A 104,983-nucleotide genomic window follows, 5' to 3' on the forward strand; every position below is an offset into this window, starting at 1 on the left:
GATTTCACTCTGGACTTAACTGAATCAATAATTTTTTCATTTTTCCCTATGTTAAGCTGGTCTCACACCCAACATAGCCTCTAATTTGTGGACGCATGATCAGTTTATTTATGGCCTTCAATTAAGCAATTGTAGGCTTAGATCTGCATGCTGATAAATGATATTATCATATTATAAAAGAACAAATGAACCAAATCAACCCAAGATTTATGCTTCCATAGACATAAAAAAAAATTAAGAGAGTTGAACCTTGGGAAAGCTTGCAAGAATGATCTTGACTTATATTCACGCATTCTGATAACTAAATTTAATACACCTTTGCCAGTGAAATTTCAGCATGACAGAGATGAGGCTTTTGGTCAGCATTTTGGGGCTATTCATAGCTATCAAAATCTTCCAAACCTAGGCTTCCCGTCTCAGCATCTTGGCTTCTTCATGGGAAATTTTGGCTGCCTCCCTTAAGATCAAGTATCCAGCCTTCCAAAGACACACAAAGCTGCTTTCACCTCAATGCTCTGTGGTGGAGAAGAATAAAGAGGAAGATCAGGAGAAGTGATGCAATAGACAACAAAATTTGCATAAATGAAACTGATTAAGAGAAACTTTGTTGTTATTGTGAAAATTGAAAAAATGCCACTTCAGGGCTAAATAATGGGGAAAAAAAACTACATCAACAATGGCACATGGCCAAAAGTAGGCTTCTTGTAACAATCATCTATCTCTTCTTTCTTTTTTTTTTTTTGGTCAGAGATGACTTAGCAAGCGTCGAGCAAGTTCTGACTGTTAAAGTGTATGAAATCAAATATAATGATCTCTTTCTAAGACACTTTGCTGACTTCAAAACTTGATTAACATTATTTAGGTATCTTGTAAAAAACTGCAGAAAACAAACCTCACAAACAACAATAAAAAAATCTATTTGTACATACCAGGAAACTCATTGATCTAAGAGTTGTTTTATTCCAAGTGACAATGACAGAAAAGAAAATTCAGGGGCTGGGGATGTGGCTCAAGCCGTAGCGCGTTCGCCTGGCGTTCGTGCAGCCCGGGTTCGATCCTCAGCACCACATACAAACAAAGATGTTGTGTCCACCAAAAACTAAAAATTAAATAATAAAAAAAAATTTAAAAAAAGAAAAAGAAAATTCAGCTGTATTAAGGCATGTATTCATATTTGAGAAGAGGAGAACGCATTGAAAGCCTGAAGTCAGTCAGACCCAAACTCCAGTTTTCTTAGCTGTATGACCTTGTATTTGTCATTTCACTGAGACTTTCTTCTTCTGGGAAAAAATAAGGCCGCATATCTAAAGAGCTTAGCATAATGCCCAGTAGTTAGCAAGCCTGAAATTCACTTGTATATTGATGTTATTGATACCAAGAAAGGTTTATTAAATTATTTTAAGGTCCAAGAATGATAATTCCAGCCAGATTGTTACTGTTATGGGCGACTTAAAAACTGCTTTTAATGAATGTTTTTATTTATTAAAATGTTTAAATATTTTGAAAATTAAAGTGTTTAACTCTTGAATCTATAGTAAAAATTAAAACAACTGCATTAAAATGCACCAGGTGGAAGATCTAAATTGATAGACAGTAATTTTATAATCTTTCATAATGTCAAAATTAACTATTTTTTTTTCTTTTTCAATTTGCACATTTAAAATTCCAGCATCAGTTCCTTTGAGAATTATTTGGGTCTCTATCATCCATAAGTGCTGAGCTGTGGCAAAGCCAAAGTTACTTACACAGGATAACATAACTTAATCTATGGGCAATTTAGTAGAAGTTTGTTTTGAATAAACTGTGTTTTGTTTTAAAAAAGATGCCTCACTTTGCTAATTTCAGAACAAACAGCTTTCTAATGGAAAGCATTTGCTGTTTTTATACCTCATGTTGAAAATTTCTGTCCACTCTTTAGTCAAAATGAAAACAGAACATAAAAAAACAATGACTTGGTTTGGTTTCTAACAGAAAGATGCCAACAATCCTACATGATAAGTTAACCTCTCTGTTAAATATTCATTGAGTGCCTACCGGATTCTGTAGGCATTATGGGAAATGCAAAAATGACTCAGACGTGAAGATGGAAACACACTACCTTGATTTATGAGTTCAGTTCCTACTTGTCCAAAAGCAAAACAAAAGACAAATAAATGTTCATCAAAAATCTAAACACAAACCACTGAAGCATGAAATCATATGCTATCTCTCTCTTTCCACCTGGGATGTGAATTTATCCAGTGTACTCTTGCTATATACACCATCCACTCATTAGTCACTTAGCAGTCATCTTGGTTATCAGACTGACTATTACAGTATTGCAATGCTAGTGTTCAAGTAACCCTGATTTTACTTAATAACAACACCAAAGCAGGAAATTTGACTATGCCAAAGAGAAGGAATAACATGCTTTCTGAAGAGAAGGGTAAAAAGTTCTTGATTCAGGAAAGAAAAGAAATTGTATGCTAAGGTTGCTAAAATCTATAATACAATAACATACTTAGAGAAAAAACTACATTCATATGACTTATTACAGTATATTGATACAATTTTCCTATGTTATTATTTATTGTTTTAATACCTTACTATGCCAAATTTATAAACTTCATCATAGATATATATGTATAGAAAACACATATTATATATAGGGTTTAGTACTTACTACATGTGGTTTGGGGCATCCACTGGGAGACTTGGAAAGTATCCTACAAGTAAAAATGATAAGGGATAAGGAGTTACTATCTTTTCTATTTTGTAGAAATTCTTAACAGGTTTTAGATTCAAGTCCTTTTTCCAATACATGAGTTGAAAATATCTTGGGCTGGGGCTGTAGCTCAGTGGCAGAGCACTTGTCTAGCATGTGTGAGGCACTGGGTTTGATCCTCAGCACCACATAAAAAAATAAAGAAAATAAAGGCATACTATCCATCTACAACTATAAAAAAAATTTTAAAAAGAAAATATCTTCTCCCACTCTGTGGGTGCCTATTACCTTTCTCTTAAGATCCCTCTTTTTCTTCCCCTCTTAAGGTGTTGGGAATTGAACCCAAGCCCAGGACCTCTTGCTTGCTAGGCAAGTGCTCTGTCACTGAGCCACACCCCCAGCCCAGCCTATTTCTTCTCTTAATGGAGTCTTTTGACAAATGGCAGTTGTTAATTTTATGTGGTCCAATTTGCCAATTTTTTCCTTATGGCTAGCACATTTTTTGTGTGTGTACTGGTTCAAGCAAACTTTGCTTACTCCAAAGTCATGAAGATTTCTCCAGTTTTTCTTTTAAAATCTATGTTGTTTTATTTTTCACATTTAGATCTGCAATCCTTCTGGAATCAGTTGTTTGCATATGATGTGAGTTAGGCGTTAAAATATATTTTTTCATATAGATGACTCCCCTGTGCCATTTACCGTATTGAAAATATCATCGTTTCCCCTACTGTATGGCAGTGTCACCTTTATCACAAAACCAGGTGACTATGACTGTATCTATGTCTTTCTATCTATTTAACTTTATCTGTGTTTGGACTCTGTTCTATTACATTGATCAGCTTATTTATTTTTATGTTTAGAAAACTTCATTAAAATAGTATTGGGGCTGGGGTTATGACTCAGCAGCAGAGTGCTCGCCTCGCACATGCAAGGTCCTGGGTTTGATCCTCAGCACCACATAAAAATAAATAAATAAATAAATAAAAGTTATTGTATACAACTACAAAAAATTTTTTTAAATAGTATTTATGAGTTTGAATTTTGCCTCCTGGAACCAAGACAACAGTTGGGGTGTGATGTCTCACCTACAGCCCTCGCCATGCCATGGCAATTATCAAGGCACCCATCCTGTGGGTATATATACAACACAAAAAATAGCACCATCACTCTCTCCTACTCTTTCTTTCTCACCTTTACCCCAAGTCTTAATTCAGTCTCCATCTTCTCTCTATATGTGTTTGTCTCTCCATAATTATAAAAGTATGTTTTTATCATTAATCTGTCGAATATCTTCTCTTATACATCATTTTAAAAGCAATTGAATACAGAATTTACCATATTATTTTTAAAAATGGAATTGAATTACACTTACCCATATAGCTTTCAGTGCATATTTTCTACTATAAATTCAGTGGTTTTTGATTTTATAAAAAGATTCTTCACTCTTACTATTCTTCCTCCTATGAGAAGGAGATTTTATTCCCATCTGATAATTTTATTCTCATCATGATAAAACTACATTCCATTTCTTTTGTAATATAAACCCTTATAATAAAAATACATATTGAATATAATTGTGCCTTCCTAGAATGTGTGGAAATCATATTATCACATAATCACACGTTGGGAATAGAGTCACGAAGTAATATAAAAAGCAGATTCCTTGTTGGAATGTCAGTTGTCTCAGTCTGGCTCACTTATGGGACAATCACCTGCCCAAAGCAGAGACTGTGGGTCATGCTCGACATTTCTGTATTTCTGTTAATTATTATTCAATTTCCCAGTTACCAGAGCTAAAATCCTCAGGACCATCTTTTACTCCTCCCTTTTCCCCATGGTGCAACTTTATATACACTTAAAAGCCCTTTTCACAGAATCTCTTGTCCAGTTCTTTCTGTGAATTCACTGTTACTATCTTCTCTTGGGTTTGTTTGTTTGTTTTTTAATCAGACTCTTCATATTGGATTAAACAATAATAAAGGTCATTATCTCATAAAATAAGAAATGTACAGCTAGAATGACCATTTCTGCTTCTCTGAAGTTCTCTTAGTCCCACCCTACTGGTCTGTTGACTCTGTACCCAACCTAGTACCAAGATGGCTGCACTGGTTCCAGGTTACACCCAGCAGACCTCATCTCACCTAACTTCTGATATCATTGACTTCTGACATTACAGTAATTTGTTGGTCAGGGAGCACAGGTGGCTTCATTCTGATTGAACCTTGACCTCCCCACTTGAGATTCCCATAATCAGACTCCAAACTATCCTTTAACCTTTCTTCTCCCTCGTCCTTTATAACAGTGGCATGGGCAAATGTTTTCTGTAGAAGTCCAGATAGTAAATGTTTCAGGCTCTGAGAGTCATGTGGTCCTGTCACAATTACTTATCTCTACCCTTGTAGTACAGGAGCAGCCATATGCATACAAGATAAGACAAATGAGTGTGTCTGTGTTCCAATAAAGCTCTGTTTACAAAAACAAGCAGTAGAACAGATTTGACCCATAGGCCACTCTTTATCAAGTCCTTCCTTATAAGATCCCACTCCTTACACCACTGGGCTCTACACAGGTAAAAGCAACACCTTCCTGGAGCTACAAAGATGACAAGGTAATGGTGTAGGGAAGTCCCATGCAGTCTTTCAAGCAGGTTTGTGTTTCAATATAGCCGTGACATGGTTTGTGGTTATTTGTAAATTTATTTATTCAGTTAAATCATTCAGTTGATTCATAGGCCAAGTAATCCTCTAGAGCTGTTTCTTGATCTTTTTAGGCTGTGTTACATGGATTTGTTTTTCTAACTAAGAAAAATAAGTGGTTATTTTCCCACTACCCAAATAATATCTTGGCATGTCAGTAATTCAAACTCTTTTTCCCACCCTTATCCCCAGATCTATACCCTACTCATAGAATCATCTCTCTGACTCCATATCCTTATTAAAAGACTGATGAAACAAAAGGAAGAAATGCAATAGTAATGCACCCAATATTACACCCATAGACTTACCCACACCAAGCTTGTGGACAAACAATGTCTTAGTGACCCAAGATAATCCAGGCCAATGTCAAAGTATTTCCCATGATCCTAGGAAATATAAATATGTTGGAAAGACTAAAGTTTGGTTTGTTTATTTCTTTAGCTAGTTGTTTTATACCTGAGTCATCCAAGAGTTTAACAAAAGTCTATTAGAGAAATAAAAGAGTAGAGTGATTAAGAACATGGACTTTAGCATTAGTCTGGTCTGGTTTGAATTCTGGCTCTGCTACTTCCTAGTTATCTCACTGTGGATAAGTTACTTAACGTCTGTGTCTCTATTTCTGCATCTGTGTAATGGAGTCAACAATAGTATCTGACTCCTAGAGTTGTTAATGTTGCTGTCTAGGGGTGATGGATTTGACATCTCTGCTCAGCAATGAATTGAAGAATAGGACACAGAGATAGCAATCAAGAGCAGGTTTATTATAAAAGCAACAGTAATAGACTTCTCCAAGGAGAAGGGGCACTAGACCCAGGAGGCTGGTGGGAGAAATTTGGCTTATTCTTTTTGTGGTCTCTGGAATTTCCTCCTTTCCTTATTTATTCCCCTGTCTAGGCTCTTTTTACTATTGATGGGTGCCTCCTGTGTCCTCATGTCTATTTTATTTTTTTTATTGGATCCCCTGCTTAGGGGCATGAATACAAAAGTGTCTGTCTAATTGAGTCCCCACTTGTGTCCACAAGCACTTTCGTCAACCAGAAAGTTGACCTCATTAGAAAATCTTTCTATGCTCCTTTGTTCTGGTATTGCCCTGACTATCTCATTTGTCATCTTTCCCTGGCTGACTGCACCCTTCTACATCTCCCACATTAGGACAATTGCATGAATTAATATATGTTAAGAATGTGGGCTGGGGATGTGGCTCAAGCAGTAGTGCACTTGCCTGGCATGTGTGCGGCCTGGGTTCGATCCTCAGCACCACATACAAACAAAGATGTTGTGTTTGCCGAAAACTAAAAAATAAATATTAAAATTCTTTCTCTCTCTCTCTCTTTAAAAAAAAAGAATGTATATAAGTTGATAAAAGAATACATATGTTCTGTTTTACACATGGAATAAAATTCATATATATATATATGTATGTATATATATATATATATATATATATATATTATATAGATGTAGACAGAAAGACAGGGGAAAGAGGAGCTAGAGTTAGCTATATCTGAGCATTTAAGCAACACCACATTGTTCCTGGTATTCTAATGCAGAGAACACATTAAACTGTAATGTCTATAACATTATTGGACTCAACTGAGGTTATTTTAATAAAATAACTTGTTTAAACTGGTTATTGGGTATAGTATAAGTATATTGATGAGGAATCCTTCATTTCACTACATAGTGGACAGAGGACATTAAGAAAAATCTCCCTTTCATCTTAAAACCAAAATAGTTGTTTTATCAAGTAACAAGTTGCTTTGCTTTGACCACCAGTCTTGGAAATTTTAATTGCTTAACTGTCCAAGATTGGCTCAGAAAGCTTAGATATGATATTCTTTCATTCAAGTAATATTTACTGAGCACTTGCTACATGTCAAGCTTGGAACAAGACCCTAGGGATACAAAAGCAAATAAAAGAAGACCTGGCTCCTACCTCATAAAAGTCACATTCTAGTCATCAGGTAGGTATGGAGATAAAAAATAAACAAATGAGTAGTTATGTAAGTGCAAAATATTAATCAATAAAGATCCAATCTAAAGGATAACAGAGTTGGAAACCAACTTTAAACAGCATGGGTGGGACAGGGGCATCTCTGAAAAGGTGACATTTAAATGGAGCTAGCCATACTAAAGGTAGTATAGCCCCAGCAGGTAAGTGCAATGTACTCCAAAGCCCTAAGGTGGAGTTGAATTCATCAAGTTTAAGGGAGAGAATGGAGACCAGGGAAGCTAGGGAGTGGTGAGCAAGGGGATGAGGAGCACAAACAAATGTTAAAGCTCATCATGTAGACCCCCAAGGGCCATGATAAAGAGTTCAGCTTCTGTTCTAAACGTGATGAGAAGTGGTTGAAGGTGATAAGTAGAGGAATGGTTGATTTGACTGTTAGGAGACCATTTCACTGTGATGTGTGGGGGTGTGCACTACAGGGGCATGGGAGCAGAGAGAACACTAGGGGTTTGTTGTCACAGTTTGGAAAAAGCTGACAGTGGTTCAGCCCTGGCAAGCCAGTGGGTCCTGGCAGCAAGCACACCTTCTTCTTGGTTCGTAACCAGGGAAAGGAGCAGGCTCTGGCTTCAAGTCCTGTTCTTATTTCCCTCCTCTTTCTAGCCCCACTTCTTATCTGTGCCCTTTGCTGCATATTATAGGCCACTGTCAATATCCTTAAATCCTTTCTGAATATCCTGGGCAGTCCTAGAATCCTAGAACAGATTCTTTCTTTGTCCTCAAAATAACTTCATTACATTACCTGAAAAGAAGAAATGCCCTGCCAGGCATAGTGATGCAAGCCTGGAATTCCAGCAGCTGGTGAGGCTGAGTCAGGAAGATCACTTGAGTTCAAAGCCAGCCTCAGCAATTTAGCAGGGCCCTAATTAACTCAGTGAGACCTTATCTCAAAATAAAAAATAAAAGAGCTGGTGATGTGGCTTAGTGGTTAAGTGCTCCTGGGTTTAATCTCCATTACCAAAAAGAAAAGAGGGTGGGGGGAGAAAGAAAAGAAATGTCCCTCTTGTGCGTCCAGTGTGTTGGTGTTTCTCAATTAAAAGTATTAAGTTGGGAAAATAGTTGGGAGAAATTAGATTCATAAAATCCAAATTGCCACAAAGGATTAATTGATGATTGTAGATGATAGATCTCAGAAAGAAGTTTCTTTTTGATATTTTTCCTGGATTATGTGAAAGGGACACAATTGTGTAGACAGAATCAAGAAAGGCTCGGGCTGGAGATATGGCTAAGTGATAGACTGCCCCTGTGCTCAATCCCAGTACCTAAAAAAAAGTCTCAAGTTCTATTGCTATGAAGGGAGGGGCTACAACTAGAGAATTGAGGAATGAATGTGGACAGGGTGAAGTAAAATAGGAAGCTACTCCTTCAAAGGTCAGGGTGATTATGAAAATGCTTTGGTTTGAACTTTAAAATGTTACTGGAAATGAATCATTACACATGCGTGTGTTCATGCATGCACCCCCACCCCCACCCACAGGCACACACATCAGAAAGAAGACAAACATCTTTTGTGAGTGGGCTTGTGTCAAATCAAAATACCATGATTATCCTTAAAATTTCTTGGGAGTGAATATAGAAGCTGTTTTATCCATAATAAAAATGTGGTCCCTCTCAAGACCAACCCTCCCAGCATGCCAGTCTCTTTCCTGTCCATTGCAAAATGGCTTGCTGGCTTGTCCACTCTTTGGTCACTTCTGCCTCTCTTCATTCTTAGTATATCCAACATGGCTCAGCCAGTCTGATGGGGCCCCTGACAGTTTTAGGTATTTCATTTGACCCAATCATTTATCTGTCTTGACAGTGAGGTCATAATTTCAAACAGTATGGAAGTAAAATGTTTATTAAATTAGATGACTTACTAACACTTCTAGAAAATTAAAAATCTGTGGAGAAAATTTGTGTATGTTACACATACACACATACAAAATGCACATACAAAACAAATCCATGGTGTGTCTATTGTATACAATGTAGTTGCAGCCTATGAAGAAAGGACACAAGAAACAGGAAGGAAAGGGGTAAGAAACTAGAGTTGACAAAGAGTAAAAGCAAAGATGGACCATGCATTCTACTTTTGGTGCAAATCCTCTAGCTGGATTTTCCATTGTTCTCTAAAGATGTTGTTGTCTTTCTCAGTCGCAGGCCAGGTAGGGCTCCAATCAGTACTCTTGTTGGGAAGTTAGGGAGTGGTGAGCAAGGGGATGAGGAGCACAAACAGATGTAGATCCATAAAATCCATCAACTGGCTCCAGATTGATCCCATTAAGTTCTCTAGAGTCACTGGCATGTCTAATCTGTTTTTCTTGGGAGTATTTGATCAAAGATAGAATGACAGATGCCCATTATTACCAACACTAACATAATGATAAAGAGAAGCAATGGTAAGTAAAAGGAACCTGAAACCAGATTATAGGGGTTAAATCTCAGTTCTCTCATTCACTTGATGTGTGACCTTCAGAAAATTGTCTACCCTCTCTGTGCCTCAGTTTTCCTATTCATAAAATGGGAATCGATGAGGGCATCTCCCTCCCAGGATTGTTGTGAGAGTTAGATGGATTAAAACATATAGGGCACTTGGAATTGCCCTGGTCAATTTTTTTAGACCTCTGTAGATGTTAGCCTGAACTTCTGCTTTTGTCTTCAGTTAGGAATAACTGAAAGTGAAGGCAGGTAGCACATCCCACTGGTCCTCTCTAATCACCCCTCAACCACCCCAAGCCTGTGTGACACAATGCTGTACCCTAGGTCTCCCTCGGAGGGGTCAGGAAGGGAGGCTGAAGAGAAATATGTAGACTGGTGGACTTCTGGCTTCCACTGGGGGCTCAGGCATTTCCCCCCCCTCCCCCACCTATGAGAGGAGCCATCAGGAGCTGGCCAAGCCTTGAGGCAGTCCTCCTCTGGCTTTTCCTCCCACTTTCTGTCCACCCTTTGCTAATCTTCAGCCAGTAGAAGCTGGTGGGCTTCCTGGCCACCACTGTTGTGTGTTGCTTCACACTCCAGCTTCATGTGCTGAGGAAGATGCTCAGGATTAACCAGGGGATAAGGAAGTTTGGTGCCTGCAAAAATCTGCCCTAAGCTTGATTGGAGTAAAATACCCATGGACAGTATACCCAAAGAAGGTTCCTCAAAAGTTATGTGACATTTTTTTCAACCAATTGAACTTCCCTAACCTAATTTCCTAGAAAAGCCAGAAATTCAGAGAAATTGTAGGGCACTGGACTGACAAAGAGGTCAGTAAATTCTCCCATAGACTTCCCTCTCAGGTCTGAAAATTTACCTGATAGCACAGGAATGATATCTCTGAAACCTATAGGCAAGGACAGATTGTAAGAAATTGCCCTCCCACAAATTGGCCATCAGCCCATGTGCGTTCCCACAGCCAGGCCCTGAGTGGTTGCAAAAGACACACCATGTCAGTTCTTGTCAAACCAGCTGACTAGCTGAACTGTTTTCCCAATATGTGAGTTCCTCTATTGGGACATGTGTCCATAGGTATCCACCCTTGATCCACTTACAGCAAGTTGCCCCAAGGAAATACTCAGACAGGTTCCCAGAGCTGGCTGTGCAGAGTTTTTTGTGGTCATTGTTTTGTAGTAGCAACAGTACTGTATTGGAAACAGCCTAGATGGCCACCAATAGAGAATAGCTTAAGTAAATTATGGCACACCATACAATGAAGTACTTCTTAATCTCCACAAACAAGTATGGGATCTGTAACTATTGACATGAAAAGGTGTCTATAGAACCTTTGCTGAATGATAAAAGCTGTTCATTGAATTGATTCTGATATAATGGCACTTATTAAAATTAAATTTTTATGAATGTGTCCAAAGAGTCATAGAGAGTTATGTTTATAAAAAATACTAACAGCAATTACCTCTGGGGCTTGTTATTTGGGTCATCTTTACTTTCTCTTTATACTTTTTTTTTTGAATTTTAAAAATATTTCATAATAGCACAATGTGTTATTTTGTGCTCTTGGGAATAAAGAAACTTTTACATTTAAATTCTTAATGAAAAAAATGAGCTAATTTAATCATGGTTGGGGAATGTGATCTTGGGATAGCCACACCAACCAGGTAATAGCATAAAACTAAAATAATTGACATCTTGAACACTTACTATGTGTCAGCAGGCCTATTTTAGGTACTTTTTCTGAATCCATTCATTTAATCTACACAACAACCCTATGAAGCAAGTTTTTTTTATGATCCTCATTTTATAGATAATGAGAGAGGTACCAAGAGAAGAAGTCCTTTTTTCAAGGTCTCTGGACTGGTAAGGGATAAAACAGATGGGACAAAGCTCTGCTTCCAAAATGTTTAATCACAGCCAGGCATAGTGGCGCATGCCTGTGATTTCAGTGACTCGGGAGGCTGAGGCAGGAGGATCACAAGTTTGAACCCAGCCTCAGCAACTAAGCAAGGCCCTAAGCAACTTAGCGAGACAGTCTCTCAAAATTAAAAGACAAAAAGGCTGGGGATGTAGCTCAGTGGTTAAGCACCACTGGTGTTCCATCTCTAGTACCCAAAACAAGAAAACAATGTGTCCGATCATGATCCCTGTGCTGCTCAGCATACAGCTCACCTGGTCTATCTGCAGGAGATGAAAGGAAAGTACTCAGGTCTGAGCAGGAGCCAGAGTGATAAGGGAGCAGAGAAGGCAGAAGTGGCTGCTCTTCAATCTCCCACAAGCCACCTGTTTACTTAACTCCACAGGGTTTCAGATTCATCTTCTGTATAATGAAGCAACCTTTTCCAAGCCATTCCTTTTAGAATTAGTCACCTTTCATACTAACTAGGGACCTATTAGATACATCCTATTGTGCCCCCCCCACTACCACCAACATCCCATTGTTTCAGGCTATGAGACAGGCCCCAGTGCCCCTCAGAAGGCTGGCTGTCAGAGAAGGCTGAGAGAGGTATTCTCTGTCCCTGCATTCACCACCCTCTATGAAAATTCTCTTCATTTGTCATTCTCCCCACTGTCCTCTGGAGTCAGGGACAATGTCTCATGAAGTTTTGTGTTCCCAGCTTCTGGGATATATCATTCAATAAACAAACATGCTGCGTCCGGCTAACGGGAACCGAGTCCGGCGAGAGACGTCGAGGTTAAAAAATAAAAAAAAAAAAAAATCACAGGACACCAAGGTTCTTCATCCAGGAGGAGGCATGTGTGCCCTTTTTTATTCAAGTTTTTTCCCTTATATACTTTCTATAACTGTAGTGGAAATTTAGCCAAAACAGAGGAGGAATAACACCTGCTACTCTTGGGTTACCGTGACCGTCCCTTATCAGAAAGCTCCGAGAAGGCCAAGATGTTCCCAAAAAGGCACATATGTCTGAGGCAGATAAACATGAAACCGCAAGCCTGCATCACAACCCTGTGAGCTGGCCACTTTGACATGCAGAACAAGAAACTCGGGGCTGAGCCCCAGGGGCCAGGGAAGGCCTGCCACCAGCAAGTTCCCCTCTTTAGTTTTTTGCATGTCAAAGGGAATCAAGTAGCCCCTGTCTTAGGTCGTCCATTGCCCCTGCACTGCTTACCCGTCTCTGGGGAGGCCCCATTCCCCTGGCTTAGGTTGCAGTGCAAGCGTGGAAGTTGCCCGTCATTGGGTACTACAAGATCAGCTCTTGTCCTAGTAAATGAACACTTTTCAGTTAGGATGTCATGGCCAGCAGGACACAACTGCGGATCCCAGTCATAATCTTTGCCAGTGGGATAGCTATGACCAGGGAGCTTTCTGAACGTAAGGGTCTGGGATGACGGCACCAAGTCAGCAGGGTAATTAGGGACCTGGGCAAAAGCAGGCACATAGGAGGGCTGGGTATTGGCTCCTGTCCATCTACATCTCATCTCCGGATGGGTCGTAAGTACACCTCGTGGGCGGAGTCATCCATCTCCAGGCGTTGATAGTGAACCTGTATTGGCTTGGAGGTTAAAATGTTAATCTGGTCCTTAATGAATTGAGTTATCCTATTTGCAACAGTCTGGCATAAGGTCAAGCAGTAGGTATTGTCTGCGATTTCCATTGTATTAAGTATTGCTATAACATTGGTGGTGGGCCCTTGCATTATATAAACCAACTAATGTTAAGAGATATCAGGAATAGAGATGATTAAGATGAAAGACTAAGAGGTAAGAGGGTAGAAAACTCTTTGCCATTTCAAGAAGTGAATAGGGAAAATGCAGTGGTGTTATAGGATGGGTTGCTTATGAAGAGGGAGGAGAAAAAAGTAGAAGTGAAAATTCAAAGAAGAGTGAAAGAGAACAGTCAAATTTGGCTGTTAGCAAAGGAAAAGAGAAAGAGGGAAACATGGAAAGAAGAGTAGTGAACAAGACAGTACAAAACAAAATTGAAATTCACTAATCAAAAACCTTAACCCTCAAAAAGCAGAGCAAGGAAAAAGGTCCCAATGTTGCAATCAAAAGAAGACTCAGTAAGGGCCCCAGGAGGGGAAGAAGGTAGGGCAGGAACCCATTCATCCCAGTCCAAAGAGGGTTCTCAAATAATTCTTTTCTCTAGGTCTTCTTGAAGCTCCTTGATTTTAGTGCGAACTATGCCCGATTTATTGGCATAGAAGCAGCACCTTTCTCCCAAAGCCAAGCAAATCCCTCCCTGATTGGTGGTCAGCAGATCTAGGCCTTGCCTATTCTGAAGGACTACTTCTGCCAAAGAGTCAATTTGGTCTTGTAGGTCCCCAATAGTGCCAGATAGGGTCTGCACATCATCTATAAGCTGCTGAGATAGACGGCGGTAAGAATGTATTGCTGTACCCAGTCCAGCTGTTCCTGTGCCCACAGCAGCCATTATCCCCAGTGTGGCGAGTAGCGGTAGAGCCTGTATAACTTGCCTGTGCCTTTTTACTAGGGTGTCTAGACTGGGAATAGGTAAGGGCTCATCCCCAGGGACAATGGTTGTTATATCAGGGAGGAGCAAGGCGAGGACACAGACACCTGTCCAATTTGCAGGGAGTTGGGGGAAGGCAGAGTTCCCACCACACATAAAAACAGTGCCATTAGGGGGGCAGAGGGCTGGAGTGGGTGAGGAATAATTCTTGGTTATTGAGATTGACCGGTTTCCAAAGGAAGTCACTCCAACATCAACATCATAGGTGTTATTTTGCATCATACCCAGGAGACATTCTGTGAAAGTGCCCATAGGTTGGACCTTGAAAGGCAGCCCGGGCTGGCAGGTCTCATCATCAGATATGGTGGCATTGATAGGAACCGCCACGGGCATGACTGCCCCTGTTGTGATGCAGAGCCAGCAGTCACTAGCAAGCGTGGGATCAGAGTTGTTAAGTAAGAAAAGGGTGGTTTTTAAGATATCCCACGTATTGGCATCCAGATCTGGGAGCTGAGACTTAGGCAGCACCAAGGGGTGGTATATGAGGTCAGGGACCTGTGGTTTCAAGAGCTTGATAACTTGAAGATGTTTAACAGAATCAGTAGGTTCCCCCCCCCCCCATCAGAGATCCCTGTAGGGGCTGCAGTGGGCCAACAGAAGGGCTTACTGACTTGACCCTGGCACCCAGCCAACCGGAGTTTAGATTTAATTCCCCCTTGGCCAAAAAGAAACGGAGTGAAGTGAGAAGTCACTTTTACCCCCTCCCCAGACCGGGTCTCGGTCAATCTGGCCTCAAAATACTGTCGTCCCTTGTGTACACAAATCGAGGCCGTCTCATAGCAAGAGACATGAACTGCTGAGGTATAAGTGCAAGTTGTGGAGCAGTTACTGAGGGTTTTTTCCGGACTAGGGGGGGTTAATCTTTGGTTTGTTCATGCATACCCACTTAGGGTGGGTGAAATCCCCCAATTTGTTGATGAACTTCAGCCCAGAGGTAGGCTACTTTGGTTACACAATCAGCCGTCTGAATCCAGCTACTGGGGGCCTGATTCCAAATCCCTTCCCTGCACTCGCAGGGGGTCCCAAAAAGATGTTGATAGATATTACCTGGTGGGGGACCCATTCCTGCATCCACAGGCCTGCATACCAGGACTGTTATAAGGAAGATCCAACCCGCAAAACTCATTCTGTCGCTCCTTTGGAGAAGCGAAAATGGTTGAACCTGAAGTCCCAGGGTCGTCGCTCCTTCCTGAGTCTGCGTCCACCGGTCTAGTGCAGCGTTCCGGGACCCAAATGGGTTTTTCTGTCCCTGGAGGGAAGACACATATAGCTCCTCTCACTCTAGCCAAGAGTGGAGCAGGGGATTGCCACTTTCCTGTAGATAAATCCTTCCACCTTATTTGTGCCTTTTGCATGGTGGGAGAGGAGAAGTGACGCTGCGCCGCTGTATGGCCTTCAGCATCTGTGAGCAAAAAATTTAAAGTGAACAGAGTTATATTTAACAGTGCATGTGGTCCCTGACAACTCTGGTATATTTTTCCCTCTTTTGTTTTTTGCAAATAGGTTTTAAGATGTTGATGGGCCCGTTCTACAATGGCCTGTCCTTGGGGGTTATATGGGATTCCTGTTTTGTGTATAATATCCCACTGTGAGCAAAATTTTTGGAAGGTTTGACTAGTATAAGCTGGGCCATTATCTGTTTTTATGCATTGGGGGGTTCCCATGAAGGAAAAGGTTTTTACATAGTGCTGTATCACATCTTTAGCCTTTTCTTCTGAATGTAAAGTAGCAGAGATAAACCCAGAAAATGTGTCTATACTGACATGTACAAAGGACAACTTTCCGAAACTAGGAATATGAGTTACATCAGTTTGCCAGATGTCATTTGGCTGAAGGCCCCTTGGGTTGACTCCCAGAGAAGGGGAATGGATAAAAGATGCACAAGTAGGGCATAGGGAGACAATTTTTAAAGCTTGATCCCGGGAACATCCTGAGCGGAAGCGTAAGGATTGTGCATTTAGGTGAAATTTATTATGAAGCTGGAGGGCCTTATCATACTCAGTTATTGTATATACATGGTTAGTGGCATGTGTGGCAGCGTCTGCCATGGTGTTGCCCGCCGCCAGAGGGCCTGGAAGCCCAGAATGACTTCTAATGTGACCTATGAAGAGGGGATCTGCCCTAGCCCATATAAGAAGCTGTACTGTCTGTAGTTGGTCCATGATAGTGGATTGTTTTCCAATTTAAGGTGCTGTCTCAATCGCAGAGGCGAGCCTGGCGATATAGAGATTGTCTGTGAAAACATTAAGGGGCACCGAGCTATAGGTCTGTAAGGCCAATGTTAAGGCTGCAACTTCCACCTTTTGGGCTGAGCAATCGGCCACTCTCTTGCGGATGACCTGGGTCCCATCTGAAACGACAGCAAACCTATTTTTGGTCCCGTCAGTGAAGACGGTTTGTGCCCCCAGGAGAGGATCCTTTTTTAGGATCTTTGGGAAAATTATTGGACATGTCTTTAGACTTTCAAGGAGCCTTTCTTTCTGTCTGCTGCTTTCTTTGGTCGGTCTCTCTCTCTCTCTCTCTCTCTCTCTCTCTCTCTCTCTCTCTCTCCCCTCCCCCCTCTCTCTGAGCTACATCCTCAGCCCATTTCATTTTGAGAAAGGGTCTCACCAAGGGCCTGGCTAGGTTGCTAAGGCTGGCCTCAAACTTGCAATCCTCCTGCCTCAGCCTCCTGAGTTACTGGGATTACAAGCATGTGCCACCACACCTGGCTTTCAGCATCTCTCATAGGTAGAGATGAGCAGAGGGGAAGAGAAACTCCATGAACTGTGAGAGGTAGCAAGGGAAGCAGATGGCATTGGTATTACCTTATTTCTGACAGTTTCAAGTCCTACCCATCCTCGTGTTGCCAATTGGACCGAAGGAACTCAATTCATTGAAATATTTTATTTTTCTAATAACTGTTATCAGTAGTATTCTGTCAAACCCTCCTAGCCTATAGGATAGTGAGTGACCTTCAAGGTCACTTATGACTCAGACCAGTCCCATGTTTCCTATGCTTTTGGAATATAATTCACATACCACACAATTCACCCATTTAAATGTTTTTTAGAGTTGTACAACCAATACTACGATCAAATTTTAAACATTTCCATCCTGAAATGAAACCGGGTACCCTTTCACATCACCCACACTCACCTACCTGCTTCCTCTTATACCTTCCAATATTAAGCAACCATTAGTTATTTTAGATAGCTAGATTTTAGATAGATCTACTATGGAGATAAATGGGATGATGTAATATATGGTCTTTTGCAACTGGCTTCTTTCACATAGCATAATGTTTTCAATGTTCATCCCCATCATGTGTCAGAACTTCATTCCTTTTTAAGACTGAGTTATATTCTGTTGTATGGCCATAATTCATTTTTCCCCATTCATCGGTTTCTGGACATTTGGGTTGTTTCCACTTTTTGCCTATTATGAATAATGCTGCCAAGAACATTTGTGTAGACATTTTTGTGGGGGCATATATTTGCACTTCTCTTGGGTATATATAGCTAGGAGGAGACTGCTGGGCCATACTGTAACTCCATGTTTAACATTTTGGGGAGTCCCATTTAACTGAGTCCCATTTAAAATTCTAATCCCGTATCTTTCCCAAAACTCTTTCCTCCCAAAACAAACTACACTGGTGGCCCTGTGGTCTTGGAGTGAGAGAGAGAAGTATCCAGTCTCAGCCTGATTCCATTTACTGTTAGTGGCTTCTGATAAGCTCCTGGCTGTCTGTACCACTGGCTTCGCTCCCTTCTGCATAACCCAGAGCCAAACTGACTGTTGGTGTCTTGGTAGTTCCTAGGTCTCAGGGGCCTGGAATGAGGGCTGTTCCCATTTTCTTCATTCCTAAGTACAACCCCACATCCCTTCACACCCCCAGGCATGGCAGATACAGTGAACTTCCTACCATGAGAAAATCTGGGTAAAAGGCTAGTATTAATATGTTTGTTAGACACTCTCAAACTTTAGGGGTGTATGTTCAGCACCCCCTTTTTCTCTCCAAGAATGAGAGGGGAAGAGGACAGTTTGCATCTTCAAGCACCTAGAACCTTCTCCCTGTCACAAGAGTCCACTCATTTCCTTGTTAAAGGCCAGTGGAACTGTTTTTCCTCTCACTCCCCCCTCTCTTCTCTTACCATCACTCCCTGCTCCACCCCTGCACCTGAAAGACTCAAGAAATCATGAAATTTGACTCACTGAAATTTGGCCTTTGTAAGCTCTGAAAACTTTTTCTTAACTAAGAACTTTCAATGACTTGGAGGCGGGGTGGAGCTGGGACAGGAAGAGTGCTTCATTAGTGCCTCATCTCACTCCCTAACTTATTACACTTACAATAAACCTCCTTTTATTTTGAAGTTCTCTTCAATGAATAAGCCAAACCTAGACTTCTGTCCTTTTGAAAGCAAGCATCTCAATTGCTCTGACCAGAACTCCCACCCACACCTTTCCTTCCTTTCCCTTGACAACAGGTTGCAAACACCTGGTGGGATCCCAAGCCTTAGGTGCTACAAGTGACTAACCTACCTCCAGTTTCTGGGCTGTGACACAAGGGAGGCCAGTTTTCAGGCTGGCTCTCAAGTGAATTCCTCCCTCCTCCTCTCTTTATCCCCAGCTGCTTATGATCTTCTCCCAGCCATGAATCACCTGTCCCAATTTTCAATGAGGACACTGACCTTTTATCACATTTCAGATTAAATTCCCATCAGAACCTTGGTTCTTGACTTTGGAAAAGTTGCTAAGGCTAGTTCTGAATAAAGTGCTGATTCCTCAGCTCTTGCCCCTTCCTTAGGACTTGTTTGCCCGTTTTCCGAAAACCTAAGTGCATTTCTTTCTTATCCTCGTCACTCTGTGTCAGACTATCTGTGTGCATCCTCAGGCTCCACGCCCCCCACCCCACATGTTCAGGTGAAAAGGGAAAGACTGGACTTATTATTTTTCAGATTTAAACTAGTTGACATTGATTTAGTGGCTATGGTGTGGCAGGTATTGTTCTAGGTGCTTCACATAAACATATGTATCACATCACATTCCATTAATTGCATACTTTGTATTGCGCTGTGTTTAAAAACGAACACTGAATTTAGAAAGAAAAAAATTTGTTGTAGCATTTTTTCTTCCTGCTACAATACACTCCATAGGTAACAGACAGATATGACGTTAAAGGGGGTAATTCTATAGACTGGGCCTTACTCCTCTAACACTCACATGATTGCTTTTCTTTCTTTTTTTATTTGCTACTGGTGATTGAACCCAGAGGTACTTAATCACTGAGCCACATCCCCAGCCCTTTTTTTTTTTTTTTTGAGACAATTTCTCTAAGCTTCTTAGGGCCTCACTAAGTTACTAAGATTGGGTTTGAACTTGCAATCCTCCTGCCTCAATCTCCCAAGCCTCTAGGCATGCTTTCTTTTAAAAAGCAATTTACCAGTCCTGTGTGTTGGCACACATCTGTAATTGCAGCAACTCAGGAGGCTGAAGCAGAATCAAAAGTTCAAGGCCAGCCTCAACAACTTAACAAGACCCTTAGCAACTTAGCAAGATCCTGCCTCAATAAATAAATAAATAAATAAATAAATAAATAAATAACAAGAACTGGGGGATGTGGTTCAGTGGTAGAGCACCTCTAGGTTTGATTCCAAGTACAAAAAAAAAAAAAAGTCAATTTACCTGAGACCACTCTGGTCCTGCCTGGTTCAAGTCAATAGGCTATGCTATATTCCTCAGCAAACAACCTGTTATCTGTAGGAGAAATGCAGTTCAAAACATTCTTCCCTACTGATAAGAAGAGCACAAGTTACCCTGAAGTGGGCACTTTTGTGACTTTACACAGACCAGATTGCAGATTCATGGAGATAGGATAAGCAGAACAAAACTCCCAACCATGAAATCTGTAAGAACAAGTTCCAACTAGAACTGGTCAGCACAGTCCAAAGTGACCCAGAGTTGCCTGGATCTTTATCATGTCATTATAATAGTAAAATCTCCTCTCCATGTGGTAACACCATGCACAGTGGGGACCTGAAAGTCTGACACAATCTTGCTGTTAGTCAAAAGTCAAAAGGTAGACCTGAGCCAGTTTGGGGAAAACGTCCTTGGGATCCCCCAATAAAACAGAAGTGTAGGAAGAGGGCTGCCCCTCACCTCTTTGAGAGGACCCATTCTCTTCTTTTCTCTCTTGAGAGTGCCCCTCTTCTCCCTTTCCCTTTCCCTTCTAGTAACCCCCTATCCACGACTAAAATGCAATGCCTTGAAATTCAGGCAAGGTTGCAAGCACTGGTGGTGGCAGACCCCCACTACCATTAGACTCCAGGGCATAGCTTGCTCTCTAACAGAGTGAGCCTGGTTAAGCTCTGTAATTTCTCCATGCCTCAACTTTCACTTCTTTACACAGAAGGGGCCTAGTAGTCTGGTTGCAAACACCAATGAGATGATTATTATGCATATTATAATATGATGTTTTTATGGTCTAAATCCTAATGTTTGTATTACCAAGTATCAATGCAGTATGAGGGTTTTAGTTCTACACACAATACACACAAACACACACAATAGCTATGCCTCTCAGTGACCTTCATTTATAAAGCAAACAAAGAAAAGAGCATATGTGTGTTTCTAACTTAAAAACTTAGCAAAGGACTTATGGATAGTTTATTAAGTAATTAAAATTAATTAGAAACACATAAACCCTTTGTGAGCTCTTAAAATGTTTTCTTAGCTTGTATTATTCAGTAACCTAACTATACTCTCCATTGATACTTTTTAAACATTATTTCTATGTAACTTGTGTTCCTGGGAAGCAATAAATGTAAGACAATTTTTAAAAGCAACTGCAAAATCACATACAAGGCCTCTACTCATAAGTGCCATCAACACTTAGCATCTACCCCTCTGGTAGTTTTTCTTGACATATAGATTTTCTGAGGCAGGCCAGTGTGCTGAGACATTAGTTTGAGTTTTGTTTGGCCCTGATATGAAAGTACCTGGGCTTTCCCTTGCTCCTAGATGAATCTGTTTCCTAAAACATACGCATTTAGAAAAAGAGCTGAGTTGCCCAGAGGAACGACTATAGGTAAGATGGCCCTTAGGAGGAAGTTTGCAGTAGAGGAAGAGGAGAGAGGGGTGTGTAGAGGGATAGGCACTCTGGTGGAGTGGGGTGCGGATGCCACAACTCTAAACTCTCAGAATCAGGGACTGTGTGTCTATTCTTCAGCCAGTCACTGCCGCTGGAAAAGGAGGGTGGGTATCTCCAATCAGGTCCACACATAAGCCTTGGGTGGAGTCCCCAAAGGGCAGCTTCCCAGAACAGGGACCCCTTTCTTGTGATTAAGGCAGCCATTCCCATTTATAGTCATTGCAGCAATGAAGAGTATAGTTATATTACTGAGTAATACAAGCTAAGGAAACATTTAAACCATTTTTCTTGCACAAGGGATAGAGTGAAAAGAGGATACAGAACAAAGAGGAGAAAAAAAAGCGCTACTTTTTCAGAAGGAAAATAGAGGGTTTGCAAATATAATCAGTTTAGGTAAACTCATACTGGATTAGGGTGGGCAATTATCCCATGGCTGGTGTCCTTGTAAGAAGAGGAGAGGACATACAGAGATACACAGGGAAGAGGCTATGTGAAGAGAGAGGCAGAGATTGGAGTGATGCCCCTATGAGCAAGGGACACCAAGGACTGCCAAGTGAAGACTGCCAAGCACCACTTAGAGAGGAAGCCAGGAAGAGGCAGGGAAGCCTTCTTACCTAGATCCTTCAGAAGGAGCATGTGACACCTGGACCTCAGACTCCAGCTTCCAGAACTGTGAGAAAATAAGCATGTGATGTTTTAAGCTACCCAGTTTGTGATAATTTATTATAGCATCCCTGGGAAATGGATAAAAACAACAATACAAAGTTCCTGGCACATGGTTGGGACCTGCTGGTGTTCTTTTTCCCCTCCCTTTCCCCTATTCCTGGTGGAGAAACTGATATACCAGTTTCACCAGGGACACAGCTCAAGGCCATCTGCTTGCAGAGAAGCAATACTGAAAGCAAAACTAACCTTGTCTCTAGTCCCGGCTCCCATCAGTTAGTTCCCCAGAACCTGTTCTGGTTTTAATTACCCTCATATTACAGGAAAGCAGAGCAGGGCTGACGTGACTGATTGCATCTTTTCTTGCTTACTATGTTAACCCCAAATTTTTACAGATCTTTATTACACCTCCTATATCCCAGCAAAAGAGGATCCTGGGCTGATGCTACTTCTCGCTGATTGCTTTGGTTTTGGTTTTGTCTATTCTGCTTGTTGGTTTCTTTAATAGAAATTTGATGCCGATAGCAACTGTATGTTGCTTTTCTTTTGTGTCTTTTCCTGAGGAGCTGTACACAGTGCCTATGTGAGTACTGAGTGGGCTGAGGTTTTCTTGTACTTTCTGAGTTTGTGTTGGAGACTGTGGTGAGGCTGCTGTGGTGGAGGAGGTGTGGGCATATCTTTGCTCTCCATTGTTAGAGGCAGGAGGAATTCTGCCTCAGAAATTATGCTCGGGGGTATAAACAAGCAAATTTCCTTCTGTTCCCCAAATATTAGGATTTCTCTCACTTGCCCCAATGCTTATTATTCTTGTTGAACATTTTTTCTTGAGGTACAATATTTTCTATACCGAAAATGTGCACTCTAGAAAAATTTATTCCTGAAGTATCTCTCATCTTAGAGGTTTTGAAGGGTTAATGGTTAAGAACTTAAAAATGTTTTTCTACAACTGACATCTGTTTGTGATTATCCTTTTGGCAGACAAGCCATACTCTAGGCTGGCCTGTGTTTATAAGCAATGCTCTAAGAGTAAGCTGTTAGGAAACAAAACAAAACATAAACACTATCATATCACTAACTTATAGAGGTAACTACTATATAACAAAAGCATGATTTGGGGCCAACTTAAAGACTTATTTTTTTCATATAAAATGATCAGAGGAAAGAGAAAAATTAAAGATAATTTTAACTCTTGTTATTCTGGATTTACATAGAAGAAGAGTGAAATAATAAATTCACATGGGAGGGGGTGGAGGTGGAGAAGTGAAACTTGATTACTTACTTAATCAGTACGTCTAGCCCTGAAATTCTATGGCTCTGTGGAAGGGAATCACAGACACAAATTGCCAAAATGCAGAGTAAAATCAAGCCAGAGTCAGATAGTTTTATCAGTGTTACTGGCATCTAAGTTAAGGGAACCTACCTAGATCTTGGTTGGCTGGATTCAGCCACCTCATAAGAAGTAAGCAAATAACATAAAAAGAAAAAGCAAATTTTATGCAACTTAATCAAACTGGAGAGAAGTACCTAGATTCCTTCTTTTCTGGTCCTACAGAAGCAGTTACAATTTATAGAAACAAAAGCCAGGTGAAGTAAGTATGTAGATCTAGCTGTGCTGTGCCAGGCAGAGAACATGTCACTGGTGCCCAGGTGGGCCAGGGGACAGTACATATTCTCAGCATGAAGAAGTTCAGGAGCTCTCTGTTTCATCAGAAGTCAAATACTGATTGACCTGTATGTCTTCCAAGTTCTCTTACAACCTGTAGTCCCACAAATGGATGAACAACATTGCTCTGGCCACTCTGGCCACAGGATTCTGATCTGCGTGCCTTCCTTACTTGGCTTCCCACACATCAGCAGGCTCTTCCTGGCCTGCTGCTTCCAGATGTCTTCTCCCCAGGTTCCAATGAACTGGAGCTCCTCAAAGACAAGGACCACACTTTTAAGATTTTCTGAGTCCCAACTACCTGGCCCATAGCAAAACATAGTCATTGGGAACTTGTTGAATTGCTGCAATAATTTATTTGGTATAACAGCAGGCAAATTACCAAAATGTCTGTTTTATATACACATCAACATCAAAATATTCAATGTTTGATGTTGATGTTAAAAGGAGATGGTGGAAATGTCTTCAGAGATAGTATTATAGGTCATGTTTTATAATGCATTAAACATTGACCCATAGATTTTGTGTCATTTTTATTCCACATGCCAATGTCAAAATATACCATGTGCCTTGATTGTACCATGCTAGGATTACTCTGTAATAAGGCAATTGCAATCTCATCTCCTAAATTATCTCCCAGAATCTAGACCTACATTTTACTTGAATGCTTTGCATTATCCATGACTCACATCCAACTCATTGCCTTCATTCTAAAACCAACTCCTCATTTTATATTTCTTTCCCCTACCTTCCAAGGCTCCAATATTATCTCCATAGTCTTACCTTAAAACCAGGCTCTTTTTTGTTTGTTTGTTTGTTTTGTATTTTGTATTTGTTCTTTTTAGTTATACATGACGGTGGAATGTATTTTGACATATCATACATACATGGAGTAAAACTTTCCATTCTTATGAAAATCACAGTCTCTCTTGTATGACTGATCAGTTGCCAGTAGTCCTGCCAGTTATCTTATAATACGTTTTTCTTTGCTTTGCTTTTCTGACTCAGTGTCAGGGCTTGGTTATCAAACATGTGGATGAATACAGTGACCTCCTAACTGAGTGCATGGTTTCAGTTCCATCCCCACCCCCAAAAAATCTTAAAGGTGTGCTCCTTTTTATTTTGGAAAAAAATAATAATAATCAGATTTAATCTTTTCCAAATACTTCTTTGGTATTGTAACTCCATTTTTGAGTGACTGTCACTCTCTCTCCATTGGAGGTTCTTTCTGGCATTAATCCCTTGACATTCTCATCTCGACCTAAATTTCATTGTCCCCTCAACTCCCCTGCGCATTTGCATCTGCAGTGACCACTGAAGTAACTTTAACTCCAAATCTCACAAGTGTTTCCAGGGCCAGTTCAAATTCCACCCCTCTGGGAAGTCTCTCTTCCTCTAGACAGCTTCCAGGATTTTTGTACTTCTATCACTCTTTTTACACCAGTTCTAGTAAGAATTGTATTCTTCATGTTTGCAAGGTTTAACCTTCTAACTGTTATGATATCTTCTAGGGCAGGGATTCTTTCTTAGATGAAACTCTCTGTAAATTCTCCACAATCTAATATTAAGGCTTGCAAAAACTGGAAGCTCAGTGTTTATTGACTAAAAAATTAAGATGCAATTTGAACTTAAAATTGTACCATGAAAGGTAGTCTATCTATTCCACAGGTGGTTTAAAGATCAAATAATTACACATACATCTATGAGAGGAGAGCACAGGCTCTAACAAAGAACTCCTAAAAACTTAAATGCTTATAGGGACTGGCAGGTAACAAAAAATATTTGAATAGAGCTAGGTATAATACAATGAGGAGTGGTAGAATCTGGGATTGATTCTGCATTACTTGCCTAAAGGCATTCAAGGTCAAATTATTTTAAAACATGCTGTGCAATTTATGCCTTAAACACTTGACTTCAAAAACAGTGGTCAGTTCAGTTTGGTGTGTATTTACATAAATCTCCATTAATACCCAAGGCTGTACTGGACACTTATGGGGAGGGAGGAGCCAAATGAGATAAGCCTGGCAATATTCAGTAAAGAATGAAGCATTAAGCAAACATGATCTGATCACTTCTCCTGTTGACTAACGCCAAGTGAGTCCTTTATGCTGGCTATCATTATACAAAAGAATGCTTTGCTAGGATTCTTGAGATATTTCCAGAATGTTTATGCCTGAAAGCATTGGCTCTGTCTTATTTTCTTATGTATAATAGAGCTTGGCACATAGTAAAGAACAAGTAAATGCTTTGAATTTTCAAAAAAAAAAAAGAAGAAGAAACGAAGAAGAAAATAAAGAATTCACACTTTCTACTGCAGCACAACAAATTTCATTGGAAATAGATTTCAGCAGACAGTAGAGGGAACACAAAGCAAGGCCTACCGAAAGCAAGAAGTGAAACTGCCAGCACTTACTATGATTTTGATACTTTGCAAATTGGGCTTGAAAAAGTTTTTCTCAGGTTCTGTTTACAAACCTCTTCTCAGAAGGTACCAAAGTTTTCTGGAATTCTCTGGAAAGATAAAAATTCCCAATGCAATTAAATAAAGTGATATTAGTACTTCTTGGATAGAAATAGGCAAAATAACAGCTAAAATTCTACTAGGGAGAAAGTTGAATATAAACCAATAAATATAAAGCAGATAAAAAGAAATGCCCTGGAAGTACAATGGTTTAGCAAATATTTGCTTAGGAGAATAAGAGTAGGTTTAATGAAGGAGGTGGGGCCTTGTGAGTCTTAAAACCAAGTAGTCTTTTTCCTTAGGTAAGATCTTAATGTGGCCAGTGAAAAACAGTGGTCGTATAGGAATTAGTGTAATTTTTAGACCAAAGATCACTAGTCACCCTCCTTTATAATTAATAATGACAATGAATGGGAAGAATGCTTTGCTGTTTACCAAGTATTGTCCAAGGACCCACAAGCATTTCTGTTCCATATCTGTGGTTTAGCTGAGAGACAGAGATGTTGGACAACTTTTTGATTTACGGTCTCTACCCCCACCCCCATACAGTTAAGATGAAAATGGACAGCCAAACAGGAAGGGACAGTAAGAGATTTATTTATAAAACACAAGGGAATTTTAGAATGGAAGATTTAGGAGGTGGAGTGGTTGTTTGAATTTGTTTGTTTTGTCTCCTGGAGAAGTACCATCACAGTGCTCATGCATGCTCTGCACATTATGTGATGAAGTCATCAATTTTGACCGTGTATCCGATAAGTTCTCTAAAGAAACTCTTTCAGACATTGCCTGACTAGGTATTTAAGAGTTCATGCTTCCATAATTTTTTTAATTTTATTTTTGCTTCCCTAACTTTAAAGGCTCTAAAAACCTACTCTTTCAGAAATCATGGCTCCCATAAGGAAACTGGAAACCCTGGCCAATCTGGAAAGATTTTATCTAGATAAGATAAAGTTTTATCCAGATTTTATCCAGATTGGCCAGGGTTTTAAGAGAGTTTGGTAGGGGGCTTGAGAAACCTGAGGAAACATTCTGTAACAGGGATTAGAGAGGCTGACTTTGCAAAAGCAGCGTCTCTTTATTTAGGCCTGCAGCTGCCCGATGAGTTACTGAAAACAGGATAAAGCTTGAACTCTCTGCCTTCATTTTGTATTTCTCCTTTATGACCTTAAACTTTGTGACCTGCTTAGCTCTGCATGTAGGCATGTTGATCATTTAAGAAGTGTGCACCTCAACTGTTAGTACAAGGTTTATTAGCCCTAAATTTACCTCATCTATCTTCCTTCAAGACTGAGACAAGATTTTCAGGAATATTCTACTGTCAGCTTTTACATCAGACCCCTGGAGTGCTACCTTGAGTCTTCAGTGGTTGTCTGACACCTTCTAGAAAATCCTCATGATGAACTTCCCCCTCAAGCAGGAGCAGTCAATTCACAGGAATTCAATTGCCCCTTTCAGAATCACAGGTCTCATAGATCATCCTGAGTAGCAAGTGGAAATTGCCTCCTTAAGAGACAAGAACTTTTCCAGGTCATCAGCAAATAGTGATAGTTCTTCTTTTTCTATTTGTATCTCTTTAATTTCTTTTGTCTGTCTAATTGCTTTGACTAGAGTTTCAAGGACTATGTTGAATAGAAGTGGTGAAAGAGGGCATCCCTGTCTTGTTCCAGTTTTTAGAAAGAATGCTCCCAATTTTTCTCTATTTACAATGATGTTGGCCTTGGACTTAGCATAGATAGCTTTTACAATGTTCAGGTATGTTCTTGCTATTCATAGTTTTTCTAGTGTTTTGAACATGAAGAGGTGTTGTATTTTGTCAAATGCTTTCTCTGCATCTTTGAGATGGTCATATGACTCTTGATTTTAAGTCTATTAAAGTGCAAGAAGTAAACTCAAGAAATAATAAATGGGATGTATTCAAAGTAAAAAGCTTCTTGTCAGCAAAGAAAACAATCAATAATGTGAAGAGAGAGCCTACAGAATGGGAGAAAATCTTTACCACACACACCTCAGATAGAGAATTAATCTTCAGGATATATAAAGAACTCAAAAAACAACACCAAAAAAAAAAACCACAATAACCCAATCAATAAATTGGGCTAAGGAAATGAACAGAGACTTCACAGAAGAAAAAAATACAATTGATTAACAAACATATGAAAAAATGTTCAACATCTCTAGCAGTTAGAGAAAAACTACTCTAAGATTTCATCTCACTCCAGTCAGAATGGCAATTATCAAGAATACAAGCAACAATAAATGTTGGAAAGGGTGTGGGGAAAAAGGCACACTCATACATTGCTGGTGGGACTGCAAATTGGTGCAACCACTATGGAAAGCAGTATGGAGATTTCTAAAAAAAAACTTGGAATGGAACAACCATTTGACCCAAGTATCCCACCCAAAGGACTTAAAATCAGTATACTATAGTGGCACAGCTACATTAATGTTTATAGCAGCTCAATTCACAATAGCTAAACAATGGAACCAATTTAGGTACCCTTGAACAGATGAATAGATAAAGAAATTGTGGCATATATGCACAATGGAATACTCAGCCTTAATTAAGAATGAAATTATGGCATTTGCAGGTAAATGGGTGGAGCTGGAGAATATCATGCTAAGTGAAATAAGCCAGACCCAAAAAACCAAAGGCCAAATGTTTTCTCTGATAAGTGAATACTGATCCATAATGGCGGGTGGGGGGCAGTAGGGAATAATGAAAGAACTTTGGATTGGGCAGAGGGGAGTGAGGGAGCAGAGGAGGCTTAGAGGTGTGAAGGATGGTGGAATGAAGTGGACTTTATTACCCTACATACATTTATAATTACACTACTTATGTGACTCTGCACCCTGTTCAGCCAGAGGAATGAGAATTTATACTCCATTTGTGTGCAATGTGTCAAAATGCATTCTACCATCATGTTTAACTACCTAGAATGAACTTAAAAATTCTTTAAAAAGAAGAGAAAAGAAGTTAAACAATAAATCCATTTAATAAATTAAAAAACAAAGAAAAAAAAGTTTTCCAAAGCCACCTCATAGAACCAAAACTGAAATAATTATCCACCAGACCACAGTTTGACCAAGGGTACTTAATTATGCATATCTCTTGTTACCTGCCCCAATTCTTCCTCTGCTTATACCTAAAGCTCCTGTCAGCACCCCTGAAGACAGGGCTAAGGTGCAAGACCTTGCTTTGCCTTCCCAATATGAACATATTAATTAAAGTTTCTTTTCTTCTTTTCACCATTACCTTTTCTATTCAGTTTTGGGGACAAGTGGCCAGACCTGATTTGTTAGAACCCCCAGAGTCAGGCCTCTGGCCTAGGACTGGTGACAATTTCTCTGGGTGACAATGTTGCAAGTTATTTTACTGTTGAAAGAGGATCACCATCCCTAAATTCAACATTGACTGTTTTCTTAAGTTTGAAACCCTTGTTTCAACATGGACCCTTTTCTTAAAAAGTCCAGGAATGATGACCTCCCATCCCATTAGTGGCCTATTCCATTGCAAGTGGCACTAGTTGATGGAAAGTCCTTTCATAGGTTTTTCCAAAATAAGTAAATAAATTAAGGTTTCTCTTAAAGAGGAAGGAGCCAACCAGAAGTGAGTCTCAGACTCCTGAGTATGATGCTAAGCTGTCATGCTTGTTGAAAGCAAAAATAACCAGAACAAGGACAGATCTCAACAGATCAGTGATGACTTTTATTAAGTGGTGATGTTAAGCATCAGAGGGCACATTTTCAGGAGAGAAAATGACAACTGGTTACAAGAGGGGTCTGATTTTTATAAGGTTTAAGTGAAACTTGAATCAGCAAAATGCATCAGTTGGATAAGCAGGGGTCACAGTTGTGCAAGTTCAAAGCCCAAGTTAGGGGAAGCAGTTGTGAAAGTTCAAAGCCCATTGTTGCTGGCAAATGGCAAAAGTGCAAAGCATATTGTTTTGCTTCTCTCCCTTGGACCCATTGTCCTCCTTTCTCCCTAGGGATAGTGGTTCCCCTTTTCCCCTGGGGAGTTGTTGTTTCCTATATCCTTCACATGCAACCATTCATTTCTTTGTTCATTCAACAAAGTTATGAGAACCTAATTCAGTATTAGGAGCTCTTGTTCTAGCAAGGAAGACAGAACTATAGCAACTTATACCAGCAATGAGTAAAGTACTAACACTAGAAGGAAATAGGATACATTTAAGGAGGAGGGGATCCTCTAAGGTAGTTGGAAGTAGAAAGATGTAAATCCTCTTAACAAAAAGTATAATATGAACTACAAATTTTTTTAAAGTTTATGATAAAACTGAGGTACAGGAAAAATAAATTAGTAAAAGTAAAATGAGATTAGAATTTTCAAAGCAGCCATGAGGTCCTATTCTTAGAAAATGCTTATATTTCCATGTGCATGAAGCCAGAAGGCCAGATTAAGGGAAGTTTTGCAGGCCATACTAAGGAAGACTTGACTTTTTAAATAATGAGAGCTGTTAAAGTCCTTCAAGCAGAAATTACATCGCTGGATTTGATTATTCTGGACATTATTTTGCCTACTGTATAAAGGGGTAATTCATTCAACAAATGCTGAGGGCCTACTTACTGTTCTAGGAGATGAATGCATAACAATGAGCAAAGCAAAGATCACTATCCTCTTTGTACTTATATTCATATGAAGTATGATAGGCAACAATATCATAAAGATGTAAATTATATGATATATTAGATGATAATGAAAGCTTTGGGGAATTAAGAGATGGGTACGGAAAGTTAAAAATGCTGAAGTGAGGGTAGAGTTGCTGTTACAATTTTGCAAAATACAATATTACCAGAAAGAGTGATGAAGGTGTCCAGATTGTGGAACCTGGCACACTGCCAGATCTGTCCTTGGGAGCTGGATCTTGGAAGGAAGACACACAGGCCTGGGAGTAAGCTTAGAGCCATTCAGACAGGGAATTCCAAGTCCCAAAGACCCCGATTGTGAGAGATGGGGTGGGAAGGTAAAAGCTTTCAGAGGAGCCCTCTTGGTTCTTCGAACACCTCACACTGCAGGGAGAGGATTGGCCACAGTGGAAGCTTCCAAAGCATGGAGCCCAAAAGAGAGGTCTTTCTTGCTTGGGCTATTGGAAGGACTTTGGACTTTCCTCTGTGTGAAATGTTAAGCCCTCAGCACATACGATTTGACTCATATTTTTGAAGAATCATTCTGTCTTCTGTGTTAAAAATCAACTTTAGAAAGCTGAGATTAGAACCATAGCATCCAGTTATCAGACTGTTGCAACACCATAAGAGATGATAATGGCACTGAGTGATAAGGAAACAGAGAAGACAGTGAGAAGAGGTCGTGTTCTGGATATAATCGAAGGAAGGGGCCGCAGGACTTGTTAGTGAATTAGATATAGGTTGAAAGAAGAAAAGAGTTGAGGATGAATCCAATGGTGTTGGCCTCTACTTCAGTAAATGGAGAATAGAGCTGAGGGAAGCAAGACAAAAAGGGAAAGCAGCAGTGAGGAGCCTCTGCAATGAGATAAGGAAAAATGACAAGAAGATGAATGGAGGTTATGGTAATGGGGTGCAGAAAACAGAGGTCATCTAAGCAGCATTAAAGAGGTAGAAATGTAACCGGAAGTTAAGCAGTTGAGTTCTTCGTCTCACAAATTCAAGGAATGAAATCCAGGGACACAAGGATGAGAGCAAAATAATAGGATTTATTAAAGTAATAGAAAGAAGCAGAGCTCCCAAAAGGGAGTTGTCTCGGGGTTTTTAAAGGCATGTCTGATGACCCAGCCAAGGTGATTGGTGGGTTGAGGGATATCAGCATGGACCAATCAAACTCTTCAAGGTCTGGGTTTAATAAACCAATCAGGAATGCATAATTTCAATCCTTTATTTCCATGATTAAGAGGTCAGTTCTCACCTGGTGGTTTTTGACACATCTATTAGAGGAAGCATTTCAGGTAGAGGTCTGCTTGTGGTTGGCTGTTGCTAGGGGTAAGAGCAAGAGTAACTAAGGAAGGGATGCAGTGACTAAAGATGTGAAGAATAGAAACAGGTATTCTAGGTCAGAAGAAGATATTGTGGTTAAATGCATGGAGAGCAAGTCACAAGATGTCCTTCAGACCCAATGTCTCTTTCAGATTGGCATGGTGTCCCCTGTCCTTCTTCAACACCCTTATCCTGGCTATTTATGGAAGATCTATCTTCCTGCCTCCGAAATAACAGAACTAAGGAATGGACTGGATTTGGCAGATGAGAGATGAGTAGGTTGAAGATGACCCTCAAGATTCTGTCTTGAGATGGCTATTATTATTATTGGTATTCCAGGAAAATAAAACACAGTTTTCACAAGTTGTCCAAGGTGTTAGAGGCTAATAATTTGTAAGCCCAGACTTTGAAACTAGATGTGTCTGATTTTAGAGACTGAGCTCTTAACCATTTCACGGAGCACATTTTTTTTCTTAGAAGAAAGTTTAATACAGGAGAATTGTGGTTGGAAAGTACTTTTGTAACAATGTCTGTCCCTCAGTTTTGCCAAGGGCACAGTATGTCAGGAAAGTCCCGTTGGATGGGCAAGGAAGAAGGAGAAGTTAAAGCCAGAGATGGGTCTTCCAGGAGTCCTTTCTGTTACTAGCACTATGTTATGTCATTCTTTCATGTTCTAAAAATAGGAAGTTGGTAAGTGCTGCTCAAAAGTGCTTAAAAGTGCTAATCAGCTCATAATTGCTAAGTGCCTAGGATGATACCTTTTCAAATTACATTTTCTTTAGTGTGTGGGGGGCGGGGGTGGGTACTAAGAATTGAATCCAGGGGCACTCTACCACTGAGCTATATCCACAGTCCTTTTTATTTTATTTTGAGACAATGTCTCACAAAATTTCCCAGGCTAGCCTGGAACTTGCAATCCTCCTACCTCATCCTTCCAAGTCACTAGTATTATGGGCATGTACCGGAGGGCCCAGCAGGTATACTTCCATTTTGATGAGGAAGAGTATTGTCAAGTTCAGCTAGGTGTGTCATGAGTACTTCCCTGTGCAAAGCTCCCATTTGTTACCCGTCTCATCCTTCTGAAAATAAAACCAAGAGTACAACCAACTGTGGACCTCACATTTCCCTCTAGTTACTGATTCATTTATCTTCATGGTTTTGTAACACTCTTCTCTAAAGAGTTGGCTACATTCTATCATCTCCACATCTTTACCTCTAGAACTTTCATGTGCACTTGTCAAGATCATGGATGACTTCCATACTACTAAATCCAACTTGCAGCAACATTTATCTCTGTCAGTCGCTCCTTCCTTGTAGTGCTGTGTTTTAAAATGTAAGTTTTATTTGTTTTTTTATATATATGGTGAGGCCAACAGATCAGGAGGCAACTGTCATTGATACCAAGCAAGGTCTCATTGCCTGTGTACATAAAAGCTGATATTATGGCAAAAAGAAATAGCTTTCTTGGAAGGTCACCTGGCAAGGAAGTCAGGAGCAGAGGGGGAAAAGGCTCAAATCTGTCTCCCTGATGCACAAATTACATCCTGAATGATGTAAATTGTGTAAATGCAAATTTACAGAGAGGGAGAAGGGAGAAACTGCTTGTTGATTGATTGTCAAGATGAGGGAGTTTGAGATTCCTCTGAACAGGCAAAGATGGTCATTGTGCCTCAGAAGGAACATGTTTCTTTCCTGAGGGAGTTATATGCTATGCAGGGAATTTGGAACATTTGACGTCAAAAGGTCATTGACCAGAGGAGCTAGCTGCTTCTGCACATGTCCATTCTTGAACAGCTGATCACATCGTCCTTGAGGGGATTCGGAAGCCTTTTCCTGAAAAACAATTTAAGCACTTTGTTACTTAAGGAATTTATGTCCCATGTGGCCAATCCTCAGCCACTGGAAAGATCCCAAGAAAAAAAGGATGCAAGTGCAGGGGCTACATAGGGAAGCGCCAAGATCAGTCATGGGGCAAAGGAGGTAGGTGGGACACATGGGCAGGCACCTTTACTGTGGTTTCCATAGGAAGGAGCAGGTGAGACAAGGAAAGCAGATTCGTGGTTGACTAAGATGAATGATTTCTGTAGGCCCTGGACCATAGGAGCTCTCTCTAGTTTTCTGGGGTTGGGATGATTAGGGCAAGTGATTGGTGACTGTAAATGTGGAAGGGCACAATAAAGGAAGTGGTTGAGAGTATGAACTCTGGGTTGGTTGGTTTGCAATTGAAAGGTGTGTTCATGTGCATATTGTTTCCTACTTCTTGTAACTGGCTAACCTAGGGAAGGGCAACCCCTTTAGGATCAGCAAGCCTCCAGGAAATCAAAGCATTAGAATACAGAGATGGAAGGATATGGTTAACATATACTATCATTTGCCCTGTTACCCTTCTTCTCAATCTTCTTTGCTGGTGCCCTCTCTTCACCAAGATCTATAAATGTTGAAATGCCGCACATGTCTGTTTTGTCTACTTTCACTTCCCTGTCTCCCCATAGGCAATGTCATGCAGCTTATGGATTTAAAGAACACTTATGTGTTGATGACTCTTAAGTTATCTCTTTATCAACCTTTAGACCTGTTATGCAACTGCCTCCTGAACATCTCCACTTGCCAGTCTAATAGGCATTTCAAATCATACAAACGTGAAATACAACTTGTAGTTTCTTCTCCTAAACCTGCTTTTCCTTCAGGCCTCTCCATTTTGCTCTCGAGACAGTCTACATTCTCTCTTGAATGGGTATCTTCTTCCTAAATAAACTTCTGTCTATGCCTTTGTATGGCTCATGCTGAAATTCTTTCCCATCACTTATGCCAAGAACACTTCTTGCCCTGAGTTGAGTTCCCCTCTCCTCTGGGAACTCCTTGGATCCTTCTCCAGAGACATCTCTTCTCCTGTGACAGATCTACAGATTTGATACAATTCCTACCAAATTTTCAACTTTTTTTTCCCCCACAAATAAACAAGCCCATTCTAACTCATATGGAAATTCAAAGGAGCCAGAATGGGACAGGGCGGGGGTGGGGAGTGGGGGGGAGTTTGAAAAAGAAGAACAAAGTTGAAGGACTCATACTTCCTGTTTTCAAAACTTACTGCAAAGCTATTGTATTCACTACTGTGTGGTACTCACATAGGAGAAATAGAGATGAAAACGGAATTGGAGGTCTAGAAATAAACCCACACATCTCTGGTCAAGCAATTTTTTGCAAGGTGCCAAGCCAACACAATAGAGAAAGTATAGTTTTTCAACAAATTATTCGGGAACAACTGGATGTCTATGTACCAAAGAATGAGTTTAGAGCCTTACCTCATATCATATGCAAAAATTAATTCAAAATGAATCAGAAACCTAAATATAAGAACTAGAATATATTTATTTCTTAGGAGAAAACATAAATGTAAATCTTTGTAACCTCAGACCAGGCAACAGTTTCCTTGATATGACACCAAAAACACAAACAATAGAGGAAAAAAGTAGATCATCTGAACTTTATCAAAATTAAATTAATATGTTCTTTGAAGTTAATTTTAAATTAAAACATTTATGCTTGGAAGAATGCTATCAAAAAGCTTTGAAGACAATCTACAAAATGAGAGAATATATTTCCAAACATATGTTTGATAAAGAGTTTGGCAGTTCCTCAAAGACTTAAACACAGAGATACCATTTGAGCCAGCAATTTTATATATATATATATATATATATATATATATATATATATATACACACACACACACACACACACACACACACACACACACTATGTATTTGGACCTGTTATCCAACTGCCTCCTGAACACCTCCACTTGCCAGTCTAATAGGCATTTCAAATGACTATTAGACATATACATACACACACACAAACACACACACACACACACACACACACACACATATATATATATATATATATATATATATATATATCCATATATATATATCCATGAGAATTGGAAGCATATATACACAAAAAATTGTACATGAATATTCATAGAAGAGTTTTTCAAAATAGTCAACAAGTGGAAAAATTTGAATATCAATCAACAGATGAATGGATAAACAAAATGCATTATATTATACAATTTAATATTATTCAGTCATAAAAAAAGAAAGAAGTATTGATGTGTTACAACACAGATAAAGTTTGACAACATTATGTTCAGTAAAGGAAGCCAGTCACAAAAAGCCAAGCATTGTATGATTCCATTTATATGAAATGACCAGTATAAGCAATTGATAGAGACAGGAAGCAGATTAGGGGTAGTTAGAGGTTATGGAGAGAGGGACAGGGAAATGGGGAGTTTCTTTTAATGGTATGGCTCCTTTTAGGGTAATTGAAATATTCCAAAAGTAGATAGTAGTGTTGGCTGCACAACTCTGTGAATATATTAAAGACCACTGAATTGTATTGTAGAATTTTAAAAGTCTGTTTTAAACACACATACACACACAGAGATTACTTTCTCTTTTTTAAGAAATTGCTTTCTTTTGTATGTCAGCTATACTTTCATAAAGATGTTGAAATTTTTAGAATAAATTTAAAAGACAAAGAAAAATGCATAAATGCCTCAACAGACCACTTGTCACCTTCACTAGCCCCAACACTTAATCCAAGCTATCACCATTTCTGCAAAGATATTCCTAACTGATCTTCCTGCTTCTAATGTTACCAACTGCCTCTCCTCCCAACAAGTCTGTCATCTAGCCAAAGCTGAGCCCTCTTTCAGAAATGTAAATGAGGTCATGTCATTCTGCCGGTCCAAACATTCAAATGACTTTCCATCACACTCAGAGTATCTCTGCCATTATAGCCTCAGATGTATGGCTCCAACAGATTTTCCTTGAGAAATGGTCCCTTTACTAATAAAAGTTGTAAAGTCCCTTTGAGGACAAAATAGCTGTGTGTGCTCTGCTCTTTTCCCTACAACCAGAGCCATCCTTTGGATGGAAAAAGCCTGGGATCAAAGGTAGAAGCACAGGAGGTAGAGCAGGACCAAGGTGGAGCAACCCCCATCAGAACCTACTCTCCATTTTCCCCATTTAAACCTCTTGGTAAGAGGTAAGTCACATGATGAGCACGTGGATTGCAGCACTCAAGACAGCTCTACTATGCTACTCAACCAACTAGCAAGTATTTACTGAGAACACAGCTCTGTTTCTACCAAACCCTGTTCTCAAATATCCAATTCCCTGATTTCCAATCCAGCTAGAGAAGGTGGTGTGCATTATCCACTTGACAAGACACTTCTGGTATTTGAGGGCCTGCTATTGGGGGGATGAGAAGTATGATGTAAAGTTTTGTGGCAGACACAAAGAGGTGCAGATAACCACCAGTGTGGGCTACTCACGAAAACTGGTTCATCTTCAGAAAAAGCCATTAGAATAGGAAGAATAGCTTCTGGTTTGGACTGAGAAAGACTGTCTCACTTCCTTCTACGCTACATCCCCTATCCTCCAGACAGTCAAACTACAACTTCTCTTTGCAGTTCCGCTCCCCTGCCGTTTATGCCTTCCCCCAAAATATTTATTTATGAGTCTTTACCCTATTCTCCGGAGTAAGCAAATCACCAAATCATGAGGCCCAGGAAGACTGTGTTAGGCTCTGAAACTTTCAATTGTCTATTTCAGATCAAATACAGAACATGTTCTTCCTCCTGCTAATGTTGAACCTAGGATCGCAGCTTCATCAGGCAGCAGGTAAGAAAAGACAAAGGGAGGGACGGGTCCTGGAGGGGAGCAGGTAGTGGCCCCTCACTCAGGCCAATAATGAGCCTGTGGTCCTCAGGCTGAAGGCTTTCTTTGAGGGGAAGTATGATCACTGGCTGCTTCAAGCAAAAGAATTGTGTCAGGGTGGCTTGTGTATTCTAATGTCCCTGTCTTATGAAAATGGGGACTGAGGATATTGATCCATCCATCTGCATTATCCAATAAGAGTAATGACAAGAAGGCATGACTACTCAGGCCACTTGCATCTGAACTGATACTAGAGATCAGCGACTGAGTTTCTTTAAAGGTGAAATGCCAAGAGGCTTTCTCCTTCCCTTGTGGCAGGGAGAGTGAGTAGACAAGGTCCAAAACATCTAGAGGACTTTATTAGTGCAGAGTCTCTCGAAGACATTCTACCTATTATTATACTTTCATGTGAGTTGCTCTTTTAAAATGCAACAGCAGCAGCCTTTGGTCATTCTTACCTTAATGTGGACTACTTGAATTGAAAACTCAGAGTCTTCCTAAAGCCCCAGTGAACAATGCATCTGAAGGTTCTGCCTTTAGACTTGAAGATGGGTCATCTACTGAAGGATGTGGGCAAGTGGAAAGGAGCCATTTAAGAACTGATTGTTTTCCTGGCAAGCAGACTTCAGACCCTTACAGTGTGCAGTAAGGATCAGGAGTGCATTATTTTGGTCAAATGACAGGAGGTAAGAGAGAAAGAAGGAGGTGGAAAGGGGGATAAAGTCCTTGGTGGTAGCAGCCCTAATCCCATGGAAATCACCTAACATTCTGCTCTTGGTTGACAAATAATCCTTTGGCACTTGATAACCTTTTGAAGAGCTTTCTTTCCCAGTCCAGGTGGCCCCAGATGGTTCTTTTCTCAGCTATGTTCTACTCCCTTACTTGGGCTGCCCAGCCTTTTCTGGTCCTGGAAACATAGATTTGGCACCCTTCTCAAAAGGAGACTCAAATATTCTGCCTCCTCCTACCCTGAGCCAGCAGTACAAGCTAAAGAAGCTCTTTGTTTCCTTTGCAAGGAATCCTACTTGGCTGGGATTTTAGAGACATGCAAAAGGTGCAAGCACCCGCTTTATACTAAAGGGCTTCAAGTTTCATAAAGTAACTAGTGTGACCAAAGTTCAAAAGAAGGGTCTGAAACTAGAGTTCCCTGTCCCCTGAGAGGATTGAGTGCTTCAGGTGAAAGCTTGGGGATTGTGCAACCTCTGTGGGTTTGTAGTTTAAATGCCCAATGGTGTTTTTGTTTTTGTTTTGTTTTGTTTTGGTCTTTTCTCCTAGGGGGGAAAAAAAAAGAGATAGACATTTTTAATCCATCATTGATCTTTTTGAAGAGAAAGGATTTTTCTTTTTAAGAAACAGCCCAAGGCAATGAGAAGGCACTAGCTCTCCATTAGGTATACTAAAGGATATAGGGAATAGAGATCATATTTACTAAGGACATGAACTAAATACCTGACACTATGCTAGGCAATTTACCAATGTTATTTAATTTTCTTAAAATTACATAGTTTGGTGGCACATGAAATATTTCAACAGATTTATTGTCCTTTCTACTTTACTAGGCTACAACAATGGCGGTAAGCAAATATGGAAGACAAATTCATAAGTCTTCCAACTTGGGAATGGATTTTGTACATAGATCTGAATATAGATATCTATTGAAAGTTCATTCTGAAAATTTCAAAAAGTAAAACATATGGATGATAGTTGAAAAATTAACCCAAAAGAAGTTAAAATCATTACTTCCTTGATTTTCCACAAACTCAGAATTTTACTCTGCTTTCCACACTGCCGATAATTTCAGTTCAGACAAACATTGAATGCCTTAATTTTAGAATGCCTTCTCCTCAGGAGTTGGTTTAAAACCTTGTCATTTCACATCTCCCTAATTAAAGAGTTTGCATTTCAAAGGAGAAAGAAAACTGAAACACCTAGAAATCAAAGAATCTGAGTGTTTACTTCTGGTAAAGGAAAAAAGATCTGGGATGCTGTAGAAAGGACAATTTTATCCATCATGTTTACTCATTTTAAAACTTTTAAGCAAAAAAAATGAATTTAGGAATTATTTGTCTAGTAAAAATATGATTTTGAAAATAAAAGAAACCCTTAAAAAAGCATATGAGAGCAGTCAGGCTACCACATCCTGCTCCTGGGAGAGTCATACCTTCGGTGGCCACACTAAAGACCCCATTGCTTCATTGTTCCTGGTGCAACCTTCCACCTGCACTCTTCATTGAAAAGGAAAAACACCATATTTGAATTATGTCAATATAATGCCCTAATACTCTCTCTGCATACATTTCTATTTTAAATTTTAAAAATAATGCTTATAGCAGCATTTCATCATTTCAAATAAAAAAAAACAACCCAGGCATTCTGGAAAATAGATAAGGAAATTATGGATTATGAACAAAATAGAATATTATACTGTGAGCAAATAAATTAATTACAAAAACATGCCACTGCATCTATCTATGTGAATTGCATAATGTTGAGCCTAAAAAAAAAGTCAAGCCCAGAAATATGGTATATAGCACAATATCATTTTTATAAATAATATATTACTTAAGCATACACATACATATAAGACAAAGCACAATATGCAGGTGTCAATTACCTCTGGTAGATATGTCTTATTAGTAATGTTCCAGTTCTTTGGATGGGTGGTAGGGTCACAGATGTACATTTTCCTTAAATAAATATTTTTTTTAAAAAAATATTTTTAGCAGAAGATAGACATAATAACTTTACTTATGTATTTTTATGTGGTGCTGAGGATCAAACCCAGTGCCTCACACATGCTAGGCAAGTGCTCTACCATAAACCCAGTCCTAATTAAATAGTTTTTTATAATTTTTCTTTTTAAAGCCTTTCTGGTGGTAAAACATACCATAGATGCAGAAAACCACATGAAACAAATGTAAAGCTTAATGTTACTGAACCCTTTTATAAGCACCACCCTTATCAAGAAGTGGATCTTTGCCAACTCCCCAGAATATCTTCATCTGCCCATGCCTTGATTAATCTATCCAAACACTCCCCATAGCACTAACTTTTCTGTCCCCTTTTAAAAAAAATTTAAATGACTATATAAATTTCATTAAACATGCTGTGATTCACTTAACCAATTCCCTACTGACGGACACTACAGTAATGTCAATTTTTTCCTGGATTAATGCTCGAAAAAAAAAATGTGCCTCCCAAAGACAGCAACAAAGGTTGACTAGAAATATGATTCCAATAAACTACTAATCATTAACTCTTTTCTTACTTGTAGGCTCCAAACAAGCTCTACTGAATTATCTATAAAGTCTGAAGTAAAATATTAGGAACATTTTCATATTTTTAATTTTTAAGTTTACATATATAAAACTCATCTGTGAATTTTGACAAATGTATGTAGTCTTATAAACCCCCATCACAATCAAGATCCAGAAAAGTTCTATCATTGGCCAAATGAGAAATCCTCCTCCAAATTAAAAAAAAAAATTACTAATACATAAAAACATAAAAGATGTACATATTAATGAGATACTATGTAATGTTTGATACACATATACATCGTATAATGTTTAAATCAGGCTAACCATATTTATTTCTTCAAACATTTATCATTTATTAGCAGTGAAAACTTTCAAAATCCTTTCTTCTAGCTTTTTGAAATGTATACTACACCTATAGTCACCATACCATGCAATAGTAACCCAGTGAGTCCTATCTGAGTCTTAGATCTATTGATCAACTCTTCACAATCCCTCCTGCTGCCCTACCTACTATTCTTGGCCTCTGGTAAGCATCATTCTCTTCTCAACTTCTATGAAATCAACGTTTTTTTAGATTCCACATATGAAGACAAATCCACATATGTGACACCAGTCTTTCTATGCTTGCTTTGTGTCACTTATCATAATGATCTCCAGTTCAATCCATGTTGTTGAAAATGTCAGAATTTCATTTTTTATGGCTGAATAGTATTCTATCATGCACGTGTACACATTTGCTTTATCTGTTCATCAGCGGACAGACACTTAGGTTGTTTACATTTCTTGGCTACTGTAAATAGTGCTGCAGTAAACATGGAACTATAGATTTTTCTTTGATATACTGATTTCATTTCTTTTGGATTATACACCCAAAGGGTAACTGTTGGATCATATGATTATTCTATTTTAAATTTTTTAAGCAACTCCATACTGTTTTCCATAATAGCTGATTTACATTCCCCCCAAAAGTGTTCAGAGAATTCCCCTTTCTCTATATCCCTGCCAGCACTTGTTAACCTTTTGTCTTCTTGATATTAGCCATTCTTACTGGTTGAGGTATTAGTCATACCTCACTGTGGTTTTAATTTGCATTTCTCCAGTGCTTAGTGATGTTGAGTCATTTTTCATGCACTTGTTGGCCATTTGTATGTCTTCTTTTGAGGAATGTCTATTTAGATCTACTGTCCATTTTTAAAATTGAGTTATCTGATCTTTGCTATTGAGTTTTTGGAGTTCCTTGTATGTTCTAGATATAAACCCCTTGTCAGCTGTATACATTGCAAACATCTTCCCCATTATATAGGTTGCATCTGCACTCTGTTGAGAGTTTTCTTTGATGTTCAGAAGCTTTTTAGTTTTATATTACCCCATTTGATTATTTTTGCTCTCATTTCCTGTGTTTTGAGGGTCTAGGACAAAAAATCCTTACCCAGTCCAAGGTCCTAAAGCATTTCCTCTGCTTTCTTCTAGTGGTTTCATAATTTAAGGTCTTTTATTTAAATCTTTAATATAGCATGAGATAATCTTTGTGACTGATTAGAGATAGAGATTGTATCATTCTTCTGCATAAAATTGGATACCCAATTCTCCCAACAACATTTATTAAAAAAGACTTTGCACCTTTGTAAAAAATTCATTGGCTATAGATACATGAATTTACTTCTAGGCATTCTATTCAGTTCCATTGGTTTGTGTGTCTGTTTTTATACCAATGCTGTGCTGTTTAGATTACTACACATCTGTAATAGACTTGAACTCAGGTAATGTAAAATGTCTCCTGCTTCATTCTTTTTGCTAAAAATGACTTCAGCTATTAGGGTTTTTTTCTGTGCCTCTGTGTAAATTTTAGAATTATTTTTTTTCTAGTTACATAAAGAATGCCATTAGTTTTATTTTGCTGAGAAGAAGCTTTTCAGTTTGAATCCATCATATTTATTGATTCATAATTTTATTTCTTGTGTTTTAGGAGTTTTGTTAAAGAAATAGAGGCCTAATCCAACATGATGAAGATTTGGGCCTACTTTTTTTCAATTAGACACAGTGTCTCTGGACTAATTCCTAGGTCCTTGTTCCACTTTGAGTTGAGTTTTGTGCATGATGAGAGATAAGGGTTTAATTTCATTTTGCTGTATATGGATTTCCAGTTTTCCCAGCACCATTTGTTGAAGAGACTATCTTTTTTCCAATATGTGCTTTTGGTACCTTTGATTAGTATGAGATAACTGTATTTATGTGGGTTTGTCTTTGTGTCTTCTATTCTGTACCAATGGTCTACAAGTCTATTTTGGTGCTAATAGCATACTGTTTTTGTTACTATTGCTCTATAGTATAGTTTAAGGTATGGTATTGTGATGCCACCTGCTTCACTCTTCTTGCTAAGGATTGCTTTGGCTATTCTGAGTTTCTTATTTTTTCAAAAGAATTTCATGATTGCTTTTTCTATTTCTAGAAATGTCATTGGGATTTTGATTTGAATTGCATTACATCTGTATAGTGCTTTTGGGAGTATGGTCATTTTGATAATATTAATTCTACCTATCCAAGAACAGTGGAAATCTTTCCATCTTCTAAGGTCTTCTTTAATTTCTTTCTTTAGTATTCTGTAGTTTTCATTAGAGATGGTCTTTCACCTCTTTCGTTAAGTTTATCCCCAAATATATATTTTTTGAGGCTATTGTGAATGAGGTAGTTTTTCTAATTTCTCTTTCAGAGGATTTGTCACTGATGTACAGAAATGTATTTGATTTATGGATGTTGATTTCACATCCTGCTACTTTGCTGAATTCATTTATTAATTCTAGAAGTTTTTTGGTGGAATTTTTCAGATCCTCTAAGTATAGAATCATGTCATCAGCAAATAGTGATAGTTTGAGTTCTTCTTTTCCTATTTGTATCCCTTTAATTAGTTTTGTCTGTCTATTTGCTCTGGCTAGAGTTTCAAGGACTGAAAGTGTTAAATTTCAAGGATTTAACACCAAAAAATCAAATAACACAATCAAAAAATGGGCTTAGGAACTGAACAAACACTTCTCAGAAGAAGATATACAATTGATCAACAAATATGTAAAAAATGCTCAACATCTCTAGCAATTAGAGAAAAACTACTTAAGATTTCATCTCACCCAGTTAGAATGGCAGTTACTAGGAATACAAGCAACAATAAGTGTTGACAAGGATGTGGGGGAAAAAAGCACACTCTTATATTGCTGGGGACTGCAAATTGGTGCAGCCAATGTGGAAAGCAGTATGGAGATTCCTTAGAACATTTGGAATGGAACCACTATTGACCCAGCTATCCCACTCCTCAGTTTATACCCAAAGGACTTAAAAACAGCATACTATAGTGATGCAGCCACATCAATGTTTATAGCAGCACAATTCACAATAGCTAAATTGTGGAACCCACCTAGATGCCCTTCAATAGATAAATGGATAAAGAAACTGTGATATTTATATACAATGGAATATTACTCAGCATTAAAAGAGAATAAATCATGGCATTTACAGATAAATGGGTGGAGTTGGAGAATATCATGCTAAGTGAAGTAAGTCAGTTCCCAAAAACCAAAGTCCAGTGTTTTCTCTGATTATTGGACACTGATCCTATTAGGGATTGAGGACAGAATGGGAGGAATAGAGAAACTCTGGATAGGGCAAAGGGGAGGGAGGAGGTGTGAGGGTAGGAAAGATGGTGGAAGGAGATGGACATCATTACCCTAGGTACACTTATGAAGACATGAATGGTGTGAGTCTACTTTGTGTACAACCAGAGAAATGAAAAATTGTGCTCGATTTGTGTACAATGAATTAAAATCCATTCTGCTGGCATGTATAACAAATTAGAAGAAATAAATTAATTAATTTTTAAAAAGAATGCCATTGGTATTTTGATAGGAAATACATTGAATCTCCAAATTGTTTTAGATAGTATAGACAATTAACAATATGAAATCTTCCATTAACATAGGATGTCTTTCCCCCTTTTGTATATCTTTAATTTTTTATCAATGCTTTATAATTTTCATTGAAGAAGTATTTTACCTCTTTAGTTAAATTTATTCCTAGGGATTTTTTTTTTGCAGCTATTGTAAATGGGATTGCATTCTTGATTTCTACCTCAGATATTTCACTATTGGCATATGTTACTAATTTTTATATGTTGGCTTTTATCCTTTTCTGAATCCATTTCTTGCTTCTAATCATTTTGTAGTGGAGTTCTAGGTGTTTCTATACACAAACAGTGAAGATTTGACTTCTTCTTTTCCAATTTGGATGCCCCTTATTTCTTACTCTTGCCTTATTGTTCTGCCTAGAACTTCTGGCACTATGTTGAATAAAAGTGGTGGAAGTGATCATCTTATTCCAGGTCTTAGAAAGATTTCAGCTTAACTCCTATTCAATATAATTAGCTGTTGATTATTTATAAATGTCTTTTATTATGTTGAGATATGTTCTTTATATGCCCATTTTTTTCAGAGTTTTTACATGAAGGGATGTTAGATTTTATTGAATGTATTTTCTCTATCATTTTGGAAGTCCATCTGTCCTTTATTCCATTGAAATGGTGTTCATGTTTATTGATTTGCATATATTGTACTATTTTTGCATTCCTGGGATGAATCCCACTTGATCACGGTGAATAATATTTTTAATTTGCTCTTGAATTTGATTTGCCTGTATTTTATTGAGGGTTTTAGTATCTATATTCATCAAAGATTTTGATTTGTAGTTTCCATTTTTTGTTTGTTTGTTTATTTAATTGTTTGTTTGTTTATTTAATTATTTGTTGTTTTTCTTTTGAACTGGAGTTTGAACCCAGGGGCTCTTTATCACTGAGCTACATCCCCAGCCCTTTTCATTTTTTGAGATAGGATCCAATTAAATTGCTTAAGGCCTCAGTTACTGAGGCTGCCCTTGAACTTGTGATTCTCCTGCCTCAGCCTCCTAAATTACTGGGGTTCCAGGTAAGCACCACTGCACTTAGCTAACAATTCTGTAGATGTTTGTTAGATCCATTTGGTCTAGGGTGAAGTTCAACTCCTACTACTTTTTTTTATTATTATTTTCTGTCTGGAGGATCTGTCCATTGCTAAAGTGGGGTGTTAAAGTCCTCAATTACTATTGTATTAGAGTCTGTCCCTCCCATTAGGTCCTTTAATACATCATACATCTGATGCTCTGATATTTGATATTGTCCTCTCCCAATTTTTAAATCCAGGAACCATTGACCTATTCTTTGTCCTTAAAATGTGAATCTTTCTAGAATGTCATATAAATGAGATCATTCATTTGATATTCTCTTAAATCATTATCTTTTATTATTAATACAGATTAATTATACAAATTTATGGAATTTGCTATGATATTTCCATATATGTGAACATTGTGTATTGTATATTAGCTTTTTATCTGTCTTCTTTCACTTAGCAAAATGCATTTGAGATTCATTCATATCATTGTATGTATCAATAGTTCATTTCTTTTTGTAAATAAGTAGTAGTCTGTTGTATACATGTACCATATTTGGTTAATCCATTCCTAATTGAGGGACATTTGGGTTGTTTCCAATTTGGGGTAATTTTAAATAAAGTTGCTATAAATGCTTGCATCTACATTTCTGTGTGAACATACATTTTCAAATCATTTGAATAAACAACTAGGAGTGGGATTGTTAGGACATATGGTAAGTATAATTTAATTTATAGAAAATTATTAAACCTTTCCATACGTTTGATTTTTAGATTCCCAGCAGCATTTCATGAGAGTTTCCATTTCTCCTCATTCTCACTAGCATTTGGTACTTATGTTGTTTTTTTTTTTATTATTTTACATCATTCTAACAGATATGTAGAAATATCTCATTATTGTTTTAATTTGCATTTTTCTAATAACCAATAATGTAAGGCACAATTTCATATGCTTACTGGAAATCCGTGTATTTTCTTGGGTAAATTGTATGTTCAAATCACTGAAAAATTTTAATTTGGATTGTTTATCTTCAGGAAAAGTTTTGAGAGTTCTCTAAATATTACAGATCTACATCCTTTATCAGATATGTACTTGGTAAATACTTTCTCACAGTCTGTGGCTTTTCTTTTCATTCTTTTACAGAGTCTTTGCAGAGCAAAGATTTTAATTGTAATGGATTTGAATTTATGAATGTTTTATATTTCATGCTTTTGGTGTCATATCTAAGTACTCTGGCTAGCTACTGGACTAAAATCTAAAAGATTTTCTTCTAAACATTTATGTTTATACATTTTACATTCAAGTTTATAATCTATTTTGAGTTAGTGTTTGTATAGGGTGTGAGGTATAAGTTGAGACTTGTTTATTTTTTCCATATAGATATCCAGCAGCTGCAGCCTTTGTTGAAAAGTCTATCCTTTCTCCATAGAAGTGCTGTTGAATCTTTGTCAAAAATCATTTTGTCGTATTTTTGAGGATCTACTTCTTTTTCAAATTTGTTTTAATTAGTTATACATGACAGTAGAATGCACTTTGATACATCATATATAATGGAATATAATTTCTCATTTTTCTCCTTGTACATAATGTAGAATCATACCAGTCATACAGTTATATATCTACATAGGGTAATAATGTCTGATTCATTCTACTATCCTTCCTACCCCCAGATTCCCTCCCCTCCCTTCACTTCCCTCTACCTAAAGTAACTCTATTCTTCCCTAGCCTCACCCCATTGTAAATTAGCATCCACATATCAGAGAAAAAAATTTGCCTTTTGTTTTGGGGGGATTGGCTTCTTTTGCTTGGCATGATATTCTCCAGCTCCATCCATTTACCAGCAAATGCTATGATTTCATTCTTCTTTAAGGCTGAGTGATATTCCATCACATACATATACCACATTTTCCTTATCCATTCATCTGTTGAAGAGCATGTAGGTTGGTTCCATAGTTTAGCTAGGAATTGAGCTGCTATAAACAATGATGTGGCTGCATCACTGTAATATGCTGATTTTAAGTTCTTTGGGTATAAACCAAGAAGTCGGATACTGGGTCAAACGGTGGTTCAATTCCAAGTTTTCTGAGGGATCGCCATACCACTTTCCATAATGGTTGCGCCAACACGTGGGTCTACTTCTAATATCTATTCTGTTCCACTGATTTGTGTCTAGCCTTTTACCAGCAGCACCCTCTTTTGATTATTGTAGCTTTATAGTTGAATCTTTTTATTCTTATACATTTGTTCAAAACCCAATTATATCTTGTAATCCAAAAATGATTAAAGGGTAATATTTACTTTTACATTTTATCATGTCTTGAAGGGAAAAAAGCCTAGTCATCCTTCTCTCAATTGATGTTTCCCTCTCTTCATCCTTCAGAGGTTGTTGAAAACCAGAAGTATTCATGATCATGGGTAACGGAGGTTACTCTGGGGCTGAGATCAGATTGTTCTACTTGGCCTATCTTCCACTACTTTTACTGACTCCTGAAAGATACAAAAGAGAAGAATCAAGTTGGGGAGAGGATTTCTAAGAGAACAGGATTACTGTGTCTCCTCCGTACAGTGCTCATACATGGAATATAGCATGAGTCAGGTACCCAGAGCAGGATTTTGTCCTAAACCAGAAACTGCGGAATTTTCTGAAGAATATAGCTGTGTAAAGCAGCCCTCCAGCCCCCTCTCATCTTTCAAGTACATCATATAGGAAGTCTGAAAAATAAATTAAGCTTCTGATGTTAAATGAAAAATATATAATTAGCTTAAAGAGGAAGCTATCTTGGGAGAAAAAACTATTTGAGGAAATAATGCAAATGATTTGTTTTGTGTTTCCTGGAGATGGGACAGGTGCTGACTCTCATTGATGACTGGTTGCAAATAAAATGCAAAGTTTCCCTCAGAATTTTCAAAAAGACTACAGCATTATTCAAGTTAGCTGCTTTAATCTGGCTAAGAGACTTGCATATATGAATTTTTCATGCTTTCACTAAGTCCTTTGCCCTTTCATTGATTTAAGAGCCCCAAATGAATGAGAAAACCTGTGTTGCCCACTAAATATGCAGTTGTGGAAACTTCCCAATGTTCTCATGTGTTAACTTCAAAAGTTAAACTAGCTTAATTTAGTAACTCATGTGTGGGACGTGAAGTGAAAACAATATCTTTTCTTTAACATAAAGCTAAAAAATATATTTATCTCACTCATGGGTATAACATACACATGCCAGTGGAAATATATCTATAGAGTCATTAGGAACATAGTGATAATGTACATTGAGGACACACAAATGATTTTGAATTCTAATTACATGGCCATCATTCTTTGACAATGAGTAAGTTGTATCACTGCTTTAAGCCTCAGTTTCCTTATCTTTAAAATATGAATAGTAACTCCTACTTTGCAGAAGTGTTGGCAGGATCAAATGAGATGATGACATTAGGGTTAGCTCAGCAGCTGGCTCATTGTAAGTGTTTAAAAAGTGTTAATTATTACTCCAATTCCTAGTGGTAACAGTCCAGATGCAGACAGGTTTTATAATGCTGCTACTCAACTATTACTGTGCATATAAATCACCAAATGCAAGATCCTGATTCTCTAGATCTGGAGAAATCCTGAGATTCTTCACTTCTAACTAGTTTCCAGGTAAAGCTGAGGACAATACTTTAGAAAGACTGTAAAAAGAGTTTGCAAATACATGTATTTTATTAGTCTAATGTTACTCACTATTGTCTGCACATTCTATACTCCCAGGAAAATTGTTCTTAAAAAATTAATGCTGGTCCCACCCCTGAAATAATTTAATTTTAAAGGAGCCAAAGCAGAGTCTGGGCATTAGTGTTTTTTAGAAGCCTCTGCTATGATTTGGATATAGTTTACTCCCAGAAGCTCACATCCAGCAGGTTTGGTCCTCCATGTGGTGATGTTAAGGTGGTAGAATCTTTAAAAGGTAGGACCTAGTAGAAGGTAATTAGGTCCTGGGGGCTCCACCCTCATGAATGTGCTAAGCCTGTGTCATGAAAATGGGCTGTTATAAAATGAAGCCACCCTGATCACTGTGCATGAGTGCTCAGCCTCTTGTGCATGCGGCCAGTTCCCTTTCTGCTTCTCCTCCACGTTGTGATAGGGCCAGGAGGCCCTTGCAAGAAGGCTGGTGCCAAGCTGCTTGGACCCTCAGGTCACCAGAACCACGAGCCTCTTTATAAAAGACATGGCCTTAGGTATTCTGTTAAAGAAACACTGAACAGACCAAGACAGCTTCTCAGTGATTCCAGGGTCAGCTGAGGTTGAGACTTCTGTTTAGTGATTCTGATGTGCAGCCAAGCTTGAGAAACGCCTCTTCACAGAATTGCTTGCAAAAGTGTTTTGATTTCCTATGCAATTTATAAAAAATAAGAATGTTTTAGGATTTCAAGTGTGTTGCATTTCCTAATCCCCGCATTTTATAGGAGGCAATCAAGCTCAAAGCTTTGCATATTGGAAGCTTTGAGACAAAGTTATACCAAATACCAATTAACCTCAGTTGTTCCAAGGTACTCATAGACATGATTCATGTTCATTCATTACTCTTTTCTCTTGTGAATACTAGCCAAAAAATTTCACCTGTCTGAAAGGTAGCATACTTTATGTCTACAGCCCTTAACACATACCCTGTACAAGGCAGAGAAGAAAAACAAGAAGAAAACAAACATTTATCTAGAGCTCATGCAGTGAAGAGGGGAGTTCTGCTGTATTCTAAGGGGAATTCCAGAGGAAGTTACAGATGTTCCCTTGCTTGTGTGGTAAAGAAAGCATTGTGTGGTAAATAAATTTGCTAAATGCAATCAATAGAATCAACAACCAAATCTCTAATTCTTCTTGTTAATAAGGCACAGCAACTAACTTTCCCTGCACACCCCCCATCACATTCGATTTTTCTTGCTTTATAATGTAATATAAAAGAAGGAAGTACTGAGAAGAGTGAAAGTAGTAGAAAATTCCTGAACCTGACAAACAGAAGATAGTTAATACATCTTTGATAGATAAATATGATTCTTTCAAGCAGAGTGTCTTAATTACAAGGGACTGAGGATGTAGAGATGGTACCCATCATAAAGGGGTCTACCTTTAATAGGGCCCCATTAAGGAGACTATGGTCCCATTATGTGAAGCCTTGTTGTTACAGTGTGCAGGGGATTCTACAAAGTGGAGTCATATAGGAAATCCTGAAGCACAATGTCCCTTTTCATAAATATTATCCCAAGGTCTTCTCTTCTGGGTCAGCAAGCACAGATGTGATTAGCATTGTTGTATATGAAAACACTCACCTGATAGCCTTGGCCCTGATCCCATCTTGCACAAAAGAACAGTGGTCACATGTGAACCTCCTCTCTGTACCATAGATCTCTGTAGAAAGAGTCGAAGTTGTGGTTATAACAGGGAGTGTAGGCAAAATATAAACATATCTGTCATTTTTTTATAAAGCCCATTGGTGCAGATAACTATCAGTTGTGCTGTGTGGTGACTGAGAATGCCAATTCATACCATCTCTGGTATTCATCCTTTCTTTCTCTCTCTCTCTCTCTTTCTGCCATTTATTTGCTAAACCCTTATATGGAACTAAGCATGTGTCAAGGACTGAGTGATATCAAAGCAAACTCAACTTGGTTATTGCCATCCAAGACTTTCAGTTCAATGGGAGGAAAAACTTGAATCCAAAGAAAATTGTACTGTGAATCATTCAAGCAGGAAACCCAAAAGTTACTATGCTGTGAACTCTTGTCAGGAATAAATTATCCTGATTAGTAAAAAGAATTTTGACTAATAAAGAATGGGCCATGTTTTCATATATAGATCGCTACTTTCCCAAGAATTAAAACATGGTATGAAAGTTTGCCAAGTACCTACTAGTTACCAGACCTGAGCCCTGCACATGTAATATATCTTGTCCCGTTTTCACCATGATATTGAGAAGTAAATACTAACCTCATCTTACAAAAAGGAGACTGAGATTCACGGAAGTTAAGTGTTGAGTTCCTGATCAAAGGCTCCTATTCCTGAAAAAGGCAGAATTTGAACACACTAAGTGCTGTGCTCTTCCCATACCACATTTTATACAGAAATGGCCCTTGAAAAGCAAATGCTTAGATGAAGACCCCCCAATATTTTTTGAGAGAATGATTTGATTTGATTGATTTCAATTTGATTGAATAAATTCATGAATGAATGAAGCAAACTCTACTGAACATAATTTGATCTAATCTGTGATGATTCGGAAACTACTTCCAGATCTTTCCATACTCCATCATAATGATCCCTATTCATTAATGATGGAAACAGAATAATTTGGGGCAGTGTCTCATGCTTTATGCATGCAAACACTGACTTCACTAGTTTTACCATGTTTGGCTACTCTTTATACTATGGTTTTCACAGAATTATTTAAATCAATTCAGCTTTTTTAGCTAGACAGAATGCTCCTTTGTACTTGAAAGTTCAGTCTTGCTTGTACTAATAAAATATAGGCTAGAAACAAAGTAAATGCAATTAAAATAAAGTAGTGTTGTTAAACTCCACCCTGATAACACTTATTTGCCTGGAAGCTTCCTGTTTTATTAAAAGGAAAAAGAACAAGCATTAAAGGTATAAGAGTCTGGTTATAAATTACGTGTACTCAAGGGATTGAAGTGCATCCTGAAAGGGGATAAATTTCTCTCTAAATAATTCTTTATTTAGGCTTTGATTCTACCCCATCTAGAATTATATATACTTCTATTGATATGTGCTTTGCATTTTGGGAGATACTATCTAAGCAGAAACTATAGATTTGAAGTCAAATCCTGACTGGTTATGAATATTAACCTTACTAACAATATTTCAGGAGCCAATTTCTTTGAGCCACTTTCCTTAACTATTCAACCTTAATGATAATATGTTTTTCAGGGTCATATTTTCAGGGTTAAATGATACAGTCATAAAGTGCCTAACAGTGCTTGGCACATAGTAGATACACATTAAACATTAGTTTCATTTTTTTCTTTGCCTTTATTAATAGAAAATAGCATCCACAGTGGGTTTGTATGATGTGGTGTTCAACAGCATTTGTGACTTAAAGAAATCCCTGGTCTGATCTTTGCTGTGCAATCTTGGGCAAGCTGCTTAACTTTAATGTGCCTCAATTTAATTTTCTAAAAAGAGGATAACACTATTGCCTACCTCAGTTCCTGGGAAGTCTAAATGAGATAATGTGTCAGCAGAAATGTTTAAGAACTCTACAAGTGATAATTTTTATTACTATCACTGGCTAGGGAAGTAATATTTAGCAGGGAAAGTCATGAACTGATCTGTATAGATTGAAGAAAATGAGCCCAGATAATAAGTTGTGAAGGCCGTTAAGGACATGGACTCAGACTTTGATGGCCAGGGAGTCAGAAGGAGAGATTCTGTTTTCCCAGGAGAGACAATCTGGAATGACCACAGGGTACTAGAGAAGTAGGTAGGAGATGCTGTGGAAAGCAACCACTGCTGTCCATCAGAAGCTCATGTTGGGGTACCCAGGAAAGAGCAGGAGGGCAATCAGGTACATGGGTGAAATGTTCACCAACTCAGAGCAAGGGACCAAGAATTCCACCCTTGCTCTGCTGGAATGGGCAAAAGAGAAAGAGGAGCCCAAAAGAAGGCCGGGATGCCAATAGGTATCTCCCAGAAAATGGGGGTGGAATGGGGCTCAGATCCCTTTCTGGAAGAACTGAACCTTCAAGTAGAGGCAGGCAACAGTGAGCTGTCTTTCCCTTTCAGCTTTATTCACAGTGACAGTCCCGAAGAAATTGTACACAGTAGACCACGGCAGCAATGTGACCCTCGAGTGTGATTTTGACACTAAAGATTGTACAGAACCTGAAGCCATAAAAGCCAGTTTTCAAAGGGTGGAGAATGGTACATCCTCCCCCAGCGAGAGAGCCATTCTGCTGGAGGAGCAGCTGCCCCTGGGGAAGGCCTTGTTCCACATCCCCCAAGTGCAATTGAGAGACACAGGGCAGTACCTCTGCCTGATCATCTGCGGGCTCGCCTTGGACTACAAGTACCTGACTGTGGAAGTCAAAGGTGAGTGCTTTCAAGGGCTAGAATTCATGGAGTCACCTCTCCAGCTGTGTTAGCTGCCAATAACAGAAACCTGTTTTAAGGGTTTTAAGGAGACAGCTGTTTCAGAGGGGGTGGAGGGAAGCACCTGCTTGGAAATGTTTTCTGACACCTGCACATAAAGCAGCTAAGTAAGGATAAACAGGAGTAGGATTTGTAGAAATAAAATGAGGCTGGAATAAGCCAGGAAAACAAGATCCCAAAAGGTGGGAAGGTGCCAAAGATAAGCTTTGCCTCATTCAGTTCTTTCAGGGAACATTCCCAGCTTAGTTAGTCAGCTACTCTTTGTAGTTGTTCCTATAGTCCAGAAACCGTAGTTCTCCAACTATAATTGTGATAAAATATCAAGTTAGTGAGAAGCAACCAGATGGGTGTTTCCTCTCCCCTCACCCCAAAAATAAATAAATAAATAAATAGGTCAGAGAGTATTACGGAGTAGGGCTAAGTGTTGTTTTAAAAACTCTTGTTTCTGGCTGAGCACCTTAGCAAGCCCCTGTCATAATAATAATAATAATAATAATAATAATAATAATAATAATAGAGTACGGATGTAGTTTAGTTGTAGAATTCCCCTGGGTTCAATCCCCAGCAGTATGAAAACAAAAACAATCAAACTCTTGTTTCAGGGGTGTGTGTGTGTGTGTGTGTGTGTGTATGTGTGTGTGTGTGTGTTGAGTCATGGCTTAAAGATTTCTTTCCCTCTCTTTCTCACTTTGGGTTATAAAAAGTTTGGAAAACATTGTTCAAGCCCAACTCCTATCTATCACAGATGAGGCAACCAAAGTCCAGAGAAGTAAAGTGGGCGGCCCAAGAGAGCCTGGCTAAGCCCATAGTTGTCCCCATTTCTCTGGTTTGGATCTCTTTCTACCCCCAAAGAGCCGGGAACCTAAACCTGAAGAGACTCTTCATGTTCTTGTTTATTCTAGGAAAGGTCATATTGAGCAAGACTCTTAACAACTATGAAAGATTGGAATCAGCTTGTTGATTGGCTTGTTGATAGACTTCTGAGCTAAACTGCCGGCGGCTCTCTAGCCCTCCCCACCCCACTCATTAGGCCTCTGAGGATCTGCCTTCTGGATGTTCTGTGGGTTTTGGCTCCCAAATACTATTGACCTGGGCAGAAATGGTGTGACTATGATCCAGAACAAAGAAGGACATAAGAGAAGGATTAGGCACAAGGATGAACGTTGACTTCACCTGTGGCACCTTTCATAACCTTCTGTTTTTCTTATCAGTGAGAGGATAATAGTAGCTCCTACCACATAGGATTGTTGTAAACATCAAAGATAATAAACATAAAGAGCTGGACATGGTGGCTGGCATAGAGAAAGTATCCAGAGATTTATTTTAAAAACCCAAATATTTTTTGACTACCCCATCCTTCAACCATCGGTGTGTCCAGAGGAAAGCCACATACCCGCTTTCTCTTTATTGCTTTTCCTACCTCTTGGCATCAGCATGGAGGAACTTGAGAACACTGATGTTAGTCTGAATTCAATTCATATGAGGAAAGAAAGCCGTGCAGTCTCAGGATCCCCTAAAGTCCTAGAGTATCTGCACCCCTGACACCACCCCCATGTTTATTGATCCCTATTTATGGTATGTCTAGGGTCTTTGAGAAGTTGGGAGATGGCTACACCTTTCTTTCAGACAGAGGGCTGCCTCTCATTCCTGGGGAGGCATTTCGCCTACTACCTCAGCTAGATCAGGGATTTCTCCAGTGTGGAGAGATTTATTCCTTAAGGGAATGCACATTGGAGCACATGAGGAACATGAAAACTTTCTAAGCAATGAATGAGCACAGTCAGTTTTAGGAAGTAAGTTTCTAGATTCTCATCTTCCCCAAGTACTCTTTCCCAAAATTGATGAACCTCAGAATATGTGTTCCAGGTAAGGCTGTTGGGGTTCCCATAAAACACTTCCTTTTTTTATTGCTTTCTTCCACCTCCTAAAAAGTTCACTTCTACCTCATCATAAATGTAGTCCATTGCCCCAAGGTTTAAACCTCCATAGTACCAAAAAGAGTAAACAGAAATACCCACACCTTATGGAACCATCATGACTAACTGGTCATTTTGCAAAGCAGATGGTGTCAAATTTTCTGCTTTCAGCAAAATGGATGAAAGCACAAATAGAATGATGATCATATAATCAAAATTGAGTAAATTTGCCATATAAATCATGTCATTCAAAGAATGACATACCTAAGTAGAACAAAACTTTTCCCAGTTTCCATCAACTTACTCATATGAACAAGGTCCCACAGCCCTTCTAGCTACAGAAAATGAAAATTTGAAAGAGAATGGATGCTGTATACTACCACGTTAAAGCAGTCCAACCCTAAGACATATGTATCCTCAGATTCAGGAATAATTTGAAAAATAAGCAAAACTTTTCCAGGAAATTTGTATCTTTCATGTTGAATAATTACCAATATTCATAGCATTTCACATTGTAATCATATATATGCTGATAAATGGAAATTAGATTTCAGTGCAGAAGAAAACTTTGAGTACTTAAAGCCTCATGGTTATAAGAAAAATATTAACTTCAGTAGCTATACATACTTTATTGCAAGGTGCATAAGGATAATAAATCAAAAAGCTGTCAAATATAAACATTTGTCTCAGCAAGATAAACTTCTGGAGCTAGAGGTGTGACTCAGTGTAGAGTGCTTGCCTAGCACGTTTCAGGCCCTGAGTTCCATCACAGCACTGGAAAAAAAATAACTTCTATGGGGAAATTAAAATAAGAAGTGAGATTCAAGAAAAGATACAATATAAAGCTCTGACCATTAGAAAACAATTTCTCTCTGTATTTTTTAGTGGATGATGGTGTGTAAAAAAGACAGCTTTTTAAATATTTAGATGCCATTAGGTGCATATATAAGAATGAAATAGTTGTTTTACTAAAAAAAAAAATACAATATAAATTATTTATTAAAATTCTAATTTTCCAGCATAGAAACTTATTTAAAAAATTCTAAGAATTAATGAGGGACCATAGTGTTTCTTAGTTCTTTTAGGAGTAATGCAAGCAAAATAAATAAATAAATAAATATTTAGGACCAGCACCTAAGAGTATCTTCTCCTGATCAGAGACTTCTAAAGGAATCAGGATAGATCTGGTGCCCCAGTGAGGGTTCCCATAAATGAAATAGGACTGGAGGAGAACAGACTTTTGCCTTAAAATTCATGGCATAAACCTTGAAAATAGGTTTATATTACCTTCTTTAATGTCCATACAGCAATTCACATTAAATATAGTGAAGAGAGAGTTGATTTCAAAGGGATAGGAGAAATGTGAGGTGTAATGGCTAGAGCATCCAGAAGAGGTAATAATAAAGGGCTGTGGTTTCTGAAAACCCGGGTGGTGACTATCTGACTGGGAGCAGTCTATGGCAGGGGGCCTGGCTGAAGCAAACAGTACACAAGGCCAAACAGACCAGGAGGGATATGATGCCAAGGAACCCACACAGGAACAGAGTAAGGTGGAGATGGGTACAGGAAAGAGCTAATACCAGGAATCTGCTCATGTTTTAGGAAGTACTTTAAGCCAAAAAAGAAAGAAAGAAAGAAAGAAAGAAAGAAAGAAAGAAAGAAAGAAAGAAAGAAAGAAAGAAAGCCCAAGATGGACACGAGGGTAACTTCAACAGGTACAGGAAGAGACAGCATGATTTCCATTTAAAGAACAGGAAGACCAAGGGCTCAGGACTAGCAGTGGAAGACAAACAAGGCAGAAGTGAAAAGGTCAACTGTTAAGTCTCTAAGGCCAGGGAAAGCATTTGCTAACATGACTTACCATAGAGCTATATCTCTGTTCTCAATGTCTATTTTCCCTTGAGGAAACAAGATGATAAGGAAATTTGGAGTTAAGAAAATAATGTCCTGAATTTCAAAGGGAGAAAAGCTCCTGGGAATTGCAAACTCTAATCAAATTCTTCTCTCGGGCTGTTTAACAAGCGAATGGGAACAATTCTAAAAGATTTATTTCAGTGATTGCTAGAAATTTGCCTGGATCCTCAAGACCAAGACATGCAAAACTACATTTTTTCTTCTCATTTGCGTCAATGTGATAGACAGTGAGACAAGGATCAAAAGTTCAAAGCTAGCCTCAGCAACTTATTGAGGCCCTAAGCAACTTAAAAAGAAAAAAATAAAACTGGCTGGGGATATGGCTCAGTGGTTAAGCATCTCTGGGTTCAATCCCTGGTACCAAAAAAAGAAGAAGGAGAAAATCCCTCAGATTCTGAAGTCCATGTTATCAATTACTGTGCTTACCTTATGTTGTGATACTAAACCAAACAATTACCAATGGGTTGAAGCTACAAAGAGACTTTGTGTAAGGATGATCTTCCCAATAAAAGTTTAACTTGCTTATCAGTCCTGATCAAGACTGCCTAATCCAGGCAAAGACTGTTTCTAGATAAAGGAGGAGCTTCCATTTGAGGTTGTATTTAACCAAAAGTTAACTATCCATCTCATTACTAGGATTAGAAAAATAGGTACTACTAAATATAAAAAGTATTTCATAATGATAAAAGAATCGGTCCTACAATAATGCAATTCCATTTTTCAACAGTAAAGTGACTAAAATTTTAGTGCCATTGGCAAGAGTGTTGAGGTAAATCACTCAAAGTCTTGGTAAAAATATTTAAGGCATACTCTTTCCTTTTTTGAAAATAAACTGCAAAACTACATGTTTGCAAAAAGACTTATGTTCAAATACGTTTGTTCTAGAATTATGTATTAACTGGGAACAAGGATCAACTTAACAAACTGGTATATCTTTGTAAATGACAATTATGAAAATAAATGAAGTAAATATGGAAAAAAAGAGAATCCATCCTACAAGGAGACACAATCTTAAATGTGTTTTCATCCATCAACTTACTATCAAAATTTCAAACAAAAATTGGCAGACTGAAAGGAGAAAGAGACAAATCTACAATCATATTTGAGCTTTCAACTCAACTCTATTATAATTGAGAGAACAAACAAACCAGAAAATATAGTAGAAGAAGTTGGGAAATGGTAGCCACATGCCTGTAATTCCAGCTACCCCAAAGCCTGAAGCAGGAGGATCACCAAGTTTAGGCCAAGCTTGGCAATTTATTAAAATCCTATCTCAAAATAAAAATTTTAAAAGGCTAATGATGTAGCTCAGTGGAACAACACCTCTGATTTTAATTCCTAGTACCACACACACACAAATAAACAAAAGAAAGAAAAGAAAACATAGTAGAAGATTTAAACAATATAATTAGCAAACTTGAACTAATTGATATTATAAAATTTACACCCAGCAACTGCAGAATATACATTATTTTCAAGTGCACATAGAACATTCATCTAGATAGTTATCTAGCAGAGTTACTGAAGAAGATATTCGGAATTAGGAAATTAGAATTTTAAGACCACTTCCACCTTTGAAATTCTAAAATTTACTCATCTTTTCTGAAGAATATCAACCACCATCCAGCTTCCCCATCATGTGTTGCTGATATAATACCTCTTCAGCCACTTCCTAAATAAAATAGAGACTGTAGAGCCATCTTGGATGTTGTAATGTAGGATGTGGACTTCTGTCCTTTCTCCAAACCTTGCTGATTCTTTTAGCTGAACCTTTTTTCCATCTGCCCCATCATTTATATATCTCAATTAAAGCTTCAGACAAGCTCCTAATTCCTGGCCCTTCTACTTCTGAAATCACCACTCAATGGTGATCTCACCTCAGTTGCTAAGATGAGCTGCTTGTCCCGAGCCACCCTACCGAAGTTAGCAGGACCCTCACACACAACACACTGCTCTAAGTTATCCATTTTCTTGACTTTGTTCTGCAAAAGACCAAAGAGTTCATAGAAATACAATAGAATAGGATTAAGTGATTATAAGATAATCAAGGGAAAATAAATGTAGATAAATAACATAAGAGATAAAGTGAACACTCTAAATGCATGCTTCAGATACTGTGTGATTGCTAGAGATCAGCCAAAATTTGGCTCTAAGGAGACTGATGAAACAGGTCAAGTCCTTTGTTTCAGAACCTAATTTTCTTCAGCTGCTAGTCCTGGGTCCTACTAGATCTCTCAGGAAAACATATTCTTTTTCCTGTTCATATTGCTCCACCCTAGGCTTCTATAACTACATGAAGAATCATCCTGCAATGGTGTTTCTAATGCAGAAGTCAGGAAGCATATACTCAAGTCTCCCTAATGTTTCTCTGTTTACAAACTAAGAATATGAACTTAATTTACCTCCAAGGGTCAGCATATAGTTTAACTTATTATTGTATAGTAAGGATTAAATAATTCAATGTATGTAAACCACTATGATATCCAAGACAGAGAAAGGGTTTTATTTTATTTATTTCTATTATTTAAACTTTATTTTTTTTATTTTATTCATTCTTTTTAGCTATATATGACAGTAGAATCCATTTTATATAACTATGCAAGCATGGAATACATCTTATTCTATTTAGGACCCCAGTACCTCTCCTTCTCCTTCCCTTTTCCCACCCCCCACTCTCTTCCCTCTATTGTTCTTTTGGCCATTTACTCATAGTTTATTTTTTAATTAATTTCTGTGGATGTGCATGATGGTGAGATTCAATGTGGTTTATTCAGATATGTACATAGGAAAGCTATGTCCAATTCATTATACTGTCTTTCCTATTCCCATCTCTTCTCCCTTCTCTTCATTCCCCTTTATAAAATCTACTGAATTTCTATTCTCTACCTGACTCCTTTTATTGTGGGTTAGCTGCCACATATCAGAGAAAACATTCAACCTTTGGATTTTTGGGGACTGACTTATTTCACTTAGCATGACAGTCTCTAGTTTCATCCATCTACTAGAAAATGTCATAAAGTCATTCCACTTAATGGATGAGTAATACTCCATTGTGTATATATGCCACATTTTTTTATCCATTCATCTGCTGAAGGGCACCTACATTGGCTCCATAACTTAGCTATTGTGAATTGAGCTGCTATAAATACTGATATGGCTGTACACTGTAATATGCTGATTTTAAGTCCTTTGGATATATACCGAGGTGTGGGACAACTAGGTCAAATGATAGTTCCATTCCTAGTTTTTTAGGGGAAAAAAAAAAAACCTGCTTTCCAGTGCGGTCGTACCAATTTGCAGTCCCACCAATAGTGTGTGAGTGTACCAAGAATAAAAGTGAAAATATTATTAGTTAATATTAATAGAATTAATTTTATTCATTTCACATGGTATTGGGTACACACCTTTACAGAAATAAGAAATGAAAGACATTCCTTTTTCATTATTGTCCAGCTTCCTACAAGAAAATAGATACTGGCATCCTCAAGGTCACAGGGACAGATGAGGTGGAACTCACATGCCAGGCCAGAGGTTATCCCCTAGCAGAAGTGTCCTGGTCAAATGTCAGTGTTCCTGCCAACACCAGCTATACCAGGACCCCTGAAGGCTTCTACCAAGTCACTAGTGTTCTGCGCCTAAAGCCACAGCCTGGCAGAAACTTCAGCTGCATATTCTGGAATGCTAAGATGAAAGAACTTACTTCAGCCATCATTGACCCTCAAGGTAAGAGCTGCCCTGGCCCCACCTCCTAGCTCTGTCAGTCAGAGTTCAAGCAAGAACAAGGTGGCATACTCAAAGTAAGTCATTTGAGGAGGGTATAATAAAAGGACTGTTTATGAAGGTGTGATCAGAATTTAGGAAAACTACAAAGGACATAGGGCATCAATATTGAGGGAACTGTTACAACTGTTGGAGAAGCTACTGGAACCAGGAGGAGACAGCTGAAGGAACAGCATCACTTAGGAGATGTAACCTTCCGGAAGAGGGAGACTGCCAGCTGCAGTGACTACAAAGGGCAGAAGCTGGAAGAATGTCACTCCAACCTTGTTCTCCTCCCACCTCCAATTTCCTGCCAGTGCCTCCCATTGACTGAACCCATTGTTCCCTATTGAGAACAATGGAGTCTACTGATGGCTTCCATAAAGGTCAGCCATACCAGGTCTCAGAGCAGAGTATTGAAATGGAGAGAATGGATGTGGACAAGAATTAGAAAATACCTCATCCCATAGCTAGACTAAATGAAAAGCAGAGTGCATTGCCTTTAATAATAATTGTTCAATCAATGTTGGGTTGATGAGTTCGAGACTTAATTTTTGTCCCATCATCTCAAATACCAGACTATATAGGAAGTCAGATCAAGGCAGCCAAATGATGTCCCAAATTGTGGCACAAATACCAGCAACAAAACACAAAATTCACAATCCTCCAACAGGTGCCTTGCTTTTTTTTCTCAAAGCTATTTTCAAATTGTCTTATGACTGTTCCCTTTCTACTCATTCTTATAAATCGAGCTGCTCACTGATGGTTGCTGTGAACCACCACAAGCTTCTCCAGAAGTCAATGAATAAGACAAACACAGAAATGAAAGTGTGTGAGATGTGCCTGAAACTCTAACACGAATGACTATACATCCTAACTTTCAATCAGAAGTTAGGGAGGAATGAATTCATAGGATTTCTTGTGTAGCCAGTTATTGCATATTCCTTGGAAATGTAACAGGACTTCAGCACAGGAAATGACTATTAAAAGACCTTTGTGGGACAGGCAGAAAAGTGAAGGCCTCCTAGGACACCTAGAGGTGACTCCAGGCAGTGGTCAAGAACATGGTCTCTAAAGTCAAGACAGAATTTCAAATGTTGAAAACTTGAACATACTACTTAGAAATTAGTTTCTCAGGTGTAGAATGAGGGTAAATAATGGTGGATACCTCAAAAGGTTATCATGATGATTTAAGGAAGTATCTTGGAAAGGGCTTAGCACTCAGAAAGGGAGGAAACAGTAAAAAAAAAAAAACATGGCACCCCTAGCAAGATTATTGACTTCCTTATGAATGCATGGGACTGGGGTAAAACAAGATAAACATTTTTGCCACTGCACCATTATATCATTGCTAAAGAATTTTCAATTATTATAAAACAATCTAGAAAGATATATCTTAGGACACAGCCTAAGCTGCTATAATGAAGAGAACCAAAAATACAGAAACTCAAACAAGGCAGAAATATATTTCTCCCCATGCAATATTCTGAGATAGAAGGTAGTTCAGAGCAGCTAAACAACTTTATTCCATTAATCCATTCAAAGATCTGAGTTATTTCCACCCCGCTGCTCTTCCATTCTCAAGAATGTTGAATTGTCAAAGCAGAGTCACTGCCAAATCTGTGTTTCTATCCTCAAAAAGGAAAAAGAATGGAGATATATCCAATATTTTAAGGCTGAGATCCAGAAGACCACTTCTCTGTTTGAACTTCTCTTACTTCAGTGGGTACCGGAAATACTGTCTCTGTGTTCAGATAATGCACTAATACTAAGGAAGAAAGATAGGATGGTCTAAAGGGATAACCCTCAGTCTACCACAAGGTAACTAATAGCTAGGAAAATCAACTAGGTGGACTAGACACACAGCCCAACAATTTGGCCTGACAATTTTTATTGACATGTAAATACACATGGTTGGTGCTACAGTGCAGAAAATTCAGAGGTGACTTAGATAAGGCCTTTATCCTCCAAGTAGTTAGAGTCCAAGTAGATAATTCCTAGCATGTTCAATTTTGCAAAGTCTTTAGAAATGAGTAGAGTTTCTGCATGTGCAAGGGATTCTGAGGGAACCTATCCAGGCGATGAGCAGGGACCTCTTCCATTGTGGGGACAATGAGGAGCCCAGTCTTCTTACTCCTCGCAATGTTAAATGCAGCAAGTGCCTCATAAGCACTTCCTAGACGTGAAGAAGATTATAGTCAATATGCATTATCCAACATTGCTTTTCCAAACAGGTTCTTTATCCTTTTCTTTCTTAACTCTCACTGTCGTATGTTGGATGGGGATGGTATCTGAGGGGCCTGAGCTCTGGGTCAGACATGGCTTGGTATGCAACCCTGGCTCTGTTACCGATTTGGAAGTGAAGACCGCAGATGGGTTATTAGGCATCTCTGAGGCTCTTTCAATTAAAATGTCAGTCTTAGGACTAAATAATGTCTAATCCCTTCTCAGGTAAAACAATCTATGGTTTTTAAATGATACTTTGTCAGGACAGGGAAGGAAGAGGTAGGAGGGAGGCAGGTGGCAGGACTGAGCCCTTTCTCCTGAACAGTTTTGTCCACTTTTTCCTGGATGAAACTGTTATGTTTATTCTGTGTAAGTTGCTCCATGAGACAAAACTCAGACTTTTGAAAATGACACAACCTAACTTGGTAGCCTTTCATCTCCCTACTGTGAATACCCCTACAGTCCTGTCCTTCATCCATCTGAGACCCCTGTTCTAACCTGTAGCTACCCAGAGCTCTCCCTCACAAGGCTTTCCACAGTGCTCTTCTCATCTCCCTCCTTTACTAAGTTGATGTCTTCCTTGGTTCCATGATCTTGATTAGCCAACACAAGGGTCATTCCTAGTCATTGTACTAAGGCAGGAATCACCAAATTTACTAAATTACCACTGCCTGGGATGTTCTACTCTTTCAAAAGGATCTTGTTAATCCTTGAAATTGAGCAATGGTAGAGATTCTAAGCACTTGAATGCTTGTTAGTGTGTGTGTAAGGGGGGTGGGGGGTAGAGATATTTTTGGACTGAGGGACTTTTCCACCAGAAAGAGGGAGGAAAGGTGATGATGAGAAAGGAAAGGAGGAAGGAGAAGGAAGAGAGGAAGAAAAAAAGGAAGTTGGTGGTTGGTTGATTGATAGATAGACAATAGGTATATCAGAATGGCAGAAAGCATGGAGTCTGGAAGCAGACAGCCCAGGTTGTATCTCTGCTAAGTCATTTGGTGTCTACCTTTGGGAAAATTCTCAGCCTTTCATCACTAGTAAAATTACAGTTAAGCCTACCTCATAGCATTGTCGTGAGGATACATGAGCTGAGATGTACAGAGCATTTAACAGTAACTGAGCAAAGGCTCAACACAGTGGCTGTGTTGGTTAAAACCCAGTCATATGGCCAACTTGGTGTCTATTTCTGAACTGCCATGTAATAAAATTCTGGTTCTTTCCTTCACCCAGGTCAGATGAAACCCAACATCCCTACTACTTCTCTGCTGTTCATTCTCATCCCTTCCTGCATCATTATTTTAATTTTCATAGTCACAATGATAGCCATGAGAAAACCACTCTGCCAAAAGCTGTATTCTAGAAAAGGTAAGTTTTATTTACAGTAATCAAGTGGGCTGGGAAGTCTGCATGAAATCCAATCAAGACAGAGCTTTGAGCTCATCCTGATGATTTTTTTCCCTACAAGAAAATAGCTCTAGTCATCAGTGAAGTAAATTCCATACACTGAGCTTTTAAAAGAGAAAGTTTTGTTCCCATAGCTAACATGCTAGGCTTTATTCTTGGAGCTAAAAACTTTCATCAGACTGATGAAGAGTAATGTCATTTTGGCAATGCAGATAGCAACGTGGTCAGATGCAGGTGAGAGGTGTCCAGGAGTGTTTCTGAAGATTCATTCAGTTTTATACCTCTTTTCCCCATCCTGGGCTTGAGCCAGGTTAAAACTTTCCCCTATCCCCCAGGAATCTGAATCCCCTGTTTGAGTAAAGGAAAAGAGAACTGATTGTGAGGCTATTTGAGGCTGGGGAGCCTCAGCAGTTCCCCCTGGCATGCCTCCTTAACCCAGTGTGTTCTCACCAGCCCACTCCCATTCTGCTGTACTGGCTGGCACAGGGCATGCTTGTAGTCTTTGGGCCCTGAACAGAGCATTTGTTACTCCTGCTTCTGTCCTTAGTGTGTCTGACCTTGGTTTCCTTGGTGTCCTTGTCCTGGCTGCAAAAATCCCAGGATGTACACAGGCCTGTCTGGCTATCCCTTCGTCAGCACCTAGTGAACTTCTCCCAAGATCTACACTGGCCTTGTCTATAGAAAAAGAAGTGACATACGAGAATGATTCGATAGGAATTTGGGGCAGCACTAGTGCAGGTGGTTGGGGAGGTTTTTAGTGACTGTTATTCTACATTTACTTCTGTATTCTCATCTGCCATGAAGAATATGAAAACCATCATCTATATTATCATATATCATGCTCTGTTAGTCCATTCTGCTACACATATTAACTTGAATGTGACCATAAAAACCCTCTAACTGTAGAATTCAAGAAACTGTTATCAAAAGAGAGAGAATGAAGAAAGAAAAAAGTGAGAGAGAAGAAAGAAAAGAGAGGGGAGAGAAAGAAGGACCAAGGGAGGAAGGAGGAGAGGGAAGGAGAGAGGGAGAAGGCAGACAATGAAAGTGGAAGGGAAAGGTGCTTCATGGCAAAAGAGGACGAATTACAGTGTTTGTTCAATATATGTTTGACTTTTAAATAAAATCATTTTAAAAATCTATGCTCTCAGAGGGCTGTGGCAGATGCGACTCACTAAAGTCTTACCTTCTGCCTTTCTTCTTTTGGTTCTCACATACATGACTCTTGTAAACAAGGTTCCAGGCCTGAGACCTGAGGACCCTTTAGTCACTTCTATTCTGGCTATCTTTGACGGAATGGAATAGAGTCACACTCAAAGACAGAGCATGGTATCACCTCTGTCTTGAAAATTACTGAGGATATCAGTAGCTCAGAGTTACCGGAATATAAGACTCAACTGTGATTGAGAAAGCTTTGTTACTAATAAGAGTTAAGTGACTAAATTTGTTAACATTCCTTTTTAATGAACCAGAGGGAAATCATGGTTGTCCATCTAATAACACCCCTTCCTATCTAGCTCATTTGCATTCAGATCTGCTTTCTTGTATGGAAGATACATGGATACATGTAGAAATGTGTCTGCCATGCACACAACCTTGAGTGCCATGAACTAGAGCAAAGAACTGTAGGTTCTATGGACAGATTTTCTAACCAGAGTCAGAAAGCTAGGCGGATCTGGCACTGCCATTTATTGGCCCTACAACCTTAAACAAATCACTCAACTTTGAGATGGTCTTTCTTTTATTTATTTATTTTTCTTTTGGTATTGGAGATTGCACCCAAGGATGCTCTATCACTGAGCTACATCCCTCACCCCTTTTTTAAATGCTTTTATTAGTACATTATAGTTATAAATAATAACTGGGTTCACTTTGACATAATCATATGCATGGAATTTAATTTGCCCCATTTTAGTTCCCAATATTTTCTCTTTACCTCCTCTTCCCCTCTCTCTTATTCCCTTTCCTCTACTCTACTGGTCTTCCTTTTATTTTTAATTTATTTATTTTCAACTTGGTGCTTTATAAACATAAAGTTGTAATTCACGGTGGCATATATATCCATAGTGTAATTTTGTCAAATTTGTTCCACAATTCCCAGTTATTTATTTACTTACTTACTTTTACTTTTTTAATATTTACTTATTTATTTATTTGAGACAGGGCCTTGCTAAGTTGCACAGGCTGACCTGCAACTGACAATCCTCCTTCCTCAGCCTCCCAAATCATTATGATTAAAAGTGCACTCCACCACGACTAGCTTGAGATGGTCTCTCTACATATAAATGGGAAACAGCAAAAGAAGGAACATTTACAGCTTTTTAACACAACCTCACTGCCACATATGTGTTCGACCTGGACCACAGCAGAATTCTCCTAACTTATCTCCATGCATCTAATTCTGACACCTCCTTAATGATCTGTTCTTCCTTTCTAGATGAGAATAGGCTAGAATAGGCTTTAATAAAAGTCTACCATTCTCCTTTGCTCAACCTCTTCAGTGACTTCTCTTTGCTCACTGGATGAAGTCCCAATGAGCCCTGGGCATCTAACTCATATCTCCAGCTTTGACTATAGCACTATCACCCACCCTTCTTGCCCAAGCTCTCACCATAGAGGATTTTCTAGTCCCCAGAGGCACCCCACTGTCAATTCTGAACTTTCTTTTATGATGTCCTAAAATGCCTTCTTCTTGTCTACCTCAGTTATAATCATCCTTTAAATTTCAGCTGTCATTTCATCAGTCTCCCAATTCTACCCCCTTGCCACACCTATTAAATCCTCTTGTTGTATGCTTCCACAGCACTGACTTCTTCTTTCAATACACTCAGCACAGAAGTAAATGTCTAGAACCTGCTTTTAATAGCTTTGGCTACAAATGCATTGCATTCTTTTTAGTTTTCTAATTAATCCCTCAAGCACCCACTTGCTCATCTTAGCAAGAAGATCAATGTCTCACCCCACACATACAGTATGCATTTCTCCACCTCCCACAAACTATCAGGAGGCCTTCTCAGTTTACAGGGCCAGTGCTCTTTTCAAAGAGGCAAAAAGCCTACTGGAGAGCTAGGTCGGTCCACCAGAGAGCCCTAATTTTGTGCTGTTTCTGACTCTACTCTTGCTATACAGAATTTTTGTTCTCTTCTGATGTCTCCATCCACTGCAAAAAGGTACCCTTGCAGGTCCAGATTCCCATGCAGATCATGATGATACCAGATTACAATTCCTATGGCTCACCCTCATATGCTTTACCATTGGTCCCAAAGCAAGACTCTCATGGGCTACAGAGGTAGGGGAGGCTTCCTGCCTTAACCACAGCTTGCACAGCCAGCCTCTTCCACACTTGTCATGTTGAACATGAGACACTTGTCCTCACTTCCTTCTCTTGAGTTCCTCTTAGGGCCATTGTTGTCCTAAACTTATTAATCCTTTGAAGACTAAAGTTGATAGGTAGTAGTCTCAGTTTCTTGCTTTCTAGAAGGCTCCTTGGCTCTTAAACAGATTTAGCTACCCATGCCTCACCACCAACTCTGCACACTAAGGTGGATTGGGAGGGCAGCAATTGTTGGTCCATAAAATATCCTATTTACCATTTCCTCCTAAGATAACCATTAAGGGCCCCAGGTGATCTGTTGAGTTCCAGAGAAGAAGCTAACAATTTCTGTTGCAAAAGTAATGTCAAGCTCTGCTTTCAGCTAGTCCTTAAGTTTCATGAATACAGGGACTGTGTTCCTCTCATTCACCAATATGTGCCCAGTGTTTAAAGCATTATCTGACTTATTTAATATTTTAATAAAATTGTAAACATTGAACCTACTATATGCTGATGAATATGCCAGACCTGTCCTATCCAAAATAATGACTATTTAAATTTAAATAAAAATTTAATTCATTAATTATATTTTAATTACTCACACATTGTTACTGCTCAAGAACCACTTGCAGCCAGTGGCTACCATATTTGACACTGCAGATATGCAAAATTACATCACAGCAGAAAGTTATTAGATGGCACTCAGACTCTTTACAAACTTATTTTTACTTAATCCCACCAAAATTTCTTGAGATAGAGGTGGTGTCTTTACTTTACAGATGAAGGAATTGAGGCTCAGAAAGGTTATCTGACATCCCAAAGTCATCTGGCTTGTATGTGAACACAGGTCCACAGGTGTGACTCTAAAACCTGTAGATTTTTTGTTGAAAAAAAATAAAAATTGGCTCAGTCTAAATAGCATTATCTTTGGGCAATTGAAAACAAAAGCAAGTTCTCAATCCAAAAGATTTGAGTGACTTTATCATTGATTTGTTGAGCTAATAACAAGCCAAGTTAGAATCCAGAAAGGCCACCTGCTATAGAATCTAGATCTCTGGATCAAGTATCCAGATCTTGAAGTGTTTCTCAAACTCTGTTGAAGGATTAGTTTGTTTTAATTTCCAGTATGTTGATATTTTATAATAAGCACTTACTAAAAAATGTAATGGAAGGAACAAAAGCATAAAACAGTAAACCTTATTTTTTATTAGATGCAACAAATATTAAATTTCAAAAAATGCCATCAGAGAAAATAATAAAAGAATTATTCCAAAAGTTTCTAAATGTTTACACTCAATTTCTATGTTTATCATAGACTGATAACAGTTTGCCCATACTAGCCTATAGACCAGACTCTGAGTGGCACCACCTAGAAGACTGAGCCAGAGCTTTACAGGAAGCTATACCAAAAGCCACAGCTGCTGGTTTATGGTTGCCATAGACCCACAGAGAATAGTGGCACTGACCTGTGGCATTAAAGAGGCCTCCAATGAAAATGTCAGCATTCAAGATCAATTCTTCTGGGGTAACCACTGAATTCCTTTCAAATGCAAACATTAGGGGAGGCTACAATGCTGGGTAGAGTCCCTCAAATTCTGAGCAAGATCAGGATGGTTATGATGGAATTACTAAAAACCTGGTGAACAGAGCAAAAGCAGAAACAGTGATGGAATTCAGGAACCCAGGCAAGGGCAAGAGTTGAGTATCAAGCCCTAGAAGGGAATCAGAATGGAAGCGACATGTAAAATCAGGGGAAGAAATGAAAGCAGGGGATTTAGTGGTGAGCAACGAACTTGTGCTTTTGCTATATTTGTCACTTTAAATCATCAGTCATTTACATCTTACTTCAAATTAAGCAACCATACATTCTGCTCTGTGCCAAGGAAGAAAGGCAGGAAGTGGCAGTTAAGATAGAAGGAAGGGAGAGAATATTCTAGAACCCAACATTTCTTGGATTATATACCAAATTTGCAGCCCCTCATCATCTAAGTGTCTGGGGGAATCCAAGGGCAAACAAAGGAATAGAAACTGAACTTTTGTTGTTGTTGTTGTTGTTGTTGTTGTTCAGAGTACTGGCCTAGAGTCCAGATTTTACATTATGTATTACCCAGTCTGAGGTCCCAAACCACACAGTGGACATCTGGAACTCTATATATGGATTTATTTTCCTTCTGCCATAGTTTAATCTATAAACAGAATAATTTTCTCATTTTTCAACACCAAGGCTGCAAAAGCCCAATATAATGTTTACTCATATCAAAGAAAGAACTTGGAGGACTCAATGGAGAGGGTTTAGATATTTTATTAATCACATGGTGTTCCTCAGCAGTAGCAGGTTGGGACAAAACCACAGCACACCTAAGAGCAAGGGGATGGTGTAGGGTAGGTTGCATGCCCACTACACAGATGCATTTTTTCAGATGTTTAATGAGGACATTCTTTTTCTTTACAACCAAGGTTTGCCCTCTTTGATCCCCACCTAAAGATTGGAGACAAGGAAGTGGCCAGTTTCCCTTCTCCTTACTTTCCTTATCACATTCTTCGAAGACCTTCATATCTAATCCCTAGGAACAACAGCCTTCTTAAGTACTGACTGATGTTTACCCCAACACTCATTCTATTTCTGGGATTTTTATTGATTCAGACACAACAAAAAGATCTGTCACCACAGTAAAGAGGGAAGTGAACAAAGCTGTGAGTAAGCATGAGTTTGCTTTTCTTTTTCACCCCCTTTTCTCTCTTAGTGTGAATTAAAAGATACAACTACCCCTCTGAATTCATAAGGGATTGGTTCCCAGGACCCCACACCCCACAGATACCAAAATCAGTAGATATGCAAGTCTCTCTCATAAAATGGCATAATATTTGCAGATAAACCTGTGTATATCCCCCATATACTTTAAATCATTTCTAGATTACTTATAATGCCTAAAGCAATGTAAACGCTATATAAATAGTTGTTATACTGTTTAGTAAATAATGATAAGAAAAAAAGTCTGTACATGTTCAGTATAAACACAATTTTTAAAAATATATATTTTCAATTCATAGTTGGTTGAACTCACCAACATGAACACCCATGGGTACAGAGGGGCAACTGCAAGCATTCTTCTATTAATTCATGAAAGGCAACCGAATAGTTTCAGCATATATACAATCTCCCTGTTCTGTGGCATTTCCACTAAGGCTTGATCTTGCTATCCTGCATTGCTCCATATATTTCTTGGAGAACAAAGATGGTGTCTGATTTTCAGCCCCAAAGCAAGCATGCTATTTTTTGCTCAGTCTTTATTCCTAAGCTCTCGTAGGCCGTACTGCACAAGAGGTCTGGGCTCACAAAGTTAGCATGGTTAAAATTTGCCAACAAAGAGTAGATACTCAATCTAGATACAGTCAACAACTTATGTTTACAACAATGATTAAGATATATACTGTTGAGGGCTATGATTCAAGAGCAATACTGGGTGGACCAGAAATCTCTTCATGAGGCTAACAGACTTGGAGCTGGAATTTGTGGAAGAACAATGAATGTGGAGGTCAGAAGGGGGCGCTGCTGAAGTCATTCAGGCTGGTTGAAAAGAAAATATAAACCATGTGGAAGAGGAGCACTGGGGTCAGGTGGGCCTGGGTCCTGTTGGAAAATGGATACTTTGAGCTTTCTCGGCAAAAGCTTCCCTTCCTTTTGTGATCTAGGAATCCATGATGCATGGATTCACGTCATTCAAAATGACATAGGAAAATCAGAGAAACTTTTAATAACTTTCCACCAGTAACACAGAATATTCAGAGGTACTTGATTTAGCATTCTGCTGAATATAGCACAATTCCAGAAGTACCAATTGTGAAAACAACTCTAGAGAGACTTCAAATTCCAGGGTCTGTGTCCAGCTCTTACATAGAAATAGCAGTCTTGAGCACAAAATGTAACAGAAAGGAATGAATTGACCTCTGCACCCTCTCCTTCTCCCACTACTGGTCTGAAAGCCATTCTTGAAGTTGAATCCTCACTGTGTACTCATAACCTAGGCATAGAATCAAAGGACAAATGCAGCTAGAAAGGACTGTACTGAGATCCAATTACACTGAGCTTCTCTGAATCAGCAATGAGAATCTTGACTCATTAAAGTTTCCAATTAGCATTTGCAAGCCTGATCAAATATCCATTTCTTAAGAACTGAAACCGTTGACTCCTATAAAAGTCTTCTTGGCCTAAAGATGAGTTTCCAGGAAAGGCAACAGTTTTTGTCTGTGTTTTGTGGGCTCAGAGCCTTTGTATAACCAATTCCTTCAGCTGCTTATTATACGGAAGAAATGTTGAAAGGCCTGAGAGCAGAGATGGTCAACTCAGATGCCCATTGGGGCTGGGCAGGTGATGAAATGAATGCAGAGGATCTGGTACAATCCTTTGGGGACTCCTGCCATCTGGAGAACAAATGGCCTATCAGCTAGCCTGTCATTGCTAAGATGAAAATCCAGATGTTTACATAAAATCTGTTATTCATTAAGTGCTGGCTGAAAATATTTTAAACCAAACAAGCCAAATTAAACATGCCCATAGGCTAATATGGCTTATGGGTGATCACTTTGCAACCTCGATCCTAAAGAGAGAATGCTACCAAAAAAAGGGGCTTAAAATCTGAGCAATTAGGAAAGAAATTTCTCTATCTGAGGAATCAGGGAACACACAAGGGTATATTAAATATCCTAAATGTCTTAAACCATAGACTGCCACATGATCTAAATATTGCACTATTAGAGAATACCTTCATTGGGTAAACAGGGTACCAAGCATATTTAACAAATACTATTCCTTATAAACAGAAAAATCTCATACCTTCTTTTAATGGCATCTGAAATTCAAAATAAGGTAACTATCTTGATTAAAAGTCAAATTTTTTAAAAAGAGAATATTTCCCTTTTCCCCAATTACATACAGTCATACTCTCTCCCATCTGGCAGAGGTAGAGAGTGAAAATGAGGGACATGAGACATTGATGTTCTTCTCTCTGCCTCTCCCTCTCTCTGGCATTTATCTAAGAAGATGTGACATTAGATTAGGAGGTTAGGGCTACTTAGATATATGTCATAGAAAATGTTCACATGTATGCCCAAGGAGATGCAAATAGAAAGGTTCCTGGTACCATTGCTTACAATTTCAGCAAACTGGAAACAATCAAATATGTATCAATAGAATAGATAAATAGAATTACTTAACTAAGCTGTAATTGAAGTGGAAGAACCAAAACCTAGGTGTATTTTTAGATAAATATGTCTAAATGATATAATTTTAATATAATATATAATACATATTATATATTATATATATTTTAGTTGTAGATGGACATGACATCTTATTTGTTTTTATTTTTATATGATACTGGGGATCAAACCCAGTGCCTCACACATGCTAGGCAAGTGCTCTACCACTGAGCCATAATCCTGGCCCCTAAACAATGTAATTTTGAGAGGAAAGACAGATCACAGAAAGATACATATAGTATAATCACTATTATATAAAGAGTTTAAAAAAACAGATAATTCTTCAGTAGTTTTTATGGGAAATATTAATATGAATTAAAAGTTAAACACCAGCATAGCAATGATGAACACCAAATTCAACCTCATTTTAAAATTTTTATTGGTGCATTGTAATTTATACATATAATGGGGGTTCATTGTGACATAGTCATACATACACATAAAATAATTTGGTAAATTTCATTCCCCAGTATTTCCCTTTCCCTCCCCTCCTTCTTCCCCCTGTTTCCCTTCTTCTGCTCTACCAGTTTGCCTTCTATTTCCATGAAATCCACCTTTTTCCCCCTCTTTTCTCTGTAGCTTCCACATATGAGAGAAAACGTAGGACTCTTGACTATGAATCTGGTAGTTTTAAGAAATTCATTTCTTAAACTGCATATACAGGTGGGTATACAGATATCCACTATATTATTCTCCATACTTTTTGTTTTATTCCTGAAATATTTACTTTTATCTTTAAAAGTGCTTATAATCAAATATGGTGGAGCACACCTGTAATCCCCACTACCTGGGATGTTTGAAGCAAAAGGTTCACAAGTTTAAGAGCAACCTGAACAATTTAGCAAGACCCCACCACAAAACAAAATAAAAAGGGACTGGAGGTGTAGTTCAATGATGGAGTGACCCTGTGTTTAATCCCCAGTACTAGAGGGATAAAAAGTGCTCATGATTCAAATTCAGGAGATTTAGATTTGAATTTTTCTGTGAGCTGGCTACAGAACCATAGATAAAATCTATTGCCTCTCTAGATTTTAGTTTTGTCATCTGTAAATTGAGAAATTGGGACCAAATCCAGAAAGGCCAAGGATGCTTGAAACAAAAATGAGGATGGTGTGATGGACCACTTCTAGGTGAGGAGTATGGTGATGGATGAATGACATTGCCTTAGGTTTGGGACCAGAATAAGTCATGGGGTATAGCAATGAGTAGGTATTCTTTTCTGCAAAAATAACTATGTGCGTATTTATCAGTATTTTCATTCTTGTCATGTACATACATATTTTAACACTTATCTAATACATTATTTTGTGTTCTATATTGTTTCAGTTGCATTCAGTTATTTCCTGATTAGCCTAAGTCTTTGCAATCCTGTTTAGTTCTGCATACAATTCATATATTGATTAATGATCAGCAATGATAGAAAAAAATGGCTCACTTTAATTCAGAGTAATGTTTTATGGTTTTTGTCAAGACAAATACCAATGTGTTAGATTTAGTAGATACTTTTTAAGTTCCTGTTATATTATTCACCAGTCATTAACTCTTTGGCAAGAACTAATTTAGCATTTTGGCTGATATCTCCTGGGAAAGAAAAGGAACAGGATATGAAGATAATGATTTTGAGAAGAGGTTAAGTCTGGACCCTAGTGTTTGAATAGCCAGGAAACTGGTGTCTGTTTTTAGTTTTAGTCAAGGGCACCCCATAGAAATGGTGTCAATAGTGGGGGAGACGATGGGGAAGAGAAGGACAGAGGGAGGGAGACAGATTGACTGATACATTTTAAAAAACTGGTTCACAGATTGTGGAGGTTGGCAAGTTTGAAATCTGTAGGCTGGGCCAGCAAGCTGGAAACTCAGGCAAAATCTTCATGTTATAGTCTTAAGGCAGAATCCTTCTTCTGTAGGAAATCTGTTTTTGCTGTGAAGGCATTCAACTGATTGAATGAAGCACCTGTGTTGTGGGATGTATCTGCTTTAATTAAGAAGAGTTTAAAAATAAAAACTAGCTGATGGTAAATGTTAGTCACAGCTACAAACTTTCATAATGACATCTAGACTAGCATTTGACCAGAGAACTGGACTCCGTGACACCAAAATTAGGCAAGAGACGGGAGATGGGAGGTTGTGGGGTAGCAATCTAGGCCTCACCGTTAGCTAGAGAAAGTTGCCTTGTTAGACCTTTAAAATTGCACAAGCCTTTAAACACAGAAGTTAAATAACCATCTATTATCTGGTCACTGTAATTGTCTAACAGGCAACTGTCTAATACCTGCTCATGCATGAACCTGCCACTCCAGATTTGCATGAAGATTGTTTGGGGTTTCATTTAGTTCAGCAGAATTTTTTTTCTCACTGTCTCTCAGACTCTCAGCAATAAGAAAACCTCTGTCATTCCAGAGTCTACTATGTATTTCAAAAAATGAACATCTGAGTAAATCTAGAGGGGAAAAAAACTTGTAATCAAAAGGATTTGACAAAATCAAACCAAAATTTTGAAAATTATTTCTCAATAAAATGGAATCATGAGATAGTTTGACCTATCTAATATTTTATTTTCTTTGACAACACCTAATGAGGATTTTAATTTTTTATAGAAAGTTTGGGGAAGAACCCTTAAGGGAGAGTCAGCACACCACTGCCAGATCCAATCCCACCAAACCTTGTTTTCGTTATCATGTCAGTTTCTTCTCCCTTTAGATGGACCAGATCTAAATTTCTTCCCAAGATTTTTCAGTCCTTTTGACAGCCACATTTTACTAAGTCAATTTCATCTATACCCCTCAACAAAAACTTTCCTCAATTCAAGCTGTCCCCACCGCTTCTACCAACGCCATCCTTACTCCTTCCCTTGCCAAACTCATTCCCACCTCTGCTTTTGCCCATGTTGGCTCTGCTGCCTGGAATGCCCTCCATGATCCTCTTGCTTACCCGAATTCAAACTTCTTGCAGGGTCAACTTTAAGATACCATAATAATTAACTTTATGTTTACAATGCCAGGCTACTGTTCTAACTACTTTGGAGATACTAACTCATTTAATCCTGTTGGCAATTGCTTAGGTACATACTCCTCCACCTCCACTTTATAGATGTCAAAATGAAACACAAAGAGGTTAAATAATTTCCCCAAGGTCTAGTAAATACTAGGTCCAGCAAATTGACCCAAGTACTCAAGTGCAGAAACCATACCTACCTGCCACATTATCTTCCCTTGCTTAATCTATAAGACGGTCTCCCAGCTCATGCCTCTACCTTGAACACACAGACTAGCCCACTCTCAAGCACATGATTACAGCATTATTTTCTGGCTACACCACATTTCTATAGTTTATGTTTATTTGGCCAGTGTAATGAAGTGAGATAGTAGTGTTAATGCAGCTATCTAAGTTTGATATTTTCCCATTATCCCTTTGCTGTGTATCTTATAATCTATTCTGCAAAAATTTTAAAGATGACTGATTTTGACCGAATTTGGCTCACTACTATATATATTTTTTCTGAGTATAAAAATGAAAAAGAATGAGGGAAAGGGGAAATACTGAGGAACAATATTGACCAAATTGTATTGTTATATTCATGTGCATGCATGAATTTATTACAAGGAATCCTACAATTATATATAATTATAATGCACCAATAAAAATAAGGAAAATAAAATAAAGAAAAAAATAAAAATTATAAAGAATATTAAAATAATGTACAGGGCTGGGGTTGTGGCTCAGTGGCAGAGCACTTGCCTAGCATGTATGAGGCACTGGCTTCGATCCTCAGCACCACATATAAATAAATGAATAAAATTAAATTTCATCAACAACTAAAAATAATATTTAAAATAATATACGATGTATTTTCCAGAAATTGCCACAGCTAATATTGTGATATTGTTTAGGCCTTGCCAGCTGTAGACTCTCAATCTCCCATACCCATTCTCTGCAACTCAGCTCAACTTGACCATTAAATCCTCCATTGTGAGGAAGTGTTCACTTCCAGGCTGCCTGAGAGTCATCCTCTACCCTCATATTCTGACTCAGCATCATCTTGAGAGATGGGTTCTTGGAACTTGTCCTGGGCATGTCCATCGCACATACTTCTGACAGACTTTTATTTAGGTGAATATTCTCCCTTCCCACTAAAGAAAGGAAGGGCTTACTAGTTTTACTTCACAGGTTCAGCAACTGAAGCCAGATCTGGTTATTGTGACAGTGCCCAGCAGGGCTCAGATGCTCAGTGGTGTTTTCCACTCTGTGGTTCTACCCCTAACTTTCTAGGTAATTCTGGGAAAATTGCTTCATGTTCTTATTCTTATGGAAATCCACTCTCCTCAATTTCCCCAGATGGACCTTCAAGGCTTTTATTTTCATATTGTAAAGGGAAAAGTCTCAAATAAAACTAGAGATTGCCAAAGAGATAGTTCATTCTCATCCTCCTCCATGGTGGGCATGGATGTTGTTTGTGCTCTTTCATCATTTCCTGCATCTCTTGCCTGTGTACATGATAGAACTGAACTTCCCTGCAATTGTAGTTATGTGGTCGTGTAACTTGCTTTGGTAAATTAAATGAAAGCACCTAAGAGCCACCATGTGCTCTGCTGGGGTTTTTTTTCCATCTGACTTAGTAACCTGAAATATTTGAGGTAATAATTGCTGTATTAGTCTCAGCCTCTTAGAAACTAAAAATTAGAAGAAAAACTTTGCTGACCTTCAGTTGACATGGAGCATGAGCAAAAAATAAAACTTTGTTTATTAAATTGAGATTTTGGAGTTGTTTGTTACTGCAGCATAACCTCATATATCCTGACTGACACAACAGTGGAAAACTAGAACCTTTATTCAATAAACTATATGGTGTCATTTAAATTTCCTTCCTGAAGAATAATAATGTAGGAAAATTATTTCTATATAACAAAATGTAGAAAAAGGTAGCATATAAAAATCTACTATATCATTTGTGTTCTATTAAAAGTTTTTACATGTTCACCTTACCACTTTCTCCAAAAAGAAGAAGAACTATGAAAATGTCAAGAATTATTGTCTTTGGGATATAGAATCTTATATGGTTTTCTACTTTGTGAATTTTCTTCATACTTTAATATATTTAATACTTTTTAAAATGTCCCAACATATTCTATTTAAATACCCAGGGATGCCTCTTAAATAAAGAGAGATCTCCTACTCACCTCTCTATATATCAGTAGTTAATGCATTGTATAAGACTGTTCCTTAGGTTCCCTATCAATTCTAAAGAAGGCAAAGTTATACTTTCTTTTAAAGATACAAACCATGTCTTAGTTGTCTTGCAAAGATTTCTAGCACAGCTACATTAAAAAGATGAATATACTGCAAGGACGTAAGAGATGAGGTGACTTGTACAAAATTATCTCAAAGCTTAGGGGATAGAATTGGATCTGCCACACAGGCCCTCTGAGTCCTCATCTGTGGTACAATGACCTTTGCATTTGTAGAAGTTATTTTTCATCTAACCTTACTTGTGCTGCTTTTAGGCTTATGCCTTCTTACTCTGATGCAGACAAGTAGGCTGTCAAGCAGTAATACTTTAGGAGTCAGTCCTGATGCCATAAATATGTATCATGGGTCTTTTTAAAAAGAGATTATTCTGGTCATTAAACCATGCCTTGTTAGAGCTTGTAGAGCCTGTAATCTAGCTTTCTTATTTTAGAAATAGTGATATTGGAACTAAGAAATAATAAATGAATAACATAGTGATGGAAAAATAGATCCTGCAATTCTCAGGATAGTGCTATTCTTTCATTTATTCTTTTGCTCACAAACCTGTACTAAGCATCTACTATTTGTAAGACTCTGTTTCAGGTAGTTCTTATGGAAATTGTAAGAATGAATTAAGCATAATATCAGTCATCCAATATTCTTACAATCAAATATTAGAGATGATACTCAATAGACTATTCTCATTGGTATAATTTGGGCTAAAATTCAAATAAAAGGAGCTAGCTTTCTATATACCCCTGGCAAAAGGCCCAGTCTCTGTTTTTGTTTTGTTCTTCCACCTGGAACTAACTGCAACCTCAGCACTCTACCACCAGTGTTTCCTTTCCTCTTTCCTACTCCAGTAGTTCCCAATTGTTTTCTTTTTCCGTTACAAAGTAAATTATGAGCATAAATCTTATAGGTAATGCAGATTTAAACAGTGGTAGAGGATATATGAGGAACTCAAACAACTCAACAATGGGAAGAATCTGACTTTAAAAATGGGCAAATAAACATATGAAAAAAATGTTCAACATCACTTACCTCCAGGAAAATGCAAATCAAAATACAATGACATGTCACATCACTACAGTAAAAATGAATGACTCTTAACAAAAAAACAAAGTATAAGTACTGGCGAGGATGTGGAGAAAGGGAAACTCTTATACCTTGTTGGTGAGAATATCAATTAGTAGAGCCATTATAGAAAATAGTATTCAGGTTCCTCAAAAATCTAGAAATAGAACTACCTATGATCTATCAATTACTCTACTGTGTATATAGCTAAAGGAAAGGAAATGAGCATGGTGAAGAGATACCTGCACCGCCATGTTCACTGTAGCACTATTAACAATAGCCAAGGTATGAAATCCACTAATTTTCCATTGATGGATGACTGGATAAAGAAAATGTTCTGTAATAAGCAATGAAATCTTATTCAGCCATAATGAATGAATCTTGTCATTTGTAGGGACATGGCTAGAACTGGAAGACATTACATTACATAAAATACGTCAGGCACAGAAAGACAAATAGTGCATATTCTCACATGTGGAAACTAAAATAGTTCATCACACAGAAGTAGAGAGTAGAATAGTGGTTATTAGAGACTAATAATTATACAGGGAGATCGAAAGAGAATGTTTAATGGAAAAGGGATATGGTTGCATAGGAGAAACCATTTGTTCTATAGCACAGTTGTATACCTATGGTTGACAACAGTATTATATGTTTTGAAATAGCTAGTAGAGAGGAGTTGAATATTCCCAAAGCAAAGAGATGATAAATATTGGGATATATTAATGGTAATGGGTATACTAATTACCCTGATCTGATCATTGTCCATTGTATACAGTATTGAAAATCACACTGTACCCCACAAATATGTCATTATTATGAGTCAATTAAAATTTCTAAAAAATTTTAATTAAAAAAGTGATGAAATTGGAGTAGAATATAAATACCCTACTATATTTTTCTGCAAGAGTCTTGAGCTACCTTGTGCTTCTCAGAACATATTTGGAAAATCATGTAGCCCTCATGTTACCCTTTTATTCCAAAGTCCACCTTATTTAGCCTCATAATCCTCAGAATTCCCTCCCCGCCACACACACACACACACACACACACACACATCAAGAGACTTCAAGTGCCCTTTCCTTTCTGTTTAGACCATAGGGAAGAGGAGCAGAAGTCATTAGTAACCATCTACAATGTCATCATCCTGGGGCATGAACAGGGAGAGTGGGTGGAGAATGGATCTGCAGGAACTAATAAAAATATCTGGTGCAATAAGGAACTGTAAATGATTTTCAAGAGCAAGCCCCATGAAATGTGTTCCAGTATTACTGAAGTGTCTGGAACTCTTAGAATGGAGGGACAAGCTCCTACAATATATCTGGGAGGAGACTTGGACTAGGGCAGTGGTAGAAAGGATGGGATGAAAGGTTTTCAACCATGCTGGATCCAGACAGATGTGTGTTTTCTAAAGTAATTTCTTACTTCAGTCTATTATTGAGAGGTGATATATTTTTCTACTCAGGAATGTGTTTTGTTTTGTTTTGTTTTTTTCCTAATTGTGGACTTTTCTCCCTAGATCTGAACCTATAGTCTTAGGAGCTGGAATGATGATACCACATCTTCAAGAGTCTTCCAGAAACTGAACAAGGATCCCTTGGCAAGCAGAGTTTGCCATTTGCACTTTTCAAATATCTTTGGATCACCCAACACTTTAATCAAGAGCCTGCAGCAAGACTGGACAGCACCTAGCCATGGTGTACTTAGAGGAAGGAACTCAATAGCCCAGCCCTTCACTGCTTGGGACTCTTGTCTCTGCAGCCTGTGGCTCTGAACAAACACTACTGCACTTTAGAAAGTTACTCCATGGAGGATAGGAATGGCAGCAGAACACAACAGACACTAGTATGGTAGTATGTAAAAAAGTGGATGTGTAACCGATGTGATTCTGCAATCTGTATACGGGGTAAAAATGGGAGTTCATAATCCGCTTGAATCAAATGTATGAAATATGATATGTCAAGAGCTTTATAATGTTTTGAATAACTAATAATAAAAAAGAAAATAATCTAAGAAAATCTAAATAAATCAAAAGATGTAAATGAAAAAAAAAAAAGAAAGAAAGTTACTCCATGGGAATCTGGCCCCTAGTGAGTGTCCTGAGGCTCCTTCTTGCTGCTAGACTGAAAGCAAAGAGAGTTACTTCCCCCTAACTTTCCAAAGCAAGTCAGAAGCAGATATGTGTGGAAATTTCCAGTTATAGAAAAAAAAAAAAAAACAGATTGCCAGTGGTTATTTTTATCTATCACTTCCTCTGGAGACTGGAAGCTCACAGACAGGGCTTTGTACCAACTCAAGCCATAACTGGCATTCTTTATGGCTTCCCAGAATCTTGATAGTATTTGAAGTTGTTCTAATGATTAGAAAGCATTTAAGTATACATTAAGTACATAAATTATAGAGAAAAGGAATTGAGTCTTTTTTTCATTAAGGTCTAAATCACAAAATATTTTTTAGTCCAAATGGTACCATGTAAAATGTTTTCTTAAACTATATTGTCCCTTAAGAAAAATTTTCTTTAACCTTAGAAATAAATGGTATAAAGTAAAAATACTTAACAGGCAGAGACTTCAGATGAGTAGTAGTCAAAGCCCCAGACTAAGCCTCTTTTCCTGGTCCTTTGTCTAATTTTAAACTTAACCTCAGTTAAACTCACTGCCTCAGTTTCCATGCTGTTGAAACAGTGGTGCTCTCTAGTCAGGATGTTTGATGATTAGTAGTATGGAAATCCTGTGGGTTCCCATCATGTTTCTTGAAGGGAAGAGTGACTGGTCTATACAACAGGTTATTTGTCTTATATTTGGTCTTTATGCTGGAGCCACAAAGCTCAGGACATTAATTGATCCATGAACTGTCCAAATGTGTACATGAACTAGTATAACAGTCTCAGGTTAGCAGGTCTAAAACACAATCTTTAACTGATAATGGACTGAGCGGAATTTGGGTTAATATGAATGAAGGAAGGTGGAAAAGAGTAACAAATTAACCTCCTAGTTTCTTCAATGTCTGTCTATATAAGTCAGAAAATGCCTCTGAAGAACGAAACTTGGAATTTTTTTTTTTCTCGTACCAGGGATTAAACCCAGGGCTCTTAACCACTGAACAACATCCCCAGCTCTTTTTATTTTCTATTTTGAGGCAGTCTTGTTAATTTGCTCAGGGCCTCCCTAAATCGCTGAGGCTGGCTTTGAACTTGCAATCCCTTTCTGCCTCAGCTTCCCAAGCCTCTGGGACTGCCAGGGTGCACCACCACACCCAGCGCAATTGTTCATTCTTTAAAGTGTTTTAAATGTTCTACTTTGGGCTTCATGGCTTCCTGAGGCCCCTTTAAAGTTAGTACATTTAATATTCTGTCAGGCCATTTGGCTCCCATTGATTTGAAAGCCTTGGAGACACTCTTCAGCAGCACCGTTTTCAGCAGAGTAGGGTTCCTGGGCTGCTTCCCAGACTTCCTGTTTGGGGCTAGGAAGCAGCCCAGGGAGCCCACCCTGCTGCACTTTCCAGTGTCACAGAGAAAAGGACAGGCAAACAAGGTTTTCTCCCTGGGAAATAAACACATCCATACACCTCCCAGATATGTGCTTGGCATGTTGAATCCTGATTGACAAATCAGGATTAGGTGATTGTCTTTTACTCTAGGAACCCAACTGTATAATGGATTCAAAATACTGCAATCTTTGGTCTTACACTGGGGCCATTTTCTATACTACAATAGCAAAAGGAGTACTCAATCCGGTATCCTAAAATTCAGGATTGTCATGGGAGAACATAAGGCAGTGTGTCCCCATGTGAGAAATGTTCTATACTGTAGTGCGCTATCTTAACATCCAATATTTATCAAGCACTTACTATGTGACCAGTGTTGTTAAGCACTTTACACATACTATTGGAATGAATTCTTTCAAACCCCGCTGGAAAAGGCACTGTTAATGTCTCCACTTTATAGATAAGTTAAAGCTATCTGTTCAGTGGATAGGATAGAGCTGGGACAATGAAACTTATTATTATTATAACCCTTAATGTTCCCTGATTTCCTACCAGATGGGACTCTAAGGTGGGATTTTATAAGTCTCATGCATCCTGTGGTCTCTTCACTGGTCCAGGATTAATTTCACTTTTACTCTTTCTAAGAAGGTATACAGAAGCATGGGTTAGAGTGCAGGTTCTAGCCTCAGAAATTCAAACCTAAGATTCACTATACATGAGGTATGTGTCAGTTGTCCTTTCTAAGCAACAATTTCCATATCTAAAAAATGAGCAGCATAAGAAAGGTACTAAAAAGAAGAACAAATCTACACCCAAAGCAGCAGAAGATAGGAAATAATTAAAATCAGAGCTGAAATCAATGAAATTGAAACAAAAGAAACAATTGAAAAAATTGTTGGTTCTTGGAACAAAAAGTTGTTCTTGGAAAAAAATAAATAAAATTGACAGACCTTTAGCCATGCTAACCAAGAGAAGGAGAGAGAAAACTCAAATCATAAACATACATGATAAAAAATAAAATATCACAAAAGACACTACAGAAATACAGGAGATAATTAGAAATTATTTTGAAAACTTATACTCCAATAAAATAGAAAAATATCAAAGGCATCGACAATTTTCTAGAGTCATATGATTTGCTCAAATTGAATCAATTTGAACAGATCAATTTCAAGCAATGAAATAGAAGATGCCATCAGAAGCCTACCAACCAAGAAAAGCCTAGGACCTGATGGATACACAGCTGAGTTCTACAAGACCTTTAAAGAAGAACTAATACCAATACTCTTCAATTTATTTCAGAAAATAGAAAAAGAGGCAGCACTTCCAAACTCATTCTATGAGGCCAATATCACCCTTATTTCAAAACCAGGCAAAGACACATAAAAAAAATCAGACCAATATCTCTAATAAACATAGATGCAAAAAATGTCAATAAAATTCTGTCAAATTGAATACAAAAACCTATCAAAAAGATCATGCACCATGACCAAGTGGGATTCATCCCAGGGATGCAAGGTTGGTTCAACATACGGAAATTAATAAATGTAATTCATCACATCAATAGACTTAAAGATAAGAATGATATGATCATCTCAATAGATGCAGAAAAAGCATTTGACAAAATACAGCACCCCTTCATGTTCAAAACACTAGAAAAATTAGGGATAACAGGAACATATCTCAACATCATAGAGGCTACCTATGCTAAGCCCCAGGTCAACATCATTCTAAATGGAAAAACATTGAAGTTATTCCCTCTAAAAACTGGAACAAGACAGGGATGTCCTCTTTCACCACTTCTATTGAACATAGTTCTTGAAACACTGGCCAGAGCAATTAGAAGAAAGAAATTAAAGGGATACACATAGGAAAAGAAGAACTCAAATTAGAACTATTTGTTGATGATACAATTCTATATCTAAATGCATCCACAGAAAACTTCTAGAACTAGTAAATGAATTCAGCAAAGTAGCAAGATATAAAATCAACACCCATAAATCAAAGGCATTTCTGTATATCAGTGACAAATCCTCAGAAAGGGAAATGAGGAAAACTACTCCATTTACAATAGCCTCAATAAAATACTTGGGAATCAACTTAACAAAAGAGGTGAAAGACCTATACAATAAAAACTACAGAACCCTAAGAAAGAAATCAAAGAAGACCTTAGAGGATGGAAAGACCTCCCTTGTTCTTGGATAGGCAGAATTAATATCAAAATGACCTTACCACCAAAAGCACTATACAAATTTAATGCAATTCTGATCAAAATCCCACCCAATAGCATTCTTCATAGAAATAGAAAAAGCAGTCATGAAATTCATCTGAAAAAATAAGAGACCCAGAATAGCTAAAGAAATCCTTAGCAGGAAGAGTGAAGCACTATAGACTCCTATAGTGCAAGAATTTAAACCAAGAATCAATAAATGGGCTGAAATCAAACTAAAAAGTTTTTTCTCAGCAAAAGAAACAATCTGTGAGGTGAACAAAGAGCCTACATCTTGGGAGCAAATCTTTACCCTTTACACATCAGATACAGCACTAATCTCTAGGGTATATGAAGAACTCAAAAAGCTAAACACCAAAAAAAACAAATAACCCAATCAATAAATGGGCGAAGGATCTGAACAGACACTTCTCAGAAGATGATATACAATCAATCAACAAATATATGAAAAAATGTTCATCATCGCTAGCAATTAGAGAAATGCAAATTAAAACTACTCTAAGATTTCATCTCACTCTAGTCAGAATGGAAGCTATTATGAAGACAAACAATAAGTGTTGGTGAGGATGTGGGGGAAAAGGTACACTCATACACTGCTGGTGAGACTACAAATTGGTGCAGCCAATATGGAAAGCAGTATGGAGTACTGATTCCTTGGAAAATGAGAATGGAACTACCAATTGACCCAGCTATCCATCTCCTCAGTCTATATCCAAAGGACTTAAAAACAGCATGCTACAGGGACACAGCCACATCAATGTTTATAGCAGCACAATTCACAATAGCTAAATTGTGGAACCAACCTACATGCCCTTCAGTAGATGAATGGATAAAAAAAAATGTGTCATATATACACAATGGAATATTACTCAGCAATAAAAGAAAATAAAACCATGGCATTTGCAAGTAAATGGATGGAGATATAGGAGATAATGCTAAGTGAAATTAGCCAATCCCAAAAAACCAAATACTGAATATTTTCTCTGATATAAGGAGGCTGATTCACAGTGGCATAGGTAGCAGGAGCATGGGAGGAATAGACGAACTCTAGATAAGGCAGAGAGTTGGGAGGGGCGGGGAGGGGACATGGGGTTAGAAATGATGGTGGAATGTGATGGCCATCATTATCCAAAGTACATGTATGAAGACACAAATTGGTGTGAATATACTTTGTATACAACCAGATATATGAAATAGTGTGTTCTATATGTGTAATATGAATTGTAATGCATTCCACTCTCATATATAAATTTTAGAAAATTAATTTTAAAAAGATGAAATAGCAAAATATCCATGCCTCACTGTTAGGAGTCTGGGGCTTCTCCTGGGTTCCAGGCTACCAATCTGTGACCAAAAAATCCAGAACTCTGTATTCTATAGTAAATGGGAGAAAAATAAAGATGACAAAGATATTTAAGATGGCTACGAAAGAAAGAAAGAAAGAAAGAAAGAAAGAAAGAAAGAAAGAAAGAAAGAAAGAAAGAAAGAAAGAGAAAGGAAGGAAGGAAGGAAGGAAGGAAGGAAGGAAGGAAGGAAGGAAGGAAGGAAGGAAGGAACTTAGCACCTTTCTTTATCAGGCACTTAGCATGTGTGATGCATAGTAAATGCTTGATAAATATCAAATATCACTGGTAATCCCCATATTTATCAGCCATGATCCCTTGCCAATAGGTAATGCTCATGATGTTATCAAGCTAATTTGTCTGCAGGGAATTTCTTCTAAGTCCTAATCCTAAGGGAACCTATATTCTCCAGGAAATTTCTATCCTAACTGTATAGCATGGGGTTTGTTTCCCAGGCTCTCTGATACATGCCTCAACTTCCAGCAAAGTCAAAATGCTCACTGGACTGTAAGTATGCTTGTACTGTCCTCCCTAGCCAGAATACTTCCTTTCATCAATACTCCCTGGAACAATCTTGTCCATCATTTAGACATTATCTGTCAGTGAATATTTTCCAATTTTCTTCAACTATGAGCTCTCTTTCCTTTGGAGACAGCAATGTTTTCTTTTTCCCCTCTCTGAAAAGCAGTTTTTTTTCTGAGTTTGGGATCAGAGGGATTTGAGCACATGCTTTCTCTTCCCCCTGCACTCTGGAGGGTAAGGGAGAGAGTGGGGTTTTCTCATTCCCACAGTACCCTGTATGTGTTTAGTGCCTCCTGCATGATTGGCTCTGAGACTGGTTACATGTTAAGGAGAGCAACTATACTTAACTTTCTTACTTTTAATGACTTTAATATGATTGGTTAAAAAGTATATAGTAGCAATTCTTTAAAAAGGTAGATGAGTTCTACATCTTTTTTTAAGTGATTTTTACAATGGGAGCAAAAATAGTGTTAGGGAGAGTTTGAGGAACTGTGAAAGAGCAAGCAACAAAAACCACCTATGATCTCATCATCCAATCACAAGTATTTTCATTTTAGCTGTTTATTTTTGCTTTGTTTATCTATGAATATAAGTTTAAATAAAACTGTAACATATAATTTTTTATTCTTTTAAAAAATTTGTCTTGTACAATAAGTTTATACTTAAGTTGCTGGCTAGTTTTCCTTATTATCATTTTTAATGGCTGCTTAGTATTCTACTGAGCATCTGTGACACAGTTTAACCATCTCACTATTGATGGAAGGTTATGGTTGATGCTGATGTTTTTGCCACTTTAGTTGAAAGTTTTGGGACTGGATATTTTCCATCAGCCCCTGCAGATTTCACTCTCCAGCATTCTCCGCCCTGCTGTATGCCCCGTGAGACTGACTTATATAGACTATGGACTATAACAACAGGATCTCTTGCCCTTTGGCTTCTTTTTATTAGGTTCGGCCAATGGAAACACTGATAAGAGATCAGAATATGAGAGACAGGGTATGATGGTTATTTATTACCCAGGCTCTTCTTCTACTCCAGGATTATTCCTCTTCTGTTCCAGGGTCACTCCTAGCTGGATAAATCTCTCAACAAATGGTCAGAGCTCCTATCTAATGACCTCCTCTATGTGGATAACTCCTGTTATCTTTCAGTGACTGCTCCCTTCTCTCCCTTTTTCAGGCTTGGATGCCTGAGTAACACACACACAAAACACACACACACACACCACACACACACACACACACACATACACTTTCTTCCTGCTAGCCCTGAGGTACTGCAGTATTCCTTGGAGTTCCCTGTATTCAGTCCATACCTTTGCAAAAGTCCCTTCAATTATTACTCAAATTATCCAGTTCAATGCCCTCATTGATATATTATACTATTTCAGATAATATATGTCTTTTTACATCAAATTTCCTTAGAATGGATGCCAGAAAAGGGATTTAAGGGGTTAGAATATGAACACTTTTCAGACTCTTGCTTTTGATAAGTATCCATTTACATTGCTATAGGCATATTCTCCCAACAATGGATTTTTTTTCAAATATAATTTCACTATTTAAACAGGTTAAAACATTGATACTTCCTGGTGATTTAAGTCTTCATGTCTTGGGTTACTCTCAAGTTTTTTTCTAAATCATACTTTTTCCTGTGCCCATTCTTAAATTTGAAGTTAATTCATGCTTAATCTACTCCTCCCCTCCCCCACTCATTCTCTAGTTGTGTGATCTATTTACTTAATAATTTAATATTTTAGCAGATTATTTAACTTGTTTAAGCCTAATATCTTTATTTGTATATAGATACCCTAATAATAATACCTCTCTCACAGGATTATTTTATTGTATGCATCTAGTACCTAAAAATCATCAAGAAACATGATTTCCTTTCACCTTAATAAATATATGTTGAGCTCTGTTAATAAATTATGTCAATTTTTGCACAAAATAATAACAGCTTTCTTTCAAGTTTATACATCTATGCTGGCGTTATGTGCCTGTAATCCAAGCCCTCAGGAGGCTAAGGCAGGAAAAATCACTTAAACCCACAAGACCAGCCTGGGCAACACAGTCAGATCTCATCTCAAAAAAAAATATTTTTCAAGTTTATGTTGAAACTTACCTATGAAATACCAGTATAGATGATCTGGATAATTCAGGGTTATTCATATTTGTTTTTATATTATGTGATTTTAGAAGATTTTTAATCCTCTTAGAATAAATCTCTAAAATCATATTTTAAAATTTTTATTAGATGTGAAATGGTTAAATAAAATATATTTTGATTCATACCAATTTTGTAATTGAGAAAGAAGCTCTGCTTTTCAACTGTGGCATGTCAGGTCTGGTTTGTATTCTATAGATGAAGTAATGATTCAGTAGTTTGCTCATCTATTTAATTCTTAGAGCCAGCCACTACCAGAGTTCCTAAGAAATAAGTTCTGATTATTACTCTAGGATTTCATCATTTCCACTGAAATCAGGAAGCCCATCTAAGTGGTGACATTTCCTGGCATCATCCTTGGCCCATAGAAAACAGACACATGAAAGTGTTTGGGTTGCCAGGGACTCCCCTCAGTAATTCATTTCTTGGTGCTTTAGTGAAGCAACTACTCTCATAGGCTCCTCCAGGGCCCAAAAGAGTGAAGAAAGATGTGTAAATTGCTCCACTATCTCTATTTCTTAAGCCTTTACAATCCTTCCTGTACATTATTCCAGAAAAGTTCTGCCTACTCAATATCATCAAATGTAGGGGCTGGGGATGTGGCTCAAGTGGTAGCACGCTCGCCTGGCATGCGTGTGGCCCAGGTTCGATCCTAGCACCACATACAAACAAAGATGTTGTGTCCTCCGAGAACTAAAAAATAAATATTGAAAAATTCTCTCTCTCTCTCTCTTTAAAAAAAAAAATATCATCAAATGTAGCCTACCACTGAGTCCAAGTCTCAGCAAATACATCCATTTCTTTTCAAGTTAGTATATTTCTTTTAGTTAGTTTTGTTTCAGAACAAATTAAGTCACAGAAACTTAGTGAATTACAACAATTATGTACGTATTCTGCAGGTTAAGAACTAGAGCTAGGCTTAGTGGGAGCAAATCATTTCCGTTCTATGTGGTGTCAGATGGACACACTGACATATTTGCAGCTAAATGACAGTTCTACTGAAGGATGGTGATCACACTTCTGTCTTAAGAGTTTGTGCTAGTTGTTGGTTGAGCTCTATGTATCCAGTAGGTTAGTCCAGGTTTTTTCATCAAGGAAGTTTGTCCAAAAATGAAAATAAAAGGAAAGCTGCAGTGTGCAAGTATATTTCAAGTCCCTACATCACATTTGTTAATGTTCCGTTGGCCAAAGAAAGCACATAGCCATGTCAAGAATCAGTGTGTTAAGAGATGACATGAAGGCATGATACACAAAATGGTATGATTTTTTTCAGAGTCAGTACTTTAACCATCTACAGCATTAAGTTCAAAAATCTCTGGAAAGTTTATTATGTCAGGGCTACCTAAATTTGGTCCCGATCCAATATTATTGGTCTAATACCCGTAGGGTCCATCCCTACATATATTGTTACTGCAAATTTTTTTTTAAATCTTATGATTTTTTTTGGAATATAAGCCTTTTCCTCCCAAGTCAAACTCTGCTCTTGTCCCCCAGAATATGCCTGGAACTAATTCTAGGAAAATCCTGAAGACCATTGGAACTTAAAAAGAATAGGGATCTCACCAAAGCCATTGTCTCATATGTGCTTATAACAGGTTTCCAAGCAAGGGAAGATTAGCATCTTCAGAAAAGAAAGGGGAGTGATGAATGCCTGTAAAACCAGTGGCTCAGGAGGTTGAGGCAAGGAGGATCAAGAGTTCAAAAGCCAGCCTCAGCAACTCAGTGAGGCCCTAAGCAACTTAGTGAGACCCTGTCTCTAAATAAAATATAAAAATGGCTGAGGATGTGGTTCAGTGGTTAAGCACCCCTGAGTTCAATGTCCTGTATAGAGAGAGAGAGGGAGGGAGGAAGGAAGGAAGGAAGGAAGGAAGGAAGGAAGGAAGGAAGGAAGGAAGGAAGGAAGGAAGGAAGGATCAATCTAAGCAATATTCTTTGGGCTGAGTTACTGGAAGTATCCAGATGCTTCTTAGTCTTCTACCAGAATATATGAGAAGATGTATTTTTCTTACTCTAAGAAAAACATCACTATCATACCATAACCCTAAGGAAAATATTTCTATATTTGAGACAAATTATCATATTTTCAGAAGGTGATCATCCTATCTTTCCTGATAATGTACTTCCTACATGTCATGGGATATGGATGTGTTTAAGTGCTAGGAAAGATTTGGACCACATTCTCCTTGTTCTGGGATTGAAACATTAGATTGCCATGTTATATTTCCAGTATCCATCATAAGTTTTAATTAAGTTTATCATTATAACTAACTTTCATACTATGTGATAGACATTGTTCGAGTAACTTTACAAGAGTCATCATTCAAACTTCACAATTCCATGAGATAGGAACTGTTATCATCTACATTGCACATGTAAGCTCACTAAGGCCTGGTAAAATTAAATTACTCACATCATACACTTGTAAGTAGCATAGCCAAATCTTAAGATCCTACAAGCCAAGTATCTCAGCCCAAGAATTCAGATATCCTCAACCTGTAACACAGTTAAGCCCTCATCAGTTAGTATTTTGTAATTAGATTTGTCTTTTATTTTCTACAACAGCCTGTGAGATACCTAGGAGCAGGAATTATTATTTCTATTTATTTTTGTAGTCCCAGAGCCCAGTAAAATGATTAGCACATACAAGGTACTTAACAAATATTTTGGAATTGAATTGAGGCCTATATGCATGAGTCTAGGGAAAGAGGCCAAGATGGAAAAATGTAATAGTGAATCTTGAGCATATCCAATGGAGAAATGTCTCTCTACATGAGGACACTTATTCTACCACCTATCAGTGTTGATGAATGCATTGTATTCATGTAGCCATTAAAATCATTCCAGTCATAGCTGCCACCACCTCTCACACCATCCTGCTGATTCTATGATTTCTGAAAAATCTGATTATAATTTGACTTCTCATATAGACTTTTCTAAGGATATATCTCAGTGGTAGATTCTTACATAGCATTTGCAAAGTCCTGGGTTCAATCACAAGTACCGGGGAGAGGGGGGAAATTTAGGCTTTTCTATAGGAAGAGGATTCTGAAGCAACATTGCATCTGTATGCCAATGGCATTTGTTATTATAAAAATATATTTTAGGAGTTTGGTCAACACAATCCAGTTTGTTTGTTTGTTTGTTTGTTTTGTCTATTTATGAGTTTATTGACAGAGCAAAATTTTTTGACCTTTTAGAAAAGAACTTGAGATGCCATTTTTATAGAATCTGTTATTCTATAAAGATGGTATGGTAGACATCAGTTGCCTCTATAACATATCTTGTCTATATCTGTGTATTCCCAAAAGCCAGGATCTTCTTAGGAGAAGTAAACTAAAAGAGAGTAGCATGTTTTCTGCTGAGTTCTGTTTCTCCTATAAAAATAGAATTCCATGTTAAAACAGCTGCAAGAAGTACAGAGGAAGCAAATAATGACCAGAATGTTGAATTACAGCTACTGAAGAAGAATGCAATCAGGCTGTTGGTTAAATCAGGCAACTTTCTAATATCTCAGTTCCCCTTGCTTTAAAATTTTAAAAATGAAATGCTTAACTTCCCAGACAATTTAAAATTTAAATGAGAAAAAACTTAAATAGGTCCTTTCAACCATTCTATTGGTAAATCCTTTTAAATTACAACAAATAAATGATTTAGAATATGTTGTTAAATTGGTAGACCATAAATTGTTAACCATATGAATCAGTACAATTCTTTTGGAAAACAATTTATAGATAGAAGCCATACAATTTGACATACCATTTGTTCAAATAATTTTATGCCTACAGATAATTTTAATTATCTGTAGGCATAAAATTTTAATCTAAGAAAATAATCCAAATATAGAAAAAGTAATCTAAGAAAATAATCCAAATATAGAAAAAGTAACAAACTCAGACAGGTTCTGTGCATATATATGTGTGTACACACACATACATACACAGACACACACACACACACACATACACACACACACTTTGCCATAACATTAAATGAAAAAAGCAAGGTACAAAACTCTTACCTTGATTACTCCTAAGCTATATATTTAAAAAGTGATCTAAAAAATATATACTTTGATATGTAGCAAGACCATGTCAAGGTTTTAGACCCAACTATACCCAGAAACATCATTTCAAGGATTTTTCTAAAGAAAATAAATAGACCAAAGAGAAAGGAGTATTATATGAAAGATATATTAATTACAGTACTATCTATATTTCCCCAAACTGGAAATAACCTCTCAAGTGAAATGAAAGTGAGATGGTCATAGCATATCATATTTGTATTACAAACTACTACCTAGCCACAACAATAGTAATAAAAAATCACATAGAAATACAAGTGTTATATCACTTTTAAGTGAAAAAAAATAGTTTCTATATATTGAGCACATACTGAGATCAACACAAAATTACAAACATAATCTATTTTCATCCTCACAACTCTGGGTAGAGAGGATGTGATTCTCACTGCACAGATGAGAAAAGTGAGACAAAGTTGCTTTAAATTTTCCCAAGTTCACACTATTAGTACAGCCAGATTCAAATCTAAGCTAACTAAGACCAAAGCCATGGCACATGATTGTAATCCAGCCATTCAAGAGGCTCAGGTAGGAGGAAAGTAAGTTCAAGGCCAACTTGGGAAAGTTAGAAATAACCTATCTCAAAATAAAAATTGAAAAGAACTGGGGTATATAGCTCAATGGTAGAGCATTCCTGGGCTCAATTCCAAGTCTCACACACATGCACAAAAGCCATATCCTCTTATCCAACATATTATAAAAGTACAGAATCTCAGAAGATAATAAGCAAAGGTTTTTATATAGATATATATGGAGAGAGAGAAAAGGAGGGAGGGAGAATGAATCAGTGGAGCAATGATGTGAGTGATTTTATAATTATTGCTTTAGAATCCTTTCAAGTACAATGTTAATTCCAAATAAATAAGTAACAAATAAGAAAAAAAAATTAAGAATGGGACAAAAGGCCAGAAAGAAGCATACTATAATATCAAGAGAGTTTTGTTCAAGTAGTAGGGTATGAATTTCCCCTTAAAAGAATTATAATATTTTTGCAATATAGTTATAATACCTTAGTAAAATATTTTTATTAAAAATTTTGTTTTAAATTATTTAAAATGTAGAATTTGGGGGAAATTCCTCCAGAGAGTCCTGTTTTAAAAGTTTAGGAAGAAAGTCAAAAGCTCATCTACCTTCCTTTTCTCCTTCCTTCTTCTCCTTTGCTTTCTCAACTATAAAATTAGAATGGTAAGAACAGTGACTCTTTGTCAGCATCATGAGATTGTGAGCAATTTTTATTTTCTTAATATTCTCTTTTCAAAAAGCATAAAAAACACATCAAACATTTTTAATCTGAAAGAAATCTTTAAACAGTAAGTGATTTTTTAAAAACATTCTGACATTTTATTATTATTATTTTGTGTGTTGGGGGGGACTGGGGATTGAACACTCTGACATTTTAGAATTTCAGTGTCTGCCTATTGAGAATCAAAAGGGCACACAAATGCCAGATATAATGGGGTTTTTTGGCAAAGTTTTTATATGCACAACTTGTGTTTTTTCCCTTCTGTCAGGCACAAGCTTTCACCCATATTTTCACAAGAATCTAAAGAGAAACTAAAAGAAAAGTTGACCAAGTGAAAGTTTGAAAAGGCACTAGAGTTGCCAGCATCCTGCCTGCCTCATCAGCATTGCGTGGGGGGTGGGGCGGGGGGGGGCTGTGCACACAATGCGTGACTGGGCTGCAGCAGAGCATATGAGGCCCATGTGACAGGAGGAGCTGCGGGCGTCCTTTCTGTGAGTGCTCTGGGGAGAAGTCCTAAAGAACCACCATGCTAAAGGCAGTGAATTCACAGGCTGGAGGGGGTGAGAGGGGTCTTCCCAAAACACAAAAACTCTTATAAATATTTTCAGAATGACATAAAGGAAAGAACAGCTTCAATGCATGAGTGCTAAATTGGTGGAATGTGATGTTTGAAATCTATTAGTGAAAAATTCTAGTCTGACAGGCTCTAGCTGCATCCCCAGAAATCAAAATGAAAAGTTTAAATCCTCCACCACATACCTCAACGGCACTCCTCCCTAGCAGTGCTGTATGGCAAACATCCAATCCCCAGGGTCTATAACATTCTGTCTTGGGATTTTTGAGCCCCCAATCAGGTGTGTGTTGTGAAGTATACAAAATATATATTTGATATGTTCCATCTTGAGGAATTGAAAGTTAACTGGAGAAATACATCACACATAGTTGGTTGTGTAAAAAACAAGACCAGTCACATCCACGTTTGACAAATGGAAAGAAATTTTAAGTCCTAGAGGAATTCAGAATAGGTGGGATGACCCTAGGAGAAAGAGCAACTCAAGAAAGCAGAGAAGGGAATGAAAGATGTACTGAGCCTGGAAAATCTCCACAGATGAGCAAGGTATAGATACGTAGTTGAGAGCTGGGCTGAAATTGAAAAACTCAGCAACCTGCCCAGCAGTGGCTCTGGCCAATCATGAGCACTGGCTTATACGGGAGAAGCATCCTGGAAGCTCATTACTGTTTGTTAGATTTCAAGGAAATCTGAGGGTCCTGGAGGAGGGACAAGTCCCAGGGGGTGGCCAGGGCAATGGAGAACACTCAGGGTGCTTGAGTTGGTTGGCACTTCCCATCCAATTCTATCTGCTACAACAATGCAGCCATGTCAGCGAATGCCTGTTGAAAGTCAGCCATAAATGAGGGTCAATGGCAAAGCAAGAACATTTCAAACTCTCTTTCACATATGGTATTTTATTTGATCTGCCTGTCTGTCTACTTATCTTTCTAACTATTCATCTGGCTATCTCTGTGGCCATCTGTCTGTCCACAACAGTACAAAAACAGGCAAATATACAGAAGTGGGAATGAAGGCAACCTTGGCTTGTTTTTCATTTGAACAGTTTGTCCTTGGAGAAATTCAGTGCCCTGAGTGCTGGGGATGCAGCTGGACACCTCCAAAGCTCCAAGTGGAGAAGTCAGTCCAGAGATGGAATTACCACATGGCAATTGTGCCTTCCAGCAACAAGTCCTGATGCCAGGCCAGGTCAGAAACTGAAAGTGGCAATAGAAGGAAACAAGTCAGTCAGAATCTGGGTATATATTGGGCATCAGAGGAAACAGATCTGAGAAGGAGGTAGGGTAGATCAGAAACCCAGTTACTGACAGGCTGTCAGGCATTGCAAACAGGGGTAAGCAGGAAGTACAGAAAACCTCAACTAATTTCACTCAACATTAGTAACAAATCATAAAAATAAAATTTAGATTTCTGTGGCACGTTGAAGTTTACAAAGATTTTCAAACTATAACACTTGTTGAGCCTCACTAGGTTCACCTGGTAAAGTGAGTAGAGCAAATAGTCTTCTTTAATGGATGAGGAAACTTAGGTTTAGAGAAATTAAGTAACTTTCCCAACTTACTTCATTTCTCTCTCTCTCTCTCTCTCTCTCTCTCTCTCTCTCTCTCTCTCTCTCTAAGAATTTAACTTTTATTTTATTTGTTTTTTTGTTGTTGTTTATTTGTTTTTATGTGATGCTGAGGATCAAAACCAGGGCCTCACTCATCCTAGACTAGCACTCTACCACTGAGCTAAGTAAGAAAACTCCAGCCCTCTGTTTCTTTTTAAGTGAAGTTGCCAGTTTGGTAGCTTAGCAAGATGTCATAGACACAAAATACCTCAGCACAGAGCTAAGTGTTGCATGTATATACTTGTAAATAAGTTAATATGGTTGAGAAAGGAGGTCAGGCTGACAAAGCAACTTTTAAAAATTTGTCTTCTGTTAACCTCTCTCTTAGCAGTGACTTGGATGAAGACACAGAAAACGAGCTTATAACTTCTGAAGATTAATGAAGAAGGAGGGATAGTCAGTTGGACAGAATAGTTTTTCACTTAAAATACCAGGTTGAGTCATTAGGCCAAAACCAAGAGGTGGAATATAAAGTCCTGCTTTTGATCCACACACCTAAGATGGAAGAAGCTAGTTTGCTATCAGCTAATATGGAAAAGTTCAGGGCTTAATATAAAATAATACAAATGTATCTTACTTCTGAAATTTCCATATCTATAAGTGCAGGTCGAGTAGAAATCCAAATGCTAAAATAACTAAGGTGAACTTCAGCAACACTCATAGTAGAATATTGTTCAGAACTGGGAACAATATGTGCTGTACCTGGCACATCTAAGCCAGTCTGCTTCTGGGGTATTTTGTTCACTTTTGGCCCCACTTGCTAATCGGAACATTAATAAATTGGAGTTGAGAAACTAATGTGACTCCATTTTAAAAAATAAATAATAGCAGCTTCTACTTCAAGGCCTGTCCTTGGAAAAACCCACAGAGCACTCCTAGACACATACATACCCTGCTGAGTTGTTTCTCTACAAATAACAAGAGAGATCTGCGGCGCCAGGTGTCCCTGACTCAGCCTAGATGAGGACCCATAGCAACCCCCCTAGCAACCTCCAATCAGCATGAGACAGGGAAAATACCTAGAATGCCAGATGACCCCCTAGTAGTTTATGGTGGTTGATAACATGTTGGGAAACCATGTAGTTTAGCACGTACACCCCTCGTGGCTTAAACCAATCAGTTCAAAGAAATCCCCTTCTTGTACTAACCAATCACCCCTACCCAACTTGTTCCCGCCAGTGAATGTGCTAATCAATGTTAAGAGTTGTTTGACTTTCCCCCAGTATGGAGTGATTTGCTGTGTGGTTATGACGCATAGAGTATCCCCTCAAAACCTATAAAATCTCACTGGACAAAGGACCGGGACTCACTCCCTGGGACGGCTGCGTCGGGAACGGTTGTGAGTCCAGGCTCGAACTTGCAATAAAGACTCTTGTGTGATTGCATCGGATTCGGCTCCTGGAGGTCTTTTGGGGTCCCATGAATCTGGTATAACAGAGTAGATCTGGAAATAGGCACCCAATACATCAATGGGGCCATAAATCCCCTTTGACTAGGAATACCTGAAGAAACTGAATGTACTTCTCCTGGAGAAGGATTATCAAGGGAAGACATAAGAACAAAGATTAATTGGTGCAAGTTACATTAAAGTAGAATTTCCCCAAAACTGGAAAGAACTCACTAACAACTGTTACTGTTCATCAAAGATTAATTTCCTGGTTCCTGGAAATATTCACATGGCCTAAAACTGACATTTTCTAGGATGTTCTAGAAGGTATTCTTCCATTAGGTGGTGAATTTATAAGGTTTTCTTACTCTAAGTTTATATGATTCTTAAACAAGTCATTTACTTCTGTGAGACTCAGTTTCCAGAGAAGAATAAAATGAAATAGCCTGTAAATGCCCTTCTAGTTCTACCTTCCCCTGAAGACCTGGTCCTGGATGTAGCCTTATTCATGTATCACAGAGATAACAGAGACAGAAATCTTTGATCTTCGACTTGACTCTTAAGAGCTTATCCCCAAATAAAATTTTCTCAATCAACTGAAGTCAGTGAGAGCCATATTGTTTTCTGAATATAATTCTTCTTTTTTTCTTCAACTCCATTTTCAACCCAAAATATATCCTGATTTTAGCCTTCTTTGTAATCTAAGAATAAAATGAGGCTGATGAAGCAGGATGGGAAACTTACAAAGAATAGAAAATAGAAAGTATTCGTCTTTTACTATATGATGTCAGGGTTAGAAGAGTACTGATGTGTAAATCTAGGCTTGCTTTTAAGGCAGTAACTAGGGGTGGTACTGCTTCAATGAATGCCTGCAGGCAGAATCAGTCATTAAAATAAGTGACTACACCTGGGCATGGTAGCAGGCATGCTGGGACACCCCTGACCTTCCCCTGTACACTCTCTTCCCTCATTTTTCCATTGTTATGCCTCACCACTCAGCTTCAGAGATAGTTTCTTTTAGGATTCCAAGTCTTTTTAGACTTTAAGAAGCTCTTTAGTTGCTATTTATTAGCCCCACAAGAGCAATATATCAAGACTTTGGGGAAAGGACCATTTCTAGGGAAGTAGAGTCCAGAGCTATCCTGGAAAATTGCATTCATGCGAAAACCAGCCTATCATCCATCTTCATTTATATTTTACCTTTCATTTGGTGCTAAGCATTGTGCTAGGCACCAGGAATGCAGAGATAATAAACATCACTCATCGCTGATGACGGAAGAATTCTGGGATGTCCTAAGTTAAGATACAGGCCAGAGAATGGAAGAGAAGAGGTGAAAAATTCTTTTTAATTCAGAGCTTCAGCTAAATGAACCCATAAAAAGAAAAACTGTTCTATGTCCCTTTCCTGTACACTGAGATCAACCATGAAGGCAGCCACATTCTGCCTTTAGAATAACCAATCCAGAAGCAGCAAAAGCTTCTCCTTCTGGACTATCCTCGGAGTTTGCCCTCTTTTTGTGGTCCTGCTCCTCTTGTCCATAGCCAATATAGGCTCAGTATAAATGATTTATGTTTCTTCTCCCCCAAATTTCATCATAAAACACTCTGACTAATGTCCAGTGGACTTTTTCCAAGATCTATCTGGCCTTACTGCTAGGAGATTAGAGAATCAGTCACCGGTACAGTCCTTTCACCTTTGGCTAGCATTTCTAACAGTTCAATAAACCCTTTATTTCATAGATCTTTTAGTCTCAAAAGTTCAATATAACCTCACAAAAGCTCCCTCTCTGACCTTTTGTGTAGGTGATATCCATATAGTTGGACAGGATGAATAAAATGAGCAAAGTAGCTGGGAGTATGGGTATAGTTGGGGTCCCATGGCAGAGGCTTTAACCTGGTGAAATACTGGCTCTTTAGTCACTGAAGCTAGTGTGATCAATGGAGGCACCAGAACCAAGGAAGGAAAAGTGATCCTACAAAGACTGGAGGTAAATCAAACAGAAACTTGTGTTCGGCTAAGTGCCATGAATTTCTGCAATAGGGTTCTGTAATTTCTGCAGGACTTTTACAGAATTAAGTGGGGTTCACCCTGGGCAGTGTTGGTAAGAGTGAAGAGCTAGAATTTCTCAGAACTTTCTTTTGGAGCCTCAGACAAAGGAAGGCAGATTAGAGACGTGGCATGTTGTGGTGGTTCTTAGACATTTTACCACCCAAAACATTGAAGGATAATTCCACCCTCTCTCACCAGAAAAAAAAAATAGCTGACTCTACAAAGATTCATAACCATTAAGAGGTTATGTCAAGGAAGTGAGAAATGGGGAATCATTTCATAAAGCTTCTGGTTGAATCTAATAGGACCCTTTCCCACTGCCTTGAGAATTCAAAGTTCAGACCTGGGTCTGCCACTAACCAGTCCCATGGCAGGAGACAGCCCAATCACTCTGAGCCTGAGTTTCCTCATATATAAAATAATGAAACTTACCTGGAAGCATTAGTGGGAAGATTAAAGATAATGTACTAAAGAATCTATTACAGTTAGTGGATAGCCATATGGACAGATCTCAATGTAACGATTAGCTACTAGTATAATAATTTGTTTAAAACAAACTATATTGTGGAATAATAGAATCTGTTCAGACAGCCTTTATGTAAAAGTGAAAATTCTGGAATTTTCAGAAATACACTCTCAACAGTAAATATCCCATGTAATGAAGTACACCAGCTTAGACTGAGGCCAAATATTTCATGAAATTTTAATTGGCAGAATTAAGAAGTTGGGTATGAGGGTAAAGAAAAGATATTATTTCAAGTTTTATATTATTTAAATTATTTATGTAGAAGGAAAATTTTAATCCTCTAAATAGATTTTTAAGTGTACAATAAATGGGAAATTTAAAATTTACATTTGAGAATGATTGAGGGGAACAATATAAGTTGTTGTTTTTAATCACATAAATATAAAGCCATGATCCTAATTTGGAATAGGCAGAACATTCATTCATTTATTAAAAAAAAACTTATTGAGCTCCTGCTGCATTTATCAGATAAAACACTGTACATAAAAGGCACTGATGATATAAAAAAACGTTGTCTTGGGTGAGGTGGCTCAGTGGTAGAGTGCTTGCCTAGCATGTGTGAGGCACTGGGTTTGATTCTCAGAACCACATGTAAATAAATAAAATAAAGGTCCATTGACAACTAAAAAATATTTTTTTAAAAAAAAAGGTGTCTTTACTGTGAATATAATTGCCACACTAAGACCATTTCCTCTGGGAAGGGGAGGCATGGTCAATAGATTCTTATTGTCTATAGGAACATTGACCCTTGCTACATGATAGAGGATTAAGAGCTGAAGGGGACAGGAGCTGACAGGGCTTCCTATGATGTAGAGGTAGTGCGTATGTTAGAGGGCCCAGTTTGATATTTTTTTTTCTCCTTGCTATTTCTTTCTTTTTTTCTTTTTTTAAAGAGAGACAGAGAATTTTTATTTTAATATTTATTTTTCAGTTTTCGGTGGACACAACATCTTTATTTTATTTTTATGTGGTGCTGAGGATTGAACCCAGCACCCCATGCATGCCAGGTGAGCGGGTTACTGCTTGAGCCACATCCCTAGCCCCCCTGCTATTTCTTTATGCTAGTCCCACATCTCCCTCAGGGAAAAAAAAAAAATGTTTTAAATGTTACAGTCTGTTCTCTGGCATTACAAGTTGAGCTACCAATGGGGTCCCAATAGTTGGTGGTAAGCATTCCTTGGGAATTCCTTGTAGAGAAGTCAGAGACTGACCTTATTTCAGCTATGGAAGGGGATGAGGTTCAAAATTATTTGGGAATTAATTAGAAGTGTGGCCCCTTGAAGGCTAGAGAGCTCAGAACACCTCTATTGCCACATGGGTTTTGTGGATGGTTTGAATCAAACTCACAAAGTAGCTGGACAGACTTCCATGACACTAGGACCCCAGGCATTAAAAATACAAGTGACACATTCTGGGATACAATGTTCTGAACCCACTCACTTGAAAGGACCTCAGTTGGCCAATCCCAGGCAATGTGCTCTCATCCTCTCTTTGCCTCCCTTCTTTACCATTCATCCTTCTCCCAAATTTTTGGGCCATGGTGCCCAGATGAAATGAATAAGAAATTAACACATAAGGAAATGTGCTATGCTAAATACAGAGTAGGGTGTACTGCATGAATTATTTCATTTAACCCCCTTACAACTGCTTGGCAAGACAAGTGGAATTATCCCAGTTCTGCTGATGAGAAATAGAAACTGAGAATCTATTTAAAAGTAATACAACCAGTAGGTAAGTAATTATCTGGGGGCCCAACACAGGTACAACCAGTTCCAAAGTTCATGATAGGATCCCACAAAGGAAAATGTGTTTTAGAACTAATCTAATCAAAACATAATTAAGTCAACAAAGAGGACCAGAATCACAATATTTCCCCTAGTTAACAAACTTAGGGTTTCACCAAACCTTTCGAGAAATTACACAACATGAATAGAACGCTTAGGTCACTATCTATCATCTATCCACCTCTGTGCACATTATCTCTAGAGCACTAAACATACATTCCCTAACTATACTCCTTGATAAATTGGGTTGCTTTAAATGGTTTTTTTTTCCCATCCACATATATCCAGTTTGTTCTCTTATCTGTATCCTATACCAGTTTATATTTAAGTTGCTAGATTGATGTGCCATGGCTGCTAAGTTACTTGTAGACCCTTTATTTCCTGTCTGAAAAGTTCAATGTTAAAGTACTGATTTTCTTCCACTGTGCATATAGCTCAAAGTATAGTTTTTCTAATTTATTTTTGAACTTTTTTTTGCAATTTGATGAGTTTCTCCTTTAAATTGTTATATAAAATGAGCTATTAAAAATAAAATGAGGGATGGTTCCATTTTAAAGATCATAATTAAGAAGAGAAATGCATTGAGAGGAATGCTTACTATTTCTAAGCAAACATAAATGGTTACCTGTCAGTGAACACTGACCTCAAAATTTAACTGAATGTGCCCAGGTTCAAGCAATTTCTCTCTACCTAGAAAACTTCCACAAAGGAAAAAGTCAGTTTTAGCCAGATCATGGCAAGACCTTGTAGGCTTTCTTATGTGATAGGCATAGAAAGGTGATATCTTTCTGTCTTGGGGACTCAAAACAGTTGCCAAAGCTTAATTAAAAACCAAGGTTTCAAACACAAGTTGCTTTATACATCTGGACCTGACAACTTACGCTTTACAAAATATCTTCTGCTCATTCAAAATTATGTTTACATGTAAAGGTACATCTGCTGTCATAGGTGGATAATTCATAGGCTTCTTTTGAAACATTGTCATGATAAGAAGTCAGAGCCATTGGACATGGGGATGGTGTCCTCTGGTGTTGTATAGTGACATAGCCCTGAAAGCACAAGCTAGACTAGCCATCTCAAATGGACTGTGGTAGAGAACTGTACTGGATTTTCTCAATCACCAATACTTCATAGACCAATCTTTGTATAAATTACACTAGAAATAATTTATCAGAGAAAAGAAATAAGCCAACACATATAAAAACAGAAACTTTCTATCATTAGATTCAGTAGACCTAAAATTGCTGTCACATCTCTCCAAAAATATCTAAACAGTTCAGTTTCTGCCCTTACATCTTTGTAGACCAATAAGTTGTGGATAGTCATATACGCATGGATCACACTTGGACACACATTTTCACACATAGCCTTCCCACAGCTTCTTTCTAAGGCGAACTGAGCCCCTTGACCCTCAACGTGGTCTCCATCCTCTACTAATTAGTTTTCAACTATTTCTTCCTGCTTTGTCTTTTTTTTTTTTAACTGAAGCAATCTTCAGTCCTGTTTAAACAACTCTAATTACTAAAAATATTCTAAGGGAAATAAGAGAGATTTGAAGGCCTAGATTATATTTCTGTCTAATGATTGCTATGTAAGTGTTATTTT

The 104,983-nt window shown here is 38.1% G+C and overlaps 1 protein-coding gene across 1 annotated transcript; it reads left to right on the forward strand.

Moving 5' to 3' along the window:
- The first annotated feature begins 22,538 nt into the window (after nt 1-22,538).
- On the forward strand, nt 22,539-82,291 carry Pdcd1lg2 (programmed cell death 1 ligand 2). Its single transcript, XM_026391503.2, has 6 exons — nt 22,539-22,693; nt 37,826-37,894; nt 53,930-54,235; nt 61,579-61,848; nt 65,338-65,472; nt 81,903-82,291. Exons 2-6 carry the CDS (start codon nt 37,840-37,842, stop codon nt 81,914-81,916), a joined length of 780 nt encoding a protein of 259 aa, XP_026247288.1. The 5' UTR covers nt 22,539-22,693; nt 37,826-37,839; the 3' UTR covers nt 81,917-82,291.
- The last annotated feature ends 22,692 nt before the right edge of the window (nt 82,292-104,983 follow it).

This window comes from Urocitellus parryii, chromosome 4 (genome assembly GCF_045843805.1).
Source record: "Urocitellus parryii isolate mUroPar1 chromosome 4, mUroPar1.hap1, whole genome shotgun sequence".
NCBI lineage: Eukaryota > Metazoa > Chordata > Mammalia > Rodentia > Sciuridae > Urocitellus > Urocitellus parryii.

Bases quoted from the DNA above. Each gene is read 5' to 3' on its own strand.
- Pdcd1lg2 (XM_026391503.2), top strand. From the start codon at position 37,840: ATGTTCTTCCTCCTGCTAATGTTGAACCTAGGATCGCAGCTTCATCAG. The intron at 54,236-61,578 runs GTGAGTGCTTTC...ATTATTGTCCAG, and splicing joins CCTGACTGTGGAAGTCAAAG to CTTCCTACAAGAAAATAGAT. The intron at 61,849-65,337 runs GTAAGAGCTGCC...TCCTTCACCCAG, and splicing joins AGCCATCATTGACCCTCAAG to GTCAGATGAAACCCAACATC.